Source organism: Staurois parvus, unplaced genomic scaffold (genome assembly GCF_062004578.1).
Source record: "Staurois parvus isolate SC_StPar_1 unplaced genomic scaffold, SC_StPar_1.0 ptg000025l, whole genome shotgun sequence".
Lineage (NCBI taxonomy): Eukaryota > Metazoa > Chordata > Amphibia > Anura > Ranidae > Staurois > Staurois parvus.
The window spans coordinates 8,510,210-8,632,105 of NW_028317821.1; the positions used below are offsets into that span (position 1 = coordinate 8,510,210).

Consider the following 121,896-nt stretch of genomic DNA (forward strand, 5'->3'; position numbering starts at 1 on the left):
CTGCATCCACCGCCACCCTGCGCCATGTGTCTCTGTCGTCTGCTCACGCTGCTGACGGCTTCCGCTTTTTAACCTAGGCCTGTGTATGGCTTCCGAATACTGCTGCCTCCACCGCCACCCTGCGCCATGTGCCACTTTCAGGTCTCCTTACACTGTTGGTGGGTTCCATTTTGTGATAGGGTGCTGTATGGCCTTCCATTGCTGCTGCCTCCACCGCCACCCTGCGCCATGTGCCTCTGTCGTCTGCTCACGCTGCTGACGGCTTCCGCTTTTTAACCGAGGCCTGTGTTTGGCTTCCGAATACTGCTGCATCCACCGCCACCCTGCGCCATGTGTCTCTGTCGTCTGCTCACGCTGCTGACGGCTTCCGCTTTTTAACCTAGGCCTGTGTATGGCTTCCGAATACTGCTGCCTCCACCGCCACCCTGCGCCATGTGCCACTTTCAGGTCTCCTTACACTGTTGGTGGGTTCCATTTTGTGATAGGGTGCTGTATGGCCTTCCATTGCTGCTGCCTCCACCGACACCCTGCGCCATGTGCCTCTGTCGTCTGCTCACGCTGCTGACGGCTTCCGCTTTTTAACCGAGGCCTGTGTTTGGCTTCCGAATACTGCTGCATCCACCGCCACCCTGCGCCATGTGTCTCTGTCGTCTGCTCACGCTGCTGACGGCTTCCGCTTTTTAACCGAGGCCTGTGTTTGGCTTCCGAATACTGCTGCATCCACCGCCACCCTGCGCCATGTGTCTCTGTCGTCTGCTCACGCTGCTGACGGCTTCCGCTTTTTAACCGAGGCCTGTGTTTGGCTTCCGAATACTGCTGCATCCACCGCCACCCTGCGCCATGTGTCTCTGTCGTCTGCTCACGCTGCTGATGGCTTCCGCTTTTTAACCTAGGCCTGTGTATGGCTTCCGAATACTGCTGCCTCCACCGCCACCCTGCGCCATGTGCCTCTGTCGTCTGCTCATGCTGCTGACGGCTTCCGCTTTTTAACCGAGGCCTGTGTTTGGCTTCCGAATACTGCTGCATCCACCGCCACCCTGCGCCATGTGTCTCTGTCGTCTGCTCACGCTGCTGACGGCTTCCGCTTTTTAACCGAGGCCTGTGTTTGGCTTCCGAATACTGCTGCATCCACCGCCACCCTGCGCCATGTGTCTCTGTCGTCTGCTCACGCTGCTGACGGCTTCCGCTTTTTAACCTAGGCCTGTGTATGGCTTCCGAATACTGCTGCCTCCACCGCCACCCTGCGCCATGTGCCACTTTCAGGTCTCCTTACACTGTTGGTGGGTTCCATTTTGTGATAGGGTGCTGTATGGCCTTCCATTGCTGCTGCCTCCACCGCCACCCTGCGCCATGTGCTGACGGCTTCCGCTTTTTAACCTAGGCCTGTGTATGGCTTCCGAATACTGCTGCCTCCACCGCCACCCTGCGCCATGTGCCTCTGTCGTCTGCTCACGCTGCTGACGGCTTCCGCTTTTTATCCGAGGCCTGTGTTTGGCTTCCGAATACTGCTGCATCCACCGCCACCCTGCGCCATGTGTCTCTGTCGTCTGCTCACGCTGCTGACGGCTTCCGCTTTTTAACCGAGGCCTGTGTTTGGCTTCCGAATACTGCTGCATCCACCGCCACCCTGCGCCATGTGTCTCTGTCGTCTGCTCACGCTGCTGACGGCTTCCGCTTTTTAACCGAGGCCTGTGTTTGGCTTCCGAATACTGCTGCATCCACCGCCACACTGCGCCATGTGTCTCTGTTGTCTGCTCACGCTGCTGGCGGCTTCCGCTTTTTAACCTAGGCCTGTGTATGGCTTCCGAATACTGCTGCCTCCACCGCCACCCTGCGTAATGTGCCTCTGTCGTCTGCTCACGCTGCTGACGGCTTCCGCTTTTTAACCGAGGCCTGTGTTTGGCTTCCGAATACTGCTGCATCCACCGCCACCCTGCGCCATGTGTCTCTGTCGTCTGCTCACGCTGCTGACGGCTTCCGCTTTTTAACCTAGGCCTGTGTATGGCTTCCGAATACTGCTGCCTCCACCGCCACCCTGCGCCATGTGCCTCTGTCGTCTGCTCACGCTGCTGACGGCTTCCGCTTTTTAACCGAGGCCTGTGTTTGGCTTTCGAATACTGCTGCATCCACCGCCACCCTGCGCCATGTGTCTCTGTCGTCTGCTCACGCTGCTGACGGCTTCCGCTTTTTAACCTAGGCCTGTGTATGGCTTCCGAATACTGCTGCCTCCACCGCCACCCTGCGCCATGTGCCACTTTCAGGTCTCCTTACACTGTTGGTGGGTTCCATTTTGTGATAGGGTGCTGTATGGCCTTCCATTGCTGCTGCCTCCACCGACACCCTGCGCCATGTGCCTCTGTCGTCTGCTCACGCTGCTGACGGCTTCCGCTTTTTAACCGAGGCCTGTGTTTGGCTTCCGAATACTGCTGCATCCACCGCCACCCTGCGCCATGTGTCTCTGTCGTCTGCTCACGCTGCTGACGGCTTCCGCTTTTTAACCGAGGCCTGTGTTTGGCTTCCGAATACTGCTGCATCCACCGCCACCCTGCGCCATGTGTCTCTGTCGTCTGCTCACGCTGCTGACGGCTTCCGCTTTTTAACCGAGGCCTGTGTTTGGCTTCCGAATACTGCTGCATCCACCGCCACCCTGCGCCATGTGTCTCTGTCGTCTGCTCACGCTGCTGATGGCTTCCGCTTTTTAACCTAGGCCTGTGTATGGCTTCCGAATACTGCTGCCTCCACCGCCACCCTGCGCCATGTGCCTCTGTCGTCTGCTCATGCTGCTGACGGCTTCCGCTTTTTAACCGAGGCCTGTGTTTGGCTTCCGAATACTGCTGCATCCACCGCCACCCTGCGCCATGTGTCTCTGTCGTCTGCTCACGCTGCTGACGGCTTCCGCTTTTTAACCGAGGCCTGTGTTTGGCTTCCGAATACTGCTGCATCCACCGCCACCCTGCGCCATGTGTCTCTGTCGTCTGCTCACGCTGCTGACGGCTTCCGCTTTTTAACCGAGGCCTGTGTTTGGCTTCCGAATACTGCTGCATCCACCGCCACCCTGCGCCATGTGTCTCTGTCGTCTGCTCACGCTGCTGACGGCTTCCGCTTTTTAACCTAGGCCTGTGTATGGCTTCCGAATACTGCTGCCTCCACCGCCACCCTGCGCCATGTGCCACTTTCAGGTCTCCTTACACTGTTGGTGGGTTCCATTTTGTGATAGGGTGCTGTATGGCCTTCCATTGCTGCTGCCTCCACCGCCACCCTGCGCCATGTGCTGACGGCTTCCGCTTTTTAACCTAGGCCTGTGTATGGCTTCCGAATACTGCTGCCTCCACCGCCACCCTGCGCCATGTGCCTCTGTCGTCTGCTCACGCTGCTGACGGCTTCCGCTTTTTATCCGAGGCCTGTGTTTGGCTTCCGAATACTGCTGCATCCACCGCCACCCTGCGCCATGTGTCTCTGTCGTCTGCTCACGCTGCTGACGGCTTCCGCTTTTTAACCGAGGCCTGTGTTTGGCTTCCGAATACTGCTGCATCCACCGCCACCCTGCGCCATGTGTCTCTGTCGTCTGCTCACGCTGCTGACGGCTTCCGCTTTTTAACCTAGGCCTGTGTATGGCTTCCGAATACTGCTGCCTCCACCGCCACCCTGCGCCATGTGCCACTTTCAGGTCTCCTTACACTGTTGGTGGGTTCCATTTTGTGATAGGGTGCTGTATGGCCTTCCATTGCTGCTGCCTCCACCGCCACCCTGCGCCATGTTCCACTTTCAGGTCTCCTTACACTGTTGGTGGGTTCCATTTTGTCATAGGGTGCTGTATGGCCTCCCATTGCTGCTGCCTCCACCGCCACACTGTGGCTCCACACTCTGGTTTTGGCCCCGTGACTGCCCAAATGAGTGAAGTGTGCGGTGATTCTAAGATCGACGGCACTCATCTGCATGTCATACTGACTGACAGTATTATTTCTCTTCCCCAGCAGACTCCAAGGGCATTTAAATTAAAGGTACAGTGTTCTGCACTAATATAAAGGCTCTCTGAAGCCTAGAAACACCCTTTTTATAAGTTAAATTCGCAGCGAATATATTCGGCTCGAAGCGAATTTTTTCCGCGAATTCGGCGAATCAGCCGAACCGAATTTTTGAATAATTCGCTCATCTCTAGTCACAATGCGTGAATTCCAAACACATATATTATGTATGTAGCAGGCCGTGAGTACCTGAGTCTATATACCCAATAAAGGGTTTCCAAAAATTACTCAATCTGAGAAAAATGAAGCGGTTTTAATAGGATATGGCTTTGTCACAGCATACAATGCCTAAGTAGGATAGCGTATATATATATATACATTATCCTCTGAAGAGGATTTCCAAAAAATTCCCCAAAAATGCAGGATAAATTAGGCCCATATGACATACCCTCTTAACTCCATATATGCTCTATGAATCTAAACAGCAGTGAGCTAAAATAACTTGCCACCGGTGGAAGGTATATTCCCATAGGGGATTGCCGTTTGCGAACCGCTGTAATAGTAGCCTTATGGTGGTTTTCAGAGGGCCTCGTGCCTTCCTAGCAAGGAGCTGTGACACCGCCATTCCTTCCCACCTCGTGGGCGCCGCACCCTATGAAGACGCCGAGTGTAGTGACGTCATTACGTTGACGCGTTTCGTCCGCCAATCACCGCAGACTTCGTCAGACGTCTTTTTTTATTTTTATGTTCCAGTTTCTACACACCAGGAGGCTACTCTACACATCCTGGCTCATATTGAGAACATATCTGCAGAATATATGGTTCATTCTAATACAAGTTGGAGATTTATGGAAACCTAGGATCAAAACCACACCATTACCCTATATTGCCTTATATGGTACTCTACTTGCCAAAATGACCCTGAAATGAAGACGCTAAGTGCTTTTAAAATGATTTTATCTGTTTCACATGTTCACTGTGCTCATGTTTAACCTCCTTATGATCTATGTGATCAAATAAAATATTGTTTGTAATTTTTGAACCCATATTACTCCGTGTGGATCATTTAGTAACCTCCTTTTTCTAGGTAGGGGTGCTCTGGTCACACTACCATATTGTTTAGTAATTTTAAATATTCCCATGCCGCTTCTTAGAAAATACCTTGTGTTTGTTTCCAAAAATGTGGTAATTTTGTCAGTGTTTCCATTGTCCTGCTGCTCCAGGGCCCCCACAAATGTGATAGATAGTTAGGAAATTAGTAATTTAAGATCCTTGAAGGTGCTCCTTGGATTTTGGGCTCCTCTATGTGGCCAGGCTGTGAAATATTCTCCTGAGTATGGTGATACCACATGCATGAAGAGTAACAGAATGTGCTTTGGGGTGTAATTCTTAGTATGCCTATTATGTGTGTTAGAAATATCTTTTTATTGACAACTTTGTGTATTTTTAATCCACATTTTCTAAAACGAGTGGCAAAAAAATTATATTTTCAGAAGACTTACTATGCATCTCAGAAAACACCTTGCAGTGTTTGTTTTCCACAATGGGATAATTTTGTGGGTGTTTCTCCTGTCCTCTTACTTTAGGGACTCAAGAAATATGATAGGTAGTCAGGAAATTAGATGTGTAAATTATGCTCCTTAAAAGCCAAAGGTGCTCCTGCGATTTTGTGCCCCTCTATGCATCTAGGCTGTGAAAAAGTCTCACACATGTGGTATCCCCATACTTGGGAGGCCTAGAAAAATGTGTTTTGGGCTATAATAATAAATATGCCTATGCTGTGTGTGAGAAATGACTTGTTAAAATAACAATTTTGTGAAAAGGAAAAAAATAATTTTATTTAATTTCCTAACGTTTCAAAAAAATTTGACAAAAACAACTTGAAAAACCTCACCATGCTTCTTTCTAAATACATTGGACTGTCTACTTTCCAAAAAGGGGTCATCTGGGAGGTATGTGTACAGTCTTGGCAGTTTTGGGTCTCAAGACATGGGATAGATAGTCAGTATATCAAGATTTTCAAATAGATCGTTTTTAGATTCTATAACATTTACTCATAATAAATAATATATATTGATTTTTTTTTTGTGTGTTTTTTTACCAGAGTAATGTAGCAGAAACATATGGCCTGCATTTGTGAATCATGTTTTTTTTTAAATCAGTATTTTTCAGTTTATATAGCAAAAAAAAAGTGGTGATTAAATACTCTCAAAAGAAAGTTCAATCAGTCTCAAAAAAGTATACAAAAATTGAGTGCAGTATTGCATGGATGATTAATTGTCATTCAAAGTGTGACAGCTCTGAAAACTGACAAATTTACCTGGACAGTAGGGGGTGAAACAGTCCAGACTTGAAGTGGCTAGTTTGCCTCTTATTTAAAGGCAATCTAACATTATGTGCCCATCTGAAACCACCCTGTTCACAGAGTGACAATGCTGCTGTGCAAATGATACCCTTCTACAGGAAGTGGAAAAATAACCCTCAATAGGATCAACAGATGTAACAGGGAGGACTCAGAAAAACAATGCTAATGCTAGTGACAAAATATATTCTGTATGACATTTTTTAATTTTATCTATAATTACATTTTGATGTTTCCCACTAGCTGGCCACTGATAATGGGAATCCCAGTCAGGAAAATAAAAATTTAAAGGAGAAGTACAACCAAAGCTCTTTTGGCTGTATTTCTCCTGTGTATCACAGGAGTGCGGTTCGTTTTGCGCTCCTGTGACCCATTTTCAGCTGAAGTCTGCTTTTGGCTGATGTCATTCAGCCGGTCCAGACAAGTGGGGAAAGATCCTAACTTTAAAGTCGGGATTCATGCCAGAGTCTGGAGTGGCACCTGGCTAAGTCTGTCAGTGAGCCTCTGAAAGCCTGAGCCAGGTGCTCCCTCCCCTTCCACAGCCCTCTCTGCTCACAGTAGCAGTGAGAACTGAGCGATCAACCGTCATGTTAACGCTGAATTATCACCCTTAGAGCCAGTGGGGGACAGATGCAGCATTGGACTGATGCTTCATCCACCTAGGTAACTATAATTTTGGGGGAGAAAAACAAACTTCTCTTTTAATTATAAAGAGTTGTTATTGCCACTGTTTATTTGTAGAAAATTTCCTTATTCTGTTCATCCAGTCCTTAGTTAAACATTCTTTATGGCTGCTATGAGATTTCTGACAATGAGCAATACATAATGGAATTGAGTACAATTAATTAGGGATGAATAAATTCGCCTGAGTCTGGTTTGTGAACATTTTCACTATTCTTGCTCCAGGTTCACGTACTTTGCTCAAACACATTTGAAGTCTATGGGGAAAAGGCGGCAGGGGGGTTATTCAGTTCTGGTTAGTTGTAGGGCAAAAAGCCAACTATAGGGGAGCTGGGCACTGCCACAAGACACATGTATCTGTGCCAAAATTAAACAGAAAGTATCTCTCCCTGCACAAAATTGTCAGTTCTACCAAACAGCTCCAACACACAGTGACAATATGACAATATTAAGTAAGATAACACAGTACTACATATATCATTTTTTTTTGTACACACAAAGCTTTCTGTTGGAATTATTGTCTTGCAAAAATTATTTTATTTTCTATGCAATCTATATAGGCAAAAGATATAACAAAAAGTGCTTTTTTTCTACTTGAATATTTTGTATATTTTTAAAACAATCAGTGTTTCTGTAGATAAAAAGTATACATTTTATTCTAGAAATTGTTCCATTCATAATGATAAGCGAATGTTTACTGAACATTCATCAGTCTGTAGTTTACTTCATTTGGCTATCATTTAAAAAAAAATCCTTTATTCATCAACCGTTTTCAGAGAGGATTCAGCGTTCAACAGAGTTCAACAGAGTTCAACAATCATAATATTAACAAGAATCACTGTGGGCAAGGAGGAAGAGGACATTTAAATTAAGGTTTTTATTGCTGTAGTTAAAATGTTTAAGAACCTCAGCTGGTTAGACTTTTGCATATGACCAGTGCCTTCACTTCATAAGCTAGGGCTTATATAATTTGGATATTTAGAGAGTAACTGTAAAAAAACAATCCTTTCTAGGTGATCTATGTACATTGCAAGGATTTTAACAAACTCTGTTGCAGATTTCTACCTTTTGTTATTCTGAAGAAGGAGTTGTTTGTCTGTGTCCATATGCAAGTGAATATAATGGGAATGGTTTCATAATTATCAAACAGCTGTTGCACTTGCAGGGCTCTGATGAGGAAAATTGCAGGGTCTGCATCCCTTTAGACGTGGTTTCCTATTGGAAGTATCTCACTAAAAATGAAATTTTTGCGCAGGGGATACCTGAAATCTGACATGTATCTTAGTGTAGAGTTCTGGGAAAATCAGTGAGCCAATCACACAACCTGGAAATTATGTTGCTGGGGGGGATTTCTGTACACACTCTGTGTACAGAACACCTCCAGGTAGCCATATTGCATTTTAAAGAAAATTAAAGCACTGCAGATTGAAAGGAAAGGTAGTTTTTAATAACATTCAATTACAATTAGACATGTCACAATTGTATATGCTATATTATTTTTTTCTATTTGCCATTTTTTTCCTATGAAAGTGGAGTTACCCTTTAACTCTTTTTTTTTACTATATTTACTTGGTGAAAAATTGTTATCCTTATTCAACAAATTTCAACAACAAATATAACACATGTTTTGTGGATACATTAGACTTAACTTTGTTTTACAGTCTTTCCTGCTTTTTGTTAGACTTTGGATAATTTTTCCACCTTTTGTTAATGCCACCACTTTTAATTTCAACACCCAATATTTTACAAACTTGTGTAAAAGTGTTGCAGAATGTTTTATAAAAAAAAGTCACTTTGCATAAATAGGTCAATCTAGATTTGTTATTTTCAAACACACCATGTAGCTTACTAGCCATAAAGTTTTTCTTACCATATTTTGTTACCATATTAAATACAGGGATTTTCTAGTTTTGTTGATAAAAAGGGATTCCAGTGCCCATAGCAATTACATTGTCTTTTTCTTAACTGTTGAGGTAGGATTGTATCTACATAGACAAAACAATAAGGCTTTGTTCACACCATACATGCAGAAAAACCGACGGAAACTGATGCGCAGATTTCACTTGCAGAGACATCAGTTTACATCTGCTTTCATATGCGCTCAAATGAGTTTTATACACGTGCAGATTGCTGTGCTGAAAAAATCTGCAGGGGATACCAGTGTTGTGGTGTGAACAGGGTACATAGAGAACAATTTATTTCACTGTGCCCTTGCAGAACACATGCAGAAAAAACTGCACCCTGATGTGAACGAGCCCCAAACATTCTAAATTCAATGAGTTGGCCGTTTCACTGGAAATAGAGAATTTTCAATTAGCTTAATAATTAGGGTGCAGCCACCTTCACTTCAGTCATTCAATCATGTGCAAGCATACATCTTACTTTTTTTTAAATGTCCATACACATGATTGAGTATTAAAAATGGTAAAGTGATTATTCTCTTATTGTTTATTGAACCAACTTAATACTTTTTTATTTTAGGGAGAAGCCATAAAAAACAACCATTGCAGCACTTCAAACTAGAAATCAAATTCTGCATATATAAATGGTATTTTTGCACTGCATTTTATTTGCAAGAGATTATGTTACTATAAACATTTTTCTCATCTTTTTTTATTTGAAAGCAGCATTGCATTTTACAAAAATTTTGTTTATTAAATTTTAAATACTTAAATGATTTAAATTCTTACAACTTACATAGCCCCATCAATTACTATGTTTTTGCTACTTGCTCAAGCACCAATACATTCTTTATGTCTTTTTCTGCATTCAGTGATGAGAAGCAGATAAATTCTAAGTTATGCATTTTAACTAAATTTGTTTTCCTCAATTCATGTTTCTGGAAGTTTCTGTACCTATTCTTCTATTTTCATATATTCTAATTTTGGCAAATCAATGAAAACCTATTTGGAGATGAAAAAATAAACAAATGTTTTAGTTGAGCAGACACAGAGTAAAGTTTTATGTTCTTTTAGGTCCTTTATAATTGCCACAATGCTAGAATGTATTATTTTTATTAATACACTCATTTGTTTATTTTGTCAGGTAATGGAAGAAAGCGATATTTTCGGGTTATGACACATGATAAGAAAAATTATTATTTTTGAAATTCATTTTATTACTTTTTCAAAAAGAGTTTATTGTTCGACTTGTTAAAGTGTTTAGGTATAGCTTCTCAATGCTCTAAATGTACATGGTGAACACAAATATAATGATTATTTTATGGCCCTATGGAAATGCATAGAGGTCTGCTAGTACCATGATGTCATTATGTATGGTTGTAAGGAAAATATATTTGTGTGCAGGTTTTTTGATGACTATAGAAATATCAATAGAAACAACAGCATACTGTAGGTTCAGTTCTGTATCAGTCAATGCAGTATATAGAAAAAGTTAAGGCCTCAGAGTACACAACAAATAATAGTTATCACACACCTTCTCTGTCAAATACAAAGCCTTGACAATTTTTGTGAGCTCAATACACTTTGTTTTATTGAGCTTTCCTGTTTGTCAGTTTGCATAACAATATTTTCTCCAGGTGAATGAGAGTTGTCATATTCTGAGGGGGTGTTTGGGAATCGTGAGGCATTCTGGACTGCCGTTCTTTATAAAATAGAGCTTATGTCTCAGATTGGATGTTTGAAGTGACCTCAAGCTCCCGTTAATTTATTAAACTGAATTTCAGCTTACTTCACACTTCATAAACTAGGCATATTGTCGAAGGCTACTTTTGTATTGCTGTCTCCAGTGCAAAAGGGGTAATTGCCCCAAGCCCCCCTGCCAGATGCCCCCCCCCCCGACTTCCTTTATTAAAAAAAATTAATAATTATAAAATTGGCTTATTATTAAAAAAATTAACAGAGTGTGTGTCAGGATATAGAACAGTTAACCCTGACTTCAGAGGCAAAGAAAGGGATGAGGACTTCTGGCAGATGTTTTACATTTCAACTTCATATTATTTTGCTATTTTAAATTGTTTGTTTTAATATGACTGTGTTGTGAAATTTATTGCCTTGTTTATGAGAGACAAGTGGGTCGGACAAGGGAAACGTTTGGAAAATGTTGTAAAGTGCCAGGCAACAGCGCCGAACTCATTGTGTGAGAGTGAAGTTAAAGTGTTACTAAACCCAGGATTCACTATATCTGGTCTCCTACAGTACACAGAACATGGAAATGCAATTATTTTAGTAAACATAAACTGCTACATATTTTTCTCATTAGCAGTTAGAGCAGTCTTGTGACTTCTCTCAGTGTTCAGCAAAGCACTGGTTAAAGATTGTAGGAGGAGTTTTCTTTCTGCTGTAGGAGGATGCAGAACCTGTGACCACTGTCTGGACAATGCTGATTGGCCCTGTGCTGATCACATGCTGTCTTCCAGGAAAAAAAAAAACCTCTCTAGCAATACATACTAAACTGAGCATGTGCAGAGTGTCTGCACATGATATATCTTATCAGGAGATAAGAGGAGACACTGGAAGAAGGGGAGAATCAGAGAAGTCAGCATCGAACAGCCTTTTTACACAATGCAGAGGATTAACCTCTTAGGTTCCACAGTGCGTATAATAAGCATGCTTTATTGCATATACAGATTGATTTTACTGTTGTGGGTTTAGTAACAATTTAATGACCAGCATCAATTTATTGTAGTGAGAAACATGAGAGAAAATCTCACTCCTTGCTTGAATCTGATTAGGTCAAGGAGAAAATCTAACACTCCGCCATCTCAAAAACGGTAGAGCTTTGTTAGCAAGTTTTACCCAAAATTGTAAAATTGGTTGAATTCGGGATAGGCATGGCCTAGATCGGTATTCAGCCAGAATGACATAGCAGAGTGTCTGACCAAATTGGCAGAGGGTAGAAGACCTTCCTTCCTTGTGGCTTGCACCGAGTGTACTAGTGCAGTCGACTCCTAACTAGTGGGTTTTTTTCTGTGTCTCGAATCCTACAACCAGGCTTTCCACAAGCGTTTTTTCCGTTTCCCGAACCTCTCAGCCTGTGGATCTGTGCACCTGTTAATGACTGCTCCATAGCTACTAGCTGTTGAGAGCAGTGTCCTCAAGAGGATATAGTTTGATGAGTTAATTAAAGTGGTTCTAAAGCCTTAAGGTTTTTTTATAATGCATTAAGGTGAAAAACCTTCTGTGCTGCAGAATCCTCCCCCCAGCTCCCCCTAATTCTTACCTGAGCCTGATTCAATCCAGCAATGTGCTTGAGAGCAGAGGCTCTTGCCGCTGTCTCCCTCCTCACTGGGCAGTAGGAGACATTGGTTCCCGTTTTTATCAATCAAATGCTCTGAAGAGCAAGGGGGGGGGGGGTCAAGCTGCCCGTAAATGAACACAGACAGAGTGGCTCGGTAGGCAAGCCTGCACAGGTGTCCCTATGGAAAACAGCTTTCCATGGGGGCACTAGCCGAAGAGGAGGAGCCTGGAGCACCGGCAAGGGACCTGAGAAGAAGAGGATCAGGGCTGCTCTGTGCAAAGCCTTTGCTCATTAAAAAATGATCTTTAATATCACTTTAAAAATGTTTCAGATGCTAAGTGCAGGAAGATAGACTTTTTGTAAAATATTGTAGTGCGATGCATAACTGTTATGCATGACATGCCAGTTCCAATTAACTGTGTAGTGTGTATTCTTACAGTCAATAAAATTGAGAAAAAAATTCAGACAAGTGTCTTCTTTGGAACCTGACTTACTGTAAAAAAATTTTAAAAAACAAATGCAGTGCATTATTCATTTCAGTTCACTTTTAATTTGTCATTTCATTTCTATCCTATCAGTCCAATATCAAACTTTCCAGTTTAAAGTACTGTGCAAGTAGATCTGTGTAGAATTTTTAGGAGGTTGGTAGAAAGAATATGCAGTGTTGGTTAGGTGGCACAATGAAGATCTCTCATCAAGGCTTCAGGGATGTACAGTAACTAGATATCACAGGGCTCCATAGAAAAGTTGCCCTCCCTCAACAGCATGTATTCATGATGGAGAACCCAGCAGTCATAGTTCATATTCTTAACCAGAGAGGTAAGGCAAAAAAGTCAATGGTCAGTAGGTAAAATAATGTTCCAGTTGTGGTGGTCAGAAAGAGAGAAAAAACTTGTCAGTCAATTGAATAAAGAAACACTGCCCCCACGTTTGTTCTCAATAGGAGGAAAAATGCCCTGGTGCCATTGTTTAAATGGAGACCAAAATCTCACCTGTTAGTAGGAGGGTAACATTCCCGGGTGTCAGTTGTCAATGGTAGGAAAATAATGTCCTCATGTTAATTGTCAGGAGGAAGAAAAATGCCCCATAAGTGGTCAGTGGTGGGAAAACATGGCTCATCAATGGACAGTCGGAGGAAAAAAATGCCCTGACTTCAGTGGCCAATGAGAGGAAAAAAAAATCCTCATACCATAAAAATCCGGAACAGTGCTACATGCACAATTACATAGTCCTCATGAATATAAAAAGTCCTTCTCAGTATCCATATACAGTAGTTTGATCAGTCCCATCTGAGTGCACAAAACAGATAAATATGATAACACCGCCTTGTGAAATACCGCCACCATCAGCCTCTCATCTTATATGTAAGAACTACTAAACTTCGGTCTAATTGCGCCTTTAACCCTTTTTTCCCTGGGTTATGAATTTTGTCCTCCTGATGGGATGCACTGTTCACTAGTACAGACCATTCACCGGCTTGCATATGTAGAAAGATAAACTAACATAGTGTATTCCATATAAACTCAATTTATTTAAAAGAATAATAAAAACGTACTCACAAAACTAGTGCACTATCCTGGTGCACCGCAGATAGAATCCATAGATATACACAATTCCTCAATGCAGCACCATGTATTGTGTATATCCATAGATATACACAATACATGAATGCAGCACCTGGTGGGGACTCCGTAGGTGTTCTGATGATGTCATTAGTGACAAAACCGGTAGGACGAATCCGGATACATGCTACTTAGCATGTGCAAAGGCATAGTTGCCATCTTTGATGCTGGAAATCCATGTTTCAGTACCATGTGATATGCTGTGTTACTTCTGGATGTTTGGGGACCAGCTGGGGGGATGTGAGAAGGCAGAGAACACCTACACTATGTTAGTTTATTGGGACATAGCAGCAGCAAAGTTGATAAGTGTTTAGTTTCTATTAAGGAATATTATTGTATATTTTATTTATTGCAGGTGATTGCGGAAAAGTTTCTTCTTATTTATACCTCATGTCATACCAAAAATACCATGTCAGCGGTCACTAGGAGGAAAAAATGCCTAGTCAGTGGTCAGTAGAGGAGAAAAGCGTCTTGTCATTGATCATTAGGAGAAAAAAATGCACCATCATTAATCAGTGTAAGATAAAAAATGTCTCAATGTCAGTGTTTAGCAACAGGGAAAAAAAAGCTCTGCTGTCAGTGGTCAATAGAAAAGAAATGTACTAGGAAGAAGAAATGCCCTGATATTGGTATTAGTGGGAGAAAAATGTTTTGTATTCTGCAGGGGATTGGAGAGAACTGTGGGGGATTCTGTGTGGGCTTTGGGACTCTGTGGGCAGCTGTATGCGCACTGTGGGGGGATAGCGGTATTATGGGGTGTGAAGGAGGCTGGGGTTCTGTAACAGTCTAAGGGTCACTGTGGAGGACTGTGTAGCTTTCTGCATGAAGGGAAGCCCTGTGATAAGCGTGGAGCAATATGGTGGATTGGAAGTTCTGGGGGCACTGTGGGGGCTGAGAGTAGTTTTGTCTGTAAGTGGTCTACAAGTTTAAATATTATATAACAATCCACTAGAGAAGGAGATTGGGGGGGGGGGAAAGGCTGAACATACTATCATGTTTAAGTGGTTGGCATGTCTGCCTTGTACGCATCTTGAGGACAGGGACTGATGTAAATGTGCAGTATACTAAAACTGAGCTTATTCTGATTGAAAAAGCAAATCTTGGTCTCAAAAAATGTTAACTTTGTTTTACAAAGTATAGATTTTTAGGAAGATGATACACAATCATCCCCTTATGTAGACTGTTTCATGAATGAGGTATGATCCATCCTCTGGATCACTGCTTCACTCAGTTGTGTAAGTAGCTATAGGATATATCAGGCCTTGGCCTAGGAGAACAAGAAGCACATCTATCCATCAATCAATCAATTTTCATTTAAATTGTGTCTAGAAAGTCAGCATTATTTTTTTGTTTTTGATAAGAGTATGAAGTGCTAAAACTTTTGTTGGGTTTTTCTCTAAATGTTCTGGTGACTATCATCAGAACAAAGATGGAGATAAATCTTCCAGTGAGGACACTCACTTATGACCACTGAAGAGACAATTAAAGAAATAACTTTAATTTAAAGAGATTTGGTCTTTCTGTTTTGTGTCTGAGACAGGAAATGAAAGAAAAAAGGAAAATATCCCCAATGGGATGCAGACAGAAAAGCAAAAAAACTTTTCAGGGATTTTAACCCATCTATACTCTGTCCAAAACAAAAAAAAAACTGTTTTAACTTTACATAAGCTTTAATCAGCAAACACTTGATTATTACAGTCACTTGGTAACTGGAGGAAAGAGTATGGCTTCCTAAAAATGGAAAACCTTTAAATGGTTAAAACAAAGGAATCCTTTGAAATAACAACTTTTTACTGTAAAAAATGTAGACTGCTTTTACTCCAGTCTAATTTTAGATTAACAGGAAAGTAATTATCTGCACATCAGCCATTAAACTTGGACTTTATCTGCTCTCAAACTCACTAAATACAAAACATACATATATTCAGTTACCAGAACATCCAGCAGTTGCCTTTAATTGGCAAAAAGTCAGATGCAACAAAAGGTTGACTGTTACATATTTACAAAGTATAATCATTACAGACTTTAAATATTTGCTGAATCAAATCATTACAAGGGTAATGAACTTTCCATAGACCAAGGGAATGGAAGCAGTTTTCTATTCTCATAAGATCAATAGCTCTTCCAGAGCTAAAAGCTGTCCTGTACTTTGCTGTCGACACCTTAATGTGTGGTTTTAACATAGTCATTTGAAACGTGTATCCATTTTTTGCAGATAGTCAGTTCCCTGGAACCTATTGACATAATGATTTACTTGTCCTTGCAATATATTGCAAGTGGAAATCGTAGGCTGAGAGAGGCGAAAACCATTGATGACCTGTGGCATCCCACATTCTTATCTTACACAAACATGTCATTGAATTATTGTCTCTCCTGACTTGAAACAAAGAGACACAGGTAGATGTTCTTTGAACTTTAACCTCAGTGTCTAACCAACTGCTCAAATACAATCCATCTCATCACGTTACCCCATTGCAGTGGATTTTTTCTTTATTTCTCAAAAATTTGTTACTGTTACTCTAGGAATTTAATAATAAAGTGGTAGGATCCATTTAAAAATCATGCAAAGCGTGTTATTCTAGTACTTAAACATGCTTGCGCAAGTTCCATGCTTTCCAAAGAATTACAATATACTTTGGATGAGGTGATTGTAGCCGTATTAGTGCATTTGCGACAGAAACAATTGAGTACTGTCCGTGATACTTTTTTCATTTGAACTAACATACAATTTTGAGGACAAGCTTTCGGGGTATGTCCCCTTCTTCAAGGTCTAAGCAGTACTATTACAAATCACAAAGTTTAAGCAGAATGTTAGAAGGGATTAAGAAAAAAAAAAAAGGGCTACAGATAAGATACAGCAAAAGCGAGGGGGGGAACCCATCATAACAGAGGATGGAACTCTGAAAGGAATATTCCAGCAACCCCCAATACTGGCTTTCAGACAACCCCCCAACCTCAGAAATAAACTAATCAGTAGGATACTTCCTTCTGATTATGATGTCACAAATAATGGAAGCAAGCCCTGCAATAAGAAACGCTGCAAACTGTGCAACCAAATCAATCCATCAAAAAGTGTCAGACACTCAAAAGGAATCTTCAATATTTCCGGATCATACAGCTGCACCTCCAGTAATGTTGTGTACCTTATCCAGTGCAGAAAATGCAGCAAAGGATCTTATGTTGGTGAAACAGGACAGAAGTTGCAAACAAGGATGAATTTGCACAGACATACCATCAAGGAACATAAAGAAGATGACTTCTGCACACCTGTAGGACACCATTTCACACAACCGGACCACACTATGGAAGACCTCAATATTTTAGTTCTGAAAGGAAAATTCAAATCCATCCAGGAAAGAAAAATATTTGAACTAAGAATGATAATTCTATTTGACACAAAAGATAACGGCCTTAACTTGGACATGGGATTCCTCAACCATTATCCAAAATTTTTATGACTATCTATTAGCTAAAGCTTGACCCCCTCTGTGTGAGTGTAGTATTCCCCCCCCCCTCCCCCCCTCGCTTTTGATGTATCTTATCTGTAGCCCTTTTTTTTTTTCTCAATCCCTTCTAACATTCTGCTTAAACTCTGTGATTTGTAATAGTACTGCTTACACCTTGAAGAAGGGGACATACCCCGAAAGCTTGTCCTCAAAATTGTATGTTAGTGCAAAATAAAAAAGTATCACGGACAGTACTCAATATATTTTGGAAAAAGTATTAAAAAGGATCTTTAATTTAAATATATCCCCTCTTTGCATTAATCATTAAAAAAGGAAATTCCCAACTTTGAAGCTACTCTTGTATCAAATGTTGGTGCCTGACTCATACTCTAGATCGCTGTACCCCTGTATAAAAGTCTGTCATCTATCTGTAGAGTCAAACAACAATGCTATATTGAGGTATAAGTGATGATGTAGGCGAATTTTGGAATTGTAGCTCATGGATATAACACAGCTGTTGCAAAGCAGATAGTCCACTCTGTGCAGTGTCTGTGTGTGGCAGGGATCAAAAGCAAATATAGAATTTCAAATACACTGCATTTTGCCTATATAGAACATTTCTAACCCCACAGCGTCCTAGAAGAGGACTGAAAAAGTCAAGGACTACAAATATTGCCTCCAAACAGAAATAGAAATCATGTTCTAACATGATCCAATGTAATGTACATTGGTGAATTTTTCCACTGCCAAAATATATAGTGCTCAATGGGATATGCCAAAATCATGCTCATCCAACAGTGTGCACAGGGGTTTTTTTTGTCAACTCACCGGAGCTCACCTGAAGGCTCTGTGTACAGTATATGCATTGCAACTGAGTTGTGGTGCATAAAAAAGAATGAAATATAATTTTAACATTTCAGAAAAGTTGAAAGAAAAAAAAGAAACAGAGTGAAGCACTTAAATGTGCATTGCATTGTTTCTTCCTGGACCTCACGCTAACAGGTGTTCACACAGTAGAACCCTGCATTTTACCATGAGGGCCGGGGTGATCAGGCTCTAAAGGGTGGGAGGACTGTGATGTGTACAGAAAGCTGTGATGTGAAGAATCTGAATAATAGTACAAGCATGAGATTCGGACCTCCGCTGGAAGAAAATTCTATTGACCGCACCTCTGTGAATTTTAATTCAGTACTCCTGATTAAAATCATATGATGCCTGAAAAGCATGCCCGATTTAAAGCCACATGATCCAGGTAAGTCTATCCTATAAGTTTTACTCACTCATTTAAAAATATTTAACATGAAAACATTTTATTCATTCAGTATAAAAATATGAACATGTGTGTATCTATATCTTAAGTAAAAGTACAACAATCAAAACACCAAAAGCAGGGGAGATAATACTGTTGGCACACACATATTATTTAATGAATTGCTTGGATTTTGCTACACTTAATCTGGCCATACATATATTCGTTTCTTTTGTTCAACATGCAGGCTAACTGAAAGATATCTAACAGATTCCTCCATCCACACTAAACAATGTGAATGGATGAATCTCTGCTGTGGCTGGCACAGTTCAACCAACAATTGTCTGCCTGGCTCTATTGCTCTTTTAATTAAAGGATGATGGGCAGAGTGAAGCTGGCAGGGCCACCCTCTGTTCTAATGCTAGCCAGTTAATTAGAAACCTATAGTATTCAATATTGAGCTTTTTGCTCTACTAGACCACAAAATCTATACAGTTCTATGACATCCAAGAACTACTGGGAAAGATTTAATAAAGGAGAAGAGAATATTCACTTTGTAGAGTGAATGTTCATTAAGCTTATTAAAAATGTTGGATCTTTGTTCACTCAGAATTCTTGATTATGTGCAAAGAAAATTTAAAAAAAAACATGATTTTTGCTTGCATATGATTCACTATTCACAGTTTTTCCATAATCACATGACCAAAGAAGAGGAATGGCTTTGTAGGACCAGTCAGACTCATCACTACTGGAACCAGCAAGAGATATTGGTGCAAAAAGGCTCTGGTAGCAAAAGAGTTAAACTTTGGCTTTATTTTGCAGAACTACAAACTTCAGCTGCCTCTTTAGGTTTATCTTTTAGCTAAGGACACACTGGGATTTTTTACAGCTTCAAGAAGACTGCATTGGGCAAGCAGGGTTAATTTCAGAGTGACTGGGCTGTGGTAGAAGATCTGAGGGCTATAAATCTACATGCTAAGACAGCTAGACAAAATACATAAGGCAAGAGGGTCTTTGACTAGCCTTCCTGATGATTCCTCATGTGCTGTCTTCTAAAATGCATAGTTTAATTTGCCACGTGGCCTTCCTAATGGGGCCCTTTTCCATCCCCAGGCCCCATAGTAGTCAAGTGAGCTGAAATGTGTTAAGTTATTCCACTCAAATTGTAGCTTTAATGGCCCACTATTACAAACAATATTTTATTCTACTAACTGCATGTGCTTGAAACATGTAATGATAGTATTTGGTATATGTAAAATAACGTGCAGTGCTTTATATAAATACAAAAACAAATGACATAAATAAAACACCAAAAATTCTCAGTAGCAAAGTCCAAAGAGTACCATAAACACCTCAAAAGTGCCCAAAAGACAGACTTGGTGTTATCCGACCACACCTTCCATGGACAATAAGCACACAAAGCCTCTTACCAAAGGACATTGACCATCTACATAAGGAGTGGTCAAACAGCGAATCTGCATGGTTTCACTTCCTGTACTAGATCTAATCCATTTTCACAGGTCCAGCTGCTCCCTTTCCTTGAAGCCTGGAATTTACTCCATACCAACAACCCATAAATATTTGGCTCTCACATATACTCACCGGCCACTTTTTGGACCCCCTTTTGCCATCAGAACTGCCTTAATTCTTTGTGACATAGATTCAACAAGGTGTTGGAAACATTCCTCAGAGATTTGGTCCATATTGACATGTTGCATTTCTATCTTTTTTAACCAGTCTACCCACTCTCCTCTGACCTCTGATATCAACAAGTCATTTTCATCCATACAACTGCTGCTCACTGGATATTTTTTTTTTTTTTTTAACCATTTTCTGTAAACCCTAGAGATGGTTGTGTGTGAAAATCCCAGTAGATAAACAGTTTTTTAAATATTCAGACCAGCCTGTCTGGCACCAACAACCATGCCACGTTCAAAATTACTTAAATCCCCTTTCTTCCCTATTCTGATGCTCGGTTTGAACTTCAGCAAGTCACTTTCACCATGTCTAGATGCCTAAATGAATTGATTTGCTGCCATGTGATTGGCTGATTAGCAATTTGTGTTACCAAGCAATTGAACAGGTGTACCTAATAAAGTGGCCAGTGAGTGTATGTACCATTTGTAAAAGGCAAAAGAATAATCTCATGGTGTAGCATAAAAGTTCACACATTTATTAAAACCAATATGCACTGACATGACATTAAAACAGATAAGCATATCAAAATTCCCAAACAAATCACCAAGACGGTCAAAGTCCTTAGCATGATGACATCACACATCCCATAACTCATCCCTTTTCATCATATAGTGAGGTCATGAGGGGGCACACTCCTTATGATTTACAGCAGGAAATGTGTAAGGGACCTAGATTGGATGGCAGTTAGGATATGCATGTACCTGCCTTTGTGGAAAGACTCCACAATTTTGAGTCACCTATACTCCTGGCCCGTGTCTCACCTTTACTGTAGTACTCACAATTCACAGCCTGAGGCCCTCCTCTAGAATAAGAATGTCCACACACAAACTGCTTTTCAATGCTTTGCTGTAGTACATTCTTGTCACAACAGCTTACATCTTCCTCCTTCACAATAGTCACAGTACAGGGCACTTCAGGGCCATAAATACAGAAAAAGAGAGTCCAGCCATCTTACCCAGTAACCTTGAGTCCCCCAGAGGTGGGTTCTGCCAGGAACCATAAACCAGACAGAGACAGAAAGTGCAGTTACAAATCACAACTTTAATTAAATAGCAAATATAACATAGATCAGAAACGTGGTCAAAACAGAAGCCAGGGTTTGGCTGCCAGTGTGGGTAATCAGACGAGCCAGAGTCAGGAAACCAGAAGTCAGCGTAGGCAGGAGCCAAAAATCAGAAACAGGAACCGGAAGAGAAGTCAGCCAGACCAAGTTGTACACAGGAACACACTGGAGATCATAGACCACGCAAGGGCAAGGAGGCAATGAGCTAAGCTGCTAAAATAGCAAAAAGGGCTGGCTGTAGGCTGGACTAATGAGGTAGGCAATGGTATCCAGGTGAGTCCCTTTGGAGATGAGTGGCTTGTAATTAACCGACAGCTGAGCAACTCCTGAGCACTGAATAAAAAGAGTTGCTTGTTGAGTACCAGGAACCCAGCCCATGATAGGTTCTCACACAAGGTGCCTCTCAAGATCAGGCCCAGAAGGCTTCTCAACTCCAAGCTGCAGACCTGCTGGGTGAGGGTCAGGGGAGTGGATTTCTGCTCCTTCTCACTGGTAAAACCCTCTACATGGATCCTCCTCTTTAAGCCTCTGAACAGTCCACCCCACAGGGGTTCTCTCTCTGCAACAGATTATAGACCTACATGATATTGGTCAGGTGTGATCTATTCCCATTCTCCCTTCTGCCCAGGACCTCATCTACAGCTGAATATAAATGGGACATACTGTAACTCCACCCACTTCATCACCAGGGTAATTATTTAGCTAAAAGGGCACTACCACTTGTCAACAAGTAGGCAGAATTTATAGCCAGTAGCAGGTTGTCTACTAATGGAATCTACCCACTGCCTGCTGTCAATCACAAGGGATGTGAAACTGATGGGGAACTAGTTGTTGGTTATGTGTTAGAGAAGACACTAGTAGCTTGTGATGAGGCAGAACTTGGTTTACTTGTGTGGCTTAAGTTGCAAACATACAAAACATTTCAGCAAACTGTAACAGCAGACATCTTGGTTATAAAGAGAGAAAAAAAGAACCAACAAGTTTTACAGATATGCACAACTGGTAACCTTAGTGTACAGTGCCATCTACTGGTCAAGTGATATTAACACACAATACTGTATATTGTATATGCTGTTGCATCCCCAACACTAGTGTCTGTAAATCCCCATCAGGTTCCGTCCACCTGACTACAAAACTTCTGAACCGCTGTATTGTCTGTCTGACAGCTGCAATGATGGGCGGAATCTCAACTGCACTAACAACAAAGTGTCTTTGATCACTCAGTGTGCGGTATCAGTGTGTCTCTGAATGTAGTGCTTGCCCCAAATTCATGTACCTGCACCATGTTTCCAACAGGTACATGAATCTGCCACCCTCACTAACATTTGTCATGTGGAGGCATGTTGGAATTGCTCTGTATGAATTCCCCTGCATCTGTATTATATGTGGAACAGCTGCAGCACCAGATCCGCAGTCCTAGAGAAAGCTGGAAGGCAAGACTGATAAGGCTCAACCCACTCCCCGTACCCAACATCTCTTTATACTTTGCTGGCTGGGCAGGGATTGCTGTAACCAACCTTTTAGCTAGAGTCTGATAAGCTTTATTGAAGACTTAATGGACCATGGCAACCACATGTCAACTGTCTGCCAACCACTATACTAAATGCCTATTAAACCCCTTTTGAATATTTTGTGCATTCAGCATGGTTTTAGATTAATTCCTATGTCTGTGGGATCTAGCCTAAGGGTTTTTTTAAGTATCACTGGCAGGATTTTTTCAAATATGTCACTTACATACTGTACATGAATATATTAAACTATTTCTAAAGCCAAAACTTTTTTTCAGTTTGAATACTGAAACTCAAAATGCTGGATTTTCCAACATTTTCAGTGCTAGTGACAATGGTCAGCTATAGAGTAAATCTCCCAAACAGGGATAGAAATAGCAATAAAACCTAATGGAGGTTCTAACTCCTCACTGCCCTATCCAAAATTTACAAAGTGATGTTAAATATTATGGAAACCAAACATTTCATATTCCTGGTATGTGACTGCTGTACCATGTACTTGTATTCAAGTGTATTCTGTTCTCTTTGTACTTCTTCCTTTGTGTGATATCCCTGGTGTTGCTGCCAGTCCCCCTGCTGACTACCCTGGGCATGAAAGCACAGCATGGTTAGGTCAGTTCTCTAGCTGTGCTGGGAGGAGCTAATCCAATGATCAGGTTTGTGCTGACACACTCAATCCCCCCCCCCCCCGCACACACACACACCCATTCACTGGAAAGACAAGTGTACTGCTGTTTCTCCTCTCCCAGCTTTCTGAGCTCCTTATGCAATTGAGAACAGAGGCAATGTGATCACTTATAAAAAAGGGGAAAAAAGTATCTATATTTTTATATATATATATATATATATATACAAATGTTTTGCCTTTCATTTCTATTTTAAACTGAATGGGTTGTTTCACAAGGTGGTGTTCACGTATACTTTAAGTAAATCTTATTTATCTGTTGTGGATTTGAAGTCATTTTAGTTTGTGTTTTTTTAATGTAGTGATGTAGAAACTAATGTTATCCTAGAAATATAATTAAGACAGCAATGATGTACTTTTATATAAACTCTGGTTCTAAAACTGAATGCTAAATGTACAAAAAAATTCCATGCAAATATTAAGAAAAATCTAAAATTTTTGATAAACCAAAAAACCATAAGAAGCTATCAATATGGCCTTCTCAAGCTAATAAAGTGCATTTTACCATGTGGATATACCAATATAAACTACACACATTTGGGACATTTTGTAGATATGCATTTCTAGCAATACATTTATAAGGCGAGCTGCCCAATACAATTTTTATTAGATTGATTTTGAAAATTTATATAATGCTAAACTAATTATAAGAATTAGAGAAAGAGATTTGTAAGAATTTAAACCTGCTTCAAAATTAAAAGTGTAGACATTAACCAGGACACCACATTCCCGGTCTACTAAATTAGGATTTACCTCTGGATTTACTTTAGTGAGCATTCCTGTGAATTTTGTATTCACAGCACCATCATGTGGCCAAAACCATAAACAAGTTTCCTTGTAAATCCTAGGTTTTTTTGGATTAGGTGCTTTTTTTTGGATTATCGCCTCCTCACTGCCTTTCAAACACACCTGAATGTGGATTGCTTTTCAGAGGTGCAGACATGTTTCTGAATGTCTAAGATCTCATTCACTTTTTCATCAGGACTATGTAATACACAACATTCAGTTCCTACTGCTCATGTCGTCAAGCATTCCTGTGACCCCAGTGCCTCCAGTGATTCCTTTGTGTTGGGCACTGATTCATATATTTTTATTGAATTTGTTCACTGATTGGTTCATCAATTTTTTTATTGATTTTGTTACTATATTATTTTTTTTATATGAATTTTTCACATTATTTCATTGTTTGTGTTCATTCACTTATAATATCTAGAGATATATTAATTTTGAAGAGTGTTGCTTCCATTGTGTTTCAAGTTAGTTGGCACTTACCTTGTAAAAATTGGTGTTCCACACCGCTACTTACTTCCTCCTTTCTGCTGGGAATATGCAGAGTCTGTCAGCAGAAGATTACTGTGCTTACAGTTTCTGTACAGAGCAGGAGCTAAATTCTGAAAAAATACATAACTATGTACCAGGATAACACTATTTGAAAAGAGCACCACATCCTCTACTGTAATGGCAAAAAATATAATGTTTGAGGGAGTAGGACTTTCTTGTACTGGTGAACAAACTGTACACAAAAAACAAAACTTTTTTTATTACAGATATTGTATAATATTACATCGAGTTTATATAGCGCCAAAGGGTTTGCTCAGCGCTGTACAATAGAGGGGGGGACAATACATGAAACAGTACAGCACCAACAAACAGCACACGAGGGGTTAGAGGGCCCTACTCTTTCAAGCTTACAATCTAGGAGGGAGGGGGTAGTGGTACAGGAGGAAGTGGCTGTGGGGGATGGAGTGGTAGGAGGACGGCTGTTAGGTGAGGGTGGGGTAGGCTTCCCTGAAGAGGTGGGTTTTCAGGGAGCGCCTGAAGGTGAGGAGGGAAGGTGACAGTCTGATGGATTGGGGTAGTGAGTTCCAGAGGATGGGGGGAGGACCTGGAGAAGTCTTGCAGTCGTGCGTGGGAGGAGGAGACCAGGGAGCAAGATAGAAGGAGGTCCTGTGAGGAGCGAAGGGTACGGGTAGGGTGGTACCTGGGAATCAGGTTGGTGAGGCAGTTAGGGGCAGTGTTGTGAATGGCTTTGTAGGTCAGAGTGAGTAGTTTGAATTTGATGCGTTGGGCAATTGGGAGCCAGTGGAGGGATAGGCAGAGGGGGGTGGCAGAGGTGGAGCGGTTGGTGAGGTGGATGAGGTGTATATCTGATTTGTTTATTTTTTGCCATTCTTTTTTTGGTTGCAGGCTTCCCTATGGGGCGGACTTTGGACTGCTAGCGTCCTGGGAGGTGAGCCTTTGGGGGGGGGCGCCCTTGCCTTCCTTGGCGGGTATGCAGCCCTTGGGATGGTGGGTGGTGAGTTTTGGGTGGCTTATTTGTTCCCGGCTCCTCCCTTCCTTTGGCCTAAATGGCCTGCCTTGCAGCTGCTCCGTCCTGTGCGAATCGGACTGTGGCCTGACTCTGGGCATTGCCTGTTCGCATTAGCCCGCATGGCTCCCTCTGCGGTGGCTTTGTGGGCACTTGAGGTCTGGACCTGGCGCTATCACAGCTGGACTCAATGAGCCAGCTGTTTGCTCCGGGTTGGAGACACACATAAGGCAGACACAGACACATGGCTTGTTGTGGCGATTGATGGTGGATCAATGCTTTGGTAGGATATTTGCTCTGGTTTGTACTTATTCTGTAATCTAAACTGGTTTTCTGTTTTTTTTTTTTTAACTGATACATTGTATTTATATGTCATACGTTTTATGCTTAATCTTGACACATTCATAGACACATATATATACTGGCTCAATACTTTTGTGCGAGCCTAAATTTGCTCTTTGCTTCCTATATGATCAGCCTGCATTTTTGTGGATTTAGGGCACATCATAGACACTTTGCAATATGTGATATGTAGTGATAAATTTGTCCAGATACCTGATGTTCAACATCAGCACATAAAGCCTATTGCTTTATAATAACATTAATACAGGCGTACCTCAGTTTACGAACGCCTTGGTTAATGTAATTTTTGGTTTACGAATGAAAATCCATTGAAAATAATGCCTCGGTTTAAAAAATGTTTCGCAATACGAACGGATTAATTGGTGTTCAATGCATTTACGATTTTTTTTTAATCATGTCCCTGTACAGTACTATACCTTTAAAGTGCACTTTAGAAAGAGTTTTGAACAGCTAAGACTTTTTTTTACTTTTTTCTGACCTCCGGAATGGATTAATTGGTTTTCAATGCATTTACAAATTTTTTTTTAATCATGTCCCTGTGCATTGTTTTTGCCTTTAAAGTGCACTTTATAAAGAGTTTTGAACAGATAAAATACTTTTTTTTTACTTTTTTTCTGACCTCCAGAATGGATTAATTGGTTTTCAATGCATTCCTATGGGAAACCACGTTTCGGTTTACGAATGTTTTTAAATACGAAAAGTCCCACTGAACGCATTAAATTCGTAAACCGAGGTATGCCTGTATATACATTTTTTCAGGCTTGCAAGAATTATGACTATTGAAGGCCCAATGCTGGATTCCTTTATCGTACCTAGATTGTTAATTTGAATGCATTTTACCATACTTACACTCAGTTGGAAGTGTTTTGAATGCTTCATGTGCCGCCCTAATCTGGTCCACCTTTGAACACTGATAATACATCCTTTTGGTAGGTTTCTTTTGGACATACTAGGATTACCACTTTAGCTTTTTAAACATGGCCATTATTTACTGGAATGAGAATTTTCTTTTATTTATAGTTTTTATCGGGTGCCTGATCTGCTTCTATGTCTTCCATGCCCGCCAGGGGGGTAGGATTTGGCTCCTTGGACTCTAGCTCAGGGCATATCGGTACAATCTCTAACCCTGGGTAAAGCCTTTTAGATCCCTGCCTAGTGGTAGGGTTTTGTTATATGTGTATTATATATGAATTACATTGTCCTGTTTTTTCTGTAGATGTTGTGATTCCTATTGTTCCTGAAGAAGCAGCATCATGCTTTGAAACATGTAGAAATACATCAACTGTGAAAAGGCTTTCCATGGGTCTTTGCTGCATTTATCTTATGGCATCTGCTGATGTGTCAACTTAAATGGTTGTGACAAATCAATTAGGAATATCTAACGCATGGGTATGGCTTCACCGTTTATATGGGAATCCATGTAAACATAACTGACTTTATTTTGTGTTTTTAATATAAGATATTTTTGTAATAAAATATGTTTTTCTTTGATAGAAACAAGTTTTTTTCTGTGTATGGTTTGTTCACTAGCACCGAGACAGTCATCCTCCCTCCCTTTGGCAAATTCTGAAAAAAGTGTTACTGCACTTGTCTGCGTGGGATGTAAGGATTGTGTTTTTATTCTGAGTCAGGCCTATTGAACAGGGGCAGTTGGGGTTGTAAGTGCAAGCCTCTCCCAGGTTATTCTACTGCTGGTAGTGTACCAGATCTCACCATACGTAAAGATTCATGATCTAGTGATGAACTAGAAATGCTCTTCTAGGAGAACAGTCATATGGTAATATCTGTAAGGTTTAAGTAACATTACAGCAGTCTTAAATGTGTGTGAGCTCAAACAGCATTGAATGCCTTCATAAATATTGGATGTGATAGTGGAAAACAATGACTGGATAAGATGGAAAACGGTTCATTAACACTAAAAAAATTATTGCACTAGCCACACCAAAACAATCTTTGTTATTTTTTATCCAATAATTAAGGGCTTGCTCATATGAGGTGCATTAAGCTGCAATAATTAGCATTGATCAATGCAAGCTCAGCACAGAGGTACAAACTAGCTATTGCAGATATTTCCTGCATGCCAAAGAAGTGTATCACCGTTGTATGTCCTTATGTACTGTAGAGACAGCATGTGCTTCTTTAGAAGTCTCTGAAGACTTTAGAGAATCTTACTCTATACAGTTGCTAGAACAACTTACACTTCCCTTGCAAGAGATGACTCAGAAGCAAAGAACCTAATTACAACAGTTAATCAGGAAACATTTGGTCTCCTTTGGTAAAGGACCAGGTGACTACTGAAGTACCTCTGCCATCATCCTGTCCACATGAGTGAATTTGCCCTACTCAATATTCAAATATATTTCCAGCTCTCTGCTAAGTAGTTTAAGAACTGCTGTAGAATATGCTACAGGAGGGAGAGTTGGGGGGTGCGATCCATAGACTCTAGACAGTGCCCATAGTCATACAGAAAAAGGACAGTATGCATTACACAGCAGCAATTTCTGAGATAATGGTAAGGGAATAGTAAACCTATTTATTGAGAACAGCTCTCACCAACAGTCAGCCATCTCTTGAAGCAGTGGAATAAGTCTGAGAAACACAATGTTCTCCCATATCAGTGTATATGAATATCCAATGAGTGGTGGGACATTTACCAGCTAGTGATCCCACAGTCTTCAGTCCTGGGTGTTTGCCTGATCCTACATCAAACTAAAGGACACTTCGGTGCAGGGGTGGACTGACAACTCATGGGGCCCCTGGGCAATAGGGGATCATGGGGCCCCTGTGTCCTTGCCACACTCAAAAAAGCCTATAAAAAAGGTACCAGGGGCATTTCATGGGGCCCCCTACTGACCCCGGGCCCTCAGGCAGTGCCCGAGTGCTCCAATGGTCAGTCCGTCCCTGCTTCGGTGCAAAACGTACTGAAACATACATTCAACAGTACTCCTATTGCCCTGGATTATGCTTTTGAGAAAGAAAGCTTTCCAAAATTTCACAGACTGTGCTGTTAACAAATGATAAGTAGAACACACAACTTCACTTGTCGTACACTCTGGAGAACCATTTGAATTTGAACTAAAGTCTTTCATAGTGACTGAGACTGCTTCAGGACATTGTTATGCCTTAGTGTTTGTTGACCACTTTTCAAAATTTGTTATTGTGGTGTTCACTAAAGATCAGACAGCAGTTTATTATGACAAAACTCTTCTGGAATATGTAGTCCTACCATACAGGTGTCCAGAATAAATTATTTCAGACCAAGGCCCTAATTTCAAATCCCATGTGTTTTCTGAGCTCGCACTTACACGCTAACCTACTGTATATCACTCCCAGAGGAACTGGGTATGTAAACACTTCAAACATACACTACAGCAAGGGTCTCCAAACTATGGCCCTCCAGCTGTTGAAGTACTACAAGTCCCATCATGCCTCTGTCTGTGGGAGTCTTGCCTGTGGCTGGCAGAGTCTTGCAAGGCCTCACAGGACTTTCGGTTCCTCAACACCTGGAAGGTCATAGTTTGCAGACCCCTGCACTAGAGCACGTATGAACACATACACGTATGAAGCCATAGCTCTGTGCCCCCCACTGGGACCTCTTGCAACAGACATCTCAAACCAGAAGAGCTCTGATCACCCTGAGGTAAAGATAAATCCCTTTTTATTACTATTATTTATGAGTGATCATTATTAGTATTGTAGTAGCAATTTTGGCAAACCAGAGAACTCCAGACACGGACTTGAAGAATACAACTGATTTATTAAAAACAGCGCTGTTTTGACTCAACAGGCGGCTTATGCTTTCATTTGCTAAGTGAGTTATAGAAAACTTCTTACAAGCGTACATACCAATGATCACGTCACAAGGCATACATTTCTTCTTTCACTTTCTATTACTATCATAAGGCTTACTAAACTCTACAGAATAACCTTGGCCAGCAGCTGCAGGTAAGAGTCCCAGCTACGAGCCGGTACATAATAGTCACAAGAAATAAGAGAGGGAGAGCGAGCTGAAAACTTTGCAAGCAGATACAGTTAGAAATGTTACAGTTTAAAGGGGAATTCTGCCATATCTGGGTGCTACCACAGTATTTCATAGCAATCCTATATTGTACTTGTCAGGAATGGACTCGCCAATGGTGGTGGGACTCACCTGCCTTGTGGGCTGCAGTACCAAGGCTGGCCAGCGGGTGCTCTCAGCAGCCAGAATCTCACTCCTGCAATCAGGTCATCACCTGAGGCTGATTGCAGGAGGTGTATTTAAGCAGGACCAGGCCTGTGATCAGTGCTTGGTGTATGTTTCCTATGAGCCCCTGTACCTGCATCCTGTCTGCTTCCTGCCTGATCCTGCTTTGATCCTGACTCTGAACCTGACTCTGAACGAACTCCGCCTGTCCTGACCTCGGCTATTCCTGACCACTCTTCCGCTCGCTCCTGGTACCCTGTTTGCCCGTTAGCTACCGACCCGGCCCGCCTGACTACGTTGTGCTCTATATATATATATATATATATATATATATATATATATATATATATATCAGTTTAGGTTTGGGTTTGTTTCACCTTGTTGTATGTATTTGTGTTAGTTTTGGGTTTATTTTGTTGCACTGCGCTTATGTTTGTGTTGTCCTTAATAAATTATCTTGTTTACACGCTATACCTGAAGTCTGTGTTTCCCTGGTCATTCCCGGAGCCCTGACAGTACTCTCATGTATTGTATATTGCATATATATATTTGAGATATATATATTTATTTATTTTTTAATGACGTCTACTGTTTACGTATATGTATACATTTGTATTGTCCTCTTAGCATGTTTTTATCCTTATTTTTGTTTCTATTTGACACTGTTGCCCCACCTCCCATGCTGTGAATGTCCCACCCATAAGGGAAAGCACACACATAGATTTATGATATATATAGAGGAGGGCATTTTCGGTCTGATTAGCTCTGAGGAAGAAGGGATCTTCACCATGAGAGCCTTCCCTCTCAATGGGATTCACACGTGTCTCCTATTCCAGTGTTTCAATTTTGGATTTTATATGCCTTATATATTGCCACTTTTGTGAGTATATATCTTAATTCAATAAATGTACTCAATTTTGTTCTTCATTACAGAATATGAACAGTGTCCTGATCCCCCTGTTGAGATTGAAGAGTCCTTGACATCTTGCCTGCCCATGTGAGCCAATAAAGAACTCATGCCTGGCATGCACTCTGATTATGTTACTTGAAATGTTTTACCCTTTGTTTATTGCAATGTTCCTTAAACCCCTGTTATTTACATTGTATGATTTCTGTTGGCCGCCCTAAGAATCTGGAAACCGTGGTCACCTCCGCTGAGTGACTTGACATCAAAACTGAAACCGAACGTGACGGTGATTTCCAGATGTGGTGAGAGACCAGTGTAACCACTATACACTATTGCTTGATGTTACTTTATTATTTATTTTATCCCTATGAGTAGCATTTTAGTTAATAAAGACGTTCTCAATGCTGACGTACCTTAGCATTTTATATAGGACCACTCTATAGAAATTAGGAAATCGTTTTCTCTCCAGATTTTACTAACATTCTTTCCAAAAAATAAAGTAATTTTTTTATCTTTAATCCTTCATATTAAACCATTTTATCAATAAGTCTAATTATTTTACCTCTAAACCGGAGGTTGATACCCCCTACTGGACATAAATATAATTATATAAGTGTTATACCATACAGTGTCTTGAAAAAGTATTCATACTCCTTGAAATTGTCCACATTTTGTCATGTTACAGCCAAAAACGTAAATGTATTTTATATGATAGACCAACACAAAATGGCACATAATTGTGAAGTGGAAGGAAAATGATAAATGTTTTTCAAAATTGTTGACAAATAAATATCTGAAAAGTGTGGCTTGCATTTGTATTCAGCCCTCTTTACTCTTATACTCCTAACTAAAATCTAGTGGAACCAATTGCCTTCAGAAATCACCTAATTAGTAAATAGAGTCCACCTGTGTGTAATTTAATCTCAGTGTAAACATAGCTGTTCTGTAAAGCCCTCAGAGGTTTGTTAGAGAACATTAGTGAACAAACAGCATCATGAAGGCCAAGGAACACGCCAGACAGGGCAGGGATAAAGTTGTGGAGAAGTTTAAAGCAGGGTTAGGTTATAAATAAATATCCCAAGCTTTGAACATTACATGGAGCACTGTTCCCCACTTCATCCGAAAATGAAAAGAGTATGGCACAACTGCAACCCTACCAAGACATGGCCGTCCACCTAAACTGACAGGCTGGGCAAGGAGAGTATTAATCAGAGAAGCAGCCAGGAGGCCCATGGTAACACTGGAGGAGATGCAGAGTTCCACAGCTCAGGTGAGAGAATCTGTCCACAGAACAAGTATTAGTTGTGCACTCCACAAATCTGACCTTTATGGGAGAGTTGCAAGAAGAAAGCCATTGTTGAAAGAAATAAGAAGCCCCGTTTACAGTTTGCGAAAAGCAATGTCGGGGACACAGCGAACATGTTGAAGAAGAAGGTGCTCTGGTCAGATGAGGCCAAAATTAAGCTTTTTGGCCTAAAAGAAAAATGCTATGTGTGGCAGAAATCTAATATTGCACATCAACCTGAGCACACCATCCCCACCATGAAACATGGTGGTGGCAGCATCATGTGGGGATGCTTTTCTTCAGCATGGACAGGGAAGCTGGTCAGAGTTGATGGGAAGATGGATGGAGCCAAGTACAGGCCAATCTTAGAAGAAAACCTGTTAGAGTCTGAAAAAGACTGGGGCAGAGGTTTACCTTCCAGCAGGACAACAACCCTAAACATACAGCCAATGCTACAATGGAATGGTTTAGATCTAAGCATATACGTGTGTTAGAATGGCCCAGTCAAAGTCCAGACCTAAATCTAATTGAGAATATGTGGCAAGACTTTAAAATTGCTGTTCACAGATGCTCTCTGTCAAATTCATGTCCTTTTTTTCCCTTCAAATAGTGCTTTGTTTTGGTGGCATTTGATCACCTCTGTGTTTTTATTTTTTGTGCTATAAACATAAAAAGACCAACAATTTTGAAAAAAAAACAAAACAATATTTTTTACTTTTTGCTATAAAATATATCCAATAACAAATTAAAAAAATCTAATTTCATCAAAAATTTAGGCCAAAATGTATTCTGTTACATGTCTTTTTAGTCCCAATACATGTAAATTAATTGATTTACGTGAAATTTATATGTCTACAAATGTATATATACTGAAATTTTTATTTTTTCGTACTAGTAATGGCAGCAATTTGCGACTTGTAGTGGGACTGTGTGACTGCGGTGGGCATTCTGACACTGGTTGGGAACTGAGTAACTGCTACTGACATCCCCAATGACACTAATACATAGAGCAGTGCTATTAAAAATCACTGACACTGTACTAATGACACTGGGTAGGAAGGGGTTAACATTTGGGGTGTGTCAAAGGGTTAGCTGTGTGCTGTATGTGTTTCATATTATCTGCTGTGTGCTGTTTTACAATAGAGACATGCTGCTTTGTATTTCTCTGCAAATATACTGATAAAGCTATTGCTATCCCACTCAAAATTATGGCCATGTGGGGTGTATGGTTTTAAATTAAATCCATCTAATTTCTCCTTTGTTTCCCCTCTAATGGGGAGCGTATCTATCAATATCTACTACCTTTAGGCTAGATGGATCTTTTTTATGCTTCAAACTGTAGTGTTTTGATAGACTATGATTTGGGTAGCCTTTCCTAATATCTATATGCTCCCTTATTCTAATTTGCAGGTCCTGTTTAGTTCTACCTACATACTGTTTCTTGCATGGGCAGGTTAACAAATATACAACATATGTGGTGCAACATGTTATGAACTGTGTTATATCATAAGATTTATTAGTTGCTTCCAGGGGCAGACTGACCATTTGGAAACTCGGGCACTGCCCGAGGGCCCGGGGTCAGTAGGGGGCCCCATGAGATGCCCCAGTACCTTTTTCATAGGCTTTTTTGAGTTTGAGCAAGGACACAGGGGCCCCATGATCCCCTATTGCCCGGGGGCCCCATGAGTTGTCAGTCCACCCCTGGTTGCTTCAGAGATAAAGGTTTTATTTCTCTGGCATTTAGTTCCCTTCTTTCTTCAAGGGAAGAATCCCTTAAATTCTCCAAACATGGAAGTTTTCAAAGGTTTATTCACTACATTTGGGGCTATGAAGTGTTTTAAATTAGGGGCTTTTTTGTATATATTAAGAGGTTTGTCAGGGATTATGCTTCCCAATACTTTATCACTTTTTAATATATCCCAGTGTTTATTTAATAATTTATTGATCTTATAATATTGGGTTGAGAAACTAGTGGAAAAAGCCCAATCAAATGTATTATTATTACCATCCTATTTGGGTTTCTCTTGTAGCAAATTGATTCCTTCTAGACCTAAAACATACTCAGTCTCATCATTTAATTTTTCTTCATGATATCCTTTTATTTTAAACCTGTTTTTTAACATATCCGCTTGTTGCTGAAAATTATAAATTTTTGTAAAATTCCTACGCAATCTCATAAGCTGCCCCAAGGGTGATGGCAACTTGTGGTTGGTATGTATCCATTTTTATCAGCTTTCTTAAAGTATGTTTTTGTTATCAGAGATTGGTTGTATTTCAAAATAGTGAGATCTAGAAACTTTACTGTATTAGAGTTAATATGATAGGACCATTTGATACCCAATATATTATTATTTAGTGAAATTATGAAGGGATGGGCTGACTCCTCAGTACCCTTCTACACCACTAGAGCATCATCAATGAACCTTTTCCAGAGAATTAACTCCGGTCTTACTTTAAAGATGGTCTCTTCCTCCCAGTGGGCCATAAATAAGTTGGCCACACTGGGAGCAAATTTTCCACCCATAGCAGCACCGTTTTTTTGTAAAAAGTATTTATCGTTATGCCAAAAATTATTTTGATTCAAGCAAAAATCTAAAAGATCCAAAATTAATTATTTTTGCATTTCACAAATTGTGTTCTCTATTTAAATAATATTTAACTGCCTCCATCCTCTTAGTATGTGGAATGATCGTGTAGAAAGATGATACATCAGCTGTAATCAGTATACCCTCTTCATCAATCTCTAATTTGTCTAACAAATTTGGAGCATCTTTAGTATCTTTTAAATATGCTGGAGTTGTTTTTATCAGCGTCTGTAAGAAAAAATCAATATATTTCACTGCTCTGGCAGTTAGGTTCCGCTAATTATTGGACGACCTGGGGGTTGTTCTAAAGATTTGTGTATTTTTGGAAGCCACTAGATAACAGGTATTTTGGGGGTTAAGGGAATTAGATACTGTTTTTCATTTTTATTTAATATTCCTTCTTTCTATGCCTTGGTTACCAACTTCTCCAGTTCCTTTTTATAATTACAGTTGTGACCAAAATTATTCAACCCCCAATGCTGTAAAGGGGTTTAGGGACTATAGTGTACATTTGGAATTGTATTCAGAATCAAATCCTACAAGGACGTTGTAACTACCCAAATGCAACTAAAATGACATCAATTGTTTATGTAATACAGTAGTAAATGGTTCTTATGTGGTTTCTTCATTGCCACAATTATTCAACCCCTTAAAGACTACCACTCTGAAGAACAGAGGTTCATACAGGTGCTTTCCATCAGGTATTGAAAACACCTGTGGATGTCACCGAGCAGCAATCAAGCATAATAAGCACCAATTAGGCAGCTTTAAAATGACTGTGATACTCAGCTCCTTCTAGACATTTACTGGTGTGGTTACAAACATGGTGAAGGCAAGAGAATGGTCCAGGAAGACAAGAGAAGAGGTGATTTCTCTTCACAGGAAGGGCAATGGCTATAAGAAGATTGCAAAGATGTTAAACATACCAAGAGACACCTTAGGAAGCATCATTCGCAAATTCAAGGCAAAGGGCACTGTTGAAACGCTACCTGGTCGTGGCAGAAAGAAGATGCTGACTTCGACTGCTGTGCGCTACCTGAAGCGTAGAGTGGAGAGAAGTCCCCGTGTGACTGCTGAGGAACTGAGAAAAGATTTGTCAGATGTGGGTACAGAAGTTTCAGCCCAGACAATAAGACGCACACTGCGTAATGAAGGCCTCCGTGCCAGAACTCCCAGGCGTACCCCCTTGCTGTCTCCAAAGAATAAGAAGAGTCGACTGCAGTATGCCAAAAGCCATGTGGACAAACCACAAAAGTTGTGGGATAGTGTTCTGTGGACTGATGAAACAAAATTAGAACTGTTTGGGCCCATGGATCAACGCTATGTTTGGAGGAGGAAGAACAAGGCCTATGATGAAAAGAACACCTTGCCTACTGTGAAGCATGGTGGAGGGTCAATCATGCTTTGGGGCTGTTTTGCTTCTGCAGGTACAGGGAAGCTTCAGCGTGTGCAAGGTACCATGAATTCTCTTCAGTACCAGGAGATATTGGATGGAAACGTGATGCAGTCCGTCACACACCTGAGGCTTGGGAGACGTTGGACCTTTCAACAGGACAATGATCCCAAGCATACCTCCAAGTCCACTAGAGCATGGTTGCAGAGGAAAGGCTGGAACATTTTGGAGTGGCCATCGCAGTCACCAGACTTAAATCCGATTGAGAACCTCTGGTGGGACTTAAAGAAAGCAGTTGCAGTGCGCAAGCCTAAGAATGTGACTGAACTGGAGGCCTTTGCCCATGAAGAATGGGCGAAGATACCCGTAGATCGCTGCAAGACACTTGTGTCAAGCTATGCTTCACGTTTAAAAGCTGTTATAACTGTAAAAGGATGCTGTACTAAGTACTAAGATTGAATGTCACTTGGGGGTTGAATAAAACTGATAATGCTGTGAGCACAGAAAAGACATTTGTGGTTATTTCATTATAACTGTTATGTTATATTTGTCTGACCTACAAGTGCCTCTTTAATGTAAATGTAAGCAAGATGACTGAATGATCAAAAGCAATGTCAAACTGGCCAAAACACTCAATTTCAGTGGGGGTTGAATAATTTTGGTCACAACTGTAAATGTGGGGCTTTCTTCAGCAATTCATGTTTTGATCATTGGAAATATTATCAATTTCTTTCAAATAATCACTTTTCTTCATAATTACTATATATACATACTAAAATTGTCAGCCAGTCTAATGGTTATATGCTTATGTTCACAAAAAGAGGAAATGCTATTCCGAATATAAGGATTCTGCTTATTTTCAATCTTTAATTTTTCTAAATCTTTCAGCACCATATCTTGAAAAACTGCTAAACCTGGGGGTAAATTGCCCCCAAGGTTAAATAAGAAAGCAATTTTTAAATTGGTATGTGTAATCAAATTACTTCCGGATTCCTTAATTTTTTTCATTCTTTATAATTGGGTTTGCTAAAAAATGTTGTTTAATATTTAATTTCCTAGCACATTTGTTGACACCTTCAAAGGGCTCAAATCTATCTAGATTTATTGCAATTTGTAGTCTCCTATTTAACACATTAAGTTCACTGTGTGAGAATTCACATCCACTCAAATGTATAATACCATCTGCTTTTAATTTCTGCTCCTTTTTACATTTACTTCTCTGTCCTCCTTCCTCTCTTTTTCTTTTTGTTTTTCCATTTTTGCCTAAAAAAATATTATTATTAGGATATTGTGCTTTAAATCCTTTAAATATTTTTTTCTGGAGTCTCATATCCCTCTCCTTGTAAAGGAATACATTGATTCCTGATAGGAAATTAATTATTTTTGTTTTTGGATATACTCATTATAGTATTTCTTGGGGAGGTCTGATTTGCTCTTTAATGAGAACCCCCATACTATTTGCAAATTAATTTGTTGTTTTCCTTACACTTTATATAGGATTAGTTGAAATTCAATACATCTGAATCTCCAAATAATGAAAAAATTTTCAAAATTTGGATTGACAAAAAAACGAATTGCACATGTCTATTGAAATCTGTTATTTTGGTGGCGCTCCTTTTTGGATGTCTTTTGAGGACAGCATATGTCTTGCCTTGGTGATGCTCCTTGCTGGATGTGTCCCTTTATATACCTGGAGTCCTGTCCATATACTTTGTAACAGTGACATCATGCTCAGTATGACTTAATTTAAGAATCATAAAGTAAGCCTTTGCTGTGTCTCATCGCTGGTGGAGACCTTGGTGGATTGGGATGTACACTCATTTGGTTTTTCATGAAGTTTTGAAGTATACTTACAAGTGACTGAATTTTTATTATTATATTTATGGTTAATTTTGAAATCACAATTTTTTTTTTGTCGTTTGGTATTGAATGAGATGTAAGCACAGTACATTTGAAGCAAACAAATGTATCTACTATGATCAATGTCTCAACGATTGCACGCTGCTAATGTTATTGACAATAGTGTTCACAAGCTTGGTTCGAGAAGTTTTGTAATATGTATGAATTGTCAGGTTATATTTGTTGTCTATCAACAAGCTTATGCAACCTTTTCTAACGTTCAAACTTAAGAGAAAAATAACCTTAAGGCAGTTGTAAAAGTAATTCATTTTTTACCTTAATGCTTTCCCTGCATTAAGGTACAAAATGTCCCATAATTTGTATCACCCATCTCACCTCCCTTATATCTACTTGAGTCCTATCTAGATATTTGCGATTCCATCTGTTATGAATCAAATTTCTCGACAAAATTTTCATTATTCAGAGATTCAGATGTATGAAAAAATGTATCAACCACATTCCACAATTAGCTCCTCCTGCTATATTGTACTGTACTGTAATGTCAGGCAGGTGTAAAAGGAGAGGCAGAGTTTAATGGTAAATCTACTAGTCATTTGGATACCATGTGCATTAGAAGACACATGAATTTGTGGAAGCAGCACATCCATCATGCTGGTCAGCAGAAAAAAGGCCTACACTGCTCCTCCTTGCTTTCTACCTTTCCTCTCATAACATTCTCCTTCTGCATCTTCTTCAACATCTGTGACCTCAAGTGATAGAAAGTGAAGTCTGATAAGGATTTTGAGATTCTTACCTTATAGAACATCAAGCAGGACATCCAGACTGGACCACTGATTGGAGCTTACACAGTACTTGGGGCTTCTGGCTTGCTCTGCAACTAATCTGCTATCTGAGATGGCCTTCAGGGCAGCAGGCAGTTTTGTGATATAAAGATAAATACACCTGTCCTCTGACACTCTGGGCCAGCTCATGTTCATAAAAATGAACATTCTGGATCAGCAGTTAAAAATCCCTCATGCCTCCTATGCTGGACTACAGCTGTTACTATTTCCTGTCACCTCTGCTGGACTGCACCATTACCAGCTACTGCAACGTTTGCTGCCCAGCCTTTATTACCAGCTGTACAATATTTCTGGCTATTGTTTTTGAAATGGTGGTGGTAGTGTCATGGCGTGGGCATGTATGGCTGCCAATGGAACTGGTTCTCTTGTATTTATTGATAATGTGACTGCTGACAAAAGCAGCAGGATGAATTCTGAAGTGTTTCGGGCAATATTATCTGCTCATATTATGCCAAATGCTTCAGAACTCATTGGACGCCGCTTCACAGTGCAGATGGACAATGACCCAAAGCATACTGCAAAAGCAACCAAAGAGTTTAAGGGAAAGAAGTGGAATGTTATGCAATGGCCAAGTCAATCACCTGACCTCAATCCAATTGAGCATGCATTTCACTTGCTGAAGACAAAACTGAAGGGAAAATGCCCCAAGAACAAGCAGGAACCGAAGACAGTTGTAGTAGAGGCCTGGCAGAGCATCACCAGGGATGAAACCCAGCGTCTGGTGATGTCTATGCATTCCAGACTTCAGGCTGTAATTGACTGCAAAGGATTTGCAACCAAGTATTAAAAAGTGAAAGTTTGATTTATGATTATTATTCTGTCCCATTACTTTTGGTCCCTTAACAAGTGGGAGGCACATATGCAAACTGTTGTAATTCCTAGACCAGTTAACCTGATTTGCATGTAAATACCCTCAAATTAAAGCTGACAGTCTGCAGTTAAAGCACATCTTGTTTGTTTCATTTCAAATCCATTGTGGTGGTGTATAGAGCCAAAAATGTTAGAATTGTGTCGATGTCCCAATATTTATGGACCTGACTGTATATATACACACAGGGCTACTAGCCAGGACTTAAGAGTTACTCGCCGCCAGTCGTTCTGCCCTTAAACATGCCCTCGTAAATTATGTCATAAAATGGCACTGTTAAATGTTTTATGCAGAATGAAGGGAAGGGAAGGAAGGAAGGAAGGAAGGAAGGAAGGAAGAAAGGAAATGGAAGGGAGGGGGGTGGAAAGAAGAGAGGGAGGAAGGGAGGGATGGGTGGAAGGAAGGGAGAAAGGGAGGGGTGGAATAAAGGGAGGGAGGGGTGGAAGGAAGGAAGGCAGGGAGGGAGGGGTAGGAGGAAGGGAAGGATGGGAGGAGTGGAAGGAAGGGAGGAGTGGAAGGGAGGGAGGAAAGGAAGGAAGGGAGGGGTGGAAGGGAGGGGTGGAAGGGAAGGGTGGGTGGAGGAACGAACAAACGAACGAAGAGAAGGGTGGCTGGAAGGAAAGAAGGGAGGTGTGCAAGGAAGGAAGGGGTGGATGGAAGGAAAGAAGGGAGGGGTGAAAGGAAGAATCAGAGGAAAGGAAGGGGTGGGTGGAAGGAAGGAAGGGGTGGAAGGCAGAAGGAAGGGTGGGTGGAAGGGAGGAAGGGGTGGGTGGAAGGAAGAGAGGGGTTTAAGGAAGGATTGGAGGGAAGGAAGGAAGGGGTTGGTGGAAGGAAGGGAGAGGTGGAAGCAAGGAAGGAAAGGAGGGGTGAGTGGAAGGAAGGGAGGATGGAAGGGTTGGTGGAATGAAGGAAGGGAGGATGGGTGGAATGAAGGAAGGGAGGATGGGTGGAAGGAAGGCAGGGGTTGGTGGAAGGAAGGGAGGGGTGGAAGGAAGGAAGGGGTGGGAGGAAGGAAGGAAGGAAGGAAGGAAGGAAGGGGTGGGTGGAAGGAAGGGAGGGGTTAAAGAAAGGGAGGGATGTATGGAAGGAAGGGGTGGAAGGAAGGGAGGGTGGGTGGAAGGAAGGTAGGTCAGACTCACATGCTCATTCAGAAGCATCAGAACTGTCGGCTGCTGTGTTCAATTTCTTGCCCACATATCCTCTGAAGCTGCACGGACTGGAGTGTGTGCGGGCACAGGGGAGAGGCAGAGCAGATCCAGCCTCTCTCTCCTTCTCTTCCCTCCTTCTTCAATGAAGTAGCTGAAAGCCACAGGAGGGAGGAGAGCGACTTCCAGCTGTTTCATTGAAAGCCATACAGGAGATCACTGCTTGTCACCACTGCACAGATCATACCTGATCATTCCATTTCTTTCTGCTCCCCCCGCTGTGTGCTCCTCAGTGCCCAGTCTCCTATTGGGGGATAGGGGGAGGGGCTGGGGGGGGCCAGGAAAGAAACAGAATGATCAGGTATGATCTGTGCAGCGGTGACAAGCAGCGATCTCTTATATGGCTTTCAGTGAAGCAGCTGGAAGCTGATTCTCCTCCTCTTCCTCCTGTGGCTTTCAGCTGATTCATTGAAATCCATATAGTAGATTGCTGCCTGTCACCACCCCCGCCACCACCCCTCCCACACCCCTAGTCCCGATGCTGCTCACCCCCACCTTATTTCCACTCATCCAATGTGAGTGGGGCGAGTGGAAATTTCAAGGGATGTGTATGTGTCTGTATATATATATATATATATATATATATATCTTACATGCAATGTACAGCATGTGATGTCAGAATACAGTGACCCTGAGAATTGTGCTGTTATGTAGCTTTAAGGCGTCTTCCAAGCATGTAATTGAAAGGAATGATATTTGGTAGGTTTCTCATATGCTAGTACCTCACTCCTCATGCCCTTTGTTTGGCATTAACTTGCCTATTAGCCTCCCCAATAGATTTAAATGAGATTCAAATTAAAGTGTTCAATTTTTCTACTTTATAATGGGTAAAGAAAAACCTCTCAAAATTAACCCAGACACATTCATTCATCCTTAATCTCTACAATGGATTCACAGACAGCAATATAAACCATCAGGATGTTAACTATTCCTCAGTTGTGGATATCCCCATTTCTCACATCCTTCTTTTCATTTTCCCTACCTTGCTCTTAATTTATGTTATTTTTTCTATTTTTGGTGACTTTATATTATGTCCACATTGAAAGATACACTATCACATGACAGAATTTAATGAACATGGAAGAATGGATGATAGCACTTATATAAAATGTTTTGTTTATTTTACATCTAGTACCTGCAATGTATGAATAACAGACCATGTCAGTGATAATGATATGTCGTATTTATTGACTGTATCTTGAAGACATTACTATTTTATTGTTGAAACTGAAATACAACTAAATGGAAATTTCCAATGCAAAATATTGAATGAGAAAAAATATTTTAGCTATAGCCGGGATTGAATCCTGCAGTCAAAGCATCATCAGGCTTCAGTTAGTGGAGGACATTTAGGGACGGTTCACACTATAGAAATGCAGTCAAGATGCGTTCCGGATGCATTTTTGCGTGCGTGTTTTTGCACTCTTGTTTTTGATTAGTTTTTGACGCATTCCAGTGTGTTTTTACAGCATATAAATGTACCAATAATTCCTTATTTTGTCACACTTCTGCAATTTATTTTACTGAGTGGAATTGAGAAGTAATAATACAAAATCATCCTCTTTTATTTGAACCGGAAGCAGCTTTGCTGGCCAGGAATTACTTAAAGGATAAGTTCACTTTTTTCCAAAAAATAATAAATGCACGTTTTTTTGCAGGTAAAAAAATGTGTATTTATTTTTTGTTTCTGAAGCCTCTAAATCATTGCACCAGCGATCAGCAGATCACTTGTGCCATGCAGTTTTCCTGCAGACCTGTCAGTATATTTGCTTGCCCATACAGGATGTACGGGCAAGCAGATATACTGACAGGAAGAGGCAATGAACTACCAAGCTGCTCCACAGTGCCGTGGTAGTTCGCTGAGAACTCTAAGCCGACAGCCACAAAGGCTGTCGGGACTTTGTAGTTCATTCATTCACAGAACGCTGTGAATGAATGACATCGTCAGGTGGTCGGAACTCCATATGGCTGTGTTTTTTTTAAATTGTGACAGCTAGTGGTGAAGAGAAGATCCCCTGCTAGTTGTCACAAAGGGGAGCCGGTCCATTCGTAACATGCTACATGTTACACCCTGAATATGGGAGTAACATGTAACATGCTACGGAAGATGAACTTATCCTTTAAAGCATATGCCAAGGAAAAACAAAACAAACATAATTTGCAGTACACCTCTGCAATACATTCATGTTTAATTTTTATATCCATTTAAAAAAAAAGCAAAAGATGCAAAAAATATCTATTGATCTGCCAGAAATGCGCTCAGCTCCTAAACCCTGTTTTGAGCTAACAACACACAGCATTGTTGTTGACCGAGTGGTGTAAGCCCTGCCCAGTGGCTTTTACTAAATTTCTAAACAAATTCTAACAACGCCTCAACAGATATTTTTTCATATGTATCAAACAGATATTAAAAAAAACACAAATTTAACAGACTAAAAGGAAACCATCATGAGGGTTTACATACACTTTAACCAATGTGGTGGTATTAATTTGTATGTAATATAGAAATAATTCTTAAACATCCTTATAAGTAACTTTAAAATCTTTATAATAACATGCAGAATGGCAGTTTCAATAATTTTCAAAACATAGTTCATAAATCACAAAGTTTAGCCCTTGGGGATCTCAGACTATGTTACCAATTCGTGATGTCCCCCAAGGTCTGATTTGGTAAGACTGCTCTGGGAATCCAGACCAAATACATTTTTGGCCACTTAGGTGTTAGAGGAAAACAATATTTCCTGACTGGATATGTCAATTTACTACCTGGATACAATGTTCTATCACAATAACATTCTATTCAAAGGGGTGAATGCTTTGTATAGTAACTGATTATAAAGTTAAATTGTAAAAAGTTTATTTTAGCTATTTTTAGGATTCCTCCTTTTAAAACAACAGGGTTAGCTAAAAAACTGGAGCACATTGAATGAGGACAAAGTGAGCATCTGTTGCCACAGTAACCAGATTCCTTTATTCTTTATGCTGAAAATGAAAAGACGGCCTTTATGGTCAAAAACTACTTTTGTTTCTGTTTTTCTTTCTTCCAGCCTTAATAAAGAGGTGCCACCATCCTGCATTTAAAGTGAATCTAAACCCATATGCAAAAATGTAATATATTGCAGCTTTCCAGTACTTAGATGTCATAACTGAATCCATTTCCTTTTTTAAAGCGGAGCTCCACCAAAAAGGGGAAGTTCCATTTTAAGGACTGCTCCCCCACTCCCCATTAAGGATTGGCACTTTTGGGGAGCGGGTACCTGAATTTGACAGGTACCCACTCCTACTTCCGGTCTGCTCGCTTAGGAGGAAGGTGTCCTCCCTCCCTGCCTCCCTGTAGTCTTTTGGGACACATGACAGATCCCAGAAGACTACAGCACTATTCATGAAGCGCAGCGCTACTTGCGCATGCGCTGTGAAGCTGCAAACTATCACAGCTGGGTGCCCACACTGAAGATGCCGGCCTCCTGGAATCTAGGACGGCTGGTGAAACGAGCTGTGGGGGACATACCACTGGACCGAGGGACAGGTAAGTGGCTGTTTTTTAAAAGTCAGCAGCTACAGTTTTTGTAGCTGCTGACTTTTATTTTTTGATAGGTCGAGTTGAACCCCGCTTTAAGACCTTTTTCAGCTTATATAGAAAATACCTGTTGATCTTGCCAGAAATGCTGTGTTCTTGTCACTTCCTGTGAGCTGAGCATTGCCACAAAGGGCAGAACAAGGCTGAAAGTTTCAGAAATACAGTATACCTTCAATAAGTGCAAGCATTAAGTTATATTTTATATTTATTCTAGCATATGCATGTTTCTTGATATTGACTTCTGTGAAATCTACGTTTTGTTTAGACCTTGTGCATTTTGTCCAGAGCAGAGCACAGAGTGTTCAGTTCATCTTTGATTTGGCTCAGTGCTGTCTGAACTTTTTGGATAGAGTCTAATACTTCAACACTGCATGTCAAAGGATCATAGCGAAGTGAAAACAGTTTCTTCATCTTTAGGGCATATTGCCTGCAGAGAACAGAAGAAATAATTATGATCAAATCCAGATTTTATACTTGTTTACATGCTTTTATTACTGTTGGATTTACTAAATATATTCATATATATATTTAGTATTTTAATAGTTTGGTTCTAATTAATCTTATTATGTTTAACAGTGTTTTAAATGAGTTCTTTAAGCACAGGGCTGTATCTCAGAAGGCAGAAAGGACTTAAAGGCTAAGTTCATTTTTAGACCCTGCTTCATGTTGCTCTCACATTTTGGGTGTAAAATGAAGTGTGATTGCACACACCATTCCAAAAACACAAACCACCCAACCCCATACCTGAATAGCAGGGTGCCTCTGCCTGCTGAATCTTGTAATTATTTGAATTTAGCATGGCTATTCATTGCTTCGCCCAGATAGCCATCTCATCAAGGTCTGGGAATGCTCAATGGTCCCATCTATCACTGCAGCAGAGGAACTATGTAGAGCATGCAGGAGATCCCTCCTCCCTCTCCATACTCTGTAGCTTACGCACACTTCCTCCAGCTGAGTAACAGCAGGTCTGTACCCCCATATGAACCTAAGACTGGGGAAACGCATTGCAAGAGCTTTGCATCCATGATGCACTGGTCCTGGGAGCATTGCTCTACAGACTTTGTTGCAAAAAAAGTAGTAAATACACCTTGATTATGAGAAAGGGTGGACTTAACCTTTAATTTAGAGGTACAGTGGATATAAAAACTCTACATACCCCTGTTAAAATGTCAGGTGTCTGTGATGTAAAAAAATTAGATAAAGATAAATCATTTCAGAACTTTTTCAACCTCTTAGGTGGAGGGAAGTAAAAATAAAAAACTAAAATAATATGGTTTCATAAGTGTACACACCCTTACACTAATACTTTGTTGAAGCATCTTTTGATGTGATTCCAGCACTCAGTCTTTTTGGGTATGAGTCTATCAGCATGGCACATTTTGACTTAGCAATATTTTCCCACTCTTCCCTGCAAAAACACTCCAAATCTGTCAGATTGTGAGGGCATCTTCTGTGCACAGCCCTCTTCAGATCACCCCACAGACTTTCAATCGGATTCAGGTCTGGGCTCTGGCTAGGCCATTCCAAAACATTAATCTTCTTCTGGTGAAGCCATTCCTTTGTTGATTTGCATGTATGTTTTGGGTTTTTGTCATGCTGAAAGATGAAGTTCCTCTTTGTGTTCCACTTTCTAGCAGAAGCCTGAAGGTTTTGTGGCAATATTGACTTGTATTTGGAACTGTCCATAACTCCCTCTACCTTGACTAAGGCCCCAGTTCCAGCTGAAGAAAAACAGCCCCAAAGCATTATGCTGCCACCACCATGCTTCACTGTGGGTATGGTGTTCTTTTGGTGATGTGCAATGTTGTTTTTGTGCCAAAGATATCTTCTGAAATTATGGTCAAAAATTTCAACCTTGGTTTCATCAGACCATAACACATTTTCCCATATGTTTTTGGGAGACTTCAGATGTGTTTTTGCAAAATTTAGCAAGTCTTGGATGTATATGATTTTATTTCATAATTCCTGAATTATGTATCTCAATCTTGGCTTATATTTCCCCCAATTTCCTTCACAGTTGAAAGAAGGAGGTGAGAGTGAGCCAATATGGTCCTACTGTATTCCACAGTTTTTTCAATCTAACATTATGGGTTGGGGTGGGTTAGTAACCAAACTCTATGGTTGTAAGGTTGTGTGATCAGTAGACTGCATAACCAGAATATATACAACCCCTGGCAAAAAGTATGGAGTCACCACTCCTGGAAAATGTTAATTCAATTGTTTAATTGTGTAGAAAAAAAAACAATCACAAAAACTATTTTCATTTAACATTCTAAACTTCTGGCTTTAATAAACACTTAAAAACTGTACTCAATTGCAACTGTTTTTGCAGATCAAGCAGAGAAATAAATGTGGAATCACTCAATTCTGAGGAAAATATTATGGAATTGCCATGTACTTTACAGTTCTAAAGTAAACATCTGCATCAGATTACATCTGCTAATTAGTCTGCAGTTAAAAAAGAGTGCTTGCACACCTTGGTGAACTGTTGCATCAAATTGACTGACATGGCTCCACCAGGAGAGATGTTAGTTGAAACAAAGGAGAGGATTATAAAACTTCTTCAAGAAGGTAAATCATCACGCAAAGTTGCAAAAGATGTTGATTGTTTACAGAATCTGGACCAAGTACAAATCAAATGGGAAGGTTGTAAAAGGGAAGCGTACAGAATCTGGACCAAGTACAAATCAAATGGGAAGGTTGTAAAAGGGAAGCGTACTGGTAGACCAAGGAAGACATCAAAGCGTCAAGATAGAAAACTTAAAGCAATATGCCTTGAAAATAGTATATGCACAGCAAAACAAATGAGGAACAAATGGGCAGAAGCTGGAGTCAATGTCTGTGACCGAATTGTAAGACATTGCCTAAAGGAAATGGGATTTACATACAGAAAAGCCAAAAGAAAAGCATTATTAACACCTAAACAGAAAAAAAACAAGGTTACAGTGGGCTAAAGGAAAGCAATCATGGACTGTGGATGACTGGATGAAAGTGATATTCAGTGATGGATCACAAATCTGCATTGGGCAGGGTGATGATGCTGGAACTTTTGTTTGGTGCCGTACCAATGAAATGTATAAAGACGACTGCCTGAAGAAAACATGCAAATTTCCACAATTATATCAGGTAAAGGTATGGGGGAGATGACAGTCATTAAATCTTCAATTAATTGCCCAATTTTATATTGAGATTTTGGACACTTTTCTTATTCCATCAATTGAAAGGATGTTTGGTGATAATGACATAATTTTTAACCACTTGCTCTCTGGAGGATTAACCCCCTTCCTGACCAGGCCATTTTTTGTGTTACGGCACTGCTTTACTTTAACTGACAATTGCGCAGTCATACAACGCTGCACCCAAATTAAATTTATGTCCTTTTTTCCCACAAATTGCACTTTCTTTTGGTGGTATTTGATCGCCTGTGTGGTTTTTATTTTTTGTGCTATCAAAAAAAAAGACTAACAATTTTGAGAAATAAACAATATTTTTAACTTTTTGCTATTAAACATGTCCAGTACAAAAATTAAAAAAATCAAATTTTGTCATAAATTTAGGCCAAAATGTATTCTTTGCTAAAAAATCCTAATACATGTAAATTAATTGGTTTACGTGAAAGTTATAGCATTTACAAATGGCGGTATATATATACTGGAATTTTTTTTTTACTAGTAATGGCAGCAATCAGCGACTTATAGCGGGACTGTGAGACTGCGGCGGGCAGTCTGACACTGGGGAGGGAACTGACTTGGTGTCACTGACATCCCCAGTGGCACCAATACAGTGATCAGTGCTAAAGAGCAAGCACTGACACAGCACTAATGGCACTGGGCAGGAAGGGGTTAACATGGGGGGTGATCAAAGGGTTAACTGTGTGCTGGGAGTGTTTTACTGGGGGTGTGTGTTGGTGCTTCACTGTAAGCACACTGTGCACAGCCATCTAGAGCAGTGTGCCTGAGCCAACAGGGAGGAAGACTGTTAGTAAACAAAGCAGCACTCCTCCCCATCGGAGATCCTTGGTAATCATCGGGCACAGGCAGGTAATCACCGGCTGGGACCCGGTGATTGACAGCTGTGGTTGTGAATACGTGATTTTGCGCACCCCTGCCGCCCTGTAGCAGTATATCTGCTATAGGACGGTCGGGATGTGGTAAGGATGATAATGCATTTTGCATAGGGCAAAAGCCATGAAAACTTTCCTTCAAGAAAGACATGTAATGTCAATGGCATGGCCTGCAAATAGTCCGTACCTCAATCCAATTGAAAATCTATGGTAGAAATTAAGGAAAATGGTCCATGACAAGGCTCCAACCGGCAAAGCTGATCTGGCAACTGCAATACGAGAAAGTTGGAGCTGAATTGATGAAGAATACTGTTTGTCGATAGTTAAAGCCATGCCTCAGAGAATTCAAGCTGTTATAAAAGCCAGAGGTGGTGCAACAAAGTACTAGTGGTGTACTGTAGTGTTTTTTTTCATGATTCCATAATATTTTCCTCAGAATTGAGTGATTCCATATTCTTTTCCTATGCTTGATCTGCAAAAACAGTTGCAACTGACTACAGTTTTGTTTCTTTTTTCTTTTTTAAGTGTTTCTTAAAGCTAGAAGAGATAACTAAAGCCTAGAGATATTTGGAGAAGGTCGAAGATTTGCTGCAATAAAACATTTATGATGCTGTGAGATGGGGAAACAGCTCTCATTGTTTGAACACTGTTTGTGTGGAAGTAAATTAATGTTTTGACTGACATTCTGCGGTTTAGCCACACGATGTCACTGTTTTTCTAACACCGCCTCAGATTGCATAGATATTTGTATATTCATGAAGAGGTGGGGTTTTGCACACAGAGTTTGAGAGAACAGGAAAGAGGGAGGGAAGCCATGTTTTGGAGCATGGTGAATGGGGGGCCCTGTGAGCTGAGAATCTGCTGACATCCAGGTGTGGGGGCATCCTTCAGTGGCCAGAGCTGCCAGGAAGCTGATGAGATTGCTGCCAGGAATGCTGATGAGATTGCTGCCAGGGAGGCTGATGAGAGCAGAGGAACTAAGCAACATATACGGCAAGACCGCATGCTTGTTGGAGAGACATTTGTTCTGTTCAGAGTCACCAGCAGATGCAAAGCAGACCCGGGTCGGTAAGATTGTGCACGCACCTCATTTAAGTGTTGGTGCCTTGAGACTGAGTCCAGGCCTATAGTTAGTTAGTTAGGGTCTGTTTGTGTCAGGCCATAAGTGTTGTTACTGATTGGAAGGACTCCACAACTTAAAGTGACATTTCACATTGGCGAGCTGATAAAATCCTACAAACTCAAGCCAGACTGGCATTTTGCTCAGAAAGAATACTCAGGCACGTGCTACAGGACCAGTTATGGGAGAGAGAATACTGTAGATTTGTGTAAGATTGTAAGCTGTTGTGTTGCTCCGCAGGCTAGCCCATACCGTACACCCATACACTGATTCCTGCTCTTTTAGGGTAATAACAGGTAAGGTGTGGCAGCTTATTTGTGCCCCCAGTAGGTAAATTACTTCTCTTTCTACCTTCATCCATCAGAAGGCGCCGTACTGTGCAGCACAAGGGTCTCAGCCTTTGGGCTGGGTGTATGTAAATTTATTGTATGTTTCCAGCATTTGTGGTTGTGTTTATTTGCCACATTTAAGTAAAATTCTGTTGTGGCAAAAGCTGGTGTTGGGGTTGCTTTCCTCGTTCGTGACTTCACTGTATCCTGGGGAGCCCACCCCGGTACACGGCTTACAATGCTTTTCCAAAAGCTACTGTTAGTTATTCACAGATATATTTTTGTGTTTGACCCGTGTTTCTATATACACCCACTAACCGGAGTTTGGCTTTGGAGTCATCAAAGCTTTCGGATACAAAATATACCGGCTGGAAGCTGTTGTCTTCATAGGGCTGGATTGCAGTCATTTCTGGATCAAAAGGTCGAAGCTCAGGCTTATTTGATAATGCATACTGAAAAGATACAGAAATGAATGTAAATATATGCTATGGAAAGGAAATACTACTATTGCCAATGATCCTGTGTCCTGACTAAGCCAGAGATGCAAAATGTGTTGAACCAGAACACCCAGGATTAAGAACTCATCCTTTTTGGAAATCCGTGCATGCACATTGTGCGCCCCCTCATTTTAGCAGCAGCTCCTTCTTCCACATTTACATTATATGTGGTCATACTTATTGATTGATTTAATACTTCCAAGATTTAAAGATGAAATGGTCCTAAATGAGGTTAAAATCCTAGTCCCCAGCCTCTGGATATGTAGGCATACTCATTAGAAGTGCAGAGCTGTGTCATCTGCTCTGCAGCCTTAAAAATAGGGGGTGTAATTTAGGATACACTGTTTTCTGATGAAACTCTCATAACAGATGTAAAAGGGTCTACTTTACAAAAATACATTAAAATGTAGCATATAAAGGGTTATGTAGGACAGCATTTTAAGGGACCCTCATAAATATGCTAGAGCAGGGGTAGGCAACCTTAGAGAGACGGAGATCTACCTGAACAACTTTGGAATAGTAAAAGATTCCCAGGCACAGTGCTGCCTCCTCACACCTGATTTAACCCTCTAATTGCTGTACTACCATTTGCAATCCCGTGCATTTCATAGCAATCATTGGTTTAAATCGCCTCCTCACCACCTGTCAAACAGACTTGGCTGGCTTGCATTCAGGAGTTTTGGTGCACTTTAAGAAAGATTTTTGGTGCACTTTAAGAAAGAAAAACACACAGGATATAATAGACGTGGAGGAGTGAAACTGGTATCACTTCGCATGGAACCGGAGCCAGCACTACAGAGGAGGCATCGGCTTATGAGTCTCTTGCTCCCTACTACAACGCCAACTATACAGTCCCTCTGCATTGCTTTCTGTTTGATGCTCTGGGATGGTGGGTCAGCAAGCCCAGACCGCGATCTACCAGTCACCTGGTAACGATCTACTGGTTGCTGCCCCCATGCTAGAGGATTCTGCACTTTTCAATTAGGCATCTGGTGATCATGTTTGTTGTGTTTATTCTAACCAGGGAGTAAGGTTCCATGCACACTAGCTTTTTTTTAAGCTCCTAGACACTGTTATTAGCATTTTTTCCTGCTTATAGAAGCTAAATAGTGTTGTCCATGTACACTACTTTAGGCTATTAGCGTTTTTAGAGCTTCAGCAACACTCCTAAATGATACTAACAGCTTTTTTCTAGCTTTTTTCTTCTTGTTTTGCTACATGTACTGTAAAAATGCTAATAATATGCTAACACTCCTAAAAGCTTCTGAACGCTACTAAAAATTGCTATTATCAGTGTTTTTTATCCAGTGATTTTTCCAGCATTTTTGAGCCTAAAAAAAAACGCTAGTGTTCATGGAGCCTAAATGTTACATATGGATTTTAATGGCTTGTGACGATATGTTTGAAAGCATATTATTTTACATTGACCAGTATATAAAATGGAGACCACGGATCTCCAACCAGACCAACCAACCCTGTAAATTCAGTCTAAAGTTAGCCCTATAATGTTGTTTACATTCACAATGAAGGATGGAAACATTCCGATCAATATGCAAATAGAATTTTCAGGAGAATAGTTTGCGTTTTCAAAATATACCTCTTTGTAGACCTAGTGACGTCATCACTGGGTTTCTTAGGTACACTTTGCTTTTCCGTAATCTCATATTTTGTAGGAGGAGCTGGATGATAGCCCTGCACCTGCATGGTCTGCCTTGCCTGTGATTGACAGCAGACAGCAGTGGGCAGATTTTATAGCTATTATTGGTCTGAGTAGTGGCTATGGAATCCGCCCACTGCTGTCTGCTGTCAGGCACATGCCAGGCAGACCTGATGGGAAATTAGTCTCTTAAATTTCCCAATCAGGCTCCACCCACTTCAAAAGGAAACTCCTTGGTCATGCGCCGGCTTCATATTCATGTACCTGTTTCTGACAGTTACATCAACTTGTTGCAAACACTGACAATTGTAGTATGGTGTGGTATCTACAACACTCTTTATGAATGCCATGGTATATTTTTCTTTCACTTTGCACACTGAATTTTCACAATATAAAGTTGTGTTCATTCAATCTGCCATTTTTTCTTTCTCTCGCAAAAGATTGAGTATTAAAAGTGAACACATGTTCACCTAATATACTACCATTCACTTTGCAAAGTGGACATAAACTTTTCCAAGTGAACATTCACTTTGCTAAGTGAACAGTCTTTATTTAGTAAATCAACCCTACTGTATCTGTTTCTTTTGTACTTACTAAATGTGTTAAGAAAACCTCCGTATTCAGGAAACATTTAAGCATTAAGAGGAATCAATGTAAAACAGAGGACAGCTGGAAATGGTTATATTAGTGGGAAACCTGGTCACTCCTGTAAATAATATAACTGCTGCTTGAATTTATTAAAAATGAAGTGACAATTTCAAATAACAGTTATGTATCTGCCTACATATTACTATATATATACAACAGGCCTTAGACAACAATGTTTTATACAGGTTGCAGACTGTCTCTTGTGTTTGTAAGTCTTCAAGTACAAAATTACGATGATTAAAAATGATTTCACTACAAGTAGCATCACATCTGTAAATACACATACTCTTTTTTAGAAAAACATTTTTTTTTTTTACATAAGACCATTCTTACCTTAAGCTCCCCATAAGATGACAGCAAACCAGCTCCATAGGCTCTGACAGAATCATTCTGCTTGCAGAGTCCAAACTCAATGGTAAACCAATAAAGCTAAAATACAGGATATCAACTGTTTTATCAAACTGCTTGTGTAGTATGATACTGTTAAATTATAATAATGACCTGTATTCTGTGCTTATACAGTTTTGCGTATTTTCACTGTTTCACAAAAGAGACACAGATTGAAAATGTACAAGTATTTATTCACTTACCACAGTTTTAGTTTTTAGATTTCGTAGAAGTTTTGTCATTTATGCTTTACCTTGATGATATACTATCCCCGAATAATGCTGTCAAGGTAAGTAGCTAGTACTGTTCTGCAGATGTGGTTTTATTCTTGTTTGAGTAAGTAATCAAAATAACGATGGCAATACAAAGCGAAATATGTTGTGCTGCATACTATAGTAAGTATGCACTTTATATATTTATACAGTATACTAGTGGGTATTAGATAGTTGTTTCCATGTTGCTTAGTAAAAGCCCAATTTGGGCTACTAATTATAATTAGCGTTAATAGCTAGGCAACACAAGTTTCAACCAATTGGCTATACATGCATACCAACAAATCTGAGAAGTTTGGATGACTGACAACAAAATTGACTTCTGGATCATGTAGGGAAAACACAAGTGATTGTATGGTACACAAAGTCATCCAATATCCACCTACTGGATGTCCAAGTGATTAATATATACCTCAGGTAGGAGGGTTGACTTTAGAGAAACACAACCTCTAAAGTGTTTTCTATCGTTCTAAAAACTTTCCAGTTTAATATTACTCATGTCATCACAGTCATTTGTAAAAATAGATTTCAAGTTAAAGGCTACCACTTAAAACATGTTTTATAGTTTCTATTCTTATTGTAGAGGTCATTTGCGTTGTCAGTGTCACACTTACTGTTGACAATTTTTGTATATCTTCATCAGCTGCTCCCAGTGAAGCTATACCAATATCCTGAAAAATGCAAAAATAAAAATCAGTCCCCAGTATATGAACTGTGCAATTGGTAAAAATATGTTTTATTTGTGTTTTTGTTGCTATTGTTAGTATTGCAATAGTATTAGTGGCATTGTGAGTGGTAGTAATGTTAACAAGCATAGTCAGAGGTGAATGTACCATTAGGCAGAGTAGACTTGTGCCTATAAGTGACAAAGGTGGCTTTACCTTATTTATTTATGTTATTAGGTATTCATTTTCTGATACTACTGGGAACATTTCATATCAGATTATTTACACATTACTATATTATATTATTTTATGTCATGTTAGCCCCAGGAAAACAAGTACATATTTTGCATTAACAAGATAATCCTATTAAAAGAATGTTACAAATGCAGCCAAAAGCTTGTTCCCTACCAGCATTCTTTAATTACTAGCCTACAGGGCACTTATACCCCCTTCCTGCCCAGGCCAATTTCCAGCTTTCAGCGCTGCCACATTTTGAATGACAATTGCACGGTCATGCAACATTGTACCCATATGAAATTTGTATCATTTTTTTTAGACAGAGCTTTCTTTTGGTGGTATTTAATCACCTCTGGGATTTTTATTTTTTCCTAAACAAACCAAAAACCACTGAAAATTTTGAAAAAAAAAGTTTTTTCTTAGTTTTGTTATACAGTTTTGTAAATAAGTGATTTTCTCCTTCACTGATGTGCGCTAATGAGGCTGCAGTGATGGGCACTAATAGGCTGCACTGATGGGCATTGACAGGCATCACTGATGGGCACTGAAAGGCAGCACTGATATATGGCACTGATACATGACACTGATATATGGCACTGATAGGCGGAACTGATAGGCAGCACTGGCTGGCACTGATAGGCGGCACTGACTGGCACTGACTGGCACGGATAGGCGACACTGACTGGCACTGATTGGCAGCACTGATAGGTGGCACTGATTGGCATTAAAAGGTGGCACTGACTGGCACTGATGGGTGACATTGAAAGGCAGCTCAGATGGGCACTGATATGTGGCATTGATGTGCACTGGTATGCACTGATATGTGGCATTGATGTGGCACTGATGGGCACTGGCACGTGGCACTGATGGGCACTGGCACTGATCAGCACTGACAGGTGGCACTTCTGGGGCCACACTGATCATCAGGGCACACTGATCATCAGTGCCCTGATGATCAGTGTACATGTCCCCTCCGCGGAAAGCCGATTACCGGCTCTCCTCTCCTCTCGAGCTGTCAGCGTGACAGCTCGAGAGGAGAGAAATGCCGATAACCGGCATTTCCATGTTTACATGTGATCAGCTGTGATTGGACACAGCTGATCACATGACCGAGCCAACATCTTCGGCTCTTTCCGTGATCCGCTGTGTCCAAGGGACACAGCGCACCGGCGATCGCCGCGCTGCGCGCTCCCTGAGCCGTGCATGCGCAGTGAGAGTGGTAGGACGTTATATGACGTCCTATCAGAACGAGAGAACCACCTTGCGCCCGTCATTGTACTATATGGCGGGTGGAAGGTGGTTAAAGAAGGATACCTTCTCTCTGTTTGGAAGCACTAGTCTCTCTGCAGAAGTCTGACATGACCCCTGCTGAATCTAAGCTACAACTCTCCAATCACCAGTGAGCATGATATTGATGATTGCAGAATTATGAATCAGCAGGGGGTATGTCAAACCTCTGCAACTGCTGAGAGACAACTGCTTCCACACAGAGAACAAGAAAACATCTTAACAGCATGAATGCAGTAGACATGCTTTCCTACTAGGGTTGTAGCTGTTTTCTGGAGAAAAAATAAATACATTTCCAAGCTTTTTGTTTTGCTGCACATGGAGTACATTAAAAACTAAAAGATCACTTTAGCTTTAAATCTCCATATATACAATTTCATTATGATTCAAGTATATGTATTCCTTTTCAAATCTGGTGGCAGATGGTGCTAAGTCCAAGTTTTCATTCTGCTTTGTAAATGAATGTTGCAAGTTGAGACAATAATTTATCTGTATGATTGGATAAGTAAATTGGATAGATAAAAAGGAGCACAGGTATACCTTATTCACAAACTTAAAGTCCATTTCTGGGCTTACTCCTTTCAGTATACCCCTCCCCTATCCACAGTGCTCCTCCTCCTGCCATAATATCCCACCCCCTTTCCATTCCCCCTAGAGTGTTGTATTTATTTTTTTATTTCCTTTTCCAAATGTTTTCAGGATGGTCATATGATGTGCAGGGTCCATTTTTCTTCAGGTCTTCTCCAGCGCTTGGAGATCCTTGGTGTTGCAGAGTGCAGTGATGATGTCTCTGCATTTATGCATTTGACTGCAGGCTGTGGTGGTGCTCACTTTGGGTGTGGGTCCATGAACTCACAGGATTACCAGTCTTTAAGGCTGAATATTGCAGAGAATGCTGCCACACTGTCTTCCAGCATTTATATGGTTTTATTGTAATTGAAAGTACATGGCCCCCAGCAGGAGTCACACTGGTGCATTTGACCGAAGGGGCTTAATCATAGGGTTAGATAAACAGAAAGGGGTGGACTCATTTCTATTTTTGTATTAATTCCATTTAAAATGTCTTAGAAATAGAGGAGCAAGAGAAAAAACAAGACCAAAAAAGATTTGCTTATTTGGGTGTCCGTTTGTGAACCAGCGGTAATAGATCGCTGCTCAGTTCTCCGGCATTCTCGGAGAACAAAGTTCTCATGTGAATGCAGTTTATGAAGCAGTCCTCCGTACGAAGGGAGAACGGTTTCCAAACGCTGAAGAACGGTCTACAAACTCTGAAAAACGGCTCATTTTACTATAATCTCTCCAGATTATAGTAAAAGACCAGTTTACTAAGCAGAGGTAACTTATCTCTGCTTAGTTTGCGGTCCCTCTGATTCTCCAGCTCTGGGCTGGAGAATATGGAGGGAGAACACAGATCTCCAGAGAAGGGCTGACATGATCTCCTGAGTGTCATAAACTGTGAATGACCAGAGAATAGCTGAGATCCGCTGAATCGCAGCTATTCTCTGTGTCATTAAAGGACACCTCAGTCCTTGTTTTTTTTTCAACATATAGCATAAGCAGTCTTCAGTTTCTTTTGGAGTCAGTCAACATATCCCTTGTCCAGTGTTGCTGACAATCCTATCTGTGGAGATACCCAAAACGAGATCCACTGGCAGTTGAATTTCTCTCCTGAACATGAGCATCGAGAGAGAATACCCTGTACTATTGTAGGCATGAACCACTGCTGAGATGGGTCTACTCCAATTTAGCACCTTTTTGTCTGTGAGTGTCTCTATGTTTAGGAGAGTTCAGTTAAATCATTCAGGCTGTGGGTCCCCCTCAGGATGGTAAGGAGTGGTTTGGGACATCTGTATCCCCAGCATGTTTGACAAGTTTAAAAAGTTTGCTCTCAAAATCTCTTCCTGTGAATCCTCTTAGTTACCAAATTAAAAAAGAAAAAAGCGCCACTTACAAAGAACACCAAAATGTCAGCAGCATATCCCACCCAAAATAAATTTTGGCAACAATAATCCTAATTAAAAGGTATGCGCTAATAACAAACTTAAACAAAGGTGTATATCATCATCCAAAAAACATTAGTGTTTTAAATAAATAATTATAGTGTCCAAACATAAATTAGTGTCCAAAAAATATATATATATCTTCAGTGACTTGAACCAATTGTGAAAAATCCACCACCAAAGGATGGTGGATTTTTGGTCAGATTATAAACCAGCAACAGCGCTTGTGCTCTGGGAGCAATGAACCCGATGTCCAAATAGATATGGTGATGTTTCAGATACTTCCTGATAATAATCACAGACAAACAACTTTGCAGCCCAAGCTCTTATGATGAACTTCTCCACTCTTTCTCATACCTCCATGAGAGCATGCAGTACACTCAGGGACAAAAAAGAGAACATATTGGTGCAATACGTTACCGCCCCTTGATGACGTCGGTGTGACGAAACCGGTTGGGCGTAGCCTACACGATGTGGACGTTAGAGAGCCTTGCTGTTCTGTGCTGTATGGGAGAGATCCGCGGTGAGCGTTAACTGTATCTCAACCCTTTTTTGCGATTGAAGCTGGTGTCTGTTGGACACCTTGTTTGTGAGTTTCCTTATACCTTTTTTTATTAAAGAGATAAATGAAAGAAACGTATTGCACCATTATGTTCTCTTTTTTGTCCCTGAGTGTACTGTATGCTCTCATGGAGATATGAGAAAGAGTGGAGAAGTTCATCATAAGAGCTTGGGCTGCAAAGTTGTTTGTCTGTGATTATTATCTGGAAGTATCTGAAACATCACCATATCTATTTGGACATCGGGTTCATTGCTCCCAGAGCACAAGCGCTGTTGCTGGTTTATAATCTGACCAGCCATTAGCTCTGGTGAGTTCATTTAATCTCCTTTGGTGGTGGATTTTTCACAATTGGTTCAAGTCACTGAAGATATACATATATTGTTTGGACACTAATTTATGTTTGTACACTATAATTATTTATTAAAAACACTAATGTTTTTTGGATGATGATATACACCTTTGTATAAGTTTGTTATTAGCGCATACCTTTTAATTAGAATCCTCTTAGTTAGCCTGTAATGTTTGAAGAATTGTTCCACCAGAGCATAGTCTACAATAGAATATTTTTGATCTTTCCTTGGGAAAGCTGCAGCATAACAGTTAAAGTGGTATTCACAATCAAAACATTTCCTTGTCCACTCGTATCAGACTCAAATTACAGGACCTTGAATTTTAGGGTGGCCCCCTCGGGAAGCTCTGGTGGGGAGAGTCTTCGACCGTATACAGCACAAACATGAATGGCTTTAACTCTCTATGTCTGTTCTCATACAAGGCCAATAGAACCAATCTCTTACTAGTCTGAAAGTCCTATCTGGTCCCAGATGTAGGGTTGTGAATACTGCACTTCTATGTTTTTCATGAAGTAAAAACTACTTCTTTTCTTTGAGATTGCCAAAATCTTCTGTAAATCAGTCCATCATGAAGTTGCAGCCAATATATTCAATCAGAAAAAGCTCTGGTCTTTGGCTTTCTAGACATCATAGAGGATCATTTGCTTAATTGGTCCTTAACCTCTTGACGCCAACCACATGCAAATTTGCTGCCTCACAGAACTGGGCTTTTTTCCGTGGGACCGCTAATTTGCGTACCTGCCTTTCTGCAGGGGGAGTGCTGTGAATTTGAATTATCTTGACTTTGGTGTCACCTGTCAGTTTTAGATGTGTAGTGCAGAAGAAATCTGGAATGTGTTTCCTATTCTATGAGTGAGTAGGTGTGGGCGGTATTATGGTTTATCCCCCTGTTTGGAATGAACACCCAATGATCAGATGCCAGAAATCTGCCTGACAAATCTGATTCTCTATCCTACCATCATTGGAGATGTCCATTACCACACCTAACTCCAGTTGGCCATTCTGTTCTTCACACTACTTGAGAGCAGTGACTGGAGCTATTTTTCTGGCTTGGTTCGCCCTGCTTGGCACAGGTATCACTCTGATAAAAGGGCTAGGAGAATCCCAGACGATGCTCCCATGTATAGTAATGACCCTTGAAGGAGATACTGTAAATGTTGGGTTCTCCTTCTGTTTCCAGTCATGACTGTAACCCTGAAACCAGACTTATTAGTACACTGACACATCAGTAGCAGATATCTGGGATTTAATAACACAGGGATAACCCCTACTCATTAATAATAGCATAGAAATTGTGGAATGAGTAATTGCAACAACACAATGATTGCAATATAGTGTAATCACAAGATTAAAGTGTTAGTTCACCTTCACAGAAAGCTGTAAGGTGACCTAACACTGGATCCCCTCGTCATCCTCCCCCCCCCCCTCCCTTCCCGGACCCTGCTGTACTGGAGCCCACTGTCAGAAACCAGCATGCCACTTTATTGGTCTGGGCATTTGAAATCCCTGTGACATTGTGACATTCTTTCCTCTCCTTGCAGTGCTGAGAGGAGGGGCTAGATGGATTCTGATTGATCAGTGCTGTCCATGTGACAGTGCTGACCAATTAGAATTTCTTTGGTCCATACTAGCTAAGCAGTAAAAATGAGATTAAGCCATGGGGATTACACATTCCCAGACTGGCAAAGCAGCAATATGGTGTCTTACAGCAAAGGACTCCAGTACAGCGGGAACGGGAGAAGATGGGGAGGGGGCCCAGTGTTAGGTTACCTTAGAGATTTCCTGTAAAGGTGAACTAACACTTTAAGTAAACACAAAGAGTGCTTGTTCTCTTTACCACCTTTAAGAGGGCTTTAAATGCACTAGGAGGGTAGAGAAGACACTGCAACAGCAATGAATCAATAGTAGGAAAAAAATACTACTCAAGTATGTCTAGGTGTATTGTATTTGAAGCTCTCCTCTCTTCCATGTATGTTCCACAGCAGATCTCACACAGGGGGACCATGTGGGATTGAGTGACCCTAAGCTCCCACTTTTCTTGGTGCCTAGTGGGTCTCTCCCCTTCAGCAGTCTACACACAGATTTTAATTCTTCCCCTGGTGCATTTGGCCTTCTATTGATAGAGGAAGGGCTTAAGACCTCTGGCTGCCCTTGCAGGCAATCACATCCTCCCGTTTCTTCAGCTGCCTATCACCAGTGAGGAATATCCCTTCCAGATTGTGGTGCAGTCTCATGATACCCTAGCTATGTAGATCCCACAACTTTATGTGGCTGCTGGCCAGGGTTGCACACATAATATGTCATATATACAATATGTGTCCTAAACATATATATTGTTTTGAAGACTAAGCACATCTAATTGTGGAAAAAAATTACTGCATGTGGCAGGAGCTAGGAGGTGAGACGTGTGCTTTAACTTGAACCTTTACTTTGCTAAGTAAGATTTACTTTACTAAGGGAATTGTCTCTACTTAAGGGAATCAACCCCTATGAAGAAAGGATAGCTAGTCAGATGCAGGAGAGGTAAATAAAAAAGCTAAGATCCCATTCACACTTTGCATTGTATTAACCTGCATGTGTTAACACAACACATTACCTGCAGTAGGAGACACTGTGTTAAGGAGGCCCATTCAATTTGAATCACCTTTCAGCACACCTCACCTATTTTCAGCCCACTCTGGTTCTGTCACATGATCCCCTGTGTTATGGAGCAGTAGCTGCAGGGGAGAAGATAAAGTGCTTGACAATGGCTGGGAAATCCTATCATCCATAGGCTTCCATGTCCTAGCCATTGTCATCACTCCCTCCTCTCCCCTGCTGCTGCTGACAAACACACGAATCACGTGACTGAACCAGAGAGGGCTAAGATTAGGTAAGTATACACTTTTTTTACACAGATTATTCAGCACAGGTATCAGGAGAGGGGATGGGGACATTTTTGTATTTCAATGGTTTTTATTAATTTTAAACAGTATAAAACAGAGGCAACAAAACACGCCCATGCAGGGGCTATCAATTGCACCGATAGAAAATGTATAATAGAGCAGACAACGCTCTAATTCCAATAAGGCAAAACGTATGCCCACGTAGGGGCTATCAATGGCACATAGGTTACAATAACATCAGTGAAACTCAGATCAACGCAACTAAAGACAGCTGTCCACTGTCACATCAAAACAAACATAAAAGGAAAGAAGAAAAGCAGAGAAAGAAAGAGAAAAAACAAAAACAAAAACACACACCAGAGAGCAAGGGTCCATGAGCGCCAATACAAAACTCCATCACCTCCCTACACTGGCCGGGGGGAGCATGGGAAAGGCATATTGCAACCACGGTTCCCATATTTTCAAAAATTTATGTTGAGAGTCATTGCATATACTCGACATCTGTTCATTGAGCATCATAGTAGTCATACGATCCCGCACCCCCTGAAAAAGTACAAACGGACTCTTCCAGGCCTGGGCAATTGTCCTAGTGGCCGATAAAAACAAATAGGAAGCCAATCGCTGCTGACGAGCCAAGAGGCCCGGTATGGGGCAATGAAGCAAAGCATACCGAGCATCCCGGCGTATGGAGAGATGAAACAAAGTGAAAAGGAGGCCAAACACACGAGACCAAAAACGAACCAACCTCGGGCATGACCACCAGATATGCAGTACATCGCCACGATGGCCACAACCCCGAAAACATCGATCACTACAGGCAGGGTTAGCCTGGGCCAAACGAGCCGGCACCCAATACCAACGAAACAATACCTTATAGGCTGCTTCCAGCGTGGTCGTATTAAACGAACATTTAGCTATGAGTGACCAGGCTTTATTCCAGTCCTCCGGATCCACAGCCACTCCCAGGTCGCGTTCCCACTGAACTACATATGAAAGAGAAGTGTGCGACGAGCATCTGTTCAAAGCTGCGTAAAGAAGGGAGATAAGGCCCGGGGCGCCCGGACGCTGCTGGCAAAGCCGTTCAAAGGCAGATGTCTGATATGGGAAAGCAGAAGTGGCCCTCAGCGAGAGTAGCCAGTGCCGCAATTGAAGGTACCGAAAAAATTCCGCTGGGGGAACATCCCGAGACTCCCGGAGGACATTCCAGGTGGGAAAGGACCGAAAAATCAAAAAGTGTCGCACCTGTGAGAAACCATGAGCCACCCACCAAGAAAATGCCCTCGGGTGATCTAGACCTGGTGGGAAAAGAGGGTTATTAACGATTGGAAGCAAGGGCAAGAAAGGTGACATCAGGCCACTGGAGTAACGTACCGAGTCCCAGACTCGTAGGCCATGGAGCAACATCGGACTCAGCGCCGTAGGGCGCAGGGCAGGGGGAAGCCATAGAAGTGTCGATAGTGCGATAGGGGCACAATTAGGCAGTTCCAGCAGGACCCAGAGAGGAACATCGGAGGAAGCGTGCAACATAGACAGCAGGGCAATTTGGCTCGCCTGATAATACTTAGTTACATTGGGTACCCCAAGACCACCTTGGAGTCTATGAGCAAAGAGCGTATTTCTAGAAACTCTGGGATGCTTATTGGCCCAGATAAAACGCATAAACTTCGCCTGAAGCAACCGAAGAAAATGAGGGGGAACTTGCACTGGGAGGGTGCGAAAATAATATAACAATTTCGGCAAGATGGTCATTTTCACTGAATGAACCCGTCCTATCCAAGACAGGTGCGGAAATTGCCAGGAATGCATAAGAGAAGATAAGGAGCTAAGCAAAGGATAATAATTTGCAGCAAAAAGGGAGTCATAGGTGGGGGTCAAGCGAATGCCCAAGTATTCAAGAGAAGAGGAAGCCCACCGGTAAGGGAAGTGGGATTGTAGGCGCAAACCAAATCTGAAGCCAAAGTAATATTGAGAGCAACGGTTTTATCCAAATTAATACGTAGACCCGAGATCAAGGAAAAGCGCTCAAGAACCCGTTGCAAATTAGGAAGCGTCGTCAGAGGATTAGTAAGGGTCAAGAGGGCATCGTCCGCAAAGAGGCTCAGCTTAAACTCCTGTCCCGCGTATGGAACCCCCGATACATTGCAGTCGGTCCGGAGCGCTAAAGCCAGTGGCTCAAGCGCCAGGACAAAGAGCGCCGGGGACAGCGGGCAGCCCTGCCTCGTCCCTCGCCCAACAGGAAAGGGATCCGAGAAATACCCAGCGTATTTAACGGAAGCCGAAGGAAAGGAATACAAGGCTTGAATCCAAGAGAGAATAGAATCCCCGAAACCCCAGCGAGACAGCACAAACCGCAGATATTCCCAGGATAGAGAATCAAAAGCTTTATATATGTCCAAGGACAGTAAGAATCCTGGGATTTTCCGTTGTTGCAGAAAATGTATAAGATGGACCACCTTACGGACATTATCACCCGCCTGCCTCCCGGGGACGAACCCTACTTGGTCCCTGTGGACCAGGCTACACAAATATTTATTGATGCGAAAACTAAGGATCTTGCCCAATATTTTCAAGTCTTCATTAAGAAGAGAGATGGGCCAGAAGGCTTGCGGTTCCTGGACATCAGCGGTTGTCTTAGGAATCATAGAAATATGTGCCCTAAGTGCGTCCGGAGAGGGCAAGGAGCCCTGTCGTAACTCATTAAAGTAGGCAGCTAAAAAGGGCGCCAATAGGGCTGAGAATTTTTTATAATAGAGACTGGAGAAGCCGTCTGGACCTGGGGCCGCGGTGGACCGTAAAGATTTGATTGCTTGTAGCACTTCCGGTACGGTGACACCTGCGTTGAGGGCCACCTGTGCTGCCTCGGGTAATCCAGGAAGATGGAGGTCCTGAAAGAATGCCTCTGCCTGGGCCACAGGGAAGGGATCTGGGGCAGCATAGAGGCGCGAAAGGAAGTCCGAGAGGGGACATTTTTAAGACCAGTTAGTGTTTGGCAGCAATTCTACTTTAATGTATGGACAAGTACTGTTATTTATTGAATGCAGCACACCACAATACACTTTTCTTATTTGTGCATTGCAGTGCACAATAATGCAAGTTGCATAGATGTGCTGCATAGATGTGTTGGAATACCCTTCAAAATAAATCAATGGCACTTAAATGCACTATTCTATGTGTAATGCATTGCCATGCATTGCAGTAACACATTGTAAAATGCATGCTTTATCATACATAGGTATAGCATGCCCTTTAACTTGGAGCATTTTCAAAAACAAGAGGTTTATTTCACATTTTGCAGTAGTGTGCCTTAATTATCATTACCTATGTATTAATTAAATAGATGTGCATGCAATCAGACTGATGAGTATAGATGATGATTATAGCAATTTTACTCTGTTCAGTTATAGCAAAATCTGTCCTTGGCCCTTCAATTGAATAGCATGGGTCTAAGCTGTTTTCTATAAACCTGTATTCTTGATTTTTCTGTAGGTGATTGATAATTATCTTTCTCAAGTTCTGCATGTTGTGGCACAAATGTTTAATATACTGACATAGATTTTTTTGGGGAGATAGGAACATTTGGGATGTGGTACTATTTTTGGCAGCAATAATTTCTTAATTATTATTAAAATTAAAAAAAAATCTTAACATATTGTTAAACATGTCTACCTGTGAGAATTGTGCAAATTCTTTATCAGCAAGCATGGGAATATGGCCCAGCAATTCATGGCAGCAGTCCCTAGGGATATACAAGAGGGAAATTTTATTTTTACATGCTCATTCAACAAAGAAACTGAACAACAAAAGGTAAGTTTATCAGTATCACAATAAATGTGCATGCGAACAATTCTCAGAATGTCATTTAAAATAGGGCCCTTGTAGATCATTGTCTAAGACAACAAGATAACAGAAGGCAGCTCTCAAGCATAAAATTTTATCTTGCCTTCTCCAGCAGCTTTCAATGACTTATATTATACTTTTCACTTAGCTAAACTAAACGAACAAAGCTAAAGCTAAACTAACCAAAATTGGCCATAGAGCATGGCTCAAAATTTCAAGTCCTGAGCTACTAGCTAGGCCTTAAGAGTTGCTCGCCACCAGTTGCCCCACCCAACCCCTACCCTGCCCCGCCCCTAATTCTGCCCCTAAACATGCCCTCGTAAATTATCTCATGAAATGACACTGTTAAATGTTACCCACATTACATCAGGGTCCCCAGAGTTCTCCCACATTATATCAAGGTCCCCAAAGTCTCCATATTGCATCAGGGCTTCCAGTGTCCCCCTAAGCACTACATCATACATAGACCATGCACTGCATACAACCATAATCTCTCACTCACCAAACCCTAACTCTACCAAGCATATCCTACCCAACCCAGCAATACCTCAAATGCCCCATCCTCTACCACCCATAATAACCACATCATCCTGAACCTGACCAAACCACCCATACATGTCTACTTAAACACACACATACGGACACATGTACACATACACAAATGTATACACACACAGACACATGTACATACACACACACACAGACACATGTACATACACACACACACACACAGACACATGTACATACACACACACACACACACAGATACCCACAGATACACACGTGCACACAGATACTCGCACACACAGATACACATACATACACAGACACATGTGCACACACACACACAGATACACACAAACAGATACACACACGTACACACACAGACACATGTACATACACACACACACACACACACACACACACAGATACACACAAACATGTACACATACACAGACACATGTACATACAAACACACAGACTCATGTATATACACACACACACACACAGATACACACAAACATGTACACAGACACATGTACATACACACACACAGACTCATGTACATACACACACACAGACAAATGTACATACACACACACACAGATACACACACACAGATACACACGCACACACACACACGCGTACACAGCCCTATAAAAAGTTGCAGTACAGTACTTCGTTACCTTTACTCACAGAACCGGGTACTGCACTGTAGGAGGAGGCAGAGAGCACAGCACGCACTCCTTCCTTTGCTTTCACTTCGCTCAACTATTGAGCAGTCTGACAGCTCCCAGTGCAAATGACGGAGCCAGCCCTGAGTTCCAAGCCTGCTCAGCAAGACCTCCAAGGCCCCCACCTTATTTCCACTCACCAATGCGAGGAGGCGAGTGTAAATTTCAAGGTCTGCCATATGTATTTCAGACAGTTCCTAGGGATCCAGACAAAATTTGCTCAAAGGAGCCATGTGGAAAATTGTCAGCCAAAAAGAGACTGCATCCAATCAGATCAGTCCTTTGAGACATCCCCCAAGCATGTCATGTAAAGGATTTTTATATTTTCAATGTTGCCTCCAATGGAGCATGAAAAAAACCTTCCTCCACTGTAATGTATTTTTTGCATTGGTAGCCACCATGGCAGTACCCATCTCCCCAGGTCAGGTTTGTTCATAGTAGCTGCAGTGCGCTATGCTGTATTTAACACACACCCACTGGTATGCATTGTGGGAAGGGGGGGGTGCAATGTGTTGTTACATGTCACTGTTTGCCAAACCTGCGCAGATTCACTTATCCCAATTGGCTGTTTTCTGTCCGCGTATTGTAATGATTGCCTATTGACTTCCTGCTTATTGTAACAGTTGACATTTGTCTGGGTATTGTATAAAATTGACTCTTTGAGGCCCATGTTTGCAGAATAGCCATTTTTTACAATGAATTGTGAAGTCAGAGTTGTTTACATTATCATATCACTAGAATATGGGTCCCTTTAGGTTTGTGTCCATGAAAGCAAGCTGAAATTATTCCTATGTTTTGCCACAGTGCAAAACAAAAACCCCTCAAAGATTCTTGAAAGATCAAAGATTTTTTACTAACATGATTATATTAATTAAGAAATGACTGCTGCCCAAAATAGTATCACATCCCAAATGTTCTATCTCCAAAAAAGATTCCCAACTGTGATAAAAAAGCGGACTTTACTGGTACCAAATGAAGACACATTGGGATTTATTTACTAAAGCTGGAGAGTGCAAAATCAAGTGCACTTCTGTATAAAAAACAACCAGCTTCCAGGTTTTATTGCCAAAGCTTAACTGAATAAGATGAGGTTAGAAGCTGATTGGCTAACATGCACAGGCTACATGCCATGTACACCATATTCTGAGTGAACTAGCTTTAGTAAATCTCCCCATTGCATAAAATTCATAATTTACATATAACTTATATTTAAAACTTTCAGCTAAAGAAACTCTTCACTGTTTTTTTCTGCCCATTGTTAGTAATTATTTAATTTCATGATTACCACTGAAAATTATTTTGAAATGAATAGGACATAAGGAGGAGCATTGGGAGGGATTTAAAAAAAATAATCCGCTATGCTAGGCATGCCACTGCACTGAATAATTCAATATGAGAATAGCATATTATGCAAACAGCATGTTACCAGAAATAACACCTTCTAGCATACTTTATGGTAAAAAGAAGAGCACTAGCCATATCTGCTTAAACTCCATTTTCAGGGAAAAAAATATATCAAATAAAAAAATACTTTTAACATATACAATTGCTACACAAACCATATAGTAAATTAATGTTAGCAAAAAAAGATCTTTCCTTTTCAAACTGCAGCTCTGTAATTTTATGTAAAATTCAATTCAATATGGCAACCTGGAGGCATTCTGTACACAGTTGGTGTACAGAACGCTCCCAGAAGTGTCATTTCCTGCTTGGGTAAAGAACTCTACACTAATATACAATTTAGATTTTGTGTCATCCTCTGCAACAAAAAATGTCATTTTTGCTGGGATACTCTGTAAAGGTTAATCACTTCTAAAGGGATGCAGACACTGCAGTTTCTCGCATTAGAAGACTTGCACTAGCTGATCAAAATAAATAAGTCACTCCCATTCAGAATCATTATCCAAATGACATAGTAGAACAAACACATTTTTCTTCAGAGTAGAAACAAGTAGGAATCTGCAACAACGTGTATAAAAATCCTTGCAATGTATGGTACATTGATTTTTTTTTTCAACAAAAGTTGAGTTACTCTTTAAGACTGCATGACCTCTAAACACAGTGCAGTAAATATTGGATGCTGTGTCAGTGTACTCACGGCTCTGGAGAGTGCATGACAGTGGAGGGATGTCTCAGGTACTGAGTTGTCGGAAATACACGGAAAGCTAGACAAGCAAGAAAATCCCTCGCAGAAAGCAAACCAGCTGCTGGTCTCAGTTTGAATCCTGATCTTTCTATATAATTGAATACAACAAAATGAAAGTTTGTAAGAATAAAGGGAGCCTGTACAGAGAGACATATATAGGATGCCATCACTCTCTCCTCTACCTCCAAAAATGCTAGTCCACTTGCTGTCATTGCTGATCAAATGGGTTTAATACATTGATCGAGGCAGTGACTTGCAAGTTTGCAAATTGAGTGTTTTGACTTTGGATACTCTCTCCTTGAACCTCGTGCTTTTTCCTGTCTATGCATCCAATAGTATTGAAGCCAGAGTCAGCCATGCAACAAGTGTTTTCCAAAGATGGTTAGCAAAAATAGCCTGCACATGTTTTCGATACACGTTTCTTTTAACTCAGTTCAACAATTCAAGTTAAAAAAATCATTAAAGTGATATTAAATCCTCAGTTTTTATTCACTTTCAGCAGCTGATTTAATCAATTGCAGAGTATGAAGCTTTCTAATTATTATTTATTTATTACAGATACTTATGTAGCATTGTCAACTTATGCAGCACTTTACATATATTGTACTTTCTCATCAGTCCCTAACCCTCAAGAAGCTTACAATCTAAGGTCCTTAACTCATGTTCATCCATACACATACTAGGGCCAATTTAGACAGGAGCCCATTAACCTACCAGCATGTCTTTATAGTGTGGGAGGAAACCAGGGTACCCGGAGGAAACTCACACAGAGGGAGAACATACAAACTCCTGGCAGCCTGACTCCTGTGCTGCTAGGAAGATGCAAGAGCGGACTGACCATTTGGAAACTCGGACACTGCCCGAGGGCCCGGGTCAGTAGGGGGCCCCATGAGATGCCCCTGGTACCTTTTTCATAGGCTTTTTTTGAGTTTGGGCAAGGACACAGGGGCCCCATGATCCCCTATTGCCCGGGGGCCCCATGAGTTGTCAGTCCGCCCCTGGGCATATGCGTCTTCATCTTTTAATCCTTTCCTATGTTTCAGTGTAAGCTTATGACATGACCATTGCCCCAGTTCCCCTGTTTCAAGGTGGCTCCTTTCAGAATCCAATGGAGCCAACTTTACATGTAGGAAGTAGAGTTGTGTCTCCCAACACTGTGTGCAGTAATAAAAACACACAGCCCTATAGCCTAGGGTAGCAAGGCACTCCCCTGTCCCTCCCTCTCCCAAACTATCAGACTGGTTGGAGACTGCACATTCCATTGATAACTCTTTCTTGTGAAGACTGGAAGTTCAGGGAAGCTGCAGGAGAGAGTAGGAGCCAGCATCATTGACAGTTGTAAACTGCAAGTGCTGGGATAAGAATTGTAATACTACTTTAAGGCTACATCATTCTGCATAGTCACTTGCTCCACCAAGTCCCACTCAGTTTTTGATGATGGGAGGTACCTAATATTCCAGTCTGCTTATTCAACTCTACATACAGTATAAGCTTTTTTTCCCTTTGAAGTTTCCCTACAAAACTTTATTAAAGGGGACTTGTGTGTCCATGAAACATTAGTTGGTGAACATATGTACAGTATGCTCTGTTGAAATAAAACACTCTTGACTTTATCATCAAAATGCTGTCCTGTTTAGCAATTAGTCTACATGATGCCACCATTGGCCATGCACCCACACCACATGTGGCCTAGAGGAATAATTCCAGGATGGCTTACTATGTGCATCAAAAACTGTCATATTGCAGATTCTCCCAAATAAATTATCTCTAATCCTTTTTTTCAAGTAAGTTCATTTCCATGTCAACCAGAAACTCTGCATGCCAAATAGGTGAAGATGCATATTCTAACCCTTTGCTGTATATGGAATCTGTATAGCTTCAGAAAGGGCACATTAGGAGTGTACAATGTGCAAGTAAATGTTTTTGCTTTTTTACCCTCATACAGCTGCACACCGCCATTCATGTCTATGTGCAAATATATGCAGGACCTGGGCTTCTTGTGTATGGAAAGAAGTCAGAATTTTACATTGTATACCCCTAATGAGCCCTTGTGCATGTTGACAAAATGTTGCACCTTCCTACAAGCTATCTTGTGGCTACAAACCTGACAATTCAATAGATATGATTGCTGTAATTTCCTTTCTGTTTAGTAGATTACCTTTAAGAAAATTAGACACATCCTGAAGTTGTGGTATAGAATTTTCTGTAAATCCGCAATATTTTTCCAGCTGTTGAAAAGCATCTAAGTATTGCTTGCAAGCATAATGTGGATAGAGAGTGCTGAGGGATTTGTAGACTTGTTTCCTAGAAGAATAGTAATCATGAATAGGATATTTGCATCACCACCATGGACAGTTAACAAACTAATCATTTAAACACATTAGACAAGTGACCCTTAGGTGAATTTACATACGCATCCTCAAACATAAAGATGTATTCAGCCAATGGTGCCTTATAGTGTAAGAAATGCATGATTAATAAGGTAGCTACATGATTCAGAACATCGACCATTGAAAAAAATTAATGAACACCTCCTAGCATGTACTATACCACTGGCAGATGTTTTTTTCTAATATGTTTACTAACAGAATAAATATTTAGTACAAGTTCCATACTAATGAAACGCTAACAAACATTGACATAATAGTCCATTCTGTGGTCTTGCATCACTATGATTCCAGCTTTAGTTGCAAGAACAGGCACCATTTGTATAAAGTTTGTATATACTCACAATCTTTACAGTGGCTTTTCCTGGATTCCATAGTTTTGTTCCACAATGTTATAACTAGGTGTAGCACTACCCCCTTAAGAGTCGCTAAAAGAGTTGGGTCCCCCTATAGTCCTGGACAGCAAGGCGTCAGACAACAACACAAAAGCCTGCATCCAGAGTTAGAAATCAGTCCTTGAGCTTTGATTTTGTTGTATTATTTAGGGGATTCGAACTGGGATAGGGTAAGGGGTGTACAGGATGCCCAAGGGTACTGATAAACTGAGGACAACTTCCTGGAACTATTTGCAAGCCTTCTCTGCAGCACAATCTCTGTTGGAGAACTAGCCAGCATCTCCTTTGTGTACTACCCCAGAACCTAGATGAACTTCTCTTCTTCACTCAGCAAGCTGGAGGTAGCCCTAAACAGGGAATCCAGTTAGTGCAACTTTAAGAGATGAACAGTCACTGGTAGGTGGCTAATCTGGTTTCCCACCAGAGTGCCCCTTCCCCTATCCACCCAGGGGGTGTAGGTGTACTCACTCAGATCCTGTCCTGTACCTCTGGTGGGTTGGTGGCTGCTACAAGGTTTATCAGCTGGGCTTTCCCTGCCATACAGGTGGTCCTACCTTAGGGGGCCAGTGAGCTATGAGCTTTCCTCCTTTCCAGCTCCAGACCTGCAGGTAGGCCAAATCCCACTGGGCCTCCTCATAGCCTCCTTCCTTCAGCCTCACATCTTCCCCTCTATCTTCCACCTGAACTCTCCTGCCACTGAGCAGACTCCAACACGTTTAAGGGTGTCCCAGCCCTTTCCAACTTTGTGTTGGGAATTGGCTAGGATCCCTCAAGAGTGCAAGCCAGCCACTCCTCAGATCCACCCACCGCCTCTAGGGCCTTCCTCCAAAGCCCTAGGGGGAAATTCCAGAGAGGTTGGCCTGCAGAGCCTCTCAGCTCCTGATCATAATTTTACCTTTTGGCTATTACACCCAGACTGCTACTCAGCCCTCCTCACTGACAATTAAAACACTAGCGCCCCCTAGCTAAACTAGGAGGGTGCTACATTGGCATATATGAGGTGTGTCTAAAATGTATAATGAATGGTCCGATATCTGAACGGCAACATGGGCCAGGTTCGCACGCATGCAAATGGCTATTCAGAGACATGTCAAAAAGCACCACCTAGCACACGTCAGGGTAAAGCCACTACGGGCAGTTGAACGTAGTCAGTGTGAGAGGCAGGGTCAAAGTGCAGTGGAGGAAGGAGTGAACATCAAATTCCGCTATAAATTGGGGAAAACAGCGATGGAGATGCATGAAATGTTGGTGTATGGGACGGAAGCCGTGTGCAAAATATGTGTTTACGGCAGGTTCAAGGAATTCGTTCCTGCAGGTCAAACTGTGAACATCGCATTCTGCAAGGAAACAGTTGCTACGACACATCCGCGTTGCACATGACTGGACAGTGGATGTTGCTGCATGATAACACACCTGCGCACTGTGCAATTCGTGTGAGCCAATTCTTGGCTGTGTGCTGGCAATAACATTTTGTTTTCTCTTTTCTAAGCTTTTCCATGTGCTCCTTACTTTAACCACATCCCATCTGCCCTATAGCAAATATACTGCTCCAGGGGGGCAGGGGTGCGAAAAATCACATATATATAAGTGATTTTATATTTGCGGCCGCGGCTATCAATCACCGGGTTCCGGCCGGTGATTCCCTGTCGGCGCCCGGTGATTACCTAGCATCTCCAATGGGGAGGAGGACTGCTTTGTTTACTAACAGTCCTCCTCTCTGTCAGCTCGGGCACACGGCTCTAGATGGCTGTGCACAGCACAGCCATCCAGAGCAGTGTCCTTACAGTGAAGCACCAACATGCTGCCCCCCAGTAAAACACTCCCAACACACAATTAATCCTTTGATTGCCCCTCATGTTAACCCTTTGCTGCCCAGTGTCATTAGTACAGTGTCAGTGCTTTTTTTTAGCACTGATCACTGTATTAGTGTCACTGGGGATGTCAGTGGCAGTTACTCAGTCCTGCCCCCCCAGTGTCAGACTGCTTGCGGCAGTCCCGCTATAAGTTGCTGATTGCCGCCATTACTAGTATCCCATGATTCCCCCAGCTCTACTACCCATGATCAGTCCAACTCTGCAGTACGCGACCATCCCAGCTCTGCAGCCCGTGATCATTCCAGTCCCACTGCCCATGATCACTCCAGCGATCCATCCTGTGACCACCACAGCTCAGCATCTCGTGATCACCCCAGCACTGCAGCCCACGAGCACCTCAGCTCTGTAGCTCATGACCCTTCTAACTGTGAGCATCCCAGCTCTGCAAACCGTGATCACCTTAGCTCCGCAACCTGTGGCTCTTAACCTTTGCTAGCTACCAACTTATTTACACTCATCATTACTTTTCCCCTCCCCCCAGTTATTTTTTCTTTCATTTCTCTTTCTCTCTATTCTTTTCTCCTAATTCTATCACATCCCTAGTTGCCACTCAAATGTCTATATATGCATGCCAACAGTTCCCACCTTGAGTTATGTTTCATGGCTTGCTGTTGTCACCTGACTTGTGATCTTTTTTGTATGTCTTTTTGAATATATTTGCACGTGTAAAGGTGATTTATATGCTATATTATAGGGGTAACCTTAGAGGATGATGTGCCCCCACCCTAATGGCTCCCGACGGAATTCTCCCTTCTCAGCTCGGATCAGTAACTCAGGGATACATATCTCACAATCACCACTGGCCTTACATTAGCCCCCCCCCCTTTTTTTCTCTTATGCCTTTTTTTATGCTACTTGGACCATATCGAGGCTCGGATCCTCACCCCATTTAAAGTTGCTTCTACCACCCCGCACACGGCATACACTGGTAGTCCACACCAACCTTTATTGGAACTTCTCCTATTTTTGGTGGGTTAGCTGGCCTAATCCCACTACCGATACATAACCTCTTACTTCTGCCTCTACTTTCCTACCCCTCCTATCCCTCTCTCCTCCGCCCTCTAACCTCCCTCTTCCTCCCCTTTTTTTTTCTCTCCCCTACCCCCTCTTCCCCCTCCCATCACAGTTCTAAGCTTATTCATGTCCCCTCGCCCCTCTCCCCAGGTCGCAAAGTCTGTACTTTACCCAGATAGAAGCTACAATTTACACCAATTGTTTTAATAACTTCGATCACACTATGTCACCCAGTAAAACTTCCCATCCCGCCGCTTCCCTCAAACGGATTACCATGAATGCTAAAGGTCTCAATATACCCGAGAAGCGATCCCAACTCTTGGCTAGTATGCGAAGTATGAAAGTGGATATTGTTTTCTTACAATAAACCCATTTTCAATCTAACGCCATACCTAAACTAGAATATAGACACTATCCACAGGTTTATCATGCGACATCTCCGATCTCCAAATCTAAAGGAGTCTCGATCCTCTTCTCTAAGAATTTACTGCTGACAGCCACTGACACCCTTGCAGATGATCAAGGATGTTATCTCTTCCCGAAAGGTATGCTCTGAAACAAGCCTATTACCATAGCAAATGTCTACAGCCACAACATCGCTCAAGTTTCCTTTTTTTGCTCCATCTCCCGTTTTCTTTTTTCCTTCCAGAGCGGGATCTTGATTCTCGGAGGGGACTTCAATGTGCCTCTGGATCCCCTTCTAGACACCTCCACGGGCACATCCCACATGCCTTACAAGGTTCTACACCAAATTAAGCTCAGCCTCCAAGACCTTCTCTTACACGACGTGTGGCGCTTCCTACATCCTAATGAGAAAGATTTTACATTCTTCTCGACTCCCCAGAACAGATACTCTTGCCTGGATAATTTTTTTATCACACAACAAGACCTTCTCCTCTTATCATCGGTCTGCATAGAACCGATGGTACTTTTAGACCATAATCCAGTCTCTATAGTCTTACTCTCCCTGACAGTTCCCCAGTCACATCTGTCTGGCGTTTAAACTCTCATCTTTTAACGGATACTATTCGGGTAACCGAATTGCACAAAAGCCTTTCTGAATATTTCTTAGCAAATGACACTCCGGAAGCATCACCCCTAATACAATGGGAAGCGCACAAATGTGTCATTAGAGGGAGACTCATTGCAATGGCCTCAGCAGAAAAGCGAGAGAAGAAGGCACGCCTAAAGGATTTATTCACTAAGCTCAATCTTCTAAAGACTAAACATAAATGCACACTTGCACGCATAGTTTTCCAGGAACTCTCTGACACGCGCGCTCTCATCCTTGAGGAAATGGGTCGTAACCTCTGAAAGAGATACACTTTATCACAAAAACTATTTTACGAATACGGGAACAAAAATGGACATCTCCTGGCTCAAGCGTTAGGCTATAAGAAGGCTAAAGCAACGGTTCTTCAGCTTAGATCTCATCAAGGCAAATTACTGGAAAATAACGAAGACATCGCCCGAGAATTCAAAACATTTTATTTGGCCTTATACAATCTCCATTCCATGGAAACACCTCTTCTCTCTGCTTCCTCCAGATCCACTCTTTTGAAAGAGTTCCTGGACAAAAACTGTCCCAACTCTATCACTCCAGCTATTGCTGAAAAACTTGATTGCCCAATATCGCCCAAAGAATGGGAACTTGCACTCCAACAGCTCAAGCCTGGTAAAAGCCCAAGCCCTGATGGCCTCACTACCACCTACTAAAAGACATTCTTAGATATCCTTTCCTCTCCCTTTTTGAAGGCATTCAACTCTATATCTCCCTCTACCCCCCTTTCCACTGAAATGCTGACTGCCCACATAACCGTCATACCCAAACTAGGCAAAAACATGACCCAAGCTGCTCATTAACGTCCAATCTCGCTCCTAAACGTTGACATTTAAATTTTTATCCAAAATAATATAATAGCCTCTCGTTTACTCCCCCTTCTCCCATCTCTTATTACCACTGACCAAGTCGGCTTTATTTCCAGACATGAAGCAAGAGACAATACTATCAAAGCCATCAATCTACACCACCTGCTGACTTCCTCGAATCAACAAGGTTTCTTTCTCTCTCTGGATGCAGCAAAAGCGTTTGACAGGATCACATGGGATTATATAGAGAATGTTTTACAGACTATGAGCTTTGCCACTTGTTTGTTGACCTTTGTTATGTCTCTATACACCTCACCTTCTGCACGAATTAGAGTCAATGCCACCCTGTCGGAACGCTTTCTCCATATGTAACAGTACTAGACAGGGGTGCCCACTCTCCCCTATTCTCTTTGTTGGAGCCCTTCCTACACTGCCTCAGACAAAACCCTGACATCAGAGGAGTATGTGCAGCAGACAGAGTATAAACTAGCAGCATTCGCTGATGACATCCTACTCTTTTTATCTGCCCCTCACACTACTATCCCAGTCCTTCTAGCAGAATTTCGTCAATTTCAATCCCTATCAAACCTTAAAATCAATTTCTCGAAGTCTTTTGTCCTCAAGGTATCACTCCTGTCTACAGAAGTGATTCGATGCCTGCAAATGTTTCCCTTTTTATGGAAACATGACGCCATCACATACTTAGATATTCAGCTTCCTACGAATCTTCGAGACCTCTACTGTAAGAATTACCTGTGCATTTTGCGAGAATTAGCAACTGATTTCCAGCGATGGAACAAACCTATTTTCGCTTGGTTCGGTAGAGTTGCCACCCTCAAAATGAATGCCCTCCCACAAATTCTTTACCTGCTACAAACAATACCCATTCAACTTCCTCGCAACTTTATTTCTTCATACAGAAGCCTATGCTCTAGCTTCCTTTGGAACAATTGCAGACCTCGAATTAGCTACGCAAGATTGGCGCTTTCCAGACAGAAAGGGGGAATAGGCCTGCCCGACCTTCAGAACTATCTCCATGCATGCCATCTTTCTAGGATAGTTGACTGGAACGCCCACGATAATGTCAAAGACTGGGTCTCCATTGAAGCATCTTTTCTACCCAGACCTCTTGCATCTTCGCCCTAGTTACAGGTTCACCATACCCCTCCAGAAGCAAAAGCCCACCCTTTAATTACCCCACCCTCTGCATTTTTAGTATCATTTGCAAAAGTATCCCATCATTAGTTCCAGGCCCTCTTACCCCACTACGTCAAAATCCCGATTTTCCACCGGGCCTACACCCGCAATTCCTTCAGGACCACTGGCCTTCCAAAAGGATTTTAAGCCACCAATTCTTTAACAGAAGCACGATCCTCTCTAGGGAACAGATCTCTTTTAAACTTGGAACAACTTTTATTCCACCATGGTCATTCTGCCCCTCAATGCTCAATAAATCTTTTTTTTTTTCTTAAAAAAACGATATTTTCTAATTTCTGTCATAAAAAATATCCAAAAAAACTAAAATGTCTTCATAAATTTAGGCCAAAATGTATTCTGCCACAGGTTTATGGTTAAAAAAATCCCAATAAGTGTATATTGATTGCTTTGTGTGAAAGTTATAGCATCTACAAACTATTGTATAGACAAGGGGTCTGCAACCTTAAACACTCAAAGAGTCATTTGAACCCATTTCACACCCAAAAAAAAACCACTGGTAGCCACAAAACCCTTAGTCTTCATGCACACGAGATGTTTTTACAGCGGCTGTTTTTGGCTTTTGATGTTTTTTTCTACAGCCAGTAGACCCCCCAGCATGTTATCCTATGTGTCCATACACAGAGAGACTGCAATCAATGATTTTTGGCTGGAAAAAACCCAGGACTAGTGGGGTTCTAGAGGAGTTTTTTAGCTGTAAGGCTCCATGCACATGGGGTGTTTTGATAACGCTGGTAACGTCCGCTGTGTAAAGTCACGTTAAAAATTTGAGTTTTTCCACTTTTTTTTTAGCATTTTTGCATTAGCGTTGAGCAGCATTTTGCCACGTTTAGCGGCGTTTTCGCACGTTTGTGGTTTTTTAGCAGGTTTTTTTGGTCCAAAAATTCCAAAAACGCCGGTTTGTGGTGTTTTACTGCGATTTAACACGTTGTGCCATGTTTTTCAGCACGAGTGTTTTTACAGCTAAAAAACGTAGAAACCCACTAGTCCTAGGGTTTTTACAGCCAAAAAACATCCCTGCCAAAAAACGTTGTTTCCAGTCTCTGTGTGTATGGACACATAGGATAACATTCTGGGGGGTTTACTGGATGTCGAAAAAAATGTCAAAAAACTTCCAAAGCCAAAAACAGGCGGTGTAAAAACGTCCAGTGTGCATGTTTTTACCGTGACTTTACACAGCTAACATTACCAGCGTTTTTAAAACGTCCCGTGTGTATGAGGACTAACGCTGAAAAACGCTGAAAAACATGGTAAAACTGTGCATTTTTGGACTTTTTTTACCCAAAAAATATATTTTTTGGATAAAAAGAAACACTAAAAACTGCTAAAAAATGCAAACACAGAAAAAACGCAGCTAAACGTTGCAAAACGCTGCACTGACTCACAGAAAGGTCCTGATCTCTCCTTGCATTTAGGACCTTTTCCGATCATGTGACGGCCGTGGCGGCGAATCACGGCGGTCACATGACCCTAAAACCCCGCCCCACCTCCTGGCTTCCGAAACTCTTAAAAGGGAGGTGCCAAGAGGTTAAGCATACCGGTAAACTAGTCTCGTCAGTAGTGAAAGCAAAGGAATCTGCCATCGAACTTTTAGTCATCATGCACACGGGACGTTCTAATAATGCTGGTATTGTTAGTTGTGTAAAGTCATGTTAAAAACGCGTGTTTTTCAGCTTTTTTTTAGAGTTTTTGCATTAGCGTTTAGCCACATTTAGCTGCGTTTTCCCACATTTTTCCACATTTGCGCTTTTTAGTGTTTTTTTTTACCCAAAAAATTCTGATAATGCTGGTAACGTTAGTTGTGTAAAGTCACGTTAAAAACATGAGTTTTTCTTAGTCTTCATGCACACGAGATGTTTTTACAGCGGCTGTTTTTGGCTTTTGATGTTTTTTTCTACAGCCAGTAGACCCCCCAGCATGTTATCCTATGTGTCCATACACACAGAGACTGCAATCAATGATTTTTGGCTGGAAAAAACCCAGGACTAGTGGGGTTCTAGAGGAGTTTTTTAGCTGGTAACGTTAGCTGTGTAAAGTCACGTTAAAAATTTGAGTTTTTCCACTTTTTTTTTAGCATTTTTGCATTAGCGTTGAGCAGCATTTTGCCACGTTTAGCGGCGTTTTCCCACGATTGTGGTTTTTTAGCAGGTTTTTTTGGTCCAAAAATTCCAAAAACGCCGGTTTGTGGTGTTTTACTGCGTGTTTTTCAGCTTTTTTTTTAGAGTTTTTGCATTAGCGTTTAGCCACATTTAGCTGCGTTTTCCCACATTTTTCCACATTTGCGCTTTTTAGTGTTTTTTTTTACCCAAAAAATTTTTTTGGGGTCAAAAAAAGTCCAAAAATGCGCAGTTTTCAGCATTTTACTGCGTTTTACCCCTTTTTGCAGCATTTCTCAGCGTTAGTCCTCATGCACACGGGACATTCTGATAATGCTGGTAACGTTAGTTGTGTAAAGTCACATTAAAAACATGAGTTTTTCAGCTTTTTTTAGCGTTTTTGCATTAGCATTTCCCATGTTTTTCACCATTTGCATCTTTTAGCCTTTTTTTTGGTCAAAAAAAGTCCAAAAACGCTGGTTTGCGGCATTTTACAGCATTTTTTTTAGCATTAGACCATTTTTACAGCTAAAAAAACTCCTCTAGCAGCCCACTAGTCCTGTTTTTTTTTTCTAGCCAAAAAACGTCCCAGCCAAAAAATGTTGATTCCAGTCTCTGTGTGTATGGACACATAGGATAACATGCTGGGGGGTTTACTGGCTGTAGAAAAAACCATCAAAAGCCAAAAACAGCCGCTGTAAAAACGCCCAGTGTGCATGAGGACTTAAATGTTCGGGTTTCTTCTGAAACTTTTCTTTTCTTGGATTTATCCATGGTTGGCCGCCCTATCACAATAAATCTGGCGGGGTGTCGCACATTGGCGGATGTGACGTATATTTGCAGTGACAAGGAGCTGCAGCAGAGCGATGATGGAGCCACATGCGGTTTTAGAGCCACTGGTTGCAGACTCCTAGTATAGACAATGAAATTTACACAGTTTTTACTTTCTGACTGCCCATCACATTTCTTGAGGTGCTAAAATACCAGGATAGTACAAACACCCCCAAATGACCCCATTTCGGAAAGTAGATACCCTAAGTTATCTGCTGAGAGGCATATTGAGTCCATGGAAGATTTATTTTTTTCCACAAGTTTCTGGAAAATTACAAAATAATTTTTTTTACACAGTTCTTATTTAAATGATATATTTCTCGCACAAGCAATGGGTGTATGTGGAATTACACCCAAAATACATTCTGCTACTTCTACCGAGAATGGGGATACCACATGTGTGAAACTTTTTGAGAGCCTAGCCACATACAGGAGCCCGAAATCCAATGACCACTTTGAAAGCATGAAGGTGCATAACTTCCTCACTACCTATCACAGTTTTGGTGCCAGGATAGCACCAAACCCCCCCCCCCCAATGACCCCTTTTTGGAAGGTAGACACCCCAAGGAATTTAAAATGGAGAGGGTTTTGCAGATCTCATTTTTTCTCACAAAGTTTTTCTCACACTATCTTGCCACTACTTCCCATGTAATCTGGGCATCCGGGGGGGCTTCCCTCGTACATGCGAAATTTATATGTATAGCCTGTTGCCCTCTCACAGGTCTTCTACATCTTGACCCCATATCTGGCACACTTGCCAATTGTTTGAATGCAAGGCGGCCAGAAAAATTAATGAGGAACGCAGATTTTTTTTGCTGGGGAGTATAGACATCTGGAAATTTTTTGGTTAAGGTGATTTACGAGGGGCTGAATTTTATGGAGCCAGTCAAATTCAGGGTCACCCCGAGGACGACAGAGTGTAGTGTCGTTGAAATGCATACAATACATTATACTGTCGTATCTATGCCTGGTCATGGCAGCAGAGAACACGAGCATGTGAAGAATCGGGTCTGTGGACCAATACAACCGCAATTCATTTTTTTAGTAATGCCCATCTGGAGGGTTAGGGCCCCAAAAAATTGGTGTGCAACTGCACCAGCTTGTACTGAACTTATGGGACTCGCCACGTCACCATACTGCAGTGGTAGTGCAGTTCTGGTATGTGAAAGACCTGGATGTACTAGACTGCTGGTGCTCACCAGTTCACCAAAAGGTTGCGTGGCACTAGTACTGGCACTCTGCTGCATATGTGAGTCATCAAAATTTACCGGCAAGTGTTAACAGAAATCAGGCCTGATTCTGCGAACACTGCGGTTTTGTGTGCAATATATCAAGTGACAGTGACCTACTGACACCGCACTTGCTGGGGGAGAAGGGGGGGTAAACGTAGGGGCTACACGCAGGTGCTGGCAGGTGCCGGGGCTGATCCCGCTAACTCTGCATTTATGGGGGCACTATACTAATGCGAACACTGGTATAGTGCTGATCTGATCAAAGATATTGATTCGTTCAGACACTATACTAGCAATGGAGGTTTATAGTGTATGAGCGTATTCCTGGCAATCAAGCAGTTAAATTTCATGACTGGTGTACTGATGAGCAATGTGATGCTATCTGGGAGGGTGTGAAAACCACGGGAGCGGGAATCACTTATATATGTGTGATTTTGTGCACCCGTGCTGCCCAGTATTTCTGCTATGGCGCTGCGCTACTTTAACTGACAATTACGCGGTCATGCAACGCAGCTCCAAAATGAAATTTAAGTCCTTTTTTCCCCACAAATTGAGCTTTCTATCGGTGGTATTTGATCACCTGTGCATTTTTTATTTTTTTGCGCTATAAAAAAAAGACCAACAATTTTGAGAAAAAAGAACAATATTTTGGACTTTTTTCTATAAAACATGTCCAGTAAAAAAATGTAAAACTCAAATTTCGTCATAAATTTCAGCCAAAATGTATTCTGCAACATGTCTGCTAAAACAAATCCCAATACGTGTAAATTCATTTTTATGTGAAAGTTATAGCGTCTACAAATGGCGGTATAGATACTAAATTTTTTTTCTTAATACTAATAATGGCGGCGATCAACGACTTATGACAGCGATCAGCGACATTATACAGTATATTTTTAGCATAGGCCCTAGAAAATATAATGGCGGATTTTGCAATTTTTTATGTCACACAGTATTTGTACAGCAGTTTTTCTAATGCACTTTTTTTGTGAAAAAATACACTTTAATGAATTTTAAAGCACACAAACGCTTTAAAAAATGTGCAGGCTTCTGGAATATCGCCAAACTATGGTATTTGAAAATCTCCATAGGCGATGCTTTATAATTTTTTACAGGTTATGAGTACAAAAAATGGCAACTGCCCCAATCTATAACTGGCCTCCACAGCATGCAGCACATGGAAGGGTAATGCATGTCAAACAATAAAAGAGAAAAATTCCCAGCTCGATTTACTGACCAGCGAACAATCTTTCCATGTGCTCCTTGCTGTGAAGGCAGTTATAGATTGGGGCAGTGGCTATTTTTGTACTGTTGATATGCTGGTGAGGAGGTGCACTGGAAACCCTGGCTGCCATTGAGCTATATGCTGGGTGTCCAGTGCGCTCCTGTACCTTTAAGAGGGGTGGGCTCCCTCAGCCTCACCTGCCCTCAGTCTATCCATTTATACATGTGCTTCTACTATAGAAGCTCTCAAAATTTGGAGTTTGGAACTGCAGAATATTGGGGTGCTGTGAAGAGCCTCTGCAGCTTATGCATGTATTTACAAATGTGTGCTAACTAATCTCCTGTTTTTAATGCATAGTGTTAGACAGGACAATTAGGTTTGTTCGCAAGCTGGTTGGTAAGTTGAGCTGGAATTTTTCTCTTTTATTGTTTTACAGGTTATCATTTTAGAGTAACAAAGGAGGTCTGGTGCTAGAATTATTGCTTTCACTCTGATATTTGCAGCAATACCTCACATGTGTAGTGTGTTTCTCGTTTACATATGCATACGGGACAAATGTGCATTTGCCTTTGCACACATATATGGGGGGAGGGGGGCACTTACATTTTTTTTAATTATTTATTTTATTTTTACACTGTTTCTTTTAAAAAATTTTATCACTTTTATTGATGTCACAAGGAATGTAAACATCACTTGTGACAGCAATAGGCAATGACAGGTACTCTTTGAGAGATTTGGGGTCTATTAGCCCTAAAAGCTTCTGATCAAACCACAACTGGTACACTGTGACAGATGTTGATGGGGCACTGGTACATTGACGTGTTTTTGTGCACTTGTACACTCTGACAGATGTTGATTGTTCACTGGCAGACAACGACAGATGTTGATGGTCCACTAGGGACACCAACAGATGTTGATAGGACACTGGTACACTGACAGATGTTTTTGTGCACTTGTACACTGTGACAGATGTTGGTAGTCCACCAGCAGAAACCAACAAATGTTGACAGTCCACTAGGGATACTGATAGATGTTGATGTTGCAATAGAACACTGACAGATGTTGATGTGAAAGTGGGACAGTATTGTAGATGCTGATGGGACACTGGTACACTGTGACAGACATTTTAGTGCACTGTACACTGTGACAAATGTTGATGGGGAAATTGGTACACTGTGACAGATGTTTTTGTGCACTGCACATTGTGACAAATGTTGATGGGACCCTGGTACAGATGTTGATGTGCATAGTGTACAGGGACAGATGGTGCTTGGTACACTGGTGTGGGATGGCTGCAGTCTGTATGATCTGTGTGCTGTTGAACAGTAAAATCATCAGCTACACACAGGCTGCATCATGTCCTCCCCCCTCCTTCCCCACTGAGCTCTCTCTGAGCTCAGGAGGAGAGTCAACAAAAAAGGCACTGCCTCTGTTTACACTGTGTGATGGCTATGATTAGACACAAACATCACATGATCGGGAGGGCCAATCAGAGAGTCCATGTCACGATCTGTGATGTGCTGTGTCCGAGGAACACAGGCATCACAGAATCACGCTATGGGCAATGTGCACTCGTTCTGATGGTATGTTCAGGCATGTGTAGTCAGAATGGTGCTTGTCCCACCCAACCATTTACAGTGGCTCGGTGAAAAGCAGTTAAGGAGCAATGAGCTGCTTCCAGTCATGCCTACCCTTAATTGATTCTATACAGTATATGCTCCAATATGATGGCTTTTAAAGACTAAAGTTAGGGCAGCACGATATATAGAGGCCTTGACAAGGCACTTCATCTTCTGTATATATTTGCAAATGTTGTGCAACTAAACCCGTTTTTAATACCAACTATAAGACAGTGGCATTTTTTTGCTAGCTGTATGGTAAGTGTGCTGGTAGATATATTTTGTTTTGTTTGCTCTGTGCATAGCCCATCCATGTGCGCCTTACTTTAATATCTAGCTATTAACTAGGGTGGTTGTTATTTTTGTTTAGTAAATACACTATATTGCCAAACGTATTGGGACGTCTGCCTTTACACGTACATGCACTTTAATGGCATCCCAGTCTTAGTCCGTAGGGTTCAATATTGAGTTGGCCCACCTTTTGCAGCTACTGTGTAACAGCTTCTGGTAAGGCTATCCACAAGGTTTAGGAATGTGTCTATGGGAATGTTTGACCATTCTTCCAGAAGCGCATTTGTGAGGTCGGACGAAAAGGCCTGATTTGCAGTCTCCGCTCTAGTTTATCCCAAAGGTGTCCTATCGGGTTGAGGTCAGGACTCCAGGTTCCTACATGCCAAATTTGCTCATCCATGTCTTTATGGACCTTGCTTTGTGCACTGGTGCGAGGTCATGTTGGAACAGGAAGGGACCATCCCCAAACTGTTCCCACAAAGTTGGGAGCATGAAATTGTCCAAAATGTCTTGGTATGCTCAAGCCTTAAGAGTTCACTTCACTAGAACTAAAGGCCCAAGCCCAACCCCTGAAAACCAACCCCATACCATAATCCCCCCTCCACCAAACTTTACACTTGGCACAATGCAGTCAGGCAAGTAAGTTTTTTTATCAAAACTCAGACGGATTGCCAGAGAAGCATGATTCATCACTCCAGAGAGCATGTGTCCACTGCTCTAGCGTCCAGTGGCGTTGTGCTTTACATCACTTCATTTGACGCTTTGCATTGCACTTGGTGATGTAAGGCTTGGATGCTGCTGCTCGGCCATGAAAACCCATTCCATGAAGCTCTCTATGCACTGTTAATCTGAAGGCCACATTCAGTTTGGAAGTCTTTAGCTTTTGACTCTGCAGAGAGTTGGCAACTTCTGCATACTGTGAGCTACAGCATGCGCTGATCCTGCTCTGTCATTTTACATTACCTACCACTTCATGGGTGAGTTGCTATTGTTTCCACTTTGTTATAATGCCACTAACAGTTGACCATGGAATATTTAGTAGCAAGGAAATTTCATGGATGAACTTGTTGCACGGGGGATAACCTATAATGGTACCACGCTTGAACTCACTATACACCTGTGCCCATGGAGATGATTGGAACACCTGAATCCAATGATTTGGAGGGGTGTCCCAATACTTTTGGCAATCTAGTGTATATGAAAGCCTTTCTGTATAGCAGGGGTCTCCAAACATTCTAAGCAAAGGGCCAGTTTAGTGTCCCTCAGACTTTAAGGGGGCCGGGCTGTGACTAGTAGGAGTAGAAAATGCCCCGGTGTCAGCGTCCCATCAGTGGTTTCAATGGGAAGAATATTGTTCCATTGTTTATCAATGAGAAGAAAAGTCCTTCATTGATGGTGTCAATAGGGGGAATGGTGATCCATCATTGGTGTTAGTTGGTGGAATAGTAGCCCAAGGGCCAGATAAAGGCAAACAAAGTGCTACATCCAGCCCCCAGGATGCAGTTTGGTAACCACTCCTGTATAGGATGGATTGTATACTGGTACTGTGCAATGAGGGAAACAAAGGGATGGAGGGTATGCCTGTACTGTACTGTAGATCAGTGTTTCTCAATCTCTTTTTCAGTCAAGGTACCCTTTAAAATTATGGACAGTCCGAAAGCACCCTTTAAAGTTATGGACAGTCTTGAGGCACCTTATTCTAAAATGGGGTGCCTCGAGACTGTCCATCATTTTAAAAGGCACTCCCATTCTAAAATGTGAAAAACTATTCTAATAGTTTTATATAACACAACAACATCCACACATGTAGGACACCCAACGTTACAGGTGATTTATTCTTCCAAAGCAAATGCACTTTGCACACTGATACCAACTATTATTTCAGTGTTTCTCTTCTTCCTCAGTTTTTATCCATCACTGTAATAATGTGACCCCAGCATTGATGAAGAGGGACAGGGGAGGGTCAAACTAGGATGCTGTGCAGGCAGCTGACATCCTCCTTATCAACTGATGGTTGTCAGGACACCAGTGGCTAGAAGGTAGTAATGGTGCACAATGAAAACCCGTGGCTTTGTGTAACTACAAGGCCGGCTTGTTCCACCCGCTGGCTTATATACAAGTTTTAGGCAATTTTTAGACATTTTGCCAAGACACCCCTGAAGAAACCTCAAGGCACCCCAGGGTGCCTGGGCACCATGGTTGGGAAAGGCTGCTGTAGATAACATACAAATAGTATTCTACTGCCACCACTGATGGTTCTGTAGATAGATGATAGTTTTACAGCAGAGATGTCTGTATACAGTATGCCTACTAGAATAAGAGACTTGGCGAAGGTATTGCATTTACACCTCATGTAGCACCATGACTCACCATACCACCAGATTCTTGCTTACTTACCATGCCTATTTAATTAAAATAGTTTTAAAAATATCTTACCAAGTGGCAGTTTCTTCTGCTGTGTATTCAACCCTTGGCAACGCATCTCCACTAAAGAAATTAAAACAACATATTACTACTTCAGTTACTTTACCGTTTACAATACTGAAGATCTGTTAAAGTATTACTAAACCTAGGAGCCTGCATTCACTATAACTGGTCTTCCACAGTACACAGAACATGGAAGTGCAATTATTTTAGTAAATACTGTGAAATACCTTTTTCTCTTCAGCAGTTAGAGCAGTCTTGTGACTTCTATCAGTGTTCAACAGAGCACATGTTAAAGCTTGTAGGAGGAGTTTTCTTTCTGCTCTAGGAGGATGCAAAATCCCTGACCTCTGCCTGGACAGTGCTGATTGGCCCTGTGCTGATCACATGCACTCTCCCAAGAAATAAAAACCTCTCTAACAATACACACTAAACTGAACATGTGCAGAATGAATATATTTCAGTCTGTCTTACCAGGAGATAAGACATGGACATTTGAACAAGAGGAGGAGCAGAAAAGTCAGGATCAAATGGCCTTTTTACACAATGCAGAGAAGTAACCCCTTAGATTCCACAGTGAGTATGCCAAGCATGCTTTACTGTATATACAGACTGATTTTACTGTTGTGGGTTTAGTAACCCTTTAATGATAATGCATATAGCAGAATATCAGGATATTTGACTGACCAGTAAAATCCATTTTTTTGGCGTACAGTATGGGACACAGGATATGTAGTCCATTGGGTTACATGCAGCTACATTCAGGTGATGCAACACTGGCAAAAAGAAAATGCTGCAGGGGCATTTCCCCTAAAAACACCTCCTACTCTCAGCTAGCCTCAGTGTTTTAGCAATCAATATGGAAATAATAGGAAAAGGACCTGGGACCTGTGTCTCGCATGGCTTTTGCTGCTAAGTAAAAAAATCTACCTTCCTTAGTTGTGTAGTATGGAACACAGGATATGTAGTTATTACCATTGGGACATCGTCAAGCAGTTTGACTGAGAGGTGGGCAGAACAGCAATACACAGCATGAGGCCCCAAATAAATGAGTCAAGAACGCTCAAAAGAATTTAGCAGCAGCCTGCAGCACCTTATACCCAAAACTGGCATCAGAGGGGGCCTGAATATCCACCTGGCAGAAATTAACAAATGTGTGAAAGAAGCCAGGGTGGCAGCTTTGTAAATCTGAGAAATAGATAGTTAATGCTGAAAGGTCCTTGAAGCATCAGTAGACCTGGAAAGTATGACTTTATGGAAGGGAGGAACCCTATCTTTCAAACCATAAGCTTGCATAGCAAATTTTCTGATCCACCTAGCAATGGTGGCGCGACAACTAGGATCCTTGTGGAAAACCTTGACATGTATAAAGAGGGAATCCAAATGCCCAAAAGAGGCAGTAGTAGTAAATTTCATAGCACCTACCATGTCAAGACACTGCAGATAAAATTCCATCCTTCCTGGATGCTTCAGAGCAGAATACAAGGAAGGAAGGACAATGTCTTGACTGAGGTTTAAAGAAGAGATCATTTTGGAAGAAAGGAGGTTTTAGGCATCAAGACAACATAGCCCTTGTACAAAACTAAGAAGAGCTCCTTAACAGGACAAGGCCACTACCTCAGAAACTGTCCACACAGAGGTGTTAGTGACAAAAAAAGCTACCTTGCTAGTGAGGTCAGATAAAGGAATATACCTAATAGGTTCAATAGGTGGCTTCTGAGGAGCTCAGAGAAGCAGATCAAAGAGATATAGGGGAAGGTACATAGAGAAATATGTGTTCAACACCTGAAAACAAAGGCCTTAAACAGGGAAATAAAGGACATAGTTTATTGAAACAAACTGCCAAGGCTGAGATTTGTTCTTTGAAGGTACTCAAAGCCAGGGGATGTGGCATCAACAGGTATGCCATTAAGTCCATGACTGAAAACTATGTTGGAACACTGGCCTTTGGAAGAAAAGATCAGGGTAACCCAAAATAGTTATATAATATGTTCCACGGCCATGAAATTGTCTAGCTACATTCTTGTAGGGTGTCCTCACAATAGATATATGCAGCATTAAAGGGACAACCAAATCATTCTGAGCTCTGGAATCTTGATAGGAAGGCAGGCCTCCTCTGGTACAAAGTCCCCTGAACTTGGAGGCTAGCCAGGAGAGCACCTCATTAAAAAAGGGGAATGTGAAAAGGGATTTATAAGAAAAGCAGTTACATCATGAACAGAAAGCAATACCCAAAAATTTCTCCAAAAATTACGCTTTATTACAAAAATTGCATATATAGACATTTAGGTAAATACCTCAGTTAGCCATCACCACAAGATGAGACAATACAAAAAAGTATAACCTAAAACCAAATTGTAGTTAAAAACAGATGTCATGACCTTAACTTAACTCTACATTGGCTTTGGGTAAAGAGTCCGGCCTTCTAACTAAAAAAAGAATATGAATATCTCAGGATTGAGGAATTTAATTTCCCTACCTTCTATATAATCCCTAAAATTCATAAAGATCCGGTTAACCCACCAGGGAGACCAATAGTTTCTGCGATACAGGGCCCCCTTGAGAGAACAGGAAAATATATTGATCTTTTCCTTAAGGATATGGTTCCCAATCTATCTTCCTATGTAAGGGATACCAAAGATGTATTAGCAAACATACAGGATTTAAAAATTGAAGAAAATTCCATCTTTGTTGGAGTAGACGTTGAATCACTTTATACGTCTATTCCACACGAATGTGGCTTACGATCAGCTCGATACTTTCTAGATATGTTTTATCCAGAAATGGGTGGACAGAATGAATTTATTATTGATTTATTGGATTTTGCCTTACAGTACATCATAATTTTTTTCAGTTTAATAATGCCTTTTAACAACAGGTAAGAGGCACTAGTATGGGAGCACCTTGGGCCCCGGCGTATGCATGTTTACATCTAGGGTATTGGGAAGAACAATTTGTTTATAAGTCATGTATGTTTCTCACTCATGTACAGATCGAGATACATTGATGATGTGTTCCTCGTGTGGAGAGGGTCATTAGTGGAGTTGAGTCTGTTCTTGGAAGAGTTGAATATATATACATTGAATATTAAACTTACATCTACCAATGATAGATGGCGAATCTCCTTCCTTGACCTCTATCTTAGATTTGAGAACGATAGACTAGTCACTAAAACGTTCAGAAAACCGACTGCAGCCAATATATTACTTGAGGCAAGGAGATACCATTCACGTTCATTGATTACTGGGATACCTATTGATCAGTTTCTGCAGTGTCGTAGAAACTGTTCTAATATTAATGATTTTAGATTGGAGGCTCAAGACCTAAAAGATTCAGGGAACGTGGATACTCCCATTCTCAGATTAGGAAGGCAAAAAAATCGAGCATGTCAAGTTGATAGAAAAACGTTACTGTCCCCTATGGAGGAAGATAATTTGGGTAAACAAGCCCCCCAACCAGTCAGAATGATAACCCAATATGTAGCACAATGGAAGGAAGTCAAACAGGTAGTTGAAAAACATTGGAAGATCCTTACGCAATGCCCTAATTTAGATAGAATTGTTGGTGATCACTCGTTTAGGAGAGCACCAAATCTTGGTGATCTACTTATTCACTCAGACTACAAACCTTTAAAACAATCTATGTGGCTTCCTTCACGCATCAAAGGGATGTTTAGCTGTGGAAAATGTCAATTTGTAAATTTGTAGATCGGACAGATAGATTTTCTGATTCTGATAATAAGGCCCATTATAAAATTTAAAGCCTTATAAATTGCTCTATTATTATACAGTATTTATGTAGCGCCAACAGTATGCTTAGCGTTGTACATTATAACGGGAGACAGTACACGAGACAGTACAGTAACAATACAATACAATACACGAGGGGTTCGAGGGCCCTGCTCCTTGGAGCTTACAATCTAGGAGGGAGGGGATAGTGGTACAGGAGGAAATAGCTGTGGGGAGATGGAGTGGTAGGAAGAGTGGAGGAGATCGGCAATTAGGTGAGGGCGGGGTAGGCTTCCCTGAAGAGATGGGTTTTCAGGGTGCGCCTAAAGGTGAGGAGGGTAGGTGACAGTCTGATGGATTGGGGTAGTGAATTCCAGAGGATGGGGGAAGCCCTGGAGAAGTCCTGAGAAGTCCAGTACTCTACATCTAGAGTACTGTATATGTTGACCTGTCCATGTAAAAAAATGTATATTGGTAAAACTAAAAGGCAACTTAAAGTGCGTATAGGCGAACACTTTAGGGATATAAAATCCAATGTACCTGAGAGTAATTTAACTCAACATTATTCAAAGTACCATGGAGGTAAATAAGAGGGTACTAAAGTTAAAGGAATCTATGCACTTAATTTCCTGCAGAGAAGGGGTGATTTTGATAAAGAGCTTTTAAAACGTGAAAAACACTGGATATATAAGCTTGACACCCTATTCTCTAAGGGGTTAAGTGTTGAACTTGATCTCCAAGTGTTTCTGCATAAATAGGGTAGTATGAGAAATTATATTGATTATATTGCCCCTTTTCACCTTCCACGAATAAGAGTATCTCTGAATGGCTTTACTCTAGTGATACTGCCAAAGTATTGAATTGCTATTTTCTCCACTGTGTATATTGCCTGCTATTCATGTTTTTCAATGATGACCGTGGTTTTTTATTTTCTCTCCCAATGAGATGCTTTGCCTGTAGCACATTTACATATATGGGCAGGAATTAGCCTAATATAAATGGAGTCTGTGAGCTATGCGTCTCATTGGTCCTGACAAAGCTGAGTAAGATACGCCCATCGGCGAAACGCGTTGATGTCACACGTCAGTGATGTCACTACCGGTCAGACACATTGGCGCCATACACATAGACCTGCAGGGGACGTGGATACACACGCCTATGCTGGGCATCTATCAGGCTGCACGTGTACCGGGATGGAAGCGGAGCCCGTTTGTCCATAGTCCCGATGCTGGTGGCTGCCTCTGGGACTTCGGCCGTGAATTCATCTATGAGAGAGACCATGCTGTGTCATTTATACTGAGCACAGGTGGTGAGTAGAATACTGAAAATATAAAGAAGGAAGCACGGCTTATTGCTGTTACTGTCTTGAGACACTTAGTGACAACCATATTGACTCTCTTTATGTCTCTTATTTACTACAGGATGGGGACATCATGTTACATTTCCTGAAAGGTGCACTGCACCCTACTTCTATTAAATGGCATGGATACCCCTACATTCTGTACTACAGATACCTAATAAGGGAGTTACATAGTCCGCATGCTGGCGGTAAAGAATCCCTATATTGTATTGGCAGGGCCCTGCCACTTAAACTACAGATGGCGGATGTTACATAAAGATATTACCACGGTCACTAAGTTTATTTCATTATACTGCTTTGGACATTACTGTCTCTACATAAGATCTTACCACTCATCTTACCCACTAGTGTCAATTTTTGAACTATCATTTATTTTTTCTGTGTCACACAGCACAGTTTTAGGCCTTGTGCCTTTATCAGTAGATTTATTTTTTACTGCATATGTCTCTCATTGACCACTGCCCTTAATTGTATGTTTATGTATAGTACCAGGTTCCTTAACCCATCTTTAACTGCTACCAATATATACAGTATTGCATGTCTGATGTATAGCCTATTATGGTACAATTTTTTGAACACATCCCCTACATGGTGGTGTAACCTGTGTGTCAATGCTGCTCATGTACTAGACCAAGTGTCATTACTTTTACAGCACTGTATATTCATGACCTGTCATGACGTCTGTTTTTAACTACAATTTGGTTTTAGGTCATACTTTTTTGTATTGTCTCATCTTGTGGTGATGGCTAACTGAGGTATTTACCTAAATGTCTATATATACAATTTTTGTAATAAAACATAATTTTTGGAGAAATTTTTGGGTATTGCTTTCTGTTCATGATGTAACCGCTTTTCTTGTGAATTCCTTTTCACATTCCCCCTTTTTAATGTCTGGTTTTTGGTTACTTGGCAGATAATATACGTTCAGCGATACATTAAATTTATGGTGCCTCTTGCTTTTTTGTTACTAGGAGAGCACCTCAGCCTGACAGGCTGGCATTCATCATAAGAACTTTTTTTCTCGGTTTTTGGTGGTTTTCTCCTGGTTTTTGGTGGAAAGACCTTCCCTAATCAACAGTATGTCCTTGGGGCCTAGTAGCATGAGATGATCCAAGGACTGAGTCTGCTTTTCCCATGCTGCCAGAGTGTTGAGTTGCAATGGTCTGGAGTGAAACTGGGTGTGCAGCACAGCCCCAAAAGAGGTAACAACTAGATCCAAGATCTTCATATAGGAACAAAGTAAAGGGCTTACCCTTGGCCTAAAGAGCCCTTTGCATGAGAATGTAAAGACAGATGTTTATCATGATAATTATGGACCTACGTCAGGCCAGGTTACTTCAATCTGTTAGATGGGTACAGTGATAATTTCCTTAATCTGAGGATCAAACCAAAGCTCTGAAGAATCTGCACTGTCTGCAGGCAAACAGGGACAGGGAGGACTGGTCCTTTAACAAGAGGTTGTCCAGGTATCCTAATAAAATATGTTAATTACTTGCGAGCCACTAACAAGAGTTGAAAAAGGATCACTGACAATATCACATTCTCATACTGTGTATATAAAACATAAAAAAACTCTACATGTCGCGCTCCCAATATACTACAAATATCAATCAAAATAAACAAAAAAATATATAAAAAATACCTACAGTAAATAATAACACCTTGATGAAATTATAACAATAATATAAAAAACCTGAATCTCAAAATAATCCCCAGAAAGAAATGTGTTATAAAACAAAAATGTCCCTTTGATCACTCAAAAAATAAAAAAGAAAAGAAAAGAATTTTCTATATATAAAAAAGTCCAAAAAAAAGTGATTGCGTGATCCAAAATGCAATAATTGTGACTTTTTGTGAATCCTTGTAATGGTAAAGTTGTATGCTCACCTCCAAAGGGACGTTTTTGTTTTATAACACATTTCTTTCTGGGGATTATTTTGAGATTCACATTTTTTATATTATTGTTATAATTTAATCAAGGTGTTATTATTTAAGTATTTTTGATATATTTATTTTTTTGTTTATTTTGATTTGATTGATATTTGTAGTATATTGGGAGCGCGACATGTAGAGTTTTTTTATGTCCAGGTATCCTAAAACATGATTCCCCTGACCATGGAACACAACCAAGGTTAGGTAAAACACCTTGACAAAAATTCAGGGGGCCAAAGGGGAGAGCAATTTGGTAATGCTGATCACCCACTGTAAAAAGCAGAAAGCACTGATGAGGTGCAAAGATGAACATGTGCAAGCAAGCATTTTAGATGTCTATTGAAGCCAGAAAATCCTCTCGATGTAGGAAGGCAAAAACCGACCTGGCAATTTCCATGCAGAATTTTTGCACCCATGGAACCAAGCTGAGAATCTTAGATTACAGAGTAGGCCAGAATTCTGTACTTGGTTTGGGAACCTTACAAAGGTTTGAGCTGAAGTATTGAAAGCATTCTGCTGTTGGTACAGAGGTAATGACTCCTTAATAGCTACTGGACATCAGCAAGCAGATGCACCTACTGTAATGCGGAGAGAGGCAAGTTGGAAAGCATGAAGCTAGAAGGAGGCAGACTGCAAAACTCCAGTTTGCAGCCCCTGGAAATGTCCATGCATCCTTCACTAAGGAGAAGTCTTGGAACCTTGGTACATTCCTGCCATATATTTAGAACTGTAATTGTAAAATGGATGAAAGGAACCTTTATGAACCTCAGAAATATAAGTTGTACATGTAGAGGTGTAAGCCTTCTTTTCCTGGGAGAGAAGAGTACTTTTACCCCCTTTAATCTTCTTAATGTGTTTATCCAATGGAGTAAAAATCACCTAAGGACAGTAGTAAAACACTGAGGCTAGTTGGGAGTGAGAGGGGTTATATAGGGGGATCTCCCTGCAGCCTTCTCTTTTTGTCAGTGTCCAGCCACCTGATGATAGCTGCATATAACCAAATGGTACATATCTTATGCCCCATACTGTATGACTAATAAAAATAGTTTTAGTTTAATAATGATAGGTGATGTCTTTTGAGGACCAGAATCATTTGCAACCTTTCACACAGAACAACTGAATTTCACTGAGAAGGGGACACACATGAAAACAGGCCTTTAACTTGTACTACATGCTTCCTAAAAAGAAAGAAAATGAACAAGTGAAGTAAGTACTCCTGATGTGCATACTTCTTTTAAGTCAGTAACCTACAATGCATTGAAGCCATTGATCATCATGACAGCCAGGCAGATAGCACTTTTATAACCCAGTGTTTAGCTGGCAGAAAAGGGGCATCTGCAGAGCCACTGTACTGTTGCTCTGTGTATGTATTCACACTGATACAGCCAGTGTTGTTTCTCCCTCCATCCATTAGTGGGTGTCTGTGGGACATGAAGTGTAAACAAGACTCTAATATAAGATTGTGGAAAGTTTAGTTTGCAGAAAGGACTGTACTATATCACAGACTTCCTGGAAAACTACACATATATATATAGGAGGGACAGCAGTGATTTTCCTGGGTTGAAGAAGGAAGAACTCTCTCTTTCTGCGGGAAGACCAGGCCGATACAGATCATAACCCGCAGGTGGAGTGAGAGCAGTGACTAGGACATCTTTATCTGAAATCAGAGGAAGCAGAGGGGACTGCACCTGGATTGTGGGGATCCTTCTGTGCAGTTAAGAGCCACATGCTGAGGATACCACCAGGAAGATAAAGAAGGAAGCCCTTTTGCCAGGTATATGGACTGAGGACCTCTGTGTACACAAGACCGGTGAGCGGCCAGTGACCAACCATACACTAAAGCTACTAGCAGAGAGACAGTTTTGCTGGCTAGGAACATTTGACTATTGCATAGACTCCTAAAGGGACAGTACCCAGGGAGCTCCAACACAGGGCACTGGGCCCCAACTAGATGGCCAGCAGAAGGTTTTGAGCAGGCATACGATTGATTACTGACTGTTGTTGAGGTGATCACCTAAGTCCTGTCACCAGTTAGGGTTACCCATAGCTTAAGCCCCCTAGACATGTACTATTTGCTGCCTGTAAGTAAATTGTTCAGCTGTTGTACTTTTTGTATTTGATGCTGTTTGACTGTGCAGTTTATTCTTGTAATTGTTTAAAATGCTGTGGTATACCTTCCAACTGTGAATGGTTATAGTGTAATATTTTTCTGGCTAAGTTATTATACAGGATTTATATAGAGCCAACAGTTTGCGCAGCGCTTTCACCATTGCACAGTCCTATTTCACATTAATCTGTTGCAACACTTTGCTACTACTATTTAAATGATTTGGTGTCATTTTCAAGTAAATTTGTATTACAGTATTTTGGGGATATATATCTATAAACATGCCCAGGTGTTTGTACCTACAGTATTGTATATCCTCAGCCCAGCCAGGTGTGTCAGAGAGTACAGAGCTGTTTCCACAAGAATTCTGGGCACAAGAACAGAAGACCCGACACATGAAGTGGCTCCATCGGGGGTAAGTAGTGTTACCCTTTAAAAAGGACAGATTGGCAATGGGAACCTTTTACTTCTCTCAATACAGGTTTTCTTTAAAGGAATCTAGCAAATTTAACTCTTTGATTTTCTACCTGTTCAGTGAAAGTCATGCCACTAGAAGCTACAAAATGGCTGATTCTGTTAGAGATTTCCCACAATGGTATTTTTTCCACCAACCTAAATATCTACACTTTATATAAATGTATCATGTCACAAATAAAACAGTATAAAAAAGCATTTTTACAACTCACTCTTTGTATGTGAAAGCCAGCTCTGCAAAATATGCCCTTCTCTTTTTATACTCTTGGTCACCATATCCCTGTGCATATAAATACAAATATGTTAAAACATTATTAGCTAAAATATATAAACCAAGCTTAGCTCAGACAAATATAATGGAAGCATTCAAACACAACTTTGCCCTTATATTCAATGACTGGAATTAAATTACTATTGATATAAGTTTTATCCTACATCCAAAAGGCAGGGTACACAGGAGTCAGCATGGACATACAGTTCTTTACAGAAACTTTGGGTTTTAGTGCACAATGGCAATTTATGGATGCCGCATTGTGATTACTAGGTGTCGATTACTCTTGCCTCCCCACAATAAAAAGTAAGAAGCAAAATAACAATAAATATTACATCAATTATAAAGTGTACATTCTGCAGATAATACCTAAAAAGTGTATATATTTGAATAGTTTTATTTAAAACTAAGATGAAAAATTATCACAAAATCTTTACCAATTTTCAGTGATTGGGTTCATCATTATGAAAGTGTTTAAATTTCAGGCACAGAAAACTGAAGGTGATTAATTTCAACTAGTGTATACCAGCCCTTTAAATCAGTTGTACTTTCAGAAAGATAATATTTTGTGAATATTTTGGAGATGGCAATTGAAAATGACATGTAATAATTAATGCGGGTAAAAACTCTTCAAGACAAGAAATGTGATCATTGTTGTTGATCTTATAGTAAAAGAGCATGCAAAATACATATCTCCCAGCTGTATTGAGCAGTGCGTGCAGCTATGGGAACAAGCCCTGTTTCCTGCCATATGGTGTTAGTTACTCAGCACATACCCACCCAGGGAAATAACCTCTCCATGCCTCAATGGATGACATTTTCTTGGTCCTAGATCTGACAGCAATGGATGTAAAACATCCTAATTTCTATGTAAATGATCTGTCTGGGAAAATTATATAATACTTGATCCGCATAGTAATTATGTAAGCCAAAGGTCTTTGCAATGTGGCTTCTCTACAATTCTGTTGGTAAGGAGATAAATGTCCTATTAGCTTTAAGTATATGTGTAACTGGGTCTGTCAAATGTTCATCAGCCTGGATAAAAATCATTTTGGCATCTATGGTGATTTTCAAGCAAAACAATAAAAAGTAAATATCCTTTGCTGTTATAGTAAATGCCAAAATTTATTTTGGCCTTTTCCTGTTATTTGCTAGTAGGGACTAGTTCATTAAAAGTGCTAAGTAAACCTTATAGGTCTGGTGAATATGCATTATGGAAAACCAATTTTCATAGCAACAGTATTAGCATTATACCTACAATCATTTGTCTGCCTTCTCAGAGACATAAGTGTTTGCTGTAGAGGAATGAGCACCTATCAGACCAACCCAAGGAGTCCAGTGTATAAGTGGCCTCAGCCACCGCTTCGGGAATGCCCTCTGAAGCATTTTGCCCCACCCACCAGGGCTCGATCACAGAGGCAAGAAGGACAACAGAAGCCAGAGAATATATCTGCATCATTGATGGTGATTAAGGAGAGTGTGAAATATAAACAGGTGTGTCCATGCATATGAAAAGCAAAGGAACAGTTAGAAGTGATATGAGAGGAAAAGTAAACAAAATCAAATATTAGATATAGCCAATAAGAAGAAAATGGAAAAGTAAAAGGAGAAACTGGAAAATAAAAAGTATAATAAAAGAAAGAAAAATTTGTTACAAAAAAGAAGGGATTTATATAGTAAAAATAAAACAAAGGAAAAAATATGGAAAAACATTTTGTGAGAAATATGTAAAAAAAGAAGAGTATGAAAAGTAAGTAAAATAATGCAGATATATTCTCTGGCTTCTGTTTTCCTTCTCGCCTCTTTGATAAAGCCCCGATGGCCGGAGTGGCAGATGAGGTTGTTCTGAGCGGTAACCTTTCCTCTACTGCATAGAAAATACTGGAAATATTCAGGGATGCTGCTCCCTCTTTCAATATTGGTGGGTGATCTCCTCTTGCTTCCTAGCTTGAAGTGGCACCACAAGCTTTTTCATACAGCCCGATAAGTGTTTGTTGCTTTTACCATTCAGGACCACACAGTCCCCATGTAATAGTGTTGACATGAATATTAAAATTAGCAATCTGTTATATTCAAGTAGCTAAATAAATCTGAGCAACTTCAATAATAGTCAAGCTGTAAGGTTAACATTTAAGTGATAGTTATTCCACTTGATTGTAAGAAACCCTTGCCATTGCATGGAGAGATTTCCTTGTATATTGGGAAATCTTTGAGAAATACAGTATATACTGTAGTTGCCTCCTACTGTTGTTTTTTTTAATATTTGCCAGGGGGCTCAGCATTAACAGACCATCTGCAGGCACATGTAGATTTAGTGGAAATTTGTTTCTAGCTGCTTATGGAACAAATACAGTAAATGGGGATGAATTGTTACCAGATATGAGAAATTCTGACTTTTAGTGGCTGAGTGTTAAAATTTTGCTATCCACCCCAATGCCCTAAAAAACAAACACACACGCAGACTTATCTAAAAAAAAGTAAAATAATAAATGCCCCCCCTCCCTGTCAGTGATAATATGATCTACGCCGTGCATGCACAGCTCATCTCACATTTACGGGCTGTTCTGTGTGTTGCGGCGATGTGACTCCTGTGCATATGTGCGGGATTGACATCACTGCAGCCCAGCCTGCAGTGCATACTAGTACATTATGGCTTAAACCTTCGGAGGGACCAGCTTTTTATTTTTTAAAAATTACTTTATAACTATAAAGAACCTGTCAAGCAGTGTTGTGTTTCACTATGTGTGGAAGATGTGCCAGTGCCATGGGTGGCCAATGTTCTAATTGGTGAACAGAACAACAGCCACAGGTCAGGTCAGGGTTTAGGGACAGTCCACAGGCAATCCATATGAGAAGAAGGTATAACCATTAAAATGTCAAGAATCTAGAGCTAAGTTCTGTAATAATGAATCAATATTTCAGGACTCCGAAAGGCTAAGTAATTGTTTGTAGCTGCTGAGGGCAAAACAACCTGGAGAGATGGGTAGAAGTCATAGCCAAAATATATCCAAAAGTGCTTGGGACTTAGAGCACTTGGCTTAATGTTTATCAAATGAGACTGTCCTCCATAAAAAATAACTAAATTGCATTAAATTAATCCTGCTTGGAGATGTATAAAAAAAGTGTTTATTGATAAAATCCACAAGGCCAGAAATTTGGTATTCGGTACACCCCTGTTTGGTTTGCGGTCGAACATGTGAACCTAACAAAAGTTCGACCTCAAACTTCAAACTGGGACAATTCACTAAGCGGTATCTTACTGCATCCAAGTATGCGGTAAGATACCAGACAGCATTTAAAAAAAAATCTACTAAAATACCAAATTAGTTATTTTTATTAAGTCATGAGGTATTTTAGAAGTGAAAACATGCTTTTAATGGAACCCAGAGATCCTGGAGATCCCAGCGATTCCGGAACAGGAGGAGGTGAAGGAAGATTGGCAACCAGGCGGGAGAGGACCTTACATACTGCAGGGGAGTCGGAAGGGTCCGGGAGAGTAGGGAGCCTCTACAGACGAAGATTAGCATGGGAAGGATACCCCCCTTGGGACGAGACATCAAGCATAAGTGATCTAGAGACCCCCCGTATCTCCAGTAATGCACAGAGTCCCCCCACAGATGTATTCGGAAGTCAGACATGGAGTGAACAGAGACTGATGGGTCTTGAATGGTGGGCACAGAAGGTGATGGTGAGTCACTGTGGGTAACATCAGGACTTTTAACCTCTCTGGCGGTCTGATTATGTCAGCATTTCTGTGCTCAAAGCGGTACATTGTTTTCAATGTAAATATGTTGTTTTTTTATTGTAGGCCTGTCAGTCTTAGGAATAACTCACTGAAATCTGTCCAAACAAGAGTCTAGTAAACACTATGATAAAATTTGAAAAATGAAATCATAAATTATAATATAATAAATAATCATAAAAATAATAATATTATAATAAGAATACATTTAATTCAATAATGTAATCAAACCAAAAACACTAAAATTTGAAATATAGCGCCAAGTTCGCACATCACTGAGCTCAGTCGCAAAATCGTTTTCAGTGTCTGACGAATTTCCCCATGAATCATTATCACTCAATTCTGCAAGTGGTTCTAATTTACTATCGCTGTTCTCTAGCTGGTCTACAACCGCTTTTGACCTAAAGGGACGCTTTTTGGACACCATGGATGTTTCTCAGTTTCCAGGCAGAAAGGTAAAAATGCAGGCAGGGCACAGGACAAAGCACTAGGGACAAAATGTATGTGAAATGATTTGATACAATAATGTAATACTATCAGATTTTAGTGTATTGAGTGAATGTCAAATTTTAAAATTTTTTAAATTCCCGCTGGTTCCACCCCCCGGACGTACCGAGGCTCGCAGGGAACAGAACCCGGAAGACGGATGCCGCCATCGGCCGGAAGACATGGCCAGGGACGCTGCAGGGGGGACATCGTGGGACCGCAGGACAAGGTAAGTGCTCGAGGGATCCCAGGGCAACGCTCTAGGGTAATCCCAAGTGTAGCTCAGGGTTACCGCTTCTGGTACTGAAAGTTAACCCCGAGCTACACTCAGGAATACTGCCAGGTGGGTTAATCTGTTGTCATATCTGATGCCTATGTTTTTGTGATAAATCAAATAGATTGATGGTGGAACTGTTTTTTACCCTCACTGGCTCCCAAGTTAATTGAAAAATTGATAGAAGGGGCAGTTAAAGGACTTTTCCTGGGGGGACGTTTGTATAATAGAGAACCAGAGTGGAGACGAACAGGTGATTAGTAAGCTGACAGTCACAGGAATCCTGAGATAACAAGAAAAGTAATAAGTGAGCTGAACCAGGAATGAAGGGCAAACAAACTAAAGGAGGGGGCTTAAAAGCCCCCCAACCAAATGTGAAGGCTACAACAATTAAAAATTATACAGTATGCCCCTGCAGTGGAAAAGTCCGGAGAATTGAATTCAGGAAAAAACAAGTTTGAAAGTTTGATGGTGACCATTCCAGACTGTCAGCTGGGTCCCGGGAAAAGAATCTGATTAACGAATCGATAAGTGTGGAAAGCGTCATGGAACAGAGCATCATGGAACAGCAAGGAGCCATGTTACAAATACCAACAAAAATTGACATGGCAGAAATGGAGAAGTGTCTGAAAAACGAGTTGGAAGTACTACGCAATGACCTGGGATGGATACTAACGTGAATGGAAGAGGTAGAAGAGAATGGAAGTACATACTCAACCGATTAATAATTTGGAGATGCAGGTGGAGGAGATGCAAAGAGAACAGAGAAAGTTATCATATAAGTTAGAGGACCAGGAGAACGATGATAGAAGAAAAAACTTAAGGATCCTGGGCCTCCCAGAAGAAGATCAGGCAGAGGATCTAGAGGAGAAAATAGAATATGTAACCCAATAATGAGAAGACCAGCGTCAGAAAAACTGCAAATTGAGAGAGTACACAGGATGAGACGGCCATCAGGAGTAGCGGCAGACAGTCCTAGGGACATGATAATTCGATTCCATCATGTCGCAGATAGGGAAAGAATATAGAAAAGGCTGCAGGACACTACTGAAATAAAGTACCGAATTTTCCGGCGTATAAGATGACTGGGTGTATAAGACGACCCCCTACTTTTCCTGTTAAAATATAGGGTTTGGGCTATACTCTCTGTATAAGACTACCCCTCTTCCAATGCACACCAAATAAATATTAAAAAACATCAGATTTGATTTCAATATGGTATGGTATTTCAGTATGGTATTCCAATGATGGGGTGCTATTCCTCCCACTGACACCAATGATGGGGCACTATTCCTTGCTCTGACACCAATGATGGGGCACTATTCCTCCCACTGACACCAATGATGGGGTGCTATTCCTCCCACTGACACCAATGATGGGGCACTATTCCTTGCTCTGACACCAATGATGGGGCACTATTCCTCCCACTGATACCAATGATTATTATTATTATTATTATACAGTATTTATAAAGCGCCAATAGTTCGCTCAGCGCTGTACATTACAAAGGGGGACAGAACATGTGACAGAACAATACCAATACAATGCAAAACATGAGGGGATCGAGGGCCCTGCTCTTACGAGCTTACAATCTAGGAGGGAGGGGGTGGTGGCACAGGAGGAGATAGCTGTGGGGGATGGAGTGGTAGGAAGAGTGGAGGAGGTCGGTGTGTCAGTGGGAGGAATAGTGTCCCATCATTAGTGTCAGTGGGAGGAATAGTACTCCATCATTGGTGTCAGTGGGAGAAATAGTGCCCCATCATTGGTGTCAGTGGGAAGAATCGTGCCCCATCATTGGTGTCAGTGGGAGGAATAGTGTCCCATCATTGGTGTCAGTGGGAGGAATAGTGCCCCATCATTCGTGTCAGAGCAAGGAATCGTGCCCCATCATTGGTGTCAGAGCGACGAATCGTGCCCCATCATTGGTGTCAGTGGGAGGAATAGTGGTGCCCCATCATTAGTGTCAGTGTGTGAGGAATAGTGTCCCATCATTAGTGTCAGTGGGAGGAATAGTACTCCATCATTGGTGTCAGTGGGAGAAATAGTGCCCCATCATTGGTGTCAGTGGGAAGAATCGTGCCCCATCATTGGTGTCAGTGGGAGGAATAGTGTCCCATCATTGGTGTCAATGGGAGGAATAGTGCCCCATCATTGGTGTCAGAGCGACGAATCGTGCCCCATCATTGGTGTCAGTGGGAGGAATAGTGTCCCATCATTGGTGTCAGTGGGAGGAATAGTGCCCCATCATTCGTGTCAGAGTAAGGAATCGTGCCCCATCATTGGTGCCAGAGCGACGAATCGTGCCCCATCATTGGTGTCATTGGGAGGAATAGCACCCCATCATTGGTGTCAGTGGGAGGAATAGCGCCCCATCATTGGTGTCAGTGGGAGCAATCGTGCCCCATCATTGGTATCAGTGGGAGGAATAGTGTCCCATCATTGGTGTCAGTGGGAGGAATAGTGCCCCATCATTCGTGTCAGAGCAAGGAATCGTGCCCCATCATTGGTGTCAGAGCGACGAATCGTGCCCCATCATTGGTGTCAGTGGGAGGAATAGCACCCCATCATTGGTGTCAGTGGGAGGAATAGCACCCCATCATTGGTGTCAGTGGGAGGAATAGTGCCCCATCATTGGTATCAGTGGGAGGAATAGTGGCCCATCATTGGTATCAGTGGAGGGAATAGTGCCCCTCTTTGGTGTCAGTGGGAGGAATCGCGCCCCGTCATTGGTGTCAGTGAGAGGAATAGTGCCCCGTCATTGGTGTCAGTGGGAGGAATAGTGTCCCAACATTGGTGTCAGTGGGAGGAATAGTGTCCCAACATTGGTGTCAGTGGGAGGAATAGTGTCCCAACATTGGTGTCAGTGGGAGGAATAGTACCCCACCATTGGTGTCAGTGGGGGAAGGAATAGTGTTCCATCATTGGTGTCAGTGGGGGGTGGAATAGTGCCCCATCATTGGTGTCAGTGGGGGGGGGAGGAATAGTGCCCCATCGTTGTTGTCAGTGGGAGAAATAGTGCCCCATCATTAGTGTCAGTGGGAAGAATCGTGCCCCATCATTGGTGTCAGTGGGAGGAATAGTGTCCCATCATTGGTGTCAGTGGGAGGAATAGTGCCCCATCATTCGTGTCAGAGCAAGGAATCGTGCCCCATCATTGGTGTCAGAGCGAGGAATCGTGCCCCATCATTGGTGTCAGAGGGAGGAATAGTGTCCCATCATTGGTGTCAGTGGGAGGAATAGTGCCCCATCATTCGTGTCAGAGCAAGGAATCGTGCCCCATCATTGGTGCCAGAGCGACGAATCGTGCCCCATCATTGGTGTCAGTGGGAGGAATAGCACCCCATCATTGGTGTCAGTGGGAGGAATAGCGCCCCATCATTGGTGTCAGTGGGAGCAATCGTGCCCCATCATTGGTATCAGTGGGAGGAATAGTGTCCCATCATTGGTGTCAGTGGGAGGAATAGTGCCCCATCATTCGTGTCAGAGCAAGGAATCGTGCCCCATCATTGGTGTCAGCGCAACGAATCGTGCCCCATCATTGGTGTCAGTGGGAGGTATAGTGTCCCATCATTGGTGTCAGTGGGAGGAATAGTGCCCCATCATTCGTGTCAGAGCAAGGAATCGTGCCCCATCATTGGTGTCGGAGCGACGAATCGTGCCCCATCATTGGTGTCAGTGGGAGGAATAGCACCCCATCATTGGTGTCAGTGGGAGGAATAGCACCCCATCATTGGTGTCAGTGGGAGGAATCGTGCCCCATCATTGGTATCAGTGGCAGGAATAGTGCCCCATCATTGGTATCAGTGGGAGGAATAGTGGCCCATCATTGGTATCAGTGGAGGGAATAGTGCCCCTCTTTGGTGTCAGTGAGAGGAATCGCGCCCCGTCATTGGTGTCAGTGAGAGGAATAGTGCCCCGTCATTGGTGTCAGTGGGAGGAATAGTGTCCCAACATTGGTGTCAGTGGGAGGAATAGTGTCCCAACATTGGTGTCAGTGGGAGGAATAGTGTCCCAACATTGGTGTCAGTGGGAGGAATAGTACCCCACCATTGGTGTCAGTGGGGGAAGGAATAGTGTTCCATTATTGGTGTCAGTGGGGGGTGGAACAGTGCCCCATCATTGGTGTCAGTGGGGGGGAGGAATAGTGCCCCATCGTTGTTGTCAGTAGGGGGGGAATAGTGCCTTATCTTTGGTGTCAGTGGGGGGGAGGAAAAGTGCCCCATCGTTGGTGTCAGTGGGAGGAATAATGCCCCATCATTAATATCAGTGACACCAATGATGGGGCACTATTCCTCCCACTGACACCAATTACACTTGCTGACCCCTGTTCCAGTATGGTGCTGCAGCAGCCAGCATATGTTGGTGTCAGTGAGAGGAATAGTGCCCCGTCATTGGTGTCAGTGGGAGGAATAGTGTCCCAACATTGGTGTCAGTGGGAGGAATAGTGTCCCAACATTGGTGCCAGTGGGAGAAATAGTGTCCCAACATTGGTGTCAGTGGGAGGAATAGTACCCCACCATTGGTGTCAGTGGGGGAAGGAATAGTGTTCCATCATTGGTGTCAGTGGGGGGTGGAACAGTGCCCCATCATTGGTGTCAGTGGGGGGGGGGGAATATTGCCCCATCGTTGTTGTCAGTGGGGGGGGGGAATAGTGCCCCATCTTTGGTGTCAGTGGGGGGGAGGAAAAGTGCCCCATCGTTGGTGTCAGTGGGAGGAATAATGCCCCATCATTAATATCAGTGACACCAATGATGGGGCACTATTCCTCCCACTGACACCAATTACACTTGCTGACCCCTGTTCCAGTATGGTGCTGCTGCAGCCAGCATATGTGGTTGCAGCAGCACCTCTGCACGGCACACTTACCGGCCGCTCCCTCACTCGATTTTCGCGGGGCCGCTCGGCTCTGCCTCCTCGCCGGTGATTGGTCGCCTGTGTGCCTTTCCTGAGCTACAGTTCTGGCGGCCAACCACCAGTGAGGAGGCGGAGCCGAGCAGCCACGCGAACATCCAGTGGCCGAACTGAATGAAGGAGCAGCCGTGCTTCCTGGACTGGATCGTCGTGGGACTGGGACCGGAGCCAGGTAAGAAACAGCAGACCCTTCATAAAAAGTGCCGCCCTGACACCAAGTGCCAGTATGCCGTATATCGGCATATAAAATGACCCCCGACTTTTGAGAAGATTTTCAAAGGGTAAAAAGTCGTCTTATACGCCGGAAAATACGGTATGAGGAAAAAAAATTGCATATTTTTGCTGACATCTCTCCAGAGACACTAGCAAGAAGAAGATTCTTGAAACCATTACAAGAACATGTGAGAGAGAAAAAAGTCTGTTATAATTGGGGCTTTCCAGCATGCTTAATTGGCTGGAGAGTTTCCTGAAGACTTTAGTGGCTTCCGTGAGAAACTTGATTTACAAAAAATAGAACTTGAAGGGTGGTCAGAGGGTCTTAATGTGAGCGGTGGGCAGGGGGTAGGAAAATGGCAGCTGGTAACTAGGAAGAAGTAGGGAGACAGGGTGTAGGTGGGGATTTGGTGGATAAAGTCGGAGAGCAAGGGTAGAGGGGAATGGAGGAGAGTCCCTAGGCATAGGGTAGAAGAGGGGACATGGTTCCTCTATTTTCTCTCCTCCCTTCTTTTCTTTTTTTTTTTTTTTCTTCTCCCCACTCCAGCGCTCCCCGACCCTTTCCCTGTCATGCCATGGTTGCCCCTGCTCTTGGTACCTTCCTGTCTAGGTGTGATGATGACTGGGATACAGGGAGAGATAAAGAATATTTTGTTCAGGCGGGCAGCTCGGAGGCCAGACATGCTGTCAGACTCCAATCTAACTAATGTCACAAAATAGGGATTGAAGTGGACGTGTGTGTTTTGAGTCTCACCCCATTTTAGGAATCACTAGTGGAAATGACCCATGACAGATTCCAGGGCATTATGTAGGCCATGAGGATCTTGGGGGGGGGGGGGTTGGGGAGGAAGAGGGGGGAGTGGGAGAGAGAGGGTAAGAGGTGGGAGGAGGTAATTGGAGGGAGGGGGGAGAAGGTCCAGTTCTTAAGTTGTCTATATCTGTGTCCCTGGTGAAATGATAAGATAGAAAAGGAATATTATAAATGAGTACAATCAAGTTCATGACTTATAATGTGAAAGGATTAAACCCCCCCGATAAAAAGACATAAGATTCTTAGGGAAATATACCAACACTCCATGGACATAGTGTTTCTACAAGAGATACACATAACTTATGATACAAATGTTAAGTTATACTTGATGTACTATCCAACATGGTATTATGCTGATTCCCCAGTTAAAAGGGCTAAAGGAGTAGCGATCGGGTTTTCAAAAAACATTAGCTTCACCCTGGAGGGGAGAGTGGAGGAGCCAGAGGGCCAGTTTCTACTCCTGAAGGGAAGACTACAAGGAATGAAGTATACACTAGTTAATATTTACTACCCAAATAAAAACCCAGTAACATTCCTGGAGGGTATGTTAAGTAAAATCTCTGAATATAAAAGGGGTAATATGGTTGTGGCAGGAGATCTTAATTTGTGCATGGATCCGTATTTGAATGTGTCATCTGGTATGACGAGAGAGGGGGGTAGGAAATTAAAATTACTGAAAATGTTATTATACCAAGACCAATTGACCGATACTTGCAGAGTAAAACATCCAAGAGAAAGAGATTACACCTTCTTCTCTCCAGTACACAAAACATACTCAAGATTGGATTATATATTGATCGAGCATTGACAACTGGAGTCATTGGTTAGCTCCAAAATTGACGTTATGTCTTTCTCTGATCATGCTTCTGTCACAGAGAGACTTCGACTTCGGGTTGGTGTGGAGCAGGGGAAAACAAATACTTGGAGATTAAATGAGACACTCATACAAGATCCTGAAGCAGAGAAAAAGATAAGGCAGGAAATTGAACATTTTTTTGAGTTTAATGAGAACAAGGAGGTGTTGGTAACCACAGTGTGAGAGGCTCATAAGGTATATATTAGGGGAACATTGATAGCGATAGGGGCAAAAAAATGGAAAGAACGGGGAAAAAATTAAAGAGGTTGATGGAAAAGGTATATACAGTAGGTTGGAACAGCTACATAAAAAGATTGGAGGCATGGATATATAACAGAAGCTTACAATTAAAACCCACAGGTATGGTGTAAAAGTGGCGCACACACTTAGCAGTGATAAACTAATCATACCAAATATTTAAAAAAATGAAACAACCAATAATATTTAAAAAAAATGCCATTAATGTGTCAAAAAAATATAAAGTGAAAAAATAAATTAATGTGAATCCAAATAAAACATCACATATTTAAATCCACCATGTGATGAAACAATTTCCAGTGAAAACGAAGAATATGCAGTGATTAAAAAAAACTCAGTGGTCACAGTGCGCCTCCACATGGGTGTGCACTTATTAGTGCTTTATTGTCCTCTGCTTTGGCAGGTGAGAAAAAGAAGAGGGCTTTAACTGGTAAGGGATAATACAAGAGATGAAAGGAGTCCCCAATATCCACTTGTTCAGCCACCTATGCACAAGGATCTCACAAGGTATCCGATGTCACTCCATGAACAACCATATCATGTAAATAGAAGAAGGAACAAGGCCCACTCCAATGGTGTAGTACAAAAATATAGATTGCTTTATTGCTTTAAAAGTTAAACTTACAATGTGTACAAAAAGTATAAGCCCAAATGCAGTGTGAAAAAACGGAGACTGCTTAGGTGCTCTCACCACCTCCGGAACAAACAACATCAGACACCATCGCGTCACTTTCATTTACGGTCCCGCATCACTTAAGGTTTGCCGCACCATCATGCTCGGACGCATAGGTGGCTCAACAAGTGGATATTGGGGACTCCTTTCACCTCTTATATTATCGTGTACTAGTTAAAGCCCTCTTCCTTTTCTCACCTGCCAAAGCGAGGACAATAAAGCACTGGTAAGTGCAAACCCGTGTGGGGGCACACTGTGACCACTGTGTTTTTTTTTTGTCACTGGATATTCTTCGTTTTCACTGGAAGTTGTTTCATCACATGGTGGATTTAAATATGTGATGTTTTATTTGGATTCCCATTAATTTATTTTTTCACTTTATATTATTTACATATTAATGACATTTTTTCATTGTTTAATTTTTTTAAATATTTGTTATTTCTATGATTAGTTTATCACTGCTAAGTGTGTGCGCCACATTTTACACCATCACTGTGGGTTTTAATTGTAATTTTATTGGATTTATTTACATAGTGGCAGCAAGGGATGTTATGGTATTGTTATTTTCACATATGATTGAAGTTATTTCTGCATCCAGTGCAATATTGTGTATTTCACTATTGATTTAATACGTTAGGTTTCGATTAAGCATATACCTGAAGATAACCCTTAGAAGAGAATAATTAAAAGATCTCATGGAACAGGAGGTGAGGAGGATATTTAACAGGGTATCAAAAGAAAGATATCAGTGGGGGGAATAGACCTGGAGAATATTTAATGAGGAGGTTAAAGGAAAAAAAAATTTTTATAGGTAAAATCCAAACTGACAAAGGAAAATGTGTGTATTCCACCACTGATATCGCTAATAAGTTCCAAAAATACTACAGTAGGCTTTATAATGTGAGTCCTAGAAATCAAAAAGAAATGGAAGAAGATATGAAGAGAAAAAGGCAGAAATACTTAAAGGAGGTGGATATGCCTAGAATAGCAGAAGAACAATTAGTGGCCCTTGAGAGAACTATAACCTCCGGAGGAAGTTAGTTTGGCCCTGAAGAACATGGCCTCAGGAAAGAGTCCTAGTCCGGACAGGATCACTGTAGGCTATTTAAAAAAAATTTGAGATCTTTGGTTCCTAAAATGTGTGGTTATATGAACTATAAATGCTTGACGAGATGGTATATTACACTGAGTGTGGCACATAAGCAGCAAGCTGCTCTTTCACCTTTATGTTGGAGAGGTTGTGGGAAAAAGGGTACAATGACACACGGTGGAATTGCCCGAAAATACTGGATTTTTGGAAGGAAATAATTCATGGTATCCAGGAAATTAGTGGGACTACTAGACAAATGGACCCATGGAAGTGCATATTTTATTTTGAGATTATAGGCAAACAGTGTAAAAACTGGGTATTATGCAATTTAATTAGTGCAGCCAGGGGTCTGATCCCCAGGTTTTGGCAAGTTCTGGAGCTACCAAGAATAACTGATTGGTTAAATAGAGTGGAAAACATTTTTAGGATGGAGGAGCAGTGTCATTTGGAGGAAGAAAAAATGAAAGAACTTAGGAAAACGTGGGGTTGCTGATTAGATTTTAAAACATCCAAGAGATACTTGGAACTGGCTGGGAGTTCAGGAGAAAAAAGCCCAGAGAGAACATGACAGAGAACCTGAAAGTAAAAGTGGGTGTGAGAGGGAAAGGGACATAGATCATGATAGATAAATATAAGTGGAGTAAGAAGTTAGTTAATTAGACCTGGACAGGAGTGGTATGGGGGGGGGGGAATAGAGGGAAGAAGTTGTAAAAGAGATTTATGTGATTGTACTGGTGATTGTGAATTATAATGGGTTGTTATATTTTTGTATTGAAAAATGTAATAAAAAGATCATTTAAAAAAAACAAAAAAAAACATGCTTTAATGTTTCAGCTGTCAGCTAAATGTAAAAGAATTGCTGGCAATTACAAATTTTGCAGACAAAACGGCGTGGGGTCCCCCCATCCATACCAAGCCCTTCAGGCCTAGTATGGATTTTGAGGGGAACCCCCATGCCAAAATATTTTTAAAAATGGAATGGGGATTCCCCCAAAATCCATACCAGGCCCTTATACTAGCTCCCCCCTGAACCATACCAGGCCACATGCCCTCAACATGGGGGGGTGCTTTGGGGCAGGGGGGTTCCTCCCCCCAAAGTTCCTTATCCCCATATTGATGGGGACAAGGGCCTCTTCCCCACAACCGTGGCTGGTGGTTGTGGAGGTCTGCAGGCGGGGGGCTTATCGGAATCTGGAAGTCCCCTTTAACAAGGGAGCCCTTAGATTCCACCGCCCCATGTGAATGAGTCACAAAAAAAAGTGGAGTGTAAAAAATGACAGACGATAGTCTTGAAAAGTCCTTTATTAAAAACAAAAATAAAAAAAATGTTCTCCAAAGTAGTTCCAACGTCAATCACGAAGCTCGATGCCACTGCTGACCCGAAAAAAAAAAAGGCCCTGCTCTCGACACTGGCTCCTGCTGTCTGACAGCTGTGCCAGTCTGACAGTTCCTAAATATCTAGGAGGTGTGGCCACCCAGTTGATTTCATCTTGACATTGTGACATCGTGTGCTGTGATTCATGGTATCCAGGAAATTAGTGGGACTACTAGACAAATGGACCCATGGAAGTGCATATTTTATTTTGAGATTATAGGCAAACAGTGTAAAAACTGGGTATTATGCAATTTAATTAGTGCAGCCAGGGGTCTGATCCCCAGGTTTTGGCAAGTTCTGGAGCTACCAAGAATAACTGATTGGTTAAATAGAGTGGAAAACATTTTTAGGATGGAGGAGCAGTGTCATTTGGAGGAAGAAAAAATGAAAGAACTTAGGAAAACGTGGGGTTGCTGATTAGATTTTAAAACATCCAAGAGATACTTGGAACTGGCTGGGAGTTCAGGAGAAAAAAGCCCAGAGAGAACATGACAGAGAACCTGAAAGTAAAAGTGGGTGTGAGAGGGAAAGGGACATAGATCATGATAGATAAATATAAGTGGAGTAAGAAGTTAGTTAATTAGACCTGGACAGGAGTGGTATGGGGGGGGGGGAATAGAGGGAAGAAGTTGTAAAAGAGATTTATGTGATTGTACTGGTGATTGTGAATTATAATGGGTTGTTATATTTTTGTATTGAAAAATGTAATAAAAAGATCATTTAAAAAAAACAAAAAAAAACATGCTTTAATGTTTCAGCTGTCAGCTAAATGTAAAAGAATTGCTGGCAATTACAAATTTTGCAGACAAAACGGCGTGGGTGATTGGCCAAAGCAGTGCACCTGACCTGTGGTCAGTTGCACTGCTTTGGCTTATCACAATGCACTGTCAGAGCACAGTGCATTGTGATAAGCCAAAGCAGTGCAACTGACCACAGAGTCTGTGGAGCAGTGCAACTGACCTGTCAGAGCACAGTGCATTGTGGGGCATGGCAGTCAAACAGCCCCCCAAATGCTCTTAGCGTTTGTGTGTGCCAGCCAAAATCCTATTCCAACCAAAATGTTTTCTTTTTTCCATTTTGCATAGACTTGGGAACTACTGTTAGGGTTTTATTGTATGACCCCATTGAAAACTTTACTCACACCCTGTCAAGAAAGGACAAAAAAATGAGGAGGGTATCAGTCCCTGAGACAGGAAGATATAGACAATTACAGCCTGACAGGGGTTCTAGCAATCTCAATTTTGGCCTCACTAGAGGATGTCCCACCATTCCATGTCCCTAACAGGAAGTGAGGGGAAAACTCTCCAATGGGAATACAACTCACTTCTGAGAACCTGACGGAGGTTCTATCCCTTGCCGCTAAGTAAAAAAATAAGTGAAGTTAGGCTTTGCATAGAAGCTATGAATGTTTAAGTTAGCTTAATTAGAAAAAACTTTGTTATTTGTGACAAACATTCCTGGTTTTGGCAGATTTTTCAGGCTGGGTTTTCATTTCTGTGTACTTACTGGATGGTCCTGGTCAAAATGTGGCTCAAATTTCACAATTAAATGCTGCTTGTACACATCCAGGTCTTGAACTTTTTTTGGAAAAGAAGGAGCTGTATAAAATATATTAAAATATATGCATCATTAATTGTTTACCTTTACTTTTGGAATGCATTATTAAACATGATATAGCAGTTGTCAATGCACAATGTAAATTAGTATAAGGGTAATGAGGAAATGGCTCTGAAAGATTGCAGTAGACTTTGTGATAGAAATGTTTTACATTATCATAGCAACATTTTGATGGTGCTTCCATGAGTGGAAAGTGGCCTATAAAGCAATTCTACTTACAGCACATTATTTTTGGGCTGCTATAGCTGTAGTTATATCCTTGGTTATGGTGGACATGGATTACCAAAGATCACCCCCTGACTTAACTCAATGTTGCATTTAGATGAGAATCAGCCCATCTAGGGTTTATTGAGGAAACAGTAACTTGCACTCCTGAACAGGCCTGGACTGGGTCAAAAAATAGGCTGAGCAGCCCAAAGCCCGGGGACCCTTTCCTCGGAGCCCGGTAGTGGAACGCCAGGGCTCGGTCGCAAGAGCGACCTTTGTGACCCTTGTAGTTCCGCCACTAGAAAAAGAAAGGAAGAGAAGAGAAAGAGAAGAGGAAGAAAAAGGAAGGAAAGAAAGAGAAGAGAAAGAAAAAGGAAGGAGTGGAGGAAAGAAAGAAAGAGAAGAGAAAGAAGAAGGAAAGAAAGAAAGAAAGAAAGAAAGAAAGAAAGAAAAGAGAAACAGGAGACAGAGAGAGAAAAAAAGAGAGAAGTAAAGAAAGAAAGGAGAGAAAGAAAGAAGAAGGGAGGAGAGAAGGCACAAGGCTGGCTGGAAGTGTGGGCAGGGTAGACACAGGAGGAGAGGGTGGGAGGAGGAGGGGCAGCTTTCTCTCTCCTCTTCCGTCTGTGGTGGGGGGGAACTGTCAGCACTGGGGACGGCATAAGCTGACAGATCCCCCGCAGTGTTCCGAGGGATGAAGGGGGTCGACCACGGGGGGAGCATACAGGATCCCAGGACATGCAGCCTGCAGGAGATGGATAGGAGAGGTGGCCGGGTGGGACATAGAGGAACCGAGAAATACATGGTCCTCTATGTGCCGCCTGGCCGCCTCTCCTATCCAGGCGGCCCCGACCCACTGGGCATATGCCCGGGGTGCCCTATGGCCAGTCCGGACCTGCTCCTGAAGATTGGTAGATCTCATGCAGACAGAAACACTTTGCTGGGGCTGATCCTTCCTTTTTTCAATAAGAAAGAAGGACATACCATACTATACAAGTTCTAACAGCTGAGCTGTAAGATCCTGCACAGTGGGTAGTCAGAAACAAATAAATGTAGCATTGAATTGGTTATTATCTTATAGCAACCCATCAGATAATGTTCATTTGGCAAAGCAGCTTAGTGAATAAAGTAAATACATATTCAAATCAATCACTCCAAAGATAAAATCCTGTTATTGTTCTGCCCATGAACTGGTATTCAAAGGTTGAACAGCTTCATTTTATTCACTAAGCTAAATTAAAGTGGATGTAAACCCAAAACCAAAAATATTATATTGTAAAGCGCTAAGTAAACTGTTGGAGCTATATAAATCCTGTATAATAATAATATAATAATTACATGTAGGCAGGGCTAGTGGTAGCTTAGAGAAGATAGCTAGGAAAGAAGATATTCTTCACTGCAACTCGCAGGAAGTGACAAGGACACTGAATGTCTGGCAAGATCAACAAATGTTTTCTGTATTTGTTGAAAGTGTTCTTCACTTAAAAAAAAAAAATACAGCCAGTACATAAATTGCAATTTATTGCATTTTTGATCTCGGGCTTGGTCATCCTTTAAAATCTACTTTACTATCCAAAATTTGGTAAGTTACCCAATTTTCTTGTATTTTTGTACTTAATTTGCAAGCAATAATGCAATTTTCTGAAAAAATTAGCACCACCAAAATTGACAAGAGGTAAAATAACCAAGTAATGGCTATTGCATCAAAGCATCTAGGCTTATTCTTTTCAAAGAAACTCCTTCTTAAACCAATACCTGACATAAACAATATATTAACAGATACATCTCTACTAGATGTGATTATCAGGATAAAGATTACAAAATAAGAATGTCATTTAATATTCCCTTACGTAATTCATCTTTGACTATTTTCACATCTCCTGACATCTTTTTTAAGGAATGTGTGAGAATGTTGATAGAAGAGTTGGGAATGAAGCATTTCAGATAACACTCTAGATCCTCTTTCTTCTTGTATCTTACAGCAGGTCTGGTCTCCATGTGAAGAACATAGGCTTTGTATTTCTGGAAATGAATGAACACGAGAATACATGAAAGCTTGAAAAATGAACTATGTTTTTCTAGTGCAGGAAAACATACATTTCTGCACAAGTGTGAATGAGCACTTACATCAGCGTCTTCAGTCCCCCCTTCACCTCCTTTATTTCCCCCTTCTACATCACAGTCCCCCTTCAGGCTAGGCGCACACTGTCATGGGTGGTAGAGGGTGCGGAAAAGTGTGTAAATCGCACCCACAACCACTTGCAGCTACACCCACAGTGTGTTTTCGGATGGGGGAAATCACATGGGACAAAAGCACCATGCAAATTCCCAGCGGCTGCATTTTTAAAGGGTGCAGAAACCTTTTACCTGTGTTTCCTGCAGGTACAGCAGCCCATTCAATGTGAGCCACAGCAAATGCATAGGTGTGAACACACAGATGTTACAACACAGCCCTCCCATTTTTTTCACCAGTGCCCTCAGTCCCCTCATCCTTACACCACAGTCTCCTTCAATCCTAGTCCCCCCCACAGTCCTCTCTTCACATTACCACCCCCCTTCCCCCTTACACCACAGACCCCCTCATCACAGTCCCCCTCTCCACACTGCAGTCCTTCCTTCATATTGCAGACTCCTGTCCCTTTCCTCACAGTACTAACTTCATACCAAAGTCCCCTTCACATTAAAGCAACCACCTGACTACCTTTACTGTCCTACCTTACACACAGGGTTGGAGGTGCAGCAGGTCTGAATAGTGGTTGGGATTTTTCATCCAATTCTTAATTTGAAAAGTCCTGCCCTCTATTCAGACCTGCCACACTTACAATCTTTTGCGCTTCCACAAGGATGACAGTGGCAGTGGTGGGCAGGACAGGACACTCAAGCATCTATTTGGTGAGGCTGCAGTCCAGTTCGGACTGTTACACGGTCCACATACGGACCACGGTCACCATTTAGTGATGCCTGATCTAGGATAAATTACATATAATGTAAACAAACTGTTACACTCAGGAAGAAGGGGAGAGGGTAATCTCATGATATCTGTAGCACGCATAAGTTTACTGATATAGTTTATAACTTAAATTTACAAGTCATACATAGTTCAACTAAAATAGAAATATTCTAACTAATAGAATTCCCTGGCTACAGATCAAACACAAAATGTAGTGCATGTAAAGAACATGCACAAATGCATAGTGTATAGTATATAATACATACCTAACAATGTCTCTTGCACACTGCAGCTTGAAAAAGCTCAGTACAGCTTTTTTATTTTCTTTTTACTGATCTAAAATGTAGCCCAATTCTTACAATGTGCCTGAAAACACAGGCACGTAAACAAGCACTGCGTATTCTTGAGTAGATAAATAAATAAATATCCGTGTTCCTGGTCAATATATGCGCCAATACGCACATGTGAGAGCATATATGTGCATATACGCACATGTGAGCATGAATAACAGATTTTTACATAGGAGTGTGTTATGTGCATAAATGCATGCAAAACAAATGTCTGAAATTATGTCCATAAATGCTGACGCTCAAACATCAGTACCGATGCAAAAGGCCTTATGAGGACCATATTTTAGGAAATAATCAAAAAGTAGTGGAAAGAGCAACAACCAATTAGAACTCATTTTACAGAGGTAAGACTAATGAATATTTAATTCAGACTGGACGATATGGGTAATGCACATTGCATATAGTGCTGCCAAGAAGCAGGCAGATAAAGAAGTTGTTTTTTTTTTCATCATCATCAAGTAATGTAATATCATAAAAAGCCACTTAAAACATTTACTAAATTTAAATTACTAAAATGATTTTAAAATTTATATAACAAGGTTACAGCAGTAACATTGACTTTAAGTTTATATGACAAGGCTACATACTATAGATTTATACATATTGGTTAATGCATTACATACAGTATTTTTCTTCATTAAATATGTTTCAGTGGCTTACAGAGTATATACTCAAAACTACTTTAAGCCATAAGCAAACCTAAAAGATGGTAAATCTTGAGAAGAATCAACCAACCCTAGTAATGAGATGGGAGAACAATAAAATCCTAACCTAAGGTTGCTAACCCTTCCTTACTGAGCCATCACTACAGTTTCACCTTTGATCTGAAATATTACCATTCTAAAAATACTATTTGCCTGGCTGTTTCTGGTTTCTGTAGCTCAGTATTACAGATTCGGTACAAGTGTGCAGCACATGAGTGCATGCAAAGTGTCATAAAGTGTTACTTTGGTACTTGTTGTAAGTCAGTGATTTGGAATGCATGAGCCAAAGCATCAGCATGACAAGTAGGCAACTAACATTTTTAGAACAAAAATCTAGCAGCCTTTTTACAAATCTCTCATGACAGGTATGTCTCGGATCTAAGTTTTTTAAATATCCCATATTTACTTTTTCTCTTGCAGTCTTCAGGCTGATTGGGTAACAGTCTTTCCTCTTTTCCTCATTGACAACGGGCAGGTCCTTCCTCCTGGACTCACGTATTGACATGTGAGTGCCACTTAGTCCAGGAATACTATGAGCCCAGGCTGGGTGATGACCCTTTCCAAGAGGGCTGGTCAGTGACAGCCTGGGTTCACAGGAATTGGGTTGGATGGTACTGAATCAACCCCAAAGACTGGGGATATCTGGTGGCAAGGAAAACCTATGTAGGGGGCAGATCTGGGTTGAAGGTGTATAGTGCAGCAAATGCTGCTTTTTCTTTTTAACAGATGTAAGACAGCATTGTTTTAAAAAGAAAATGTTAACGTTAACTTAACCAAATTATAGCAATTTAAAACATGCTGATCACTGGGATAGACAACATGTTAGCTAGCACCCTATAAAGAAATTATTGTAGTAATTGCTATAGTCAGCAAAGTTCATGGTAGGGTTGCATGCAGTGCATTTACCTGTCATAACATGTTACATGTTACACCCATATTCAGGGTGTAACATGTTATGATCAGACCAGCCCCCGATAACCCTGCTCCCCTGCTTTGACAGGACAGTTTTTCTCCCCCCTCGCTAGCTATCAAATTTTTAAAAAAATGTGGCCATGCGGGACTCCGCACATCCGGATGCGTCACTCATTCACTGTGTTCTGTCACTGTCGGCTGTTGGCTTGAAGTTCTCAATGTACAACCATGGCACTGTGGAGCACTGTAGAAGTTCGTTGAGTCTTCCTGTCAGTATATTTGCTTGCCTGTACATCACGTAAGGGCAAGCAAATATACTGACAGATCTGCAGGAGACCTGCATGGTACCAGCAATCTGCTGACCACTGGTGCAACGATTTACAGGCTCCTGCAACAAAAATCTTAAATGCAGATTTTTCTACCTGCACAAAAATGTGTATTTCTTATTTTTTGTAAAAAGGTGAACTTATCCTTTAAATTACTACACTTGATTATGACAATTACTTATTAGACTGTCTTTTAAAAAACGTAATATATACTGGTAGAAATTTCACAACTCACATAAAGACATTCACATTGTATACTAAAGGTGAGCACATGTTAAAAATGTGATATAATAAATAAAAGACTGGGTATCACAGGAGTAATATTTTTTTTTCTCCATACAATGATTAAAAAATGCAACCTATTAGGAAACTAGGAAAAATTGTGTATTTTTTGTAAAAAGGTGAACTTATCCTTTAAATTGCTACACTTGACTATGACAGTTGCTTATTAGACTGTCTTATAAAAAAACCATGTAATATATACTGGTAGAAATTTTACAACTCACATAACGGCATTCAAATTGTATACTGAAGGTGAGCACATGTTAAATATGTGATGTAATAAATAAAAAACTGGGTATCACAGGAGTAATACATTTTTTTTTCTCCATACACTGATTAAAAAATGCAACCTATCAGAAAACTACATTCCTAACACCACATTAGTAGTAGTAAAATCATTAACAAAATGTTTGGAAATACGTACCATTCAAGTATGACATGATGCTTTCACAAATTTCATTAAATTAGAAAAACAATATTATAATTACAGAAAAAGCTTAAACTATTTTATTATCCATTGAAACCTCTGGTTTGATTGCATACATAAAAAAATGAAATATTAATAACTATTTATTTTCACACAAAGGATGGAATAAATCATACAAGATTTAACAACTTTTAAATAAATTAGGGTTTGAACTTATCAACTTCTGTCCATACAAAAGAATTTGTAACTGTAATTTGTAGATTAAGATTACATATAGATTTATTTATTTCTCTTTGCGTTCTGTTCCATTTTTTGGTAATTTTATATTTGTGTACTTTATTCTTGTTCTTAATGTTCATTTGTGTTACTACATGTAAAATCATTAAAAAATGTGACCATGTCCTTGATCTGTTTGTTAAATATTCTATGTGAAATTGGGTAAATGATCTGGTCTATTGATTGTAAACACATTGATAGTGATGACTGATTCGACTCTATGACAAAATTTGTTAAATATTCTACATGATCTGGGGTAAAGGATCTGGTCTATTGATTGTAAACACATTGAAAGTGATGACAGATTCTGCTCTATGACAAAATTTGATACTGAGCAAATGAGAAAATCTTCAAATGAATTACCTTACATTTTCTAGGGTCTTCAAATACACAGTTATTACACAAATGAATGAGGTGGAAAACACAGACATGTGGTTACTTTACCTCTAAGATCTTTAAAATGGCATTAAGTGAAGTAGTGTTAGGGCTTCTGACTGTAAAAATCAGATTTAAAGTGGTGCCAATGTCTTCTCCCAAGTCTCTGTTATTTCCATCTTGAGGCTCAGGTGCAGATAGGACTGAAGGTTCATTCTCCTTGCAAGCATCTTCTCTGAGACTCTGCCTCCTGCATTGACAGGCTCCCACTTCAGCCCTCATGTCTAACCTGCTCTTAGAAGACAGTAGAATAAAACAGCATTTAAATATATGAACAAAGATATTGCTTTTTCTGTACCACAATATGATTCTTTTTAATAAAAGCACCAAAACATCCACATACCTGATTTTTAACTGTTTCACTATTAGCGAACCAACAAACTGACCTGCAGTAGAGTAGCTTGGGTCCTTCTGCCCCATACAACTATGACTTATATACCCATTGTTGGAGGATTGTGTTATAAATATTCATTAAGTTATGTCATCAGATATATTGTGTTTGTCGTTGTGGCTCTTCATTATTATTGCAAATTCACATCACAAGAGTTGAAGCACTGGCTAATTTTTCGAAAATAAAGATAAGTAATTATGATGTTGTTATTCTTTTTTCATCACCTGTGTATTTTCATCAAGTGAGCTAACTGTGAATCTGTCTGAGCAAATTAAAATTATACATAATTTATAATATATAGTGAAAAATGGAAAAGGAGATTTATCTCATGGGGGTTTTGAAGGTGCTACCTTCAGATAGCAACTAAAATCAGATGTATAAAAAGCATTAAAAAACCATATATTTATTAAGGAGATGGAAAAAACTAGTCTTATAAACATTTCCAGCTGGTTATTGTACATGCTACTAGATAGGTTGCTAGGTGGTTAGGTAAATATCGTTTTTGGCTCCTCTGTAGTAAGTGAAGCTTTGCTGATTGCTGTTGTCCATTCTGGTTTTCCTAGGCTGCAGGTTCAGTTGCTCTTCTTTGCTTTCTGGAAAACTGTGGGTTGTTCTGGAATATAGGTTTGAAGCAAGACAAATGGGCAGAATGAATATTTATACTGTTTCACCCAATTCCTGGGAGGGATGTCCCAGATGGTGGCTGGGGAGGTGTATAAATAGTCTGAATTGCAGGAAAGCATTATCTTACTGCCAAGAGATTCCACCTGTACAGGTGGAGGATGGCTATCCCTCACCTCAAGCTGCTGGCCATCAAGGTCCCAGCTAGGGCCTTGCTGGGGGAACCTATAATCAAGTCCTTCTTTGGAGGTATTTTGATCTCTGCTGTTGCTGGAAAGGAACATGTTCTGCCGGTATTAAAAGGAGGCATCCAGTTATCCAAAGGAAATTGTGAGTA

General features: G+C 41.2%; 1 protein-coding gene across 1 annotated transcript; it reads right to left on the reverse strand.

Annotated features, from left to right (window-relative positions):
* Positions 1-43,434: 43,434 nt before the first annotated feature.
* LOC149471231 (tyrosine 3-monooxygenase-like) lies at positions 43,435-120,774 on the reverse strand. The gene is made up of 12 exons (XM_089652737.1): positions 120,557-120,774; positions 115,736-115,907; positions 113,571-113,662; positions 97,317-97,384; positions 87,516-87,566; positions 71,190-71,335; positions 68,984-69,119; positions 65,480-65,549; positions 54,442-54,498; positions 53,502-53,597; positions 50,685-50,818; positions 43,435-45,281 (listed from the first exon to the last, which is right to left on the reverse strand). The coding sequence occupies exons 1-12, from the start codon at positions 120,767-120,769 to the stop codon at positions 45,116-45,118; spliced, it is 1,401 nt and encodes a 466-aa protein (XP_089508863.1). The 5' UTR covers positions 120,770-120,774; the 3' UTR covers positions 43,435-45,115.
* Between the last annotated feature and the right edge of the window lie 1,122 nt (positions 120,775-121,896).

Excerpts from the sequence above, each read along its gene's own strand:
- LOC149471231 (XM_089652737.1), bottom strand. The coding sequence starts at position 120,769 with ATGAGGGCTGAAGTGGGAGCCTGTCAATGCAGGAGGCAGAGTCTCAGA. Across the intron at positions 115,908-120,556 it reads CCATTTTAAAGATCTTAGAG|AAATACAAAGCCTATGTTCT; the intron begins GTAAAGTAACCA and ends ATTCATTTCCAG. Across the intron at positions 97,385-113,570 it reads ATTTTGACCAGGACCATCCA|GGATATGGTGACCAAGAGTA; the intron begins GTAAGTACACAG and ends TTATATGCACAG.